The sequence below is a fragment of the Felis catus genome, chromosome A1 (assembly GCF_018350175.1).
Source record: "Felis catus isolate Fca126 chromosome A1, F.catus_Fca126_mat1.0, whole genome shotgun sequence".
In the NCBI taxonomy this organism is placed as follows: Eukaryota; Metazoa; Chordata; class Mammalia; order Carnivora; family Felidae; genus Felis; species Felis catus.
The window spans coordinates 53,278,762-53,422,940 of record NC_058368.1 but is presented as its reverse complement, the minus strand read 5'-3'; the positions used below and the strand labels follow the sequence as shown (position 1 = coordinate 53,422,940).

At 35.9% G+C, this 144,179-nt stretch overlaps 1 protein-coding gene across 23 annotated transcripts; it reads left to right on the top strand.

The window, feature by feature from the left end:
• The first annotated feature begins 40,728 nt into the window (after nucleotides 1–40,728).
• On the top strand, nucleotides 40,729–125,327 carry RBM26 (RNA binding motif protein 26). 23 transcript variants are annotated; one of them, XM_011280462.4, is made up of 24 exons: nucleotides 40,730–41,777; nucleotides 71,574–71,692; nucleotides 72,315–72,451; nucleotides 74,735–74,823; nucleotides 75,496–75,713; nucleotides 77,436–77,696; nucleotides 78,471–78,710; nucleotides 79,168–79,308; nucleotides 79,673–79,828; nucleotides 84,694–84,805; nucleotides 85,900–86,059; nucleotides 88,723–88,887; nucleotides 89,587–89,709; nucleotides 90,912–90,983; nucleotides 99,215–99,340; nucleotides 99,709–99,783; nucleotides 101,434–101,601; nucleotides 103,120–103,224; nucleotides 106,355–106,555; nucleotides 108,867–108,953; nucleotides 117,118–117,231; nucleotides 118,969–120,160; nucleotides 120,811–120,869; nucleotides 124,600–125,031. In XM_011280462.4, exons 1-22 carry the CDS (start codon nucleotides 41,707–41,709, stop codon nucleotides 119,056–119,058), a joined length of 3,030 nt encoding a protein of 1,009 aa, XP_011278764.1. In that variant the 5' UTR covers nucleotides 40,730–41,706; the 3' UTR covers nucleotides 119,059–120,160; nucleotides 120,811–120,869; nucleotides 124,600–125,031. The 23 variants fall into 23 exon arrangements, with proteins under 23 accessions (XP_044910727.1, XP_011278764.1, XP_011278762.1 ...); XM_011280460.4 differs by having other exon boundaries at nucleotides 40,732–41,777; nucleotides 89,578–89,709; XM_011280467.4 differs by having other exon boundaries at nucleotides 40,735–41,777; nucleotides 79,688–79,828; nucleotides 89,578–89,709.
• The last annotated feature ends 18,852 nt before the right edge of the window (nucleotides 125,328–144,179 follow it).

Sequence of the window (144,179 nt, the reverse complement as noted above, 5' to 3'; positions counted from 1 at the left end):
TCCACAAACTTTATCACCCAGAATCATTTCCCTCAGTTTCGTTCTTTATGACCCTCTTTCCTAACGGGCTAAACTTACACTTTGTAGCTCTCTCAGGTGTTTGTTGCTGTTGTTAGGTCTTTCCTAAAAGCCCAACCAAGTAGCCAAAAAAAAATTTTTTTTTAAGTTTTTAAATTTATTTTGAGAGAGAGAGCCTGAGCACAAGCAGGGAAGGGGCAGAGAGGTGGGGGGTGGGGAGGGCGGGGAGACAAAGAATCCCAAGCAGGCTCTGCAATGTCAGCATGGAGCCCCATGCGGGGCTCTAATCCATGAACTGTGAGATCATTATCTGAGCCAAAACCAAGAGTTGGATGCTTAACCAACTGAGCCACCTAGTCGCCCCAGCCAAAAATCTTTACACCTTATCTAGCTGTTGAATTTGCCTTGGAATTGTTCTTTTTCTCTTTCTACCCCTCCCCCCCCCCCCCCCCAAATGATCTAACAGCATTAACTTCTCTTTATGGAGTTCTGGGACAATTTGGGTGGGCAGGGACAAACATCACAGCTTCACCCTTCCCTCCAGCTGGTTAGCCAACATTTTTATTCAGGTAGAATTTCATTATACAGACACAGATCTCAGGACTGGGTCTAGCAGTGGCTGAGCCACTTCCTGTCTCAGAAGAGACTCCCTGCCATGAATCACTGCCCTGCTGTTGCCAGGTACTTGTTTGCTCAGTAGTAACATACTCCTCCCGCACCTCCCCACACACAGAGTTCTGGGGAATTGCCCCAATCTTCAGCTCTGCTGAGGTGCTTTATGACTCATCCTCTTTCTCCTTAGGGCCATTTTAAAGGACAAACATAACTCCTATCTTTATTTATTTACTTCATTTATTTTTGGTCATTTCTCTTGTAGGCATCTCCTTACTTATTTGAACACAAGCTAAATTAAGTCTAAAATCAGTAACTTTGTTTTGCATATCATTTATATAAAATCGGCTTTCTATTCTGCTTCTCAGTTAAATATTTTCTTTCCATCGGGGGAAAAAATCCATGCAGGAGGAAGATCTTATTTTCTGTGGTACAGTCAACTGTATTTCCCACTAAATGCTATCAGTAATTGTCCAAAATAAGATACAGAACTGCAATCCTTGGCATTCTATTTGGGATCTGTTTATTCATAGCTTTGCATACAATACCTCTCCTGGAATGACAAGGATTCCCAACGCAACTAGAGTTGCAGCACCTGATCTCTGCACTATTCTGCAATGTCAATGGATTTTTTTTAAAAAATCATGATTCCGGTATATTTGTTTCTTTGTTTTATTTTATATTATAGCTTAAAAGTGTTACAGGTCAATATCCTCCACCTTTTAGAATTGATATCTTATGTTGGAGATCTTGGCATGCTTATTTGCAACTTAACCTCCCATACAGTGGAGTACCCACGTGGAGGGGCTATGAAACATGTGTCTTTGTGAATGTCCTCAACTCCTGTCACTAGCCTGGAGCCAACTGGATTAGAGAATTTTAAGCAGCCCAATTTTGTTGGAACACAAGGTGCGAAGGTGGGAATGGCAGGAGATGACGTAGGAGAGACAGTGTTAAAGAGCTTAAGTTTTGTAATTTTAGAGTTTGTCATAGGTCTGGAGAGAAAAACTGGGCATAATCTAATTTTGGGAAGTCTAAAATCTAAAATAAATCAATTTTCCTAAATTTAAGAAACTATATTTCAAAAAACTCAGAGGAACAGATTCTAAGGCTCCTATATAGCTCAAGAGGGTTTAAAACTCCAGAAATCTAAAAAAAAAAAAAAAAAAAGCAACTCCAGAAATCTATTTCTCATTATATAGTTCAAATGGCATCAGTAATCACACCAATAAATACTCTAGACTATATAGTGTTATTGATTTAGTATGAGTGAGGGAATGGGGGGATATCAAAAGAAACAATATGATTCACAGTGAATTTTTTAGTAATCTCTCATTTAAGTTATATTTTTGATTGTGATATTACTTATACACACATGCACACACACATGCACACATGCATGTACGTATGTATATGTAATGGAAATAAAAGCATGTAACTATGGGCAATGTCAGAGGGCAGTAATGTGCCTAAATAAAGTGAGATGATTTTTAAAATACCATACACAGCAAGTTGTTTCTTTCCTTTCTGCTCACTTCCCTGCATCCCCCTTCTCCTCCCTTCTTCCTTCTTTTTCTGTTATATTTCACAAAAAAAAGAAGGAAGGAAAAAGGAAAGAGATAAAGAAAAGGAAAAGGAAAAGGAAAAGGAAAAGGAAAGGAAAAGGAAAAGGAAAAGGAAAAGAGAGGAAAAAGAAAGGAGAACACGAAGTTCAAGCTCCTAAGGCTGGCACCCACATGTGATGGGTCCCAGCCAGGCCTGCCATGCCACATGCATGTTTGCAGACTGGTCACTGTTGCATAGTGCCAAGGTAACATGACTGCAGTGCCACTCTACATGGATAAGCTCTAGTCATTTTTATATAACCGATGTACCATGTAGCAATATGGTATTTATGACAGTAAATATTGTACCTAGAACCTGGATGAGATGCATGTAATGTACTTTTAAGACAGTTTAGAAACCATAAAAGGTAATTATCCTGGAGTTTCGGGTGAACATAGTTTGAATAAGAAGAACAGTAACAGATTCAGGTTTTCTGTGGTCTGAAATGTAGTCAGTTTGGGAGCAGGGCCCTATTTAAGAAATAAAAACTGACAAATTCAAAATTTACATGGTCTCTCCAAAGGCCTGGGGATAGGCTTAAGCAAGCAAAGGCCCCTAAAGCTTGAGCTTAAATCTGCCTTTGCTCCAACGGGGGACTTTCTTTAGTGTGGCAAGACCTTACCCTGAACAATTACAAAACCATCAGCACCATTCTGTGGGACACTAGAAGCCATATTCTCTACCCATCTCAACCAAAGAACATGGAAAAATGATTTGAGTGACAATTTTCTTAATTTTCCCAAGTTGGTTCCATAACTAGTACCACTCTAGATGCATAGGAGAGAAGTCAATCCATTGCATGCAAGGGATGCCTTATTGCAATAAGGCCTGATTCTCTCCTGGAATTAGTTAAGAAAGACTTCCCTAGCTTCATACCTTCTGTTATTCTTTCCTGCAAATGTATCACTGTAAGTTACACAATAAAATGTATAACACATAAATGTCAGAGTGCTTACTTTTGCTACTCTAAAGCCAATTTCTACAAAACTAACATTACATTATGGTCCCAGAAATAGGGCTTACTCAGAGAGGACACATATAAGTGGATATGATCCTCTGGTTAGTATCAGAAGAATTTTATCAATCATTAGGAGCAAGAGGCAAAGATCAGATCATAAAAAGCAGGAAGTGAGGAAAAGCATCAGGAACCATGGTAGGAAAGAAATATCAAGTCTAAACATAGAGGAAATGTTGCAATCCTGTTCTTAACACTGCTACCCACATGACACATGAAAGACAGATGCAGAGAAGGAGTAAAATAAAGATTATATAACATTCAGAAGAGATAAGATCATTCCATAAATTTTTGAAATGATAGATTCCGGGAGGATTCTAATTGGATTATTAAGGAATGCTTCATGTCCTCCTAGTTCCCAGCATGGATTAACTTGAAAAGATCAATACACCCTGAACTCATCTCTCCAAATTTCACACTTACCATTCATTACTAGGAATAGAAGAGTGTGTTTGTGATCTTCAAGAAGAGTTAGAGGGGAAAAGGAGGGACACTGGCTACAGGGCTGCAATTTAAGTTAGTATAATATTACACTGAACATTAGGGCAGGCAATTAAAAGTCTTTGGCAATGGGAAATGTCAAGGTCAGGTGACTGAGAAAAAAAAGAGAAAAAAAAAGTGCTAACTTGCAATAATGTTGGAAAAAGAGTTACAGGAATTTAAGGAAGAATGTGGTGTGAAGAATATGGAACCCCAGATAATAATACCAAGTGAAAACAGTTTGGGACTAAATGGAAGGAAAGGGAGAGAAATGGGAGATAATAGAGGAAGAAGGCCCTGAGTGGTTGCTCTAGAAAACATTGGTTCTTAAAGTGTGGACCCCAGATGAGTATCATATGAAAATTTGTTAGAAATGCAGGTTCTCTGGTTCTGCCCTATGACTACTGAATAGGAAACTCTTAGGCGGGATCCAGCAACCCAGATTTTAACAAGCCCAGGAGGTGATTTAGTACACGCTAAAGTTTGAGAACCACTTCCCTATAACATTAGTGTTTGCAGCTTTTTAAAAAAAATGTTTTAATGTTTATTCTATTTTTGAGAGAAAGAGAGCACAAGCAGGGTAGGGGCAGAAAGAGAGGGAGACACAGAATCTGAAGCAGGCTCAAGTCCCTGAGCTGTCAGCACAGAGCCCAATGCGGGGCTTGAACCCACAAGCTGTGAGATCATGACCAGAGCTGAAGTCGGATGCTTAGGATGCTTAGCCAACTGAGCCACCAGGCACCCCTGCAGCTTATTTTAATGAGAGTAGAAAGCTCAGTCTAACTCTAAGGGCCAGTATTTGTCTTGATTGTTATATGTTAACGGTTTTTATTTAAAAAAAAAAAAAGCCATCCCAAATTTTTGCATTGTGTTTAGATTTCAGGAATCTGTCACAAATCCTTTTGTTGAAAAGGTCTGTTGCAGAAAAAAAAGTGACTGTTTTTTTCTAACTACTGAGAGTTACAATGAACTTTTCATAGTTCTGAAAATGAAAGACTTTAAAAAACAGTAAACTTGCTGCTGATTCATTTGCACCAACCGATAAAATTTACGAACTGTCATCAATTTTCACTCCATGACTTTAGGCAATTATTTATGACAATGTTTCAACAAAACTTTTACACTTACTCAAGTACAAAGGTTGCTATTGTGTATTTCATAATAGATGAAATCAAGTTCCATAGCACATCTTCTTTTTGGGGACAGGAGCTTAGAGAACAGAAAGTTCACTATAAAACAAAATGCAATCTGATGTAGGACATTTATTCGTAACCTAGTAAACCAATGAGCAATAATAGGCAATTTGCGATTCAAAAAAATGATATTCTTTTCAAAGGGTTTATGAGTCAGAGTCCAGTCAGGAGACAGAAATCACACCAGTTATTAGAACAGGAATAACACAATATAAAGAATTGCTAGAAAGTAGAAGGTGGTCATCTACCAAAATGAATAAAAAGAGTCCAGAAATGTCAGGTGTAAAAAAGCAGCTACTTTTTATAGACTGTGAAACCATAGATAATAAAGGAACTAATCACCAGAAGCAGGCTATCCCATAGCTCAGGCTGAGATTCTGATGTCTTCAGAGAGAAAGTGGCTACCACAGTAGCACATAGCCTGCTGGTAGCCGAAGAAGTTGACTGAGTATAGGTCTGCAGAAAAGGGTGCACCATTGCTGGCAGTTGTGAGTGGGCTGGAGCTGGTTTCTAGAAGTGATACACCATTGCCTGAAAGCGTAGGCAGACCAGAGCTGCTCAGGCTTCTGGTAGGGAGATCATAACCTTAGGGTATGTCAGGAGCTCCTCTGAACAGCCAGCTGCTAATCTGCTCTAAAGAATAATATTGGAAGACAGGAATCTGGAAGAGAAGTATGTTCCTGCTGCTATTGCCTGGAGGGTCACACCAGTGTTTAGAGTCCAGCTGTACTATTACAAAATAGGGCAAATAATGGTGGTTTGTAGCTGACAGACAATAAATCGATAACCTCACAGCCCATCCTCTGGCTATTCAGCTTCCATATACACTTTTCTCCACACATTTAGACCTCTATTCTATGACAAAACAACTCAAGTTCTCCACCAGTAAGTTACAGCTGTCCTCTGTACACGTGAAAAAGTTCTTACCCTCTTCCCAAAATGGAGAGACACACAGTGCCAAGAGTTACTGTATTATAATTCAATCATAGTCCAATTGAATATTCTGTTATCTAAAGGCTAAATTGTAAATGTAACCTTCAAAAACACGTATATAAAATCATAAATGAGAGAGGAAAAAAATCACTAATATATGCATTTAAGCAAATAGAAAATATGCAAAGCTGCTATAGCCCCAGCTTTTGTAATTGGCCGAGACTGTAGTTGACATCTGTGACTTCTTTCTTCTACTATCCTTTCCACATTTTGTTTGCTCTCAGGAAAGATATCAGCTAGCTGGGGCTCTTCACTTGGTGGAATGATCTCAAACTTAATTCCTGAGGAGTCTGTATTCTCAACAATCTTGTCATTCATTTATCCATTCATTCATTTTTGGTTGCTGAGTTTTCTATTAACCTCAAAACATAAAAGTACTTGGACAACTAGGTAACCATTTGGAAAAAGATAAAATTAGATCCATATCTAAACTCCAAATAGATTAGAAATCTAAACCTAAATTAAAAAATTATAAAAGTACTAAAAGAAAACATGAGTGGAGTGCCTGGGTGGCTCAGTCGGTTAGGTGTCCAACTTTGGCTCAGGTCATGATCTCACAGTTCATGGGTTCGAGCCCCACATCGGGCTCTGTGCTGACAGCTCAGAGCCTGGAACCTGCTACAGATTCTGTGTCTCCCTCTCTCTCTGCCCCTCCCCTGCTCACCCTCTGTCTCTCTCTGTCTCTCAAAAATGAATAAACATTTTTAAAAAAATTTTTAAAAAGAGAAAACATGAGTGAATTCCTTTTTAACCTTGGTGTAATGAAAGACTTTCTAAACACGATTCAAAATCCAGAGACAAATAAGAAAATAATAATTTTGACTACATAAAAATTTAAAAATTTTACATGACAAAAAAACGTAAAGTTTGTCATAAACTGGCAAACAGGGAGAAATACTAGTGACATATAAGATGGACAAAGAGCTAATAATCTTAATATACAATGAATCTTAAAACTGATAGACAATCGCTAAAGCAGTGCCTACTAGGATATTTATAGCATTAAATATTTATATTAGAAAAGAAGAAAAGTCTCAAATCAATAATGTAAGTTTCTAATTCAGGAATTAGCAAAAGAAGAGAGAAACCCAAAGCAAGAAGAATTAAGGAAATAACAAAAACTAGAGCAGAAATCAACCAAGTTGAAACAGAAAACAATAGAGAAAACAGAAAAACAATAGAGAAAGCCAATGAAACAAAAAGGAGGGCCTTTGAAAAGAATAAATAGAATTGAAGGGCACCTGGGTGGCTCAGTAGTAGTCGTTTGACTTTAGCTCAGGTCATGATCTTGCGGTCTGTGAGTTTGTGCCCCAAGTCCGGCCCTGTGCTGACAGCTCAGAGACTGCCTACAGCCTGCTTCGGATTCTGTGTCTCCCTCTCTCTCTGCTCCTCCCCCACTCACGTTCTGTCTCTTTCTCTCAAAAGTAAATAAACATTAAAAAATTTTTTTTGAAGAATAAACAGAATCTATAAATCTCTAGCAAGATGGAGGAAACAGTACAAAAATACTAATATCAGGAATGCAAGGGAGGATATCACTATAGATCCCACAGACAATACAAGAATAATAAGGAAAGGAAAATAAAAAGGGAATACTATAAATAATTCTGTGTGCATCAATTTAATAACTCCTATGCACCTAAGATGAAAAGGGCTAATCCTTGAAAACTACAAACTACTAAAATTTATCTAATCTGAATAATCCTATTACTACTCAACAAATTGAATTCATAGTTTAAAATCTGAAAAAGAAATATCCAGCCCAGATTATTTTACTAGAGAATTCTAGTAAACATTGAAAGAAGAAATAAAAACAATTCAATACATTCTTTCCAGCAAATAGAAGCAAAAAATAGAATAAGTAGAAGTAAATAGAAAAATAGAATAGAAGACACTTCCCAACTCATGTAATGAGGCCAGAGTTACTCTCATAGCAAATCCAGACAAAGACACTGGAAGAAAAGAAAATTCAGAATCATACCTTTAAGAACATAGACGCTAAAATCCTCAGCAAAATATTAGAAAATTAGATCCAACAACATATAAAAAGGAATAATACATCACAACCAAGTGGGGTTTGTCCCAGGAATACAGGGCTAGTTGGTTCACTATGAGAAATTCAATCACTGTAATTCACTATACTAACAGCCTAAAGAAAAACACCATGTGATCACTACCAATTAATGCAGAAAAAGCATTGGACAAAATTCAACACCTATTTATGATAAAAACTCTCAAAACCTAGAATAGACAGGAACTTTCTCAACCTAATAATAGCATCTATGAAAAGGCTATAGCTAACCCTAAGTTGAACAGCCTCAATCCAATATCAAGTATATATTCTTGAAATATATATGTTTGCCATAGGCAAGATATCCATATTTTATAAAGTTGATATACAGGCCTTCTGTAATAGGTGACTTGGGTCACCTATTTGCATACATAACACATAAAGAAGATAATCATCCCCTTCTTTCCATTTTCCCAGGATATTGTATCATTATCTTCAGATGATCCAAACTTTTTTGGTTAAAAAAAAAAAAAAAAAAAGCCAGAGGCTGGTCTGAGTGCAGTGGTGTTTACAATTAATTGATCATAGCCAGTTACAGATTTCTTTGTTTCTTCCCCACTCCCACTACTTCACTTGACTCGCCTCACATAAAAAATTAATTAAATAATTATTTTTTAAAAAACCACAATTCCAAAGTATAGTTTATTCTCTTTTTTACCTTTTCTGAGACAAAAGTTTCTCATATAAATGAAATGTCTTTCATTATAATTACAACAAAAAAAGGAATTTTGTTGAGAACACTCCCAGGTTTTTCCTTACTTACATTACACTTAAAGTGATTTTAGGGGTGCCTGGGTGGCTCAGTTGGTTAAGCATCTGACTCGATCGAACCCCAAGTCAGGCTCTGTATTGAGTGTGGAGTCTGCTCTCTCTTCCTCTCCCTCTGCCCTTCTCCTGTGCTCTCTCTCTCTCAAAAACTAAACAAATAAAAGAGATGCTAATTAAAAGTCCTAGATTTGTCTCAGAGAATTCTGTATTTTATTTATATGAAGTGTTTAGGAAATGGAAGCTCAATTTTTCTCATTAGCCTCATTAATATTTGCTTCTTCACATATGGAACATTTATATAGCTTATAACAGCTACTAAATTGTAATTAGTATACCTAATTTTCCAAGAAAATGCTAGAAAAAACAAATGCTATAATCATAACTCTTATTTAAAAATAATTTAGGCAAAAATGAACTACTGGGACCTCATCAAAATAAAAAGCTTCTGCACAGTGAAGGAAACAATCAGCAAAACTAACAGGCAACCGCAGAATGGGAGAAGATATTTGCAAATGACATATCAGATAAAGGGTTAGTATCCAAAATCTATAAAGAACTTTTCAAACTCAACACCCAAAAAACAAATAATCCAGTGAAGAAATGGGCAAAAGACATGAATAGACATTTCTCCAAGGAAGACATCCAGATGGCCAACCGACACATGAAAAAATGCTCAACATCACTCAGCATCAGGTAAATACAAATCAAAATCACAAAACTCACACCTGTCTAAATGAATAACATTAACAACTCAGGCAACAACAGATGTTGGCAAGGATGCGGAGAAAGAGGATCTCTTTTGCATTGTTGGTGGGAATGCAAGCTGGGGCAGCCACTCTGGAAAACAGTATGGAGGTTCCTCAAAAAACTAAAAATAGAACTACCCTATGACCCAGAAATTGCACTACTAGGCATTTATCCAAGGGATACAGGGGTGCTGTTTCGAAGGGACTAATGCACTCCAATGTTTATAGAAGTACTATCAACAATAACCAAAGTATGAAAAGAGCCCAAATGTCCATCAATGGATGAATGGGTAAAGAAGATGTGGGACATATATACAATGGAGTATTACTCGGCAATCAAAAAGAATGAAATCTTGCCATTTGCAACGACATGGATGGAACTGGAGGGTATATATGCTAAGTGAAACTAGTCAGTCAGAGAAAGACAAAAATCATATGACTTCACTCATATGAGGACTTTAAGAGATAAAACAGGTGAACATAAGGGAAGGGAAACAAATATAATATAAAAACAGGGAGGGGAATAAAACATAAGAGACTCTTAAATACGGAGAACAAACTGAGGGCTACTGGAGGGTTGGTTGGAGGGGGGATGGGCTAAATGGGTAAGGGAAACTAAGGAATCTACTCCTGAAGTCATTGTTTCACTATATGCTAATTAATTTGGATGTAAATTTTAAAAAATAAAAAAATAGAAAAAATAAAACATATATTCACAAAAACAGAAAAAAAATAATTTAAGAGGCACATGGGTGGCTCAGTAGGTTGAGCGTCCGACTCTTTTTTTTTGTTTTGTTTTTGAGAGAGAGAGTGTGCAAGTGAGCAAGGGGCAGAGAGAGAGAGAGAGAGAATCCCAGGAGGGGAAGAGGGAGAGAGAGAGAAAGAGAGAGAGAGAAAGAAGTGGGGCTCACCTGAAGTGGGGCACGAGTGGAGCCTGCTTAAGATTCTCTCTCTCTCTCTCTCTCTCTCTCTCTCTCTCTCTCTCTCTCTCTCTCCCCCCACCCCCCTTCTCACCTCCTGCTCCTCTCTCTGGTTTGCACTAGCTCTCTCTCTCAAAAATAAAAAAAAGTGAAATATAATAAAAATTATATATGTATATATATTAATGTATATTTATTTTGAGAGAGAGAGGGAGCACAAGTGGGAGAAGAACAGAGAGAGAGAAGGGGACAGAAGATCCAAAGCTGGCTCTGTTCTGACAACAGAGAGCCCAATATGGGTCTCGAAGTCACAAACCATGAGATCATGACCTGAGCCAAAGTCAGGTGCTTAACCACTGAGCCACCTAGGCACCCCTAAAATCAAAATTTTAAATAAAAAAGATAATTTAAGTATTTATTTTTGTTTTAGTATACAAACTTGATAAGAGTTAAAATGTATGAGACTAACATAAAGGAATGTAATGGGCTGAATTATGTTCCTCAAAATTCATATGTTGAAGTCTTAACCTCCAGTACTTTAGAATGTGACTGTATTTGAAGATAGAGCATTTAAAGAGGTAATTAAGATACTATATGGGTGGGTCCTAATCTGATACGACTGGTGTCCTTATGAGAAGAGATCAGGACATAGACATGCACACATGAGAAAGACGATGTGAGGACACAGCAAGAAGATGCACATGTGCAATCCAAGCAGGCCTCAGAAGAAACCCAACTTGCTGATACCGTGGTCAGAACCATGAGAAATAAATTTCTGTTGTGTACATGACCCAGTCTGTGTTACTTTGTTATGACAGCTCTATCAAACAAACACAAGGAGTTTTAAAGTATTTTTTTTCAAGATGAGTTGAAAATGCTTCCTGTCTGCTAGGCACTGTGGGAAATATGAGCATTTTAAGAAACAGTTATTTCACTCAAGAAATTTAAAATATTCAGATTTAACTGGGCTGAAGACCACAGTGGTAGATCAATCCTGTATTCTCTAACAAGAAGAATAAACAATATACGTATATATTCTCTTACATTCTTTAATAAACAAAAGAAAATTGAGTTTTCTGTTCATGGTCACTAAAATCTCAGTGCTTTTTGACTGTAATACGTAAATCCCCACAATAACATGTAAATGTAGCCTAATCATGGAAAAATTATTAAGGAAAAACATTTTTTCTTCCAGCTTAACCATACTACTGCAAGAAGCACAAATCCAAAAATGATAAAACTTTTACTACATTTAATGGAGAATGTCCTAATGATCTCCAAACAGGTGTTCATTAACAACTAAATACCCCCTGAAAGATAAAAATTTGAGGCCTGGAAACTGATACCTAGAGCTGAGTAGAGAAAGCATCCATGCACCAGTAGAGCTAGAATCCAAACCACGGTATCTGGGACTTTACTATTAGAAAACAGGAGCAGCTCTTGTATTTGCGATTGTTCTGAAGAGTAATTACAGAGAATTCCTCTCCAGTGAAAAGTTTAAAAATTTATATAACTGCTTTTTCCACTTAAAAAAAAAAAACACTGGGTTATTAGTTAAAACAAGATATGTTGATAAATGAGTTTTGTCTGTTCTCTGTGGCTTGGTACAAGCTGTATAATCTGTTCCAACCTACTCATTTACATGACTCCTCTCTATCACTGAATAATTGAAAGTTAGCTTCACATTTGGGCACTTACTGCACTGTCTTCTCATACATTCTTAATATTGTATTGCTAATAAGTTGATAATGTACCCCCTTATATTAGAAATAAATAATTAATTAAAGGTGCTGAACTCTGGGAACATGAGCTAGCAGCTTTCCTTTCCTCCTTAAATATTGAGTTTATAACTTTGATCACTTGGGCCAGTGGTTAAGTCCATCTTTGGCTGAACACTGAATAAGCATCTGCGGGAAGCTCCTTCTGCAAATGAACTAATTAATTTTATCAGAAAAGACAGAAAGAAGCAAGTTTACAGACATATTCATAGTACTTGCTAAGAAATATTCCCAACACATAGTAATTGCGGAAAACTACATGAGACATTCTAAGGCTTTGTCTAAAACTTTTATGATGAACACCGAACAGATTAACTTCATTCATTCATTCATTCAGTCAGTCCACAAAGGTTTGCTGAATGCCTTCTGTAAGAGGTTATCTTGTATCAAGTCCTAGAAGCAGAGCCTGAGATGAGGATTCTTATTGAAATGATTAGCTGAGGAAGTGATCTCAAGAGGTGAGTGAGAGAGGCAAGGCGGCACATGGGATAAAGGTTAGCAAGGATGTAATCTCATCAAGACATTAACTTCAACTTTAGTCCAGTCCCCCAGTTAATTCTCATCCCATCTTGAGGGAAGGGGCCAACTTATGTGCCCCATGTTAGCCCTTCAAGGGTGTGGCTGCTCCAGTCTCTCTCTGTTCTGCTGAAAGGAAGAGAGCAATTTGCCTGAGATGGGGACATCTATGAATTGCTAACAGCAAATACTCCTAACAGCTAGGGGATTAGGGGTAGACAAACCAGCCAGATCAAGGGAAGGTGGCCACCAACATAGTCCAGTTGATGACTGTGTAAGATATGGTCATGACTTATTAAGTGTTTAGAGGTAGAATGTACTTTACAGATTAGATAGAACATGACCACTCATTTTCTACATAACCAGCACTGAGGCTCAGAGACATAGTTTTAGGAGTACCTGATTTGGCACAACGTAGATTAAAGATTAAACAGGGGTGCCTGGGTGACTCAGTCGGTTAAGCAGCCAACTTCAGCTCAGGTTATGATCTCGTAGTTCATGAGTTCAAGCCCCCTGTCAAGTTCTGTGCTGACAGCTCATAGTCTGGAGTCTGCTTCAGATTCTGTGTCTAATTCTTTTGATTAGTATATAGGTTGCAGAAACTTCATCTCTAGTATTTTTCTTTCAGAGAACTAAAGAAGCAGATAATAGAGTTTGGGACTAAATTGAGTTTTGTAATAGGAAAGAACTAATTGCTTGAGAACAGTAACTGGACTTCTCCCACTTGCAATGAATTTAAAAAGAATTCAACAACTAAAAAAAGAATCCAACATCTAAATATAGATGAGAATGAAAAAATTAAAAAGGTAGCCCTAAATTGGAAATAAGAATAAGAAACAGATCAATTTCTTCTCGTCACAAGTGATGAGGCAGAAAAAACCAAAGCTGCAAGAATGCCTAGTAATGAAAGAGCAGAAAGAGATGTCTCATCATTGGAGTTGTTTTTTTGGTTTTGTTTTGTTTGTTTGTTTGCTTAACAGCACTAAGTCATTTGACCATGTTCTATGAGGAAGAACTTGAAAGAAACTGAGAATTAGGACTCTATTTTCAAGTGCTTTTTTTAAAATTTTTTTGAATGTTTATTTATTTTTGAGAGAGAGAGAGAGAGAGAGAGAGAGAGAGAGAGAGAGAGAGAGAGAGAGACAGAGCATGAGTGGGGGAGGGACAGAGAGAGAGAGGGAGACACAGAATCGGAAGCAGGCTCCAGGCTCTGAGCTGTCAGCACAGAGCCTGACGCGGGGCTCGAACTCACAAACCGTGAGATCATGACCTGAGTCAAAGTTGCACGCTCAACTGACTGAGCCACCCAGGTGCCCCTATTTTCAAGTCTTTAAACTTGGCACAGATGAAACCTAGGGAATTTGACTTTTCTCTTAAAACAGCCTGGCTTAAAGATGTATTTACATTGTCTTTAGGAACCCTGTACCAAATAACCAAAATGTGAGAGTTTATGAATTCTGTTCAATTTATCTATCTGTTTATATCAGGAGTTCTTAATCTGAACTCCTTGGGTACCCAAAAGGTCCATGGATAGAATTCAGAGGGTATTTGAACTTGATGGGTAAAAACAAAATTTATTTTCAGTAACATTTAACTGAAATTTAGAGAGTCCTTCAAACATGAATGTTGGCAGAAATCTTGGTCCCTGTGACCTTGTCACCATTAGAATCCACAGATACTTTCAGACCACAGTGAAGTTGTTATAGACATAATAAAATATTATTTATGCTAATCACTCCTCAAAAGTACTATGGTATTAGCTTACAGCCTCCCTGTCCATGGACACTCTTGCACTGGAGTACTAATCTGGGCCTTCACCTATTGAAGCTATATAACCTCATAATAGAACTTTAACTCAACAGCTTCAAAGAATTTTGATATTCCTTGGGGGAACCTATCCACTTCTTGTTAAGCAACCTCTGGAAACTAATTAAATTTATGATAATATATTTTTGATAATCTGGATTGGCAACACTTGTAACCAAAAAGACCCCAAACTGGAAATCAATCGGATATTTTACATGACATACACATTGCCCTGTCAAAGAAAATTTATCGTTCTTATTCATATTAAGTAACAATGGCCTTCACATGGATAAGTGTTATAAAAATACAATTTAACTTTGATTTGCCTATATTTGAAATCTGTTGTTATGTAGCATATTTTTAAAAATTCATATATTGTTACATTACAAACATAATTTTTTTAAAGTAGGCTCCATGTCCAGTGTGGGGTTCAAACTCATGGCCCTGAGATGAAGAGTCACGTGCTATCCTGACTGAGGCAAACTGGTGCCCCAGAAAAATAATATTTTATAATGTTGTCAATATAGTTACTTTTTTGGTAATCCTATATATTTTATGTATTCAAAAAAATATTCTTAATAGGAATCCACAGGCTTTACCAGACTGCCAAAAGGGCCTATGATATAAGAAAAGGTTAAGAACCCTTGAGTTAGAAGTTATTTCTTATTTATATAAATCATGACATTTAAAAGTTGCTTTCACTGGTCTTTGTTTCTGAGTTCTGACTCAAATCAGTTAATTATTTCTTTAACTCATACATTTTTCCTATATTTATACCTTTATGCCTTTAGTGAAATATGTTTTACATATTATAAAATCCACTTATTTCAGGTGTACAATTCAGTGACTCAGTAACATTATTGAGTGGTGCAACCATCCACCATGAGTCAGTTTTAGAACACTAACATCCCCCCCAATAAAATCACCGGTGCCTATTAACAGTCCTTAGTTCATTTTTAGGCATATTGAAAATGTATCCCATAACCTTATCATTGGTTATCATGCTATTTATTTATTTATTTATTTTTAATTTTTTTTTAACGTTTATTTATTTTTGAGACCGAGAGAGACACAGCACGAACGGGGGAGGGTCAGAGAGAGAGGGAGACACAGAATCTGAAACAGGCTCCAGGCTCTGAGCTGTCAGCACAGAGCCCGACACGGGGCTCAAACTCACGAACCACGAGATCATGATCTGAGCAGAAGTCGGACACTTAACCGACTAAGCCACCCAGGCGCCCCGATCATGCTTTTTATTTTTTATTTATTTATTTTGAGAGAGAGCGAGCAAGCAGGGAGAGGGGTAGAGAGAGACGGAGAGGGCTTGGTTAGTGCAGAGCCCAACGTGGGGCTCTATCCCATAAACTGTGAGATGATGACCTGAGCCAAAGTCAAGGGTCCAATATTTAACCAACTGTGCCACCCAAGAGCCCCTGATTATCATGTTTTTTAGCTTATAGTAATTCATCTATAATAAAAGTCCCATGATTATGCTAATGCTTAGCATGGCATGAGTGGTATACATTTTGGAAACAAGTTTAATTGAAAAATACTCATTCTAGGGGCACTTGGGTGGCTCAGTTGAGTGTCCAACTCTTGATTTTGGCCAGGGGATCATGATCTCACGGTTATGGGATCAAGCCCTGTGTTGGGCTTTGCACTGAGTGTGGAGACTGCTTAAGATTCTCTGTCTCCCTCTCCCTCCGCCCCTCCCCCGCTGGCACTTTCTCTTAAAATAAATAAATAAACATTTTAAAAAATTCTTTTTTTTTTAAAAAAATTTTTTAACGTTTATTTATTTTTGAGACAGAGAGAGACAGAGCGTGAACAGGGGAGGGGCAGAGAGAGAGGGAGACACAGAATCTGAAACAGGCTCCAGGCTCTGAGCTGTCAGCACAGAGCCCGACGCAGGGCTCGAACTCACGGACCGTGAGATCATGACCTGAGCCGAAGTCGGACGCTTAACCGACTGAGCCATCCAGGTGCCCCCAAAAATTCTTATTTTAGTTAGTAGTAGGTAGTAGTCATCAATGGATGCCAAAACTAGTGTGTAAATGTCTGAGGAGTGACAGGATAGTTACAGAATCTCAGAGTATCTTTCCAACAGTCATTTATTAATTATAAGAGGTAGCATAATAATGTCAGAGTGGAGACACATGACAGATACCCCTTTAGTCAAACGATCAAGGTTAAGCACAAGTAGTGAGACAAATGAACAGTATATGCCTTCTGATGTGCACTGTAAAGAACAGAGCATCCTTTCTGTGATATTCCTGCATAACTTGAATCTAATAACAAGAAAACATCAGACAAAACCTAATTTGAAGGACACTCTACAAAATAATTGTCCTGTACTCTTTAAAGATGTCAGCTTCATTTCCGATTCTGTGTCTCCCTCTCTCTCTGCCCCTCCCCTGTTCATGCTCTGTCTCTCTCTGTCCCAAAAATAAACGTTGAAAAAAAAATTAAAAAAAAAAAAATAAATAAAGATGTCAGCTTCATGAAATACAAAGAAAGTCTCAGGACTTCCATATTCAAGGAAAGTAAAGAGATACGACAACTGAATGTAATGCATGATCTTAAATTCCTTTTGCTGTAATTGCTACTACTGATCTATTAGTAAGAGCTGAATAAAGGCTGTATAGTAGGTAATAGTGTTGTATCAGTATTAACTTCCCAATTTTGAAAATGTGCTGTGGTCATATAAGAAAACGTTCTTAGTTTTAGAAAATACACATTGAAGTATATAGCAGGAAAGAAGTATTGTATCTGTAACTTACTCTTAAATGATTCAGAAGCGCAAGTGCGTGTGTGTGTGTGTGTGTGTGTGTGTGTGTGTATGTGTGCATGTGCACATTCACGTGTAGAAAGAGAGAATGAAGAAGAAGCTTATGAGACAATAAAAGTTAACATTTGGGGAATCTGAGTTTAGGGTTTTCTGGAACTCTTTGTACTACTTTTGAAATTTTTCTGTAAGTATGACATTATGTTAAAACAAAAGACAGCCAGCTCTACATGTACTCACTGTCATGGCAAATACTGAAAGTTTTAATACCTCAATTTACACACCACTATTGGTTATTTTTAGGTACTGGCAATTTTTCTCCGTAGATTTTTTGGCTGTGCCCTATTTGCTTCTTTCGTTTGAGTATTTGTGCTCTCCTGTTTTGTTTATTATTTCCCTAGGGCAGATGATGCTGAGCTTCAAACATATGGTCATTTTCATTTTCTGCCATTCACCTACAAAAAAAAATGCTAAAAAGGAACAATCATCATGATAAACTAAAATAAGGTATAGAAATGTGGAGCAGAATGAGTCATATTTTGGGAGTCTGCAACTTTGGTTAGCTACTAATTCAATTCGTGACCTTGGAAAAAAACCACATCACTGCTTTGAGCCCCATTCTCCTTATAATCTTGTACAATACAGAGTGTTGAAAGGATTAACTTATGATTGTGCATCACTTTAAATCTCTTTGATTTAGGTATTTAAAGAGTTACCACAAATAAATATCCCTATAAATAGCATACTTATGAAAAACTTCTTCTTGGTGTATTGGTAGTTGTTTTAGAACTACAAAAGCTTTTCATAATTCTCAAAGTATTACCAGCGCTGGCCAAGAGCATACTTTCTCCTTGTGGACATTGTTACTGAATAATTTTGAGAGAATAGGAATCATGCAAGGGATTCATAGGTCACCAGTATTTTGCCTATTTTGTCTTTTCATTTCTGGACTGAAAATACCTGAATTAAACTTTTTCTTCAAAGTTATTACCCTCTGCACCAGGCCTGTTATTTTTGTCTGCCTGGCATCCATTCATCTTTTCTCTAGCATTGAGGTTAATTTGGAAAGACATATCTCCTTCAACTCAGTTCATATGGTTTAGCTGGGACTGACCTGGGAGGATGAGGTCCACAGCACAGATCTGACCAATCGGAACAGCACATACTCTTATCTACAATGATTATAGGATTAGGCACATGATACCAAGGACCATGAGTCCCTCTTATGACTCTTTCTAAAATGAAGAAACAGGTGATCTCTTTCCACTGAGATTACTAAACTGGGAGCATGTAAGATCATTATTTCTAGTAGTTATCTTGCCACCAGAAGGGAAGAATATGTCAAAGCCTATTTCCATTCCAGATAAAAACACAGGTGACAGATAAAGAAAGTGACTTCCTAATGCTTATTTGAACATCTAGATGGGGTATGCTTGCATAGAGACATATGCATGGACATATGATGGTTACAATTCCTGCTGCCATCTTGTGACACTGAGGATAGGAGCCATGAATCAAGAAACGCACTGTAGACATACAGAAAGTCCTGGATTCCTGTTGTCTTTGTGGAACTCCATCTGGTATGGAAAGCCCACAATTGAACTTCTTTTATGTAAAACAATAAACACTAAGGTGTTTAAGTCATAGTAGTCAGGTTTATTGCTAGTAGTTGTCAAAATTCTTATGTAATATGATACATCTCTGCAGTCAACTATCAATGGTACTCCATGAAATGCTTGGATTTATTTCCTGTAGTGGAAACTAAGGAGAAATGGAACAAATATTTTTGCTTCAACCTATCACTAATTTCTTTTACTTTTACCTCATTTATGAATTTTTTGTAACAATAATTCTGATTGCTACTACCTCAATTCTTTTTTTAATTCTCTCTACACGATAGAGAAAATTTTAGATTGGTCAAATGTGGCAGTTCAGAGTTATGATACTCTTAATATGAGCTTGTAGATGATCCTAATTTTTTGCCTTCTCTATTCTTATGCTCATTATTCCATTTCAGACCATCATCAGTTTATTATGTGGAATTTCTTGGATCCAACCTTTGTTCACTAGACCCAATTCTCTGCACTGACACTAATCATTCAAATACATCATAATTTTAAAAATTCCTTAGAAAACAACTACCTAAATGAACTGGAGAGTAACCAAAATCAGGCAGAAACTGGAGGGAGGGCAACACTTGAAGTAAGTGGCTACAGGTTTAGATATGTATATATAATTTCTATCTTGAGGGCAGGCTCCAGTGAAGGAGCTAAATTTTGGAGAGAAACCCACATTTTGGCTTCAAGAAATAAACAAAGCATAGAGTTTGGGATGACAACTATAGCTGGAAAGAAAAAAGGAAGATTTCATATAAGAGAGGTCCAGAGTTCCAAATACTCTGCTCATATTTTAGTTGAAGCCTAAGCTCTAGCTGTTCAGGGTATATTTAATGCAACGCAGGGGCACTTGGGTGGCTCAGTTGGTTGAGCAGCCAACTCTTGATTTCAGCTCAGGTCATGATCCCAGAGTCCTAGGATCAAACCCTGTATCGGGCTCTGTGCTGAGCATGGAGCCTGTCTGAGATGCTCGCTCTCTCTCTCTCTATCTCTCTCTCTCTCCTTCTCTCTCTCTCTCTCTCTTTCTCTCTCTCTCTCTCTCTGTCCCTCTCCCCTGCTGATGCTTTCTCTCTCTTTCTAAAATAAAAAGAAAATAAAAAATAAAAACATAAAGTAACCTAGATAAGGCCAAAAGAGCTGAATAGAGATTGCAGCTGTTGCCCTCCATAGGAAAGATCCTGTGAGTTCAGTGATGTTAACTACCTTAAACAACAACAAAACAAAACACAACTCTTAGCCAACTAGGAATAGAAGCAGAACTTTTTCAATTTGATAAATCACATCTACAAAAACCTGAGAGTGAATGTCATACTTAATAGTGAAAAACTTGAAGTTTTCCTGCTAAGATCAGGTACAAGGCAAGGATGTCTCTGGCATCATTGCTTTTCAACATCATACTATAAGTCCTAGCTAATACAATAAGCCAAGAAAACGAAATGAAAGTTGTACAGATTGGGAAGGAAGAAATAAAACTGTTTCTGTTCATCGATGACATGATTGTCTATGTAGAACCCCCCCCCCCCCGCAAATTGACAAAAAAACCCTCCTGGAACTAATAAGCAACTATAGAAAGGTTGAAGGATACAAGGTTGATATAAAATCAACTGCTTTCCTATATACCAGCCATGAACAAGTGGAATTTGAAATTAAAAATACATTTACCACATTAAATTAGCAGCACACCCCCCAGAAAAACCTATGTATAAATCTAATGAAATATGTACAAGAGCTGTATGAGGAAATTCCAAACAATGAAGAAAGATTTTATGAAGATGATCTAAATGGAGAGATATTCAATGTTCATAGACAGCAAGACTCAGTAGCATCAAGATGTCAGTTCTTCCCAATTTGATCTATAGGTATAGTATAATCCCAAACAAAATGCCAGCAAGTTATTTTATGGATTCTAAAATTTATATGGGAAAAGCCCCAGAATAACCAACTAAACATTGAAAGAAAAGAACAAAGTTGAAGAACTGAAAGATTTACTATAAAGCTACAGTAATCAAGACAGTGTGGTACTGGTCAAAAAGAGACAAATGGACCAATAGAACAGAACAGAAAGCCCAGACATAGACCTACATAAATATAGTCAACAGATATTTTATAAATTGAAGTATGACTGACATATAACATATTAGTTTCAGGTGTACAATAAAATGGTTCAATATTTGTATATAATGTGAAATGATCACCACAATAAGTCTACAAATCTGTCATAACATATAGTTAAAATTTTTTCCTTTTGATGAGAACTTTATATAAAAGATTTTTTAATTAAGTTTTTCCTTTTTTAAAGTAGGCTCCATGCTCAGCATGTAACCTAACACAGGGCTTAAACTCACAACACTGAGATCAAGACCTGAGCTGAGATCAAGAGTCAGACACTTAACTGACTGAGCCACTTAGGTGCCTCTTTGATGAGAACTTTAAAGATCCACTTACTTAGCAACTCTCAAATGTGCAATACAATGTTATTAACTATATTCACTATGCTGTACATTATATCCCCATGACTTATTTACTTTGTAACTGTAAGTTTATACTTTTTTAATGTTTATTTTTGAGAGAGAGAGAGAGAGAGAGAGAGAGAGAGAGAGAGAGAGAGAGAGAGAGAGAGAAGGAGAGATCGTGAGTGGGGGAGGGCCAGAGAAAGAGGCAGAATCCCAAGCAGGCTCCGCACTGTCAGCACAGAACCCCAAATGGGGCTCCATCTCACAAACTGTGAGATCATGACCAGATGTGAAATCAAGAGTTGGACACTCAACTGACTGAGCCACTCAGGTGTCCCCAGAAGTTTGTACTTTTTGACCCAGTTAACCCATCATGCCTCCACCCCCCGACCCACCAATATGTTCTTTGGCAACCACCCATATGTTCTCTGTATCTATGAGCTTGTCTATTTTTTTGTTTTTTTAAGATTCCACATCTAAGTGAAATTATAGGGTATTTGTCTTTCTCTGTCTGACCAATTTCACTTAGCATAATGCCCTCAAGGTCCATCCATGTTGTTGCAAATGGCAAGAAGTCATTGTTTTTTACGGTGGAATAATATTCCAGTTTGTGTGTGTGTGTATGTGTGTGTGTGTGTACCTTTTTTTAATCCATTCATCTGTCAGTGGGCACTTAAGCTGTTGCAATGTCTTGGCTATTGCATATAATGTTGCCATAAACATGGGAATGCGTATCTATTCAAATCAGTGTTTTCATTTTCTTTGAATGAATATTTAGAAGAATTGTTGCATCATATGGTAGTGCTAATTTTAGTCTTTTGAGAAACCTATATGTTTTCCATAGAAGCTGCATCAATTTACATTCCCATCAACTGTGCACAAAGGTTCCCTTTTATCCATATCCTTACCAACACTTGTTACTTTTTGTCTTTTTGATAATAGCCATTCTACCAGGTGTGATGTAGTATCTCACTGTGATTTTGATTTGCATTTCCTTAAGATTTGTGACAATGAACATATTTTCATGTGCTGTTGGCCATCTGTATGTCTTCTTTGGAAAAATGTCTATTCAAATCTCTGCTCGTTTTTTAATGAGATTATTTGGTATTTTTTGCTATTGAGCTGTATGAGTTTCTTATATATTTTGGCTATTAACCCCTTATCAAATAATGATTTGCATACAGGCAAATAGGTTGCCTTTTCATTTCACTGATCATTTCTTTTGCTAGCAAAAGCTTTTAGTTTGATGTAATCTCACTTGTTGATTTTTGTTTTTGTTGCTTTCACTTTTGGTGTCATATCCAAAAAACCTTTCACAAGACCAATGTCAAGATCTTTTCCCCTAAGTTTTCTTGTAGGGGTTTTACAGTTTCAGGTCTTATAGACCTTAAGTCCTTAATCTATTTCAGTTTAGTTTTTGTGAGTGGTTTAAGATGGGGGTCCAATTTCATTCATTGTTTTGCATGCTTTCCCAATACCATTTATTGAAGAGACTATCATTTTCTCATTGATTCTTGGTCCCCTTGTCAAATATTATTTGATCATATATGCATGGGTTTATTTCTGGGTTCTTAATTGTTTCATTGGTCTGTATGTCTGATTTTATGTCAGTACCATGCTGTTTTGATTACTATAAGTTTGTAACAGAATTTGAAATCAGGAAGTGTAATGCCTCCAGCTTTGTTTTTTCTCAATATTGTTTTGGCTACTTGGGGTCTTTTGTGATTCCATACTAATTTTAGGCTTACCTTTTCTATTTATGTGAAAAATGCCATTGGAATTTTTATAAGGATTGCACTGGCTCTGTAGATAGCTTAGGGTAGTATTTTAACAATAATTTTAACAATATTAACTTTTCCAATTCATAAAACTGGAACATTGTTCCATTTGTTTGTGTCTTCTTCAATTTTTTTCTTATAGTTTTCAGTGTATAGATCTTTACCTACCTTGGTTAAATTTTTCCTAAGTATTTTATTATTTTTGATACTATTGCAGATGGGACTGTTTTGTTTCTTTTTGTTGTGTATAGAAATGCAACTAATATTTGTATGTTGATTTTGTATCCTGCAAATTTACTGAATTCATTTATTAGTTGCCATGATTTTTTGGTGAAGTCATTAGGATGTTATACTCTATTGGCAGTCTTGGAACATTTTGCTACCCATCTGGAAAAATGAAGTTGGTTCCATAATTCACATTGTACTTCAGAATACAGTCCAAATCCAAAAATCGATTTAAAAAAAAACCCATAAAATTATTGGAAGAAAACATGAGAGAATTCTTTATAACCTGGGAGTGGGGATGGATTTTCTAATTGTGACTCAAAATCTAAAAGGCTGTAAACAAGATTGATAAATTTGACTATGTAAATATGGAAATTTCTGCATGCTAAATATATACCATAAGTCAAAAGACAACAAAGTGGCAACATATATCACAAAGGGCTAATTGCCCTAATAAGAAGAGAATGCAATGTAATAAGGACGAACAAACCAACAGAAAAATGAGCAAAAGATTACGAACAGTAAGGTCATGAAAAAGAAATACAAATGGCTCTGGCACTGATGTTCTAGTCACTCATAATAAGAGAAATGTACATTATACCTAGATACATGTCATCTATCAGATTGGCAAAATTCAGAAGTTTGATAACATTCAGTTGACAAATATTGTTATGAAATAGGTACGCTGGTCCTGAGAGAATATAAATTGATAAAAATCTTCATATATGGTAACTTGGCAATATCCATCAATATTATAAACTCATATGTCCTTTTACCTAGCAATCCCATTTTTGGGATTTTATCCTTCAGGTATACTCTTTACATATACAACTTGGTACATGTATATAAGGTTATTACTGAATAATTATTTGCAATAGAAAAATATCAGAACCAACTCAAAATGTCCCACCAAATGGGAACATGTAAATAAATTGTGATATATTCATAAAACGCTTGCTATCCACTATACAAATGTTTTAAATAATGATTAAGTTCTCAATTGTAGACTATGGAAAGGTTTCCAAGATATATTAGTGATAAAACCAAGATACAGAATAGGGTGTATGAAATGCTACTTATTGTATAGGAAAAAGTGCATTAGAATGAGACTTTATATTCATATGTGTCTGTGTATTCATAAATAAATTTTGGAAGGATACTTACAAAAATAATAACGAATGGTGTTTATGTATGTGGAGGAGCTGAGAAATGAGTGAATGGGAATATGTTCCTGTTTTATTACATATACAAGAATTAAACTTAAAATGTGTCATATTTTATCTACCATGTTTAATGTTTATAGCTGGAAAGTTTCCATTTTAGTTTCGTCCACCTTACCAGAACCAGAATTCTTGGTTAGAAAAATTTTTTGCAAGTGCAGGCTATTGGAAAAAGTAAATGGAAAGAATGTAATTTCAATTGCCTGACATTTCTAAATAAACTAAGTGATATTGATGTCTTCTATGTGAATATATTTTTAACTGACTTTTTATGAACACATTTTATTATTTAAATGATAACTACATATTTTTCAGAATCTAACACCTTTTAAAAGAGAAAATATTTTCAATAGTAAGTTAAAAAACATAGCAAAAATGTTTGAGCTCCCTCTGCCGGCTCTGTAGTAGCATATCAGAGTGTATTTTGGTTTTATTTAGAAACAGACTAGCACATGGTTAATGCCATTAATTCATTTGCCAATATTAAAGAGAGTAGTTTTAAACTGTGTGTTTTCCATAATCTTATATACGTTAAGTTCTGCTAATATACCACTAATATTAGCAAGTAAGATGAGCATTTCAATATAAATGTTAAAGTTTTATTCAATATCTCCCTGTTCCTCTTAATACATCTTTAAATATGGTACCACATAAGTGGATTGTACAACAAAAAATCTCTACATGCACAATATATACACGAAGGAGTATTTTAGCTTTTTAATTTATTATGGCTTTCAAACTACAGTGAACATAAATGTTACTGTTGTGTTAGTATATTAATGTTTAATAGATTAAAAATATCATATGCATATTTTGAATCTAAGAGGAATATAAAATATTTGCATAGCTAAAAAATAATTTACATGACAATTCTGAGTATGTATAGTTTTTTGTCATGGCAGCGCAATCAATGATGTACTAAACTACGATGTGCTTTGCAAAATTACAAGTTACCTCTTCTCTTTTTATGATTTCTATTTTTATCTTCCAGATCATTGATTAATGTCTCAGTGGTGACCATCTTATCCTTCTCTTTATCTACTAAATTCTTTAATTTTGAGAGGGGTTGAACTGAAATCTCTTTAAGGATGCCTTTTAGAAAAAACAATTCAGGGGGAGCCCGGGTGGCTCAGTCGGTTGCGCATCCGATTTCAGCTCAGGTCATGATCTCACAGCTTGTGAGTTCAAGCCCTGTGTGGGGCACTGTGCTGATAGCTCACAGCTTGTGAGTTCAAGCCCTGTGTGGGGCACTGTGCTGATAGCTCGGAGCCTGGAGCCTGCTTCTGATACTGTGTCTCCCTCTCTCTGCCCCTAACCCACTCTGTCTCTGTCTCTCTCAAAGATAAATAAACATTTAAAAAATTGTTTTTAATAAAACAAAAAAAAATTCAGGTTTTCATCCCTCTTTTTTATCAGTTTCATTTTTCTCTTGTTTGTTCTGACCGATATTACTCTCTTAAACTACTTGTGCTTCTTGTTTCATGTGTTCAATTCTGGTTGCTGAAAAATTGAGAATACCTCATGTAGTGGAAGGTAAAGGTGTTTCCAGTCAATGGTGTGCTGGAGCTGGCTGTTAGCACCCTGTAAGAGCTTATTTTCAAGAATTTTACAAGCTAGAGGTTTATACAACTTGTATTAAAAACTAAGCTTAAAATTACATCAGTTGTATTTTAAAAGGCAATAAATACTAAAAATTTATCACTTCTTATTTACTCTATTTTATTATTATTTGTACACCTTAGGTTATTTACAGGTATTGTATCTTCATGGTAGAAATACTACTGTATAATGATGTGTTCCTGTGAATCTCTTTCCAACTCTGCATTCAGTGATACGCTGATAACCCGAAATTGGCTATTTTGGGAGCATTTACACCATGGAAATTGGCAATTGCTACAGAGCTGGGCTTGATTTTTTGTTTCATTGATTGTCTAGATGTAAAAAAATGATGCATAAAATGTTACAGATACAAGCATTTGGTAAAAATCAGCAAAAACATGGTCAGAATTGATTTGTTATATGGAATTCATAATAAAGAGTATTATATATCATTTGTTGTGTGCTACATATCTTTTACAGCAGTAAAACTTATATACATACATATGTATCCATATATTCTATTTTCTAGAAAGCCAGTTGCTAAATATTAACCAGCACACCACCAGTCTCTATCTGCAAAGGTAGTATACGCAGGCAAACAGTTAATTCTCTGCCAGGGTTCCTGGAGGAATCACTGATGTCCTACTCACCCAGTCTCATTAGAAGTGCTGTGGTTTTCAAATATGTCCACACATTCTTTGATGCACCTCCTTTCTAAAGATGAGGCCTAATTCTCTTCCCCACCAAATGTGGGCTGTATGGTGACTCTAAAGAATGGAATGTGGTGAAAGTGACAGTGTTAGATTTCCCATGCTAATTCATAAAAGACACTGTGACTTCTGACTTGCTCTCTCTTGCATTGTCTGTCTTGGGGAAAACCCACTGCCATATGATAGAGGACACTTAAACATCTATGCAAAGAGGCCCATGTGGTGTAGAACTTAAGACTCCTACCAACAACCATTTTGGAAGAAGATTCTTCAGCCCCAGTCAAGGTTTCAAAGACTGAGGCCCCAGTAGCCATCCTGACTGCAACTTCATGAGAGACCCTGAGCCAGAACCTATCAGCTAAGCAGCTCTCATTGATCATTACTACTTCTTCAGCTCCAAGTAAGTCTTATATGATGATAATTTCTATTGGTTTTGTTTGGGGGTATTTGTGAGCCTGAGTGTTTTATTTGTGATTTGAATTTGCCTTTCGGACATCAGCTCTCAAATTAATATACACCTTCTAGAAAATTATATGCAAAGAAGATCATTTATTGAAGGAAAAGATTCAGAATTTTAATCTTGTTAGTGTTACTGTTTTAAAGTTGCAACTTTTAACATGCCAAGTGTGATAACATGCTTTGGCCTACAACTTACATTGGAAGTAAAATCGCTCATTGGGTGAAAAGATAGGAATATAATCAAGCTAAGTCAATTAGCTTCTCTATACCTATTATTCGTGTCTTGAACAGAGAAGCTCAGAGTGGGTGGTTGTTATTGTGTCATTGGAATGCAGGAGCATTCAATAGAAAAGGTCCAGGAAGGAACAAATTGGCTGGTACGATTCTTAGAGGTGTGCTGGTTCTGTTGCTTGGGAGGCTTGTTGTTAAACATTTTTTGATGCCATGAGTTACCTTAATTTTGTTTTAAAAAATCTCTTTGATATACATAAATCAACTATGAATATTGGTTGAATGAATGATGGAATGAAAGTTAAGTCTGTGTCAAAAGAAGAGTATATGTTGATAGAGAGTATAGGCCTCAGTGTACATTGGCGTTTGTAACAATTAATGTTTATATAACTAGCCAACTCAAACTAACCACCACCTAGTGGCTTAAAGGCATTTATTATTTCTCATCATTCTGTGAGTTGCAACTCACATTATGAGCATGATACCATGATAATTACCACGCAGAAGACCACCAAAAAGCAATAAATGACAATTTAAAAATGTATCATCTTATTACTCCCATTTTAGAAATGAAGAATTTAAGGTGCAGAAAGCTTAAGTAACTTGCCCAAAATAAGCCAAGGCATCATGATTCAGACTCTGGTGGCCTAACTACAATTCAGGCTCTCATTGGCCACACTATATACCACTGCCCCTAGTAGGAACAAATATAGGGCAAAGGGACCAGGTCATTCTTAGGTTAAGTTAACCAGTTGATACAACTAATCCACAAGCACACTCTATAGAAAAAAAAAAAAAAGATAATTTCCTTCATTTTCAAAATGTGCAGTTGAGGGCTCATTAGCTGTAGCCACCACTTTTCCATGATGCTGTGAAGACCCTGAATGCCATAACAAAAATTGACACAGATCATCACTTGTCCAGAGTCTGCAAAGATCTTTCTGTGGTCACAGCTCCTGATTGAGAGCACCTGTCATTAGTTAAATAAGCAAATCACTAGGTTGTAACAAAAAGGTCAATACAAATATATCTGCTAACTGGTTGATGCACCCATGTTCCAACAAACCTGATTGAAGCTCCGCCGCCCAACGGCAATCAGCATTTCGGTTCTTAGCTTTTTGGATTATCTCTTGCTGTCCAAGGAGTAACACTGGCTGAGGACACTATTTTAAACCAATGAATCCCAGTGATGCATGCAAACAGGGGCAGGTCTGATGCAGAAAGGTGCAGGGATGGATAAAGCTCTGTCAAGTCCCCTCCTCTTGGCCCTGGCACTGCCCTCTCTCTCTACACTGCTAGCTCTCCAGACATCTGACTGCCTGCTCTGTTTGGGATGTTCTGTACTTCCACAAGCTAAAAGATCTCAGACTCCTTAAGGCCATGTGATAGAACAGGCTCTGAAATCAGGCAAATTGGGTTGAAAATTTGGCTCTACCACCTCCCACTGTGCTATGGGCCCAAATCCCTGCAGTCCTCTCTGCCTTGGTTTCCTCATCTCTACGGTTGAGGAATGAATAGTATCTACCTTATGGGATTGATGTGAAGAATAAATGCGTGTCAGCTCCCAGAACCCCATAAATAAAAGCTCCTATTCAGGAACCTGGATTGATTGAAGATGATGACATATTTTTTCTTTAATTTACAAGGACATAGACATTCAAATGGGCCTTATGCTCTACAAAGCAATTGCTTTAAGAATATCTCTAAGCAGCATTTTTTCCCTAAAGGTCTCTTTGCTTAACACATTCTTGGAACTTTTCTTCTGAAGTTGCCTCCAGCATGAATATCTTTACTGGTGACAAATCTCTTTCCTTTGGGGATGCATTATGACCAGAATAGTCAATCAGAACCAAGTTCAGTATTAAGAGGGGAATCCTTTTGGTTAAATGGGGGCAGGGGACGGGCAACTGTAAAGTCCTAATCTGGTCCCAATACATGTGTCCAGCTCTATTCAGCTCCCACAACTCCTGACTCAAGGCACTCAGAATTTCTCAAACCTCACCATTTCCTGAACAAGCGGAGCTTTCCTGCTCCCAGGGCTCCACACCAGCTATTCCTCCTGAACAAAATGGCATAGCCTTCTCTCTCTGATCCATCTGGAAGTATCCTGCTTAAAACTGTCCTGCTCCAGCCCGCAGTCAACTCTTTTGTAAAGCTTCTCCTCTACCAATGAGGCACATCAGCACAGTGGTTAAGTAAAAAGATGTGAGAGCCCAAGAACAGGGCTCAAGAGAAGCAGCAAAGTGGCCTGGGCCTGAATCCTGCCTCTACAATGTAGTCACAAGCTCTGTGATCTTAGATGAGTTACTTTATTTCCTCATGAATCAGTTTCGTCAACAGTGAAATAGGATAAAGAGTGGTAGCTACTTCAAAGGTCTGTTTTGGAGATTTGATAAGCACCTAGAACAGTTCCAGCAAATATTTGTCTAATGAAGTCCTAGATCTATAACATCTTAGCTAGGTTAACCATTTTGCATCTCAATTTCTTGACTTTAAAATGAGGATAAGAAAAATAACATCAATTTCATAGGATTTTTGAGGATTAAATAATGTATGTAACTTGCCTAGTACATTATCATATATAGAGCTTTACATATGGCAGGATTTCAACAAATGGTAATTAAAAAAAAAAGTTGGCTGTTTCTTCTGAACTCCATAATGCTTTATTCATATCTCTATTATATCAAGTTATAATAGCCTAGACTGGGAACTTCTTTAGAGGACAGGAGCTTTGTCATTATTCTTTAGATAAAGGGAAAAACTAGTTAAGCTGGCAACCGGGATGTGAAAAGGGAACTAAAAGTTGAAACAGAAACCACAACTTGCAAAACTGTATTGTCACTCACAAAATAGCAAAACTGTATAAACCCATGACATGCACCACAAACTATCTTCGGACCCTTAATACCAACTCATTAGACCCATGGTATTCTGAATAAGACCACAGGCAAACAAACTAACCTAACAAAGTCATGTGTCCTAAAGATAAGACCACTGATGGTTCTAGCAACTTTCTAATTTACAAATTTTGACCAATTCCTGCCAAGGCCATCCTGACTAATTCTGGTTCTTCAAACTCTATAGGTATTCTTTCAGAACTGCCACCTGTTGAAATTTGAACTCTCCATGGTGTACACTCTCCCTTGCAGCAGCCAACTAGTAAACCTAAATATGAAGAAAAATAAAGGAAAGGAAAGGACAGGAAAGAAAGGAAAGAAAAAAGAAAAATACTGTCTATTATACATTAGATATTTGGAATAAAACAGTGAATGGTAAAAAAGCTTTTGCCTTCAAGGAACATAATCCTTCAATGTGGTAGACAGACAACTATTAACCATACAAGGTGATATAATTATAACAGGAATACATACTGTGAACACTCAGCCCAGTCAGAAAAGGTATCCCAGAGGCAGTGGTTTTTAAGTTAAACACTGAAGTGTGATTAGGAGCTAAATACAGAATAGAGTTGGGCATGGTAAATGCTCTAAACAGCAGGGGCTCCTTGTGCAAAGGACAGAATAAAGGGCAGTGTGTTTTGGAACAGAATAAAGGACAGCTATGAATAGACTGAGGATTTTATAGGCCCAATGCATCAAGAATATTATAATGCTTTGCCATTTGAAATTCAAAATAAAAATAATGCTAATGATAAAATACATGCAGAAAATTCCTTCTGTCTGGTTTTTCTTATCATGTTCAGTTTGATACTTTAAAAGAAATCCCTTGGATGCCTGAGTGGCTCAGTCGGTTGAGTGTCTAACTCTTGATTTCAGCTTGAGTCATGATCTCACGGTTTGTGGGTTCAAGCCCTGCATCAGGCTCTATGCTGACATTGTGGAGCCTGCTTGGGATTCTCTCTCCCTCTTTCTCTCTCTGCCCCTCCCCCATGTTTTCTCACTTGCGCTCTCTTTCAAAATAAACATTAAAAGAAAGAAAAGAAATTCCAAATTCTCTAAAAAATATATTCATGTTCCTGTTTTGATGTTTTCTTCAGAATATACCAGTTCATTTATTGCAGAATGCAGTATCGTTTATTTGGGGAACTACAAATACTTTGGTAAGGCAGTACTTGCAGAGTGTGAAAGGTGAAGAAGTGAGATGAAGCTGGAGAGCTAGACAGATACCAATTAATGAAAGATTTAGTAAAATGTGGTTAAAGATGTGGTCTTTGTTGTTTAGTGATCTGAGTTCAAGCTCTACCATGCTTGAGCACTCACTGAATATATTTAGGCAACTCAAGACTTTAATTTCATCAGCTATAAAATGGGAATGCTCAATTGTGAGGATTAACATTCTCTCTTCCTCTCCCTCTTTCTCCCTCTGATATTCTGTCTCTCACACACTCTGTCTCTCTATGGCACTTAGCATGGTGTTTAATACCATAAAACACGCTAAATTTCAATTAGGTATTATTATGAATAAATTTGTACTTCAGCCTGGTAAATGGGGAGTCAATAAAGGATTTTAAGTAGTAACATGATTAGCATGGACTTTTATGGATTTCTTTGGCTTCAGTGTATAACCTGGGTTGAATGACAATGAGTAGATTCTAGGTGTACTTATGAGGAAGACTCAATAAATACTAAAGATTGATTGGATGGAGGGTGAAGAGATATATGCATACATGCAGGTATATACATTACATATTCATACACACATAAGCACACATTTACAAAGTTCTTGTACAAACTGCTATACATGATGACAGGTATAAATCTCCAGTATCCAGACGGGGAAAATGTGTAATATTAAAACCATCTGTCAAGGAAATCATATGATATGATGTTTACGCTGTCAAAATAATTTGAAATGGAGTAAGAGGAGAGGATGGAGTATCAATGAAATAAGATTGATCATGGGTTGATTATTGTTGAAACTGAATAAGAAAGATTATACTCTTTTCTGCTTCTGTGTATGTTTTTTTCCAAAATAAAAATAAAAAGCATTAAAAAAAATCTATTGAGGTAGGGACCTCGCCTGTCTTGTTTACATCTATATTTCCAGGACCTAGATACATATATATATATACATATATATATGTATATATGTATATGTATATGTATATATATGTGTATATATATATATGATGAATATATATTTGTTGAATGAATTAACACTGGAGAACAATTCCTATAACCTGAGTGAGAGTCTGACAGCTTAGGTTGAGAGCCAAGACTCCTGGGGTCCCTTTATCTTCATGCTACATATAGCATTCCATTAGCTATTGTAAAGATGAATGCCTGAAAACAAACAAACAAACAAACAAACAAACAAACAAACAAAAACATCCAAAGAGAAAGCAAAGCAGATCGACAAAGTTCATTTTGGAATTCCATGAGAAGTAGGTATTTACATGCTTATATGCATAAGATCCCCAGAGAGCTTCTGTGGGGACTCTGCCATATCATTTCACTTCATTGCTTTTTATCCAACAAATATTTACTGTGGAGATGTGTTTGTCCTTCAAGCCAAGAATCAGAAGAAAATTGTATATACCCTATTGTCCCTTCCCTTCTCATTCTCCACCTGAAATAAGGGGAGGAACAGTCTCTTGGAGAAAGTTCACCTAGATGCTTTGTTTTTGTTTCCATAGTAGCCCTAGGACAAAATTGTCTATTATAAAAGTAATGATGTAGAACCTTAATTAGGGCTTTTGAAATTCAAGCCCACTTTTATTGAAGGCCAGTACCTGACCAGAGGAAAATGACCAATGACACTGAAACAACAGACATCAGCCACAATTAAATACCCACATGAGACACTCTCTAAAGTTTTAAAGCTGCGCTGTCCAATAGAGAGCCACTAGCAATGTGTGGCTATTGAGCACTTGTGATGTGGCGTTGAGGTGAGCTGTAATTGTAAAGTATACACTAGATATCAAAGACTTAGTAAACAAAAGAAGTAAAATATCAACAAATTTTATATTAATCACACATTGAAATGACAGTATTTTAGATACTATAGGTAAAATAATATATATTAAAATTAATTTCATCATTCTTTTAACTTTTAAAAAAATACGGCCACCAGGAAATGTAAAATTACACATGTGGCTCCTATTATATTTTTATTGGATAGTGCTTTTCTAAAATGGAAGAAATTTTCCTCTTCTTTAAAAAAAAATCTTTTTATGTTTATTCATTTTTGTGAAACAGAGACAGAGTGCAAGCAGAGAGAGAGGGAGACACAGAATCGGAAGCAGGCTCCAGGCTCTGAGCTGTCAGAACAGAGCCCAGTGCAGGGCTTGAACCCACTAGCCATGAATTCATGACCTGAGCTGAAGTCAGACATTCAACCAACTAAGCCACCCAGGTGCCCCTGGTTTTTTGTTTGTTTGTTTGTTTGTTTTTTAAGTGGAGAGAGGAGGTAGAGAAAAAGAATTATACAGAAAAGATCCTGAGCAATGGTAAGAAGGTGAGAGAAAACAATATATGTCAAAACTCAAGGAATTTCAACACAGGGCTCTAACCTACAAACCATGACATCATGACCTGAGCTGTAGTTGGATGCTTAACCAACTGAGCCACCAGGGGCCCCTCCTCTTCTTACGAAGAGTTCAGTGTATTAGTAGCACAACTTCTAGTCCTCTTACTCTGTACTGCTCTGCTAGGTTTTAGATCCCTTCCATTAAAGTACTGCTATAGGGAGTCATTATAATCAATTATGGAGTGTCCACTAAAGAATTGGTGATTGTCCTTCAAATTCTTTTATTGCCACCAGAAGTACTCTGATCTTATTAAGGGGGAAATGATAGTATGTCCTCTGCTCCTAGTTTACACTATTAGCAACTGCTGAAGGGTTTCCTCTTGAATTACCTAAGGACATACTTCACCACGGCACAAAGCATTATTTCTCTTTCCAAGTTATTGGTTTCTAGTCTCAGATGAGAAAACCATATTCCCTTTATTAACATGATCTTGATTCTACTTCTAGGGAAATAAAAATCCTAGCGTTACATTAAAAGTGATTTGCCTCCTTTTTGTTTTTATTTAAAACTCCAAAATTTGAAAGGAAATTCAGTGCTGGGAAACACTGTGGAGGTTCCTCAAAAAATTAAAAGTAGAACTACCCTATGACCCAACAATAGCACTACTAGGAATTTATCCAAAGGATACAGGAGTGTTGATTCATAGGGCACATGTACCCTAATGTTTATAGCAGAGCTTTCAACAATAGCCAAATTATGGAAAGAGCCTAAATGTCCATGAACTGATGAATGGATAAAGAAGATGTGGTTCATATATACAATAGAATATTACTTGGCAATGAGAAAGAATGAAATCCTGCCATTTGCAGCAATGTGGATGGAACTGGAGGGTATTATCCAAAGTGAAATAAGTCAGAGAAAGAGAGATATCATATGTTTTCACTCATATGTGGAACTTGAGGAAACAGAAGACGATGGGGGAAGGGTGGGGGAAAAATAGTTACAGAGAGGGAGGTAGACAAACCATAAGAGACTCGTAAATACATAGCACAAACTGAGGGTTGATGGAGAGGTGCGGGGGTAAGGGGAAAATGGATGATGGGCATTGAGGAGGGCACTTGTTGGGATGAGCACTGTGTTGTATGTAAGCGATGAATCATGGGAATCTACCCCCAAAACCAAGAGCACACACAATACATAATATTAAAAAATAAGTTAAATTAAAAAAATAGATTAAAAAACTCCAAAATTTAATTAAGCTTTCTCTCATGAGATGTTCAGGTTTTCAGTTCATCCTGCCACACTGAAACCTTCTCAATGGCTTCTCGTCATATTTTAAATGAAATCTTGTTTAAAAATCTTAACCTAATTTACCTAATTTGACCCACAGCTATGTTTACCTAATTTGTTTACCTAATTTGACCCACAGCTATGTTTCCTCCTCATTCAACATGCTTTCACCTCTCTGGCCTTTAAGATGCTGGCCCTTCCTTACCTTGAACATCCCACAAGCTATCATGTAGGCTTGGAATGTTCATCTCTAGTTTGTTTTACATGGCTAACCTGTATTCATAATTCACTTTCCTAAACCATTTAAATAACATACCCTCAGAGAAGCCATGTTTGAGCATTTCCAGTCTAAATTGCTCAAATGGTTCATATTTCCCTCCTTATAATACCTAACATAACTTGTAAGTATAAGTTTTTTCTTATATGATTATTTGTTAGAAGTCTGCCTCCTTCATTAACTTGTAAGCTCCTTAGGGCATGTATCATGTCTTTTTTATCTACCACTATATGATGATATGGCATGATGATATGGTATTGTCAGCAAGTAGAGCAGACCTTCAGGAAACATTTGTTGAACATTGCCATTAGAAAGGCCCAGTAGAGTACAAGGGTTGAACACAGGAGATAAGAAAGTAACTGATCAAAGTACTCAAGGAGGCCACTGGGGATTACATTCAGAGCATTTGATGGAGGATAAAGTATATGTACACTAAAAAAATAAAATGACAGGTACTAAATCAATGATGGACAGAGCAAGTCAAAGGCTTGTTAGAATGTATGTTTTGGGAGGCAGTGTATTTTTTTTTAATGTTTATTTATTCTTGAGCGAGCGAGAGAAAGACAGACAGAGCGTAAGTGGGGGAAGAGCAGAGAGAGAGGGAGACACAGAATCCAAAGCAGGCTCTAGGCTCTGAGCTGTCAGCACAGAGCCCAATGTGGGGCTGGAACTCATGAACCGTGAATCATGACCTGAGCCGAAGTCAGATGCTTAACCAACTGAGCCACCCAGGAGCCCCGGGAGAAAGTGTATTAAATTGAGTCAGGTAGGGATGGTTTCAAAGAAGTAATTGGGCCAGAAAGTATGGTTAGATTTTGTTATTAACTATGAATTTTTTTAATTTATGAAAACAGAATTAGTCTGATGACTTAAGTTGTATCATAAGTTGGGCTCTCTGGGGAGATGCTGAGATGAGTTAGAAGTACAAAAGATTTATTGCAGAGTGGCACTCGTGAAAGGGAGAGAGCGGAAGCAGGACTGGGCAGGGGGAGCCATGTGACTGCCATGCAGGTCTGACAAAGCTTGTCTTCCTAATGTTGAGTAGGTCTTTATACTATGCTTGACTCAGTCTTTGGCTGAGGATGGGCATGGGGGAAGGGGCTGCCCTGAGAATAGTGTAACTTAAGCTTGAAATCCGAGGCAAACCCAAAGTTAACAGCCGGAGGCTATCAGCTAAGTACATGCCTTCAGCTGGGCAGTGGAGTCCTTTCTCGAGGCAGAGCTGAAGTGTACCTGCGACTGCCATACATTATAGGATGCCAATTCAACCCAAATTAATCTATAAATTCAATAAAGGATTTTTTTTGATAACCTCAACAATCTTCTTGTAGAAAGTATTTGGAAAAAGAAAGGTTTATGTTTAGCTAAGTAAAATTTCAGGGGAAAAAAGAGCAAAAAGGAGGGATTTGCTCTGTTAAGATGGTCTGTAAGATGATGGTAAATATAAACAACATAGCACTGGTGTAGTCATAGACAAAGAGACCAACTAAGTTCAGAACCAGAACCATATATAAATAGAAATATGATATATGATAAAAGTGGCATCAAAAATAAATGAGGAAGGGACAGACTATTGTGTATAATTACAGAGAAAAATTGGCTTGCCATCTGGAGAAAAATAAGCTAGATCCCCACCTTACACCAAATAAAGGAATATATTCCAGAGAGAATAACAATCTAAATGTGATTCTCTGGAGAGTAATGAACAATAAAGGAAATAGAAAATGTAGGCTATTTTTGTGAAGTCCAAATGCAGGCTGAGTTTTTAAACAAGAGCCCAAAGGCAACACTGAGAGTGATAAGATTATATCCATCAGCTAGGAGAGAGAACTGGAAGAACCCAAGGAGGAGTTATGTACACTATACAGAATATTCCTAGGATGAGGGCAGCTAAGGGAACCACAAGGAGATACAAGTCTGTTAGGAAGTGTCATTATGACTTGCCTGTCCAAAATATTTTCCCCTGCCTCTACCTCCTTCCTATTTAAAATTAAGCACATATCCTTCAATAAACGTTTTTGAGCTCCAGACACTGTTAAGTATAGGAAGTACAAAGACGAATATGCTTGAGTTCTAGTCCTTAAAAAGTTCATAATCTAGTCAGGGAGACAGCAGAAAACTGAATGTTTTAACTCCTATCCTACAGGTAGAAACCTAGAGGCATCTACCTTCCCCTAGGACATCAGTGAGAAGCTGTTTTTTTTTTTTTTAATTTTTAAAAAAATATTTTTTTATTTTTGAGAGAGAGAGAGAGAGACACACAGAGTGAGAATAGGGGACGAGCAGAGAGGGAGACAGAATCTGAAGCAGGCTCCAGGCTCTGAGCTGTCAGCACAGATGTGGGGCTGAACTCACAAGCCACAAGATGATGACCTGAGCTGAAGTTGGACGCTTAACCGACTGAGCCACCCAGGCACCCCGAAAAGCTGGTTTTTGAGCAATGAGGAAAGTCATTCCAGGCAACATCACTAACAAAAAACAGGACTTTGAAAGTTTATTGGAAAATGTTAAGTAGGTAACCTAATAATGGACATTCTGAAATGTTTGTTATTGAATGCAGAAAGTACTTTATGGAGGTTATTTTAGTCTTCCCTTAGCAGCACTGATAATCACACTAGCTAATTATCACCTTTGAAGGCACAGCCAAAGAAGTACTAAAGTGATAAGGGGTAAATGTTAATGGTTAAGAAAGAGAAGCATGCTGCAAAGCACTGACGACTAAGTGTGGAGTAGTAACAGCTGTATAATGGATTTAGAGGAGGAAGAGGTTGCTGTCAGCTTCATTGGTTAGGGAAGATCTCATGGAAGTGGAAAAGCTTCACTTAATCATTCAAGAATTGAGAACTGACTGTATATATCAGGAGCTGTGCTTGGAGCAGGAACTTCAAAACTCAAAACTATAGTTACTGAAGGACAGATAATCAGATACTTGCAACAAATAAAGCAATGAGTGTTATGACAGAGGCAAGCATAGGCTGATGTGAGAAAACCTCAGAGGGACTCTTGCTTTAGAGCAGGGAGGTCAGGGATGGCTTTCCAAAGGTGATGCTGTATGCACTGAATTATGACGGATGAGTAGGATTTCATCAAGTGAAAGGGAAGGAAAACCATTCCATTTAGTGAGAGTGGCTCCATTTAGTGAGAGAACACACCTCCCTCAAGGAACATGGAATAATAGCTCAAAGTAATGGCTGAAAGGCAGTGAAGGAAGTTTCTTTTCTTTTTTTTTTAAATATTTATTTCTGAGAGGAGGGGAGGGGCAGACACACACACACACAGAATCCAAAGCAGGCTCCAAGCTCTGAGCTGTCAGCACAGAGCCCCTTGCAGGGCTAGCTCAAACTCGTGAACTGTGAGATCATGACCTGAGCCCAAGTTGGATGCCCAACCAATTGAGCCACCCAGGCGCCCCTGTGAAGGAAATAGAATTCTAAGGCAAATAGGTAGAGATTTGATTATGAAAGGCCTTTTATAGAATGTTAAAGAATTTGGAATTCTATCCTGAAGACAACGTGGGAGTTGATGAAGATTGTAAGCAGGGAAGTGACATGATTAGATTCAAGTTTTACAATGATTACTATTAAAGGCAATGATGATAAAGGCAATTGAAGATGAACTGATAATGGGGGCAGCCTAAGAGGCAGGGAGATTAAAAGGCTGTTGCTATTATTTATGGAAAATAAAAAAAGACTTCAAACATATACTAGCAGTGGTACCAAGAATGGGTAAGGTTTGAGCAGCCAGAGAAAGAAGCAGAGGCATTCCTCGTAGAAATGATAGGTATAAATGTTTGGAGAAGGGGAGGGTGAGCAGATCAGTTTGCCTGGAGTATACAGTATTTGACAGAAGAAAAATGATTGGAAGGCTGGAGCAGAAGGCCAGGTACGGAACAGTTGGTGATGAAGTTGAAAACAATGTTGGAGTCAGCCCGTGACAAACCTATCAAACAGGCTAAACAATTAGGATTTTGCTTTTCCCATAGCAACATTAAATTAAAAAAATCACTTTTATTGTGGTAAAATATACATAAAATTTATGACTTTTATCATTTTTAAATGTACAATTCAATGACATTCAGTACATTTACATTGTTGTGCAACCATCAACAATGTTCCTCTCCAGAACTTTTTCCACATCCCAAACTGAAACATTTTACTCATTACAGAATAACTCCCCTACCTGCCCAGCACTGGCAACTACCATTCTACTTTGTATCTCTGGGAGTTTGGCTACTCTAGGTACCTCATAAGTGGAATCATACAATATTTGTCCTTTCGTTTCTGGCTTATTTCACTCAGCTAAATCACTTTAATCAACACTCTGATTATTCAGTGGTTGAATTCTAATTTCATTCTACTCTACATGCTATATTTTAAAACAAATGTCTAGCTTTCTTGATAATCTTTCCCACTTATTGCTTAAGGACACTTCAATCTAGCAAATTATAAAAAAGGGCTCCTAAGGGCAATTTTATTGTACCACTATCTATCATTAAAGAGCTTTTCATTGTCTACTTACTCTAAGCGTCTTTATATTGCAAATTATTTGCATTTCATTATAGTTTTACAGGTACTAGACCTTTTGCAAAATCCCACCTAGTACCTTTTTTAAAATTTTATTTTATTTATTACTTTGAGAGAGAGCGCGTGCGGGAGCAGGGAAGGGGCAGAGAGAGAGAGACAGACAGACAGACAGACAGACACAGAATCTGAAGTAGGTTCTAGGCTCTGAGCTGTGAGCACAAAACCCAACGGAGGCCTTAACTCGTGAACCGGGAGATCACGACCTGAGCCAAAGTCGGAGGCTCAACGACTGAGCCACCCAGGCGCCTCCTACCCCGTCCCCGCCCCCACCTCCACCTAGCACCTTAATGATAGTAAATAATAGCAAATAGACCAACTCAGGCAGGATCCAAACTTCCTCAGAAGGGAAGTTAATTTAGGATGCTGATATGAAGCCTCTGTCTTTTGATACTATTTATTTTCCCTATCTGTGACTGAATCGGCTCTACATAAAGAGAATTAAAAACACACTGTTCTTATCTTTAGCCAGGGAAAGTCTGAAGTTTCAGATGCTTGAAAACTATTAGAGAACTAATAAGATTATCTCACCTTTCTTTTGGGGCATCCCTAGATCATTAGTGTTCTACCATCAAGTTGAGTAATTCTGGACAAAACACTAATCCTCTGGAAGTTTCACTGGGTTAGATTATAGCAGCCTGTGCTTCCCAACCTTGTCCACACCACAGCACACACTATACGGTATTGCAGGACACTGAGATAAACGGAGGAGGCAGTACAGCACACCTGGAACCCACTGGCCGCCGTGCGTCCTCGCACAACGTGTAGACGCTCTCAAGGAGCGCTCCAGTCCGCAGGTTCGTTCCGGCTGATGCGCCACAGCCGTCTATACACAGGACGAGTGGAGCTCCCGCTGTTTCTGAAGTCAGAGGCCTTTCCCTCCGTGCATAAAAATAAAGTCTTTATTCCATAAGCGGACCAAAGCGTAAAAAGGCACAAAGGCCTCAAACGAGGCAAATACGCAAAATATCAAAGTACCGCACTCGCCCAGCGCGCTCTCCGCCGAGCTTACGTCTCTTCCCAGCAGGCTCCGGGAGTCACCGCGAGACTTCATCAATTCTCGCGAGATTTATCGGCAGCCATCTTCTTGGGGGTGCTGGGAGCCGGGAAGACCCCCCGAATCGTTCCCATTGAGCTGCCCTTCGTTTTCGCTTTCTTCACTTTTGCCTGTTCTGCGTTGCCAACACCACCTGGTTCCGAGGCTGAGAGAAAGCTCGGATCTAGGCGCGTGTCGACCTCCCGGTCCAAGAAGATTTGCTTGGGTGGAGGGAAAGGGGAGGGCTCGGGCAAACCGTTGCTGCCTCAGCCCGGGCCGGGGTCCGGGGACGGGGAGCTCCTGGCACCCCGTGGATTCGCGGCCTGCGACGGTACCCGCAGAGCTGTTCGCCGATCCGGGCTCGCGGGAACCTGCCACCGGCGCCTCCCACCGCGGCCCACGCGGGCGGCGCGCGGAGGAGGGGGCGGGGGCAGCGGCGGCTGTAGCGGCCGAGACCTGGGCGGGCGGAGGAGTGTGACGGGCCTCGGGGCCGCTGTGGATGGTTTCTAAAATGATCATTGAAAACTTCGAGGCACTCAAGTCCTGGCTCAGCAAGACTCTCGAGCCCATGTGAGTATCCGGGGGCTATCTCCTTGCAGGGATGGAAGTGGGAGATAGGCGGACACATAGATCTGTGCAGTTTCCCCCAAGTGCCTGTGATGGAGGCCGAAGCGGTGAACGGAGGTCCCAGGGTTTTTTTGTTTTCTCCTTCTTTTCCACCGTCGCTCCCAGGTTTAGGAGAGCCTGAGCTGACCTTTATCTTATCACCGAGTTGGTCCTTGAACTGGTATCTTCTCTTGTTTTCCCGTTATGTGTAGATCGACCCCAAGCCGCACACGCATTTGACGAGGGCCCCCAAATCGGTTTCCTTTCGTTTAATGAATCCAATCATAACGTCTTGCCCACAGACTAATATACCTTGTTTCTTTAAGTGAAGTGAAATGGCCCTTATTAGGGATTAGGGCAGTTGTAGTGCAGGCCACTCACGTTTTACATAAATACAGTCCCTGAAAGAAAGGCCACGTTTCCCATGTGCTATCTGGCTCATCCGCACCTCTTCTAACTGATTGAAGATGTAACAGGTGCTAAGGTACCCAGTAAGATTCCCTTTTCCCACCTACACGTTTGTTAAGTTGGAGAGGAGGAAGAAAATGTTACCTATCCATATGGAATATTTAGCAGTTTTAAGTGGGTTGCTGTAGATGGATTGTGTGTGTGTGTGTGTGGAGATTTGTGTATTCAGGGTGCCGGAATGTTTTAGATTGAAAAAATGAGTGTTTTAAGGATTTGTCTTTACAGTAATACCTACAAAATATATCTTGATCCAGGGGCTTTATCAAGATTGGTTGATTTATAGTAAACAACTTAAAATACGGAAAATCCACTCATTTAATGAGTTTACCCAGCGCCTGCTATGTACTCTGGGAGGCTTTGGTAGAGCTTTTAAGTTCCGAAGTTGACAAGACAATAATAAAGGAGTATTAAATAAGATAACTTCAGATAAAAATAGGAATGGCGGTTGTAATAATACAGGATCATATAAAAGGGTGATTAGAAGACTTCTCACAGGAGTTAGCGTTTGAACAACACTTAGGAGAAAACCATCTGTGTCAGAGTCTGGAGAAAGACTTTTCCTTGCAGAAGGAACAGCAGGTGCAAAGGCCCTTTAGCAGATATGATCACAGTGTGTTCCAGGAAGACAAAGAAGGCAATGTGACTGCAAGGAACCTTGTGATGGGGGTGGGAGAGAATGGAAGGACATGAAATTGGAGAAGTTGTCAGGGCAAATTATGTAGGATTTTCTAGGCCATGGTCAAGAGCTAGGATTTCATTTATAATGAGAAGACCTTAGATAATTTAAAGCAGGCAGGGACTGGTTTGAACTCTTTTTTTTTTTTTTAAATATGTTTATTTATTTTTGAGAGAGAGAGAGAGACAGAGCGTGAGCAAGGGAGGGAGGGTAGAGAGGGAGACACAGAATCTGAAGCAGGCTCCAGGCTCAGAACTGTCAGCACAAAGCCCGACGGGATCCTGACCTGAGCCACGAGATCATGACCTGAGCTGAAGTCAGATGCTTAACCAACTGAGCAACCCATGTGCCCCTCATTTGATCTTGGTTTTTTTTTTTAATTTTAATTTAATTTTAATTTATTTTATTCTTGAGAGAGAGAGGGAGATACAGAATCCGAAGCAGGCTCCAGGCTCTGAGCTGTCAGCACAGAGCCCGACATGGGGCTTGAACTCACAAACTGTGAGATCATGACCTGAGCCGAAGTCGGACGCTTAACGGACTGAGCCACCCAGGCCCGTTCTTGTTTTAATGATGCCTGCTTTGTGGAGATTAAGGGGGCAGGCATTAATGTGAGGAGACTGTTCTGAGGGCATTGTAGGCAGAAATGTGAGTAGTTTGTATTAGAGTGGTAGTGGAAACAACAAAATATGTTTTATAAGTGGATCTTATAGAACTTGCTGATATTGATTGGATGTGGGAGATGAGGGAAAGGGAAATCAAGGATGATGACCAAGAAGTTAGCAACTGGATGGGTGATGATAGAGAAGGCTGGGAGAACACATGGAGGGGAGGAGGAAAGATAGTTGGTTTTGATCAGTAAATATAAAGTGTTTGTTATACATCTGAGTTAGATGTCAAATAAGTTGTTGGGTTATGAGTCTAGAACTCAGGTGAACACTAGAGAAATTTGGAGTCATGCAGATAGTATTTGAAACTATGGAGTTGTGGGAGATTTCCTAATTAAGAATGTGTTGATAGGGAAGAAAGGAGGGCCAAGGTCTGAGGTAGAAGGTTGAGATTTATGTTACTAAAGAAACAAAAGAGGTGAGTTGTCAACTTGATGGGATGTTACAGAATGGCCGAAAAGGATGAAGGCAGATAAGTGGCCCTTAAGTTTGGAACGGTAGAAGTCATTGGTAGCCTTAGCAAAACAGCTTCATTGAAGTGGGGTGCTCTAGATCCCTTATTTCAGCAAATGGAGAGAAAATACGCAACAGTGTAGTGTAGTAGTTGAGAGGACAAACTCTGGAACCAGAATGGCTGGCTTTGAATATCGTCTCTGCCACTTTGCCAGCTGTTTAAAATTGGGTAAATTACTTAACTCAGTGCCTCCTGTTTCCTCATCTGTATGGGGGAAATAATGAATATGTATTAATCTTTGAACACTGCCTGGCTTGTAATTAGTGTTCAATAAGTACTAGGTGAACAGAAAACTTAAAATGTTTTCAGTTGAAATAGCATTCCTTTTTAAAAAAACTTTTTTGGATATAGTTTACACATAATGTTACATTAGCTTTAGGTATACAATGTGGTGATCCAGTATCTTTATATTTTATGCCATAATCTAAAAGAAGGTTATTTATAGTTACTTCATGTGTATGCTTGTGTTTTTATTCAGTTTTAATAAAGCATATAGTTACTTCATGTGTATGCTTGTGTTTTTATTCAGTTTCAGGTATCATATAGCTTACTCAGATGACTGTAGCACTGCAGTCATTACTGGTAGAATAAATAAGGCACTGCTAGCTAGAGTACAGCCTAAACCCTGGTAGGAATTGGAATTGGTCCTTTCATAATGTACATTGCTGTGGTAAAATTGAGCCCTTATCCAAGTTCCTGTCCCTTTAATTGCATTTCAGATGAATTCTTGGTAACTTTGAAAGCTAATTCCAATTATTTAAGATTTGTGGTTTCTAACCTTGGTTTTGTGAAACTTTAAGGTGTATTTGTTATCTGAAAGGATTTTTTTGTTTTACTTTAAAACTATAATTGCCAAATAGCACCTGTTTGAAGGAGAACATTTGAAGGACCAAGGGTAAGATGTAACTCAGAACTTGTATGGAACTATCTAGCTACTCATGCTAGTAAAGCATCTCATGGTTTTGGACTTCCTCTGCATTTTGAGTATGTTAATTCAGCAAACATTGAGTACTTAATCTACTTTGTACTGAGCGGTGTGTTAGATATTGGGGATAGTGGGAAATGAGCAGAGAGGACTATCTTCGTATTGTTTACCACGTAGCAGGGAAGACGTGTTGAACAAGTAATTACAAGGCCAGTGAGTGTTACTAAGTCCAGAATGCTGTCAGAATATATGTCTGGGAGGTCAGGAAAGGCTTTGCTGATATGGTAACATTTGATCTTAGCCTGCAAGGATGAAGAGCAGTTTGCTAGGCCAAAAAGATGGGAATGGAGAACTGTGAAAGCATCCTAGATTTTGAAAAACAGATTGTATGAAAGCCCAAAAATGGAAGAAAAAAAGTGTTTTGGGGAAATTGAAACAAGTTGGAAAAAATAAAAAAAAGCAAAGGGAAGAATAGCAGTGGATAGCTCAGAGAAGCAGGAACATTCAAGACTTTGTTGAGTCATGTTAAGGATTTTGGATGTTAATTGAAGGATAGTGGGAAGCCAGTGAAGGGTTTTAGAAGCCAGAGAGCTTTCAGATTGACATAAAAACAAACACGAAATCCAGCCTGGTTGCACTGTTTTGGCATGAAATGAAAGTTGGCAGATCTGCATTTAATGATTGTAAGGTCTGTAGATATGTCAGGGTTTTGAGTTTTGTGGGTTTTTCACATAAATTATTGAAAATGTAGGTGTTAAAATTGGCATCTTAAAATACTTAAGATTGATACTATATTCTCAAACATTTGCTTAGTCATGCTTGCTAATAATAAAATGAAATTAGATGTTGGTCTTTAACATTCATTTCTTTTTGCTAATTTGAAGTCCTGGAAAAAATTTTAAGCTTTTTTTTTTTTTTTTTTTGATGTTCGGTTTTTCTGTTTTTGTTTTCTAAACAGAAAAGATTTTCTGCTGTATTCTAAGACGTTTTTATGAGTTTACACATCACCAAGTGTGGTAATTTAATAAAATCATGGACTTTTTTTAGCTGGAGGGAAGCCTTAAAATCAAGTAAAAATAAAAAAAAAAACTCCTTAATTTTTCAAAAATGGAGAGGCAGATAGACTTAATGATGTACCCTTATTTTGTGACCTTAATAGTAAAGAACACAATGCTGCGTTTTGTCCTCCTGCTGCTGTGTAGTGCTGTGGAGGTAATGTGTAGTGGAAAGAAGCCAAGCTTTGATCCACGTGGACTGGTGTTCACATCTCAGTTCTGCCACTTAGTGAGTAATCTAAGCAAATGAACCTCCTCTTTCCTTACTGGTATAATAGGTAGAATTATACTTCTTCTGTAGTTGAAAGAATTGAGACACATTTTTAAGAGTTTACCCCTTCGACCTTCCTTAAATACTGCTTGGTTGAACACAAATAGGTTACATTACTTGCTACTGTTACTATTATCACTACCACTGCTGCTGGCTACCCACCTGTATTTGCATACATTGTTGAAAGGTTTTGTATTACTTCCAAGTTCTATGAGGTAAGCACTGTTGCCTCCATTTTGCAAGTGATGCCACTGGGGCACTGAAGCAGGAAGTTAAGGTACTTGTCCAGAGTCACACAGATAGCTATAGCATGTGACTAAACAGTAATTTAAACTCAGACTTTTTTGATTGTAGAGCCATGTTCTTAATTTACTACTACACAATACCATGTATTCTTTCTTGTAACTGTATGCACTTTTTACTGTTACATTTTCATAATACTAGCTGCAATTGTAAAGGAATAAAGTTCTAAAGTGTCATGGTTATCAGTGCTTTACAGTGTAAGAAAGAAACCTCTTCGGGAACTTTTGTAGTCTTTCTCCCTTCACTCACACTTGTTAACTATACCTTTCTCACCACGTTACAATTATTTTTGTTCCTGTTTTACAGGAAGAACTGAAAGGTGGTCTTTTTACTCCTGAACTTTATTCCTGTTTCCCTCCTTTGATCTTTCTCTTTTTACAGACCCTTTTGGGCTTAGAAACTCATTTTCCTGGTCTTTAAGGAAGAAGAACTCAGCAACAGTAGTAGTGAAAACAAAAAAATAAAATCATACTTCTAGTTACTTTCATACTAGCTTTAGCTTTCTTTTCCTTTTACTAGTAAATCTAGAAATAGTAGTCTTTATTTTTTCATTCCTTTGCCCCAACTATTTACTTCTTAATCCCTTGTCATGTAGTTTCTTTCTGTTTATATTCAAACCAAATTGCATATTTCAGTGTTACCAATTTATGCTAATTAAATGTAGAGATTTTTATATAAATTTTATATTCTTTGTCCTATATGTATAACATTTAACAATGTTGATGCTGCCTTTTTAACATCACATATCTTGAATCCCTAATGCATTGCTTCTCTTTCTTCGCAAATCAGCCCTACCCTTTTTAGTTATTTTTCTTGCCTTTTAATTGTATTTTTTCAAGTTCTGTTTCCATGCCTTTTTTTCCTCAACTGTTTCTACTCCTGTCCTCTCTTGCACATTCATTTCCATGGATGGTTTCTATTATAATCTGTGTCAGTGGTTCTTAAAAACCGTGTGTGTGTGTGTGTGTGTGTGTGTGTGTGTGTTGTAGAGTCTTTGAAAGTTTGATTAAAGACTTCCTTCCTTAGGATATTGCATATGCTATATACACATTTGCATTGAATTTCAGAGCTTTTCCACGAGAACCTCTAGTTTCTGCATTACTTTTTCACATATGTACTTTTAGACTTGATCACTCTTCAAAGCCTTAACCTCTTATTCCAGTTGCTAGCTAAATACCCACCTGGTTCTCCCATGAACTTCAAATTACATTTCTGAGAATAAATGTTCTCTGAATTCACTGATTTCCATTTCATTTCCTCAGATTTTCCAGGCTTGGAATTTTATTTTTTGGCTTTTCCTTACTTCATTCCTTTCCTGCATCAGTTAATCATTAGGTCTGTCTCTTTCTTTCCTGTTTTTTTTTTTTTCAACGTTTATTCATTTTTGAGAAACAGAGCGAGACAGAGGGCACATGGGAGAGGGGCAGAGAGAGAGGAAGACGCAGAATCCAAAGCAGGCTCCAGGCTCTGAGCTGTCAGCACAGAGCCCAGTGCAGGGCTCGAACTCACGAACCGTGAGACCATGACCTGAGCTGAAGGTGCCCCTGTCTCTTTCTTTTAATAATTCTTAATAATGACATTGCTCAGTAGGGGGCCTCGCACTCCTTACCTAAACTTTTGGGTTTTTTCTCCCCTCTAGTTCCATCCTGGATGCCCAGCCTTGTTTATATCTTCTTGTCCGATCAAAATCTTTAGCACTTCTAAATAAGTTGCATACATTTAGACTTGGCTTTCAAACATATACAGTAATCTGCTTACCTTTCCAGTTTGTATCTTCCTATTTTTTGTGTGTGTCTTAATTTCAGCAAGGCTGAACTTTTCATTGTGATTCTGTATCATCACATTTGTATCATGTGTACATTTGTGATACATTTGTGATACATTTGTATCATGTGTATCATGTATATGTGATTCTGTATCATCACATACTGTCCCCTTTTCCCAACTTTTAGAAGGTAACATTGAGCGCTTATCTTATGCTAATCATTGTGTATTCATTGAGTGTGAGCTAGATTCTGTTATCTCAGTTTTAAATATGAGGAGATTGAGTCTTAGGAAGATTAAGTAATATGCTTCATTCATAGCTAATAAATGATGGAGACAAGATTTGAAACAAGACATTTTGATATCAGAGCCTTGTAGATTATGATATACTGCCTTTCTCTGTTTCACTTCTATATAAGTTGAAATCAAAGGTCAAGGGTGATTCTAGTTCTTCCAGAAAGTTATTTATAAGATCCATCCATTTGGAAGGCGTGACATGATTCTCCGCCTAGAACTAGTTTGTGTCGATTGTGACAGTCATCACTTGCACACTTGTTTAGTAATCCTTACTTATTTTAGCTTCATTATTAGAATCTCAGGTTCTTGAAAGTAGACTCCAAGTCTTAAATTTTAAATGTCTTCCTGTTGTGTACAGCACCCAGTACAATACCTTGTGTGTGGTATGTTTAAATGCACTGGTTGATATTTGTAGTTTATATAACCATAACCTAAGCAGAAACGAGTGTAAACTATAAAATGTACCATACGTTAGGGGCACCTCGGCTTTCTCAGTTGATTAATGTTCCTGCTTAGAGGTCGTGATCTCACGGTTTGTCAATTCAAGCCCCGAATCGGGCTCTGTGCTGACAGTGCAGAGCCTCCTTGGGATTATCTCCCTCCCTCTCTCTGTGCTCCTCCCCCGCTTATTCTCATTCTCTCACTCTCTGTCTCAAAATAATAAATAAATAAACTTAAAAAAAAAGAATCTACCGTACTTTAGAATTTTATTTCAGAGCAGCAGATATATGAGCAGTTTGAAAAGTTATTAATTCCTGGGTCTCTTTCTCTTTATTTTTACTTCATAGCATCTTCAGATTATGTAAAGCTTAAGTGATTTTTTTTTTAGGGGGAAAAGACAGTGAAGAGTATTAATGACATTTACTCAAAGCATTTTTGAATACTGTTATGTGCAAGCTGCTGGCCTCCACGGAGCTGCCCGGAAAAGAATTAATATATGGTAATTCTAGTCTAATGAATTTTACAGCTGGTAGAAGAGTTTTTCTATAATTAATTATTGGCTAAAATATTTTTCATTGCCTTCTTCATCCCTTTAACATTTGTTGAGTTGACTCATCACCACATTTCACTGCTGCATAGCAACTTGGCTTTTCCATGTGAACGCTGACTAGTTAAAATGGATTTAGCATTTTCTATATGTTTTAGCACTTTCTTACCTTGGGCTTATAATGTTTTCAAATAAAATTATTCTATATGCATAAATCAAGAGACAGGGATAGTATTATTAGCAAAACAGAAAATAAGATATTCCAGCGTTTGGTGTCTAACATCAAGAATGACTAATTCAGGCGTGAGCTAAATGGTTTCTAGGAATTTTTTGTCTTCCTCCTGCTTCCTTAGCCCCAGAAACTAGAAAATGAGAGAAATGAGTGGACGGTATAAGCCCTCCCCTACCAGACTTATTACTTACTCCCACTACCTCTTCTCAGTGGAAAGATCCTCAGTCTACAAATAATAACCTCAAATTGGTAAAAGTTTATTTTTAACTTGGAGTCATATTTACTATTGTATATGTGTATGAAATAATGAAATTCACTTGAAATCTGGTACTCAGTGATTCTTGAGCTATTTTACCAACATACAAGCAAGTAAGTTTATGTATTCTTTCTGCTTCTTATATAATTAGTATCATACTTGGATGTCATTCTGTATAATACATAAAAGTGTTGTCTTTTTTTTAAGGCTGCATAGTATTTCAGTGGATATGCCGTAATTTAACCATCTGTATTGATGAACTGAATAAATACTATTGTAGTGTGTACATTTATCACATGACGCACCCATATATACCCATCACTTGGGTTCTGCTGTTAACATTTTAATGTACGTGCCACTATCCTTTGATTTATTTCAAAGTAAATTGCAAATGTCAGTGAATTTACCCCTAAATACTTATCATGCATATCATAAGAGTTCAGTATTTGTAATTTTTAAAAAGTTGATATAATTTATATACAGATCTTAAAGTGTACTCTTTGATAACTTTGACAAATGCATACATCTTTGTAACTCAATTCCCTATTAAAATAAAGAACATTACCCTCATTCTGGAAAGTTTCCTCATTCTCCTCCCCATACTCCCATCTATCCATACAAACAATCACTATTCTGATTTTTTTTAATTTACTATATATTAATTTTGCCTATTATGGAACTTCATATAAATGGAATTTTAAAATGGGTACTCTTGAACAAGACTTGTTTTTACTAAAGATGTTCTTGAGATTTATCCATATTGTTGCATATATCTGTAGCTCCTTTTTATTGCTGTGTAGTATTCCATTGTCCAGTGCATGCTGTGTAGTTATAATAATGCCCATGCTATTTTTGGTTTTGACTAATTAATTGGACACAGTTTTTGTTTTTAATTAAAAACAATACATATTTGTAATAAAATTTGAACAGTATAGAAATATAAACTAAAAGTGAGTCTTCCTAGCCCCTTCTTGATCCCTGTACATAAACACATAATTGTATATATATAAAAATATACATGTATTATGTTTATTTAGGTGTGTACAGTTGACCCTTGAACAACCCTGGTTTAAATTGCATGGGTCCATTTATACATGGATATTTTACAGCATTTTGGATGTATTTTCGTAATGTGCGCTAAATGACTGTTTCTGCTCAGGTCATGATCTCACTGTTTGTCACATCCGTGGGTGGCTCATTCAGTTAAGTGTCCAATTCAGGTCAGGTCTTGAACTCAGGGTCATGAGTTCCCTGTGCATGGAGCCTACTTTAAAAAAAAAAAAAAAAAAAAAAAAGTAACAAAGATGTTTGCAGGAGTCAAAAGTTATACACAGATTTTTGACTGTGTGGGGTTGGTGCTTCTAACCCTTGTTAGTTCAAGAGCTGACTGTAATTTTTTAACATAGGATAATTTTATTCATTTTTACTGTAACTGATATTACAGGTAACAGACGTGCTACATATCCTCTCATATGAGTATATTCTTAAGTAGTTTCCTGTTTTGTTTTGTTTTTTTCCAGTGGTTCCATAGTATTATGTTATGGGAATATACTATAATTTGCTTTTTTTTTTAATTTTTAATGTTTATTTTTGAGAGAGACAGAGTATGAGAGGGGGAGGGGAAGAGAGAGAGGAAGACACAGAATCTCAAGCAGGCTCCAGGTTCTGAGCTTTCAGCACAGAGCCCAATGTGGGGCTCAAACTCATGAACCGGAAGATCATGACTGGAGCTGAAGTCAGACACTTAACTGCCTGAGCCACCCAGGAACCCCTATAGTTTGTTTTAATAGTGCTTTATGTAAGACATGGTCATTAACTTTTTAGGGAAAAAACACCTTAGTGGGGTGCCCTGGTGGCTCAGTCGGTTCAGCGTCTGACTTCACCTCAGGTTATGATCTCACAGTTTGTGAGTTTGAGCCCCTGCTTGGGATTCTCACTCTCCTCTCTCTCTGCCCCTTCCCCACTTGCACTTTCTGTCTCAAAATGAATAAACTTAAAAAAAAAAGGAAGAAAAACATTAACTTATTTTCTTAAAGTATTAAATTCCTGCACATAGTTACAAGAAGGAAAACTTCCCAGAAGGCTTTGAAATGAAAAGTTAAAGTCCTCTTCATATTTCCTACCCTAGCATTGTTAATATGTAGTGTTTATACTTTTAAAACAGCTGATTCCAGTTTTATCGAGTGATTCTTCCATAGTTTACTTAGCCATATTCTTGTCAGTTCATGTCCTAGGTTTTTTTTACTTTATAAATAACTGCAATGAACATCTTCCTGTATGTAGTTTGTTTCTTTTCTCTTTCTCTCCCTTATTCTTTCCTTCCTTTCCCTCCCTCTCTTTCATTCTATATCTCTCTCCCCTTCCCTCCTTTCTCTTTTTTCTTTGTTTCTCCTCACCCCCACTCCCAGTCTCATTAGAGAAGAATTCTTTTCCAGATGTCACCTAATGCTGCTGTTGGAGGCCTTTTTAACATTAAGAGATGTGTATTTGAAAGCTTAACCAGGTGTACTTTTGGTGGTGGTGGTTTAAATCCAGTAGTTCAGATGAACTTGTTTTATGAAGTTGCGTACCGCGTTGTGGCAAGTAATTTCTCTAGTTTTCTTGCCTCAGCCATTTAAAAAGTGGCAGAAGGAGAGATAATATGTCTGTATAAATTCTGGTCTGTTTTTGCTTTGTAACTTTCTGTGTCCTGCTATTTCCTACACTCCCTGCTTCTATGCCTACATTCCCCAGTTACTACTTTTCCATTGCTTATGCAATTTCCATTGCTGGCAATTAAAAAGTTGTTATGAAAAAACGTCTATACAAACCTTAAATATAAGATTCATACAAATCTTAAAAAGTTACTGCACATGATAAATAATTGAATGATTACAAATTATGCATATAAGCATTAAAATATGCAGTTCAGCAGGTCATTTGTTGCTCTTTGTAATAGTTTCTTTTAATTGAATAAATTTGCTGGGTAACTTTGTGTAAGTTTAAGGTATAAAGCATGTTATTTTGATACATTTATATATTTTCATATGTATGATTGCCAGTGTAGTGATACTTATCACATAATTATAATACAATATTATTGTCAGTGTCCATTATGTTGTGAATCAGGTCTCCATGACCTATTTACTATTATTTACGAGTTGTACCCTTAAACACCATCGCTCTTATCTCCCTTCTCCCCCCACCCCCACCCATTCCCTGGTAACTATCATTTTACTCTGTCTTTAATAGAGTTAACTTCTTTAGATTTCAGTGTAGTGTGCTGAAGGTCCATCCATGTTGTCAAAAAGGGAAGATATCTTCCTTTCTTGTGGCTGAATAATATTCCATTGTGTATATGTACCATATCTTTTTTATCCTTTTATCTGTCCACGGACATTTGAGTTCTTTTCAGATCTTGGCCATTGTGAATAGTGTTATGATTAAAATGGGAATTCATATATTTCATCAAAATCCTGTTTTCGTTTTCTTTGGGTATATACCCAGAAGTGGAATCATTGGCTTGAATGATAGATCTTTTAAAATTTTTTGAGGAACCTCCGTGTTACTTTTTGTAGTGGTTGGGCCAGTTTATGTTCCCACCAATAATGTAGAAGGGTTCTCTTTTCACTACATCCCTACCAGCATCTGTCATTTCTTGTCTTCTCAGTGGTAGCTATTCTAATATGTGTGAGGCAGTATCTTGTTGTTTCTGCATTTCCCTGATGATTAGTGCTATTTAGCATCTTTTCCATGTGTCTGTTGACCATTTTGATGTCCACTTTGGGCAAATGGCTGTTTAGTTCTCATTCTTTAATTGGAATGTTTGGTTTTGTTTGTGTTTGAGTGACCGTGTTCTTACATCTTTTGGATATTAACCGCTTCCAATTTATGCTTTACAAAAATCTTCTCCCTTACTGCAGGTTGTCTTCATTTTGTTGACAGTTTTGTTTGCTCTGCAGAAGCTTTTTAGTTTGATGTAGTCCCACTTGTTTGTTTTTGCTTTTGTTGCTTTTGCTTTTGGTGTCTGCTTCAAAAACTCATTGCCAAGACCTATGTCAAGGAGTTTATCACGTATATTTTCCTCTAGGAGTTTCATGGTTTCTGGTCTTAAGGTTGGACCTTTAGTCTATTTTGAGTTAATTTGTGTATATGGTATAAGATACTGGTCCAGTTTTATTTATTTATTTTTTTGCATATGGCTGTCCCAGTTTTTCCAACACCATTTTCAAATTTATTATTTTTATTTTGAGAGAGAACGTGAATGGGAGAGGGGCAGAGAGAGAGGGAGAAAGAATCACAAGCAGATTCCACACTGTCAGCACAGAGTCCCCACATGGCGCTCCATCCCACGAACCATGAGATTGTGACCTGAGCTGAAATCGAGTTGGATGCTTAATCAACTAAGCCACGCAGGTGCCCCTCCCAACACCATTTATTGAAGAGACTATAGACTGTCCTTTCCCCATTGTGAATTCTTGGCCTCTTTATTATAAATTAATTGACCATTTGTGTGTGGGTTTATTTCTGGGCTTTATTCTGTTCTGTTGATCTGTGTGTCTGTTTTTATGCCAATACCATGCTGTTTTAATTACTACAGTTTGTAATATAGTTTCAAATCAGGGAGTATGGTGCCTCCAGCTTTGTTGTTTTTTTTCACAAGATTGCCTTGACTATTCAGGGTCTTTTGTGGTTCCATACTAATTTTAGGCTTATTTTTTCTATTTCAGTGAATAGAATATGTAGCTTATATATATATACATATATATATATATATGTATATATATAAAATACATATATATAATGTATATACAACATACGTATTATATGTATATTTTATAATAGAATATATACATTATATATTTTTTCTATTTCAGTGAAAATGACATTGTAATTTCTATAAGGATTGCACGAGCTATAGATTGTTTTGGGCAATGATGGACATTTTCACGATATTAATTCCTCCTGTCCATGAACATGGGATGTCTTTCCATTTGTTTCTTTGATTTCTTGTATTTTTTGTTGTACAAATCTTTCACTTCCTTGTTTAAATTTATTCCTATATATTTTATTATTTTTGGTGCTGTTGTGAAAGGGATAGTTTTCTTTATTTTTCAGATGATTCATCATTAGTATAAAGGAATGCAGCTGATTTCTGTATGTTGATTTTGTATTCTGCAACTTTACTGAAATCAGTGATTAGTTCCAAAAGTTTTTTGGTTGAGTCTTCAGAGTTTTTTTTTTTTTTTTAAATAGATAAAATCATATCATCAGAAAATAATGATAGTTTTACTTTTTATTTTCCAATTTGGATGCCTTTTACTTTTTTGTCTAGCTTAATTGCTCTAGCAAGGACTTCCAGTAGTATATTGAATAAGAGTGGGCATCCTTGTGTTATTCCTGATCTTACAAGAAAAGCTTTCAGTTTTTCTCCATTGAGTATAATATGAGCTGTGAGGTTTTCCTATATGATAGCATTTATTGTGTTGACTTCTGGCCCTTCTCTACTCAGCTTGTTAAGATTTTTTATCATAAAGGGATATTGTATTTTGTCAAATGCTTTTTTTACATCTATTGAGATGATCATGTGATTTTTGTTTTTCATTTTATTGATGTAATGTATTACATTTGTTGATTTGCATATGTTGAACCATTCTTCCATCCCAGGGATAAATCCCATTTCGTTATGATGTATAATCCCTTTAATGTGTTCTTTAATTTGGTTTGCTAATATTTTGTTGAGAAACTTTGCATTTGTATTCATTAGGGATGGTAGTCTGTAGTTTTTTTGTTTTTTTGTTTTTTTGGGGGGGGGTATTCTTACCAAGTTTTGGTGTTGGTAATGCTAGCCTCATGAGTTTGGAAGTGTTCCCTCCTCCTTGCTATTTTGGAAGAGTATGAGGAGGATTGGTGTTAACTCTTTAAATGCTGCTTGGAATTCTCCAGTGAAACTGCCTGGTCCTGGAGTTTTCTGTGTTGGGAGTTTTTGATTACTGATTCAGTCTCTTGTTACTTGTTCAGATTTTCTATGTCTTTTTATTCAGTTTTGGTCAGTTGTATGTTTCTAGGAATGTATACATTTCTTCTAGGTTATATAATTTTTTGACATATAATTCTTCATAGCAGTACTTTAAAATTTTATGTATTTCTGTAATATGAGTTGTAATGTTTTTCATTTCTAATTTATTTTTGTTTTTTGAGACTTCACTTCTTTTCCTCTTAGTCTAGCTAAAGGTTTGTAAGGTTTGTTTATCTTTTCAAAGAACCAGGTCTTCGTTTCATTGATGGTTTCTAATGATTTTCTGGTCTCTATTTCATTTATTTCCACTCTGATCCTTACCATTTTCTTCTTTCTGCTAACTTTGGGCCTAACTTATTCTTCTTGTTCCTTGAGGTGTAAATTTAGGTTGTTTATATGAGCTATTTCTAATTTTTTAATACATGCATTTACTGCTATAATTTTTCCTCTCAGAACTGCTTTTGCTGCATCCACAATATTTGATATATTGTGTTCTTATTTCATTTGCTTTGATATAATTTTTTATTTCCTATTTGGTTTCTTCTTTGATCCATTGGTTTGGAAGTGTGTTGCTTAGTTTCCATATATTTGTAGATCTTACTTTTATCTTGTTGGTTTCTAGTTTCATACCATTGTGGTCAGAGAAGATAGTTGGTATGAATTTAGGCTTCCTAAGCTTGTCATGATTTGTTTTGTGGCCTACCATATGCTCTGTGTTGGAGGATGTTCTGTGTGCACTTGAGAAGAATGTTTATTTTGTTTATTTTGTTAGATGGAATGTTCTATATGTCTGTTAAGAACACTTGGTTCTGAAATGTGGTTCATTCCAGTGCTTCCTTGTTTATGTTCTGCCTTGATAATCTATCCTTCACATAGTGGGATATTGAAGTCTCTCATATTAACTTACTGTATTGTCTGTTTTTCCTTTAAGATTTGTTTTAGTTGATTCATATATCTCAGTCCTTAGGATTTGGGAATGTATATATTTACCATTGTTATATCTTCTTGATGTATTAACCCCTTTATCATTATATAATGACCTTCTTTGACTCTTGTTACCCTTTTTGGCTTGAAGTCTATTTTTTTTCATGTGTTATGGCTCTGCTCACCTGTTTTTTTTTGTTTTTTTTGTTTTTTTTTTTTTTTTTTTTGGTTTGTTTGTTTTCTTAGAATATCATCTTCTGTCCTATCACTTTTCAGCCCGCGTGTTATTAGAGTGGAATGAGTCTCCTATTGGCAGCATGTAGTTGGGTCTTGTTTTGTTTATATATCCAGCCACTTTGTGTTTTGCTTTGTTAAGTTTATTTTGAGAGAGACACCCATGCGTACAGGGGAAGGACAGAGGGAGAGAGAGGGAATCCCAAACAGGCTCCATGCATGGCTTGATCCCACAAACCGTGAGATCATGACCTAATCAAGAGTCAGATGCTCAGATGATTTGAGCCACCTGGGTGCCACCACTTTGTGTTTTGATTGGTGAGTTAATGAATTTATGCTTAGGGTAATTATTGATATGTAAGGATTTACTACAACCATTTCATATTTTTCCTTCTGGTTATTTTGTTTCTCTCTTGTTTTTCCTTTTGTTTCTGTCTGTAAGTTGGTTTTCCATGGTGATTTGCTCAGTCTCCCGTTTTTTGATGTTTCATGTATATGCTGTAGATTTTTGCTTTGTGATTACTATGAGGTTACACAAAACATTTCAGAGGTAATGAAGTTCTTTTTCTGCTAATGAAAAATTTGTCTTCATTTGCCTGTAATGGTTCTATCCTTTTACTCTTCCCCTTTTATATTTTTTTGATGTTGTAAGTTATGTCTTTTTATATTGTGATTTCATTATCAGGAGGTAACTATAGTTATTTCTTAATACTTTCTAAAATCTTTATGCTGTAGTTAAGAGTTTAATATACTATCTTAAAAAAGAGTTACAGTATTCTAATATTGAGTATTCTGAGTATTTATTACCTTAATCAGAATTTTCTGTACTTTGGTCTTTTCATTTCAGCTTGAGGCACTCCTTTTAACATTTCTTACAAGTATGTCTAGTGATGGCGAACTCCCTCAACTTTTGTTTGTCTAGGAAAACTTCTCTTCATTTTTCATAGCTCAAAGATAACTTTGCCAATGGAGTATTCTTGATTGTTTTTATCATTCAGTGTTCTGAATGTGTCATTCCATTCTCTCCTGGCCTATAGAGTTTCTGCTAGGAAACCTGCTGATAGCCTTATGGGGTGGGGTACCTTTGTAGGTTACTGGCTTTTTTCCTTGGGCTGCCTTTATAATTCTTTATTGTTGACTTTTGACAGTTTTCATACAATGTGTCTTAAAGAAGTTTTTTTTGTGTGTGTTGGTATAATAATGTGTTTTGTCAGCATTGTGGAGTTGTATCCAGTTCTTTCCCTGGGTTTAGAAAGTTCTCAACTATCATTTAAGTACACTCTGTGCTCCCTTCTCCCTCTTTTTTTTTTTTTTTTTTTTTTTTTTGAGATACCCTTATTATGGGGCTTGAACTCAAGACCCTGAGATCAAGAGTCTACTGACTGAGCCAGCCAGGCACCCGGGGTTTTTTTTTTTACTTTTTAAAAATCTTAAATCTGGGGCTCCTGGGTGGCTTGGTTGAGTGTCAGACTTTGGCACAGGTCCATGATCTCATGGTTCAGGAGTCAAGCCCTGCATTGGGCTCTCTGCTGACAGTGCAGAGCCGGCCTCAGATCCTCTGTCTCCCTTTCCCTCTGCTCCTACCCCGCCTCTTTCTCTCTAAAATAAACATTTAAAAAAAATCTTAGTTTTTTCTCCCCTTCCACCTGGATCATTTCTATATTACTATCCTCGAGTGTGCTAATTCTTACTCTTCCATATGATCTGTTCTGTTTCCAGGGTATTCTAATTCATTCTTCATATATTCATTTCTTCACCCCAGAATTTCTTTTTTCTTTTTTTTTTAGAATTTCAGGGCGCCTGGGTGGCGCAGTCGGTTAAGTGTCCGACTTCAGCCAGGTCACGATCTCGCGGCCCGTGAGTTCGAGCCCCGCGTCAGGCTCTGGGCTGATGGCTCAGAGCCTGGAGCCTGTTTCCGATTCTGTGTCTCCCTCTCTCTCTGCCCCTCCCCCGTTCATGCTCTGTCTCTCTCTGTCCCAAAAATAAATAAGTGTTGAAAAATTTAAAAAAAAAAAAAAAAGAATTTTAACCTGTCTGGCAGAATACTCTTGTTTGTTAATTTTGTTCCTGGGATCATTTATTGCCTTTCTGAGTTTTTGAGTGGCTCATTGAATTTCTTCGTAATAGCTGTTTTATAGTTGTTTTATAGTCTTTATCAGTTAGATTACAGTATTTTATGTCCTTTGGGTTCAGTTGCTGGAAAACTGTCATTTTCTTTTTGTGATTTCATATTACAGATGGAAAGTGCCTCTGCTCCATTTGAAGTAGTGAACACCTTTCTTATTTAGGCAAGGTTTTGTTTACTTTGATTCTTAGAATTCAACAGATTTGTAATTAGGAGCCTTCATTTTGTTTTCCAGAAGGTGGCACTATAGCACAAGTCTTTGGTTTCTCTTACCAGAACTAACTCATATTAAGGTTGTAAGCAGATGCATTAAAAGGAAAAAGAAAAAGGAGCAAAGGTGGCTGCAGAGCTTGAGGAGGGGTGTATATTTAGCACTTGGGGCTTTGGGTATGCCAGGGGCCTGCTGGGGAATCTTCAAGGTGGGGTGGTTACCAGAGGTCCATGAGTTATTCTCTTACTCCCCCTTTCCCCCTCCTCCCCCTGGCAGATAGCACGAGACACTTTCCTTCAGTTTTCTTTGCCTACTTCCCTTTCCTTCTGCTGTTCGCAGGCACCGTGGTCTCTCTTCAGAGAGAGCAGCTGGGTTTGGCCGCCACTGCATGCATGGTCAGGTAGACAGACTCCTAGTCTCCCGCCTTTACCTTCCACCTCCTGTGCCAGAAAGGCTTGCTGGCTTGCTGCTGGACCAGCCACCACCTTCTTTGCTCTTGTTGCAGCCTCTCTGGTTCAGTCCACTCACTTTAAGGTGCACAGATGGATAGATCTCTCAGGTGTCCTGGTATCCCGTGTGGAGGTACTTTTTTTTCTCCTTTGGTTATGGATGTCCAATTAGGTGTAAAGCAAAGAGGAGAGAAAAAGGGAATGACTCAGGCCACTGTGATGCTGATGATTGTAATACAGTTTAAAATGTAATAAGTACTTTAAGATACGTAATTTAGGACTTCTTTGGGGCATTTTATAAGAAATTGTCAATGTGTTATGTTTGTACTATTTTTTAAATGATATCTCCAATTCTTTAAAAAAATTTTTTTTAACGTTTTTATTTTTGAGACAGAGAGAGACAGAGCATGAGCAGGGGAAGGGCAGAGAGAGAGGGAGACACAGAATCTGAAGCAGGCTCCAGGCTCTGAGCTGTCAGTACAGAGCCTGACGCGGGGCTCGAACTCATGGACTGTGAGATCATGACCTGAGCCGAAGTCGGACGTTTAACCGACTGAGCCACCCAGGTGCCCCATGATATCTCCATTTCTTATTTTACTTTTTCTTTTTTTTTTTTAATGTTTATTTATTTTTGAGACAGAGACAGAGCATGAATGGGGGAGGGTCAGAGAGAGGGAGACACAGAATCCGAAGCAGGCTCCAGGCTCCGAGCTGTCAGCACAGAGCCAGACGCAGGGCTCGGACTCACGGACCGCGAGATCATGACCTGAGCCAAAGTCTGAAGCTCAACTGACTGAGCCACCCAGGCACCCCCTTATTTTACTTTTCATAAAGTTTAATTCTTTATAATAGGAGACAGTGCAAGACACAGATTCCATTTTGAAAACTGTTCGTAAACTTTCAGTGACCAGTCTGTGAAGTTTTTCATGCACCTTCTCAAATTGGATTGTGTTAAAGTTTTGATCTTCTGGTTACATTAAATAGCCAAAATTGGAAAAACCATTCTGCGAGGAATTATAACTATTCATTTTGGTTAGGAAGAGTCTTTTGAATCTAGCTAGTGTTTGTTGGTTTCAGAGTAAAGAATAGGTTTTATTGCCATGCCGAAATGTTTGGACATTTGGGGGACTAGGTTATGGAATACTGGGGAAGATCAAGCTGGAGAGTAACTTAATTAGATCTTTTTTTTTAAAGAATGATACTGTGGTGTGTAGAGATTTGATTAGATTGTAGCATTTTGGAGACATAATATTAGTTAGCATTTTTTTTCTTGTAGCTTTAAGAGTGAGTTGTGAATGCCTGAACTTGGACTTTGGCAGGAGGTACAAAGAGAGATGGTGATATTCTTGGGAGTTTCTGTACTAAATGTATATGAAGACCTTATCAGCGGTGAGGGTATAGGAGGAAAAGGCAATGAGGAAGGACTTGTCAGTGTGCTAGGAGATGTTTTATTGACTTTTTTTGTATCTGTGACAGATCTTTAAACTTGTTAGTACACCTTTATATGTGTCATAATTGGTCTCGACCTAAACTGAGAGTTGTTTTTTGTGAGTTTTTGTTGATAATGCTCTCGATTTAGTATACCCTTACATAATGTGATAATCAGTAGATATTTCTCAACACATTGTGGTTGGGTCTGGGGTAAAGGTAGACATAGTTACCTAGAATCTCTGTAGGGGAAACAGACAAGCATACCAAGAGTAACAATTTAATAGTGATAGAAATATGTGTAGATCTTAAGGTCTGGCAGTTTATAAAATGTTTCTACTTGGTTGAATTTTGTTGTTATTTATCTCTCCCAAGGTGTTAAAATTTGCTCATGAGTGTTCAGAAAGGGGGATTCTATGACTGCTATTTCTATTGGATAATTCTGCTGCTTCTTGGTCATGAGAGAAAACACTTCCTAGCTTCTTCCTTCCTTAGTAACTGAAGGAATGAAGTACCTCAGATTTGGTTTATAAGTAGAATGTAAATGAGTAACTGAAGGGGATGCCTTTGGAGGCCAGAGTCCTTTCCCAGAAAACTCAACTTTTCTATGAATTGGAATGTAAAACATGTACTGAAATGTGGGGTTTTATTGTGGGCTGCCGTATCAGCACCTCACTTCCGGTCCCCACTTTTCTTTTAAGAAAGAGTTCTGTGACAACATGCTATAACCACACGTGTCTGTGCTCAGTTTGCCATTTGGGTTATTTATTACTCTTTGCACTGAACAATATAGAGGTTTGTTTATTTTTTCTTTTTTAAATCCAAGTTACTTAACATATAGTGTAATAATGATTGCAGGAATAGAATTTAGTGGATTCATTGCTTACATGTGTTTATGTATAATACCTAGTGCTCATCCCAACAAGTGCCCTCCATAATGTCCATTGCCAGTTTAGCCCATCCCCCCACCCAATACCCCACCAGCAACCCTCAGTTCTCTGCATTTTAAGAGTCTCTTATGGTTTGTCTCCCTCTCTGTTTTTAACTTCTTTTTGCTACCCTTCACCTATGTTCATCTGTTTTGTTTCTTAAATTCCACATATGAGTGAAATTCTGTGATATTTATCTTTCGCTTATTTCGCATAGCATAATCCACTCTAGTTCCATCCACATTGTTGCAAATGGTAAGATTTCATTCTTTTTGATCGCTGAGTAATGGTTCCATGAACAATACAGTTTTACAATCTGAGTTAGTGGGTCTTATCTTTGAGAAGCTGACGACTGACTTTGTCTTTGAATTAGATACTTAGCAGATACTTTCTAAATGAATTTTAAAGTTTATTTATTTTGAGAGAGAGGAGAGAGTGCATGCGCAATAGCGTGAGCAGGGGGAGGAGCAGAGAAAGGGGGAAGGAGAGAATCCCAGGCAGGCTCCGTGCCCAGCACAGAGCCCTACTCAAGGTGGGCCCAATCTCAAGACTGAGACCATGACCTGAGCTGAAACCAAGAGTCAGATGCTCAGCTGACTGAGCCACCCAGGTGCCCCTCTAAATGAATTTTAAAACAGTGGTTCTCAAGTGTGGTGGGAGGACTCCTGGGCTTTCCTGAGATTAAGGTCTGTGAAGTCCTCACTTTTCCAACTATTCATCTGTTTGAGGTCAGATTTCTCTATGTATTTCAACCAGAATAGCATATCCCAACAGATTGAATATAAAAGTAGATATTAGAATTGGTCTGTTTTCTTTTAAGCCATACGTTTAATGGTGTTTCCAAAAATTGTGAAACATCATCAGTCCTCTCACTACATTTTTATTTTGTTGTGGAAATATAATTATCTTTTTGTACAAAAAAGCCAAAAAAAACAAAAAACAGGGTATTTAGTTTCAGAGGAGGCTATTAGTCATGGAACTCTGCCCATCCCTGCCTTGTGTAGGGATAGGACCCAAACTGGAGAAGATTAGTTATTTTCAAGGACCGGGGGCAGCTGCCTTTCTCTGGATTCACTAGCTATCAGAATGCATAAGCCTGGAACTGCTCAGGGTCATCTCTGTTGCCACCTGGAGAGGGCCTGCCTTAAAATGAAGTGAATTCTGGGCAAAACAGAATGGAAAAGAGGGTCCTGGTGACATCATTTCAACTCCTGGATCCAGCTATGCCTAAAGTTAGCTTTAGCTTTACACTTCCCATTTATTAAATTCCTCCTTTTGATTACCCCGCCCAAAGGGCTATTTATGTTAAATTGTAGATTTGTTATTTTTTGACTTATATTTATATAAATAATTGTTATACCTATTTTATGATTTGTTATTTTATACTAAATAATTTAAATTATTTTCAGTTTTAATTTCTAATTTGGTAAGTACTGATAGATGTAACCCTTTTATTTTTTAAGTTTATTTATTTATTTTGAGAGAGAAAGGAAGTGCGAAGTGCATGTACACACGAGCAGGGAAGGAGGGGCAGAGAGAGGGAGAGAGAGCCCAAGCAGGCTTGTGTGGCTTGAACCCACAAAACATAAGATCCAAAATCAAGAGTTAGACGCTCAACCAGCTGAACCACCCAGCAGCCCCAGATAGATGTACCCCTTTTAAATAAAAGCTCTTTGGAGGTCTCTATAGTTTTTAACATGTAAAGGAATCCTGAGACCAAAATGTTTGAAAACTACCATTGTTAAGGTATTGCTGCTATTTCTTGGGGGTAATATAGGGAATGAAAGAACTGACTGAACAGTTTTCAGTGTTGTAATTATATATATTGTGATAAGTGTTTGCAGTGATAAGTGATTTGTATGATGCTCATGGATCAATCATGTTTAGATATGCTTATATTTTATATTGTAGAATGAAGTGGTGTGATAATTCTGAAGAATAACCTTTCTTTAAAGATTTTTTTCTCTGAAGGTTTTTGCGGTAGCTCATTACTGCATACAAATAATCTATTTTTGCCTCCTTACTTGAATTGAATGAAGCTGTATAATAAACTATGGCAATTGAGTTTTTCAATATATGCATTATGTTTGTTGCAATGGATTTGGATTTCTAAATGATAATCCTAAGCATAGAATAATAGAACTATGACTTTGATGCAAATTAGATATTTTTCTTGAATATAAAGTGAAAATTTGGTAGGAACAGATGTGGGTGTATATCCGTGTTCTAAAGTTACTGAGTTAACATATTTAAATTTAATTTTTAATTTCCACTGCCACCTCCAGCTACACCTTCTCAAGATTACCGAAAATGGAAGCTTGGGTTCAGTTCCTTCATTTATCTTCCACTGAGTTTCTAAAGCCTTGCTTGAGAAACTTGAGTAAAACAAAACAAACTTCTTTTTGAAAAAATGTACTAGAAGGGTACCTTTTTTAATTTTAATGTGCCATTACTATTTTGAAACTCCTAAATTAAAAGGTAAAAACTAATATGAAAAGTGTGTTAGGAGGATTAATTTACAATCATTGTAACTAGGGGCAATTTGATTCATGCTGTTTAAAGTATTACTTAATAAAAGTCTCTTCCTCTGGGGTATTTTATTCCTTTTTTTAATGTTTATTTTGAGAGAGAGTGAGCCTGTGCCCACAGGAGAGGGGCAGAAAGAGGGAGAGAGAATCTCAAGCAGGCTCCATGCCCAGCACAGAGCCTGACGTGGGGCTCCATCCCACAAACCGTGAGATCGTGACCTGAGCCAAAACCAAGAGTTGGGATGCTCAACTAACTGAGCCACCCAGGTGCCCCTGGGAGATTTTATTTTAGCATTTGACTTTCTGAATTGCTTTGGCTTCTCCAACTTACTTAGTGTATGTACTTCCCTCCCCAGATACTGTTGGAAGAGTAGATGGTCACCCGTGCTAATGCTTTCCACTATTATTACTCTATCCTTAACATAAATTCAAAGATTGTTAAAATTTTATTTTTATGTCTTTACAATTTTTGGTTTAAATGACTTCATAGTGATTTGGACTTTTAATTTGTCAAAGCTCACTGAAAGAGTTAATTTTAAATCTTTACAGAAGTGAGAGGTTAGAAATCCAGCTGTTCATGAATGCTGTCTTTGCTCCATTCCACTAGACTTCTGTGCCTCAAGTGTCAAATAAGCATCCACTCCAGGCCTTTTCTCTTGAGTTCCCTTGGTCTAGGCTGTCCTTTTTCCAGATAGCCCAAAGCTGGTTTGTACTCCATTTTGATCCCCGTTTAGATTCAGTTTAATGTTACTTCATCAGGGTCCTTCCCTGATGATCTTATCTAATATGTATTCATTCATTCGTCTCCTCTTTCCTGTTTCTTCCTCCTTCCTTTGCTTCATTCCTTTTGCTCTGTTTTATCCCCATACTTTACCTCAGAGCACTTGTCTACATGACAGTATGTTGTGTATATCTATGTGTGTATTGTGTCTCCTCACTATACCCCTAATGTAAATTCTGTGAGAACAGGAACTTAAGTTTTCTCAAAGTTGTATCCTCAAGATCTAGAATAGCACCTTACGTAGTACATGCTTAAATATTTTCAAAAGATGTATGTGATATTTGGAAGATAATCAGTAAATCATGTTATTTTCAGTACTTTATGAAGATGAAAAAGAAAGGATCCCTGAGAAAAGTGAGCGGTTGATCTAGTGAGATAGATTTGAATATATTTTCTTTCTCTGTCTCAGTATTTTGTCTTAGATGCTGTGTTAGGCCCAGAGGCTACTTATGTGAGTAAGAAGTTTTATTTTTGGATTTTCGTATGTTTTTGGTAAAATTCTCTTATATAATAGTGTATATTTTGTTTATAATGCCAGGTAAATTAATTTTTCTTATTACTAATATTTACAAGTCCATAATTATAAACAATACTGTATTATCTTATATTTCATATATCTGCATGAACAAAATTAAACCTAAGGGATTAAACTCTTACAGTTTTGTGAGCGATTTACTATCCATTCCAGTGCTTATCTGCCAGGGGCTGTTCAGCTTATGCTCAACTGATGCTCCATCTGATGATGGAAAACTCCCTTTCTTCTAAGCAGTTTATTCTGCCTTTGGGAGGCTTCTGGTTATTAAAAAAAGTTCATCTCTATTTTAAGCCAAAATCTGTTGCTTCCACTTACTGGTTCTAATTATATCCCATGGAGGATGTATTGAATACGTGTAATCTTTTTTGTGATAGCCCTTCAATTATTTGAAAACCCACCAAGTTTCTCTGACATTTCAATTTTCCAGGCTGAAAATCCCTAGTAAGCTATCTGATAATGATACTCATTTACTATTCTGGTCATTTCCCAGGAATCCGTTTGAGTTTGCTTATGTGGTTATAAAAGGTGGTACCTAGAAATGAAAGCTTTGGCTCTCTTTACTGTATAGGAGAGCTGCACTGTCCTCTTTAGTACTTAGTTTTTTATTTTATTGCATCTTTATGATTTAAGTTTTTCCCCAACCACTTCACACTTTATCTCATATGACTTAACTAAAATACCTAGTTATTCCTCTTCCACTCCATCTTTCACAAGTGCTGTTGGCAAATCATGTCTTATGCCTGCTTTATTTTGTAGTTTATGGTTTCTTTGTGTTTTGCCCACTCAGCCCTCTTCAACCCCCAACACACACACACACACACACACACACACACACACACACACACACGCACAAGGGTAATTGGAGTTGGGGCACTCTGCGGTTAATTTGATGTTTTATTGGCAGATTATGTACTTGCTTGGTTGAGAAGTACTTAATGGAACTTAGATTCAGGGAATTTGGCCTGTTTTCTAAGATAGGGATGAAGTTGGTCACTAAGTGTTCTTTGTACTGAAACTATTTTCAAAATCTGTTCTTTCTTTCGCTGTCTCTGGTGTGAAAGGAGATTTCAGTCTCATTTTTCTTTCACTGTTTCTAGAATGCTAGTAACATAGCATAGGGTAAAGTCTAGCTCTGACAAGATATATTCATTCAGTCTACAAACCCCTCATCAACAGTGGCAACTGGTGCAGTAAAGTACCACATGAACAATCTTGCTTGCCATGGAGACTTTTTTAAATAGCCCCTTACTATTTTAATATGATTTTCTTTGGTTAGGTGATTTAAACGTTTTTACTGCATTAATTTTGCATAGCAGGTTATTGCAAGGTTTTCAGGTAATGTAGCATTGGCACATTTAATTAAGATAGAAAAGAGAACACATATTTTGCCTTTTTTTTTAAAATTTTTTCAACGTTTTTTATTTATTTTTGGGACAGAGAGAGACAGAGCATGAATGGGGGAGGGGCAGAGAGAGAGGGAGACGCAGAATCGGAAACAGGCTCCGGGCTCCGAGCCATCAGCCCAGAGCCTGATGCGGGGCTCGAACTCACGGACCGCGAGATCATGACCTGAGCCGAAGTCGGCCGCTTAACTGACTGCGCCACCCAGGCGCCCCTATTTTGCCTTTTCTTCTTGATTTATGACATTGTGGCATATTACTTCTGTAGTTCAGATTTTTTTACTGAGCTGTAATTTTCAAGTACATACCGTTTTTATTTTTTAAATAAATATGAAATCTTATAAGATTTAAGAAAAATTGGCTCTCAAGTATAAATTTACCCATTTTTCTTTTAAGTGTGAAATTATAAACCTTGCTTCTACCATATAATTTATAGTCTGACAGATTTTAAAAAGTAATTTGCCCTTTCAGACAATTTCAAGCATTTAGAATATTTGTGTATGGTAGTTGATTTGCTGTGGTGGTTGTTATTTTTATTGGTTTTTGATTTGATTCAGTTGCTTCCTGTAGAAGATGTTGAGTAATCATTGTTCAGAAATGATTCCGTCCTGCTGTTTTATAAAATTATAGTCTGTAAACCATAATATTACAGAAATCGCAAGGGTTTTTTTTCTAGATTTTTAGCTGGTAAAATTTTAATTGACTTACAGTGTCCTGTTTAGAAAAATAATGCAGCAACAATGAGATTTGGTGTTAAGAGAAATATAAAGTCACAGTTAAGTCATTAGAAAAGCCATTACTAAGTTGAAAATTCACCACAACAGTCAGACCAGTGTTGAATTAAATTGTAGCATTTGGACTCAGTGTAGAGAGTCTGAATTGGTTTAACAGCAGTGCAATAAAACAGTATAACACAGTGATAGTATTATGTATCACAGTGATTTCCAACAAATTGAAGTTTGTTTAGCTTGATGTCTGGTTAAGTAAGTGTTTAGTCGACTGTGTTTATTCAGGTTACCTAACATGAATAGGTATTGTTTCAGGGTCTCTCATGCAGTATTACCAGATTGCTGGATCTAAGTAAAGCTATAGGTACATCATGAGATTATATTTGTCCCATTTCTTCATGCTTATTTTTATCACAGATGTAAATATTTCTATGCCCATTATGATAAAACATGAAAAAAATTGCCATAAATCATTTTGTCTCTTTTCTTTAAAGTGTGGGTTTAAGTACGTATATTGAAATAAATTTCAAAGGAAAAGTCTTAAAAAATTTTTTTCATGTACTGTTGGAACAGATTTCTTTTTTATTCTTGTTTAGGTAATAGCCCATTTCAAGTCTTTGTAAATAAATGGAAATAGATCTATGAGGAAAGTTGACTTACGATTACTAACAAATCACCCTGAAACTTAATTTAGTAGCACAGCAGACATTTATCACCTCATGACCTTTATCATTCCTGTGTCAGGAATTTAGAAGCAGGTTAGCTGAGTATTTCTGCCTCGGAATCATGAGATTGCAGTTAAGCTGTCGATCAGTTCTGTAGTCTTCTCAAGGTTCTACTGAGACTGTAGAATCGGCTTCCAAGCTCACTCACATGTGGTTATTGGCAAGAGACTCAGTCGTCTGGCTGTTGGCTAGAGCTCTCATTTCATTGCCACGTGGTGCTTTCCATAAGGCTACTTGAGTGTCCTTGGAACATGGCAGCTGATTTCTCTAGAAGTGAATCCAGAAAGAGAGCATTCTTCTGCTGTTCTGTTTAGTTAAGCACCTAAATTGAGCCCTCTCTCAAAGGGTGGGGAATCAGGCTATACCTTCTGAAGAGAAGAGTGAAGAATTTGAAGACATACTTATCACAGCAATGTAGACTAGGAAGTCTTACCTATATGATAAGTGCTATATACTATTTTCTTAATAGAGTAGTTGTCAATTCTGACACTGTATTAGACTTAACCTGCAGCCTTTATGAAACATTGAAGCAAAACATAGATGGTTGTATTAGGCCTGTTGATTGACTTGCATTCAGGTTTTTCCATAGGTGTTTCTGTTGTACAACCAAAGCTGTTCACTGTCTTTTTTTAAGATGTACTTTTTGATTCAGTGACATAGGTTATCGCTATACTTTTGTAGAACTGTTACAGAATAGAGCTAAATACAATATGCACAGTTCATAGCACAAACTAGATTAGTAGATATTAATGCTCGGCTATTGCTAGTATTTTATTGTTATTCACCCTGACTTGTAAAATGGTCATTAATTAAATAGGTAACAATCTTAGCTTAGTTGAAAAAGAGTTATCTGACTTTTTGTTAGGGTGGGCATGGCCCAGGCATCAAAAACTTTCTCCCCTCACTCTGTTCCTCCTTCACTTGTCCCCGCTACCTGCTCCCCCCACTCAAAAAAAAGAAAAAAAAGAAAAAGAAAAAAACAACCAATAGCCATAATTATTTGTTTATACTTTCACATATTTGTTATTCAAACATAAGCCAATCCAAATATATAATTTCTTCTCTTTTTCCCACACAAATGGTAACATACCTGGTTTTCTCTACCTTTTTAAACTTGCCTCTTAAATTTAACAAATTCATAGGGAACATTTCTGTAGTAGGAAAACTTCTTCATTCTTTTTTGCATTTTTTTGGTGTATCCCATTCCTTGTGTAGATTTACTATACTATAATTGCTTTTTCCAGTCCTCTGTAAATGGACATTTGCATTTTTATTTTCAATCAGTGTGACAGTGAATGACTTGTACATGTGTCATTTTGAGTATGTAAGTATGTCTGTGAGGCAACTTCAGAGAAGTAGAACTGCTGTCCGTTGTACTTGTGATTGTAAGCTGCCATACCTTAGGGGCTACTGCTTTCCTCACAGCAGCCACGGTGTTTGAGAAAAACTGCTTGTATGCTCATAGTCTTATCTCCAGAATATATTTTCATATTTTTTAGATTTTTGCCAATTTTATAACCAAAAAATAGTATTTCAGTATAGCTTAAGTTTGAATTTATCTTATGGAGGAGGGTGTATTTTTACTCATATTCAGACTGACTTTTCTTTTTCTGTTCAGCATCTATTTGTATTCTTTGTCTTTTTTCTTTTATGGTTTTGGTCTTACTAATTGATAGAAACTCTGCATATTAGGAGAATTCACCTTTTGCAAAAAACAATTTGAGCTTTTTTTATTTGTCTTTTGACTCTTCATTCTGAAGTTTTGCCTTTTTTTTGTACAATCAAATTACTCTTGTGATAACTTGCCATAACTCAAAAAGTCTTCATTATTCCAGAGTTCTAAAGTAACTGTTTTATTTTTTTCCAGATACTTTAATGCCCTTTATAAAAGCTAAAGTTTCTGTTGTTAATGTACTATGTAGTGGGTTTTCAGGTTTTATTTTAGTGCCCTCTCTGTCTGGATTTTCTTAGCTAATTTAGTTATTGGGATGGAGGGGAAGCCTTTTTGGATTTTTATTGGTGCCACACTAATAATACGTTTTTGATGTTTTGATACTGTTTTTACTTTGTTAAAACTTCTCTTTTAAATAATAGTAAAGCCTGCTGAGTTTTTAATACATATGTTAGTATATATGTGGAAGGATACTGAGTAATGGCCACATATATCATGTAAAATACATTACTATAAGAGAGAACTTCGATTTCTTCATTGCTTTATGGGCGAGGTGCTTTTTACATATATTAACTCACTTAACTACCGTACTGACTGAGTCAGTTTTATAACTGGAGTTTTTAGAATGTGTAATTGCTTATGGCTAAATTTCCTTCAACATTGTTTTTTTCTTCAGCTGTGATGCAGATCCATCAGCCTTAGCAAAATATGTTCTCGCTTTGGTAAAGAAAGATAAAAGTGAAAAAGAGTTAAAGGCATTATGTATTGATCAACTGGATGTATTTCTTCAAAAAGGTAAAAAAAAATCTTTGGTTTAAAAATACTAGTTTATATCAATAAATCATTTAAAGGAAGATTTTCCACAATATGAAAGAAACTCAGAGAACAGGCTCTAATTGTCATAAACAGTATATTACTGATGTTAGCCATATATGGAAGCTTTTTTTCCCTTAACATCTGTATTCTCTTTTTTAAAGCATGCTGATACTTTTCCTTAAAAGATTAAATGACTGAATGCTTGTTTATTTAAAAATAGTACTGCTTAAGAAACTGCTTTGAATGTTGTCTAGATAGTGCTTCTAACTTTTTTCATCTAGATAATGCCACCATCTAGATAATGATGATATTTATGTTTGGCACACAGGGCACGGGGTACATGGAGACAAGTCATGGCTGGAAGCAACTGGCCTAGAAGCCCTGGCCATCCTAGTCCCTCTACCCTGAAATTGAATGGATTAGTATTACTATAGGATTTGTGCCATGGCACACTGGTTGGAAAGCTCTTGGTGTTATAGTGTTCTAGATTTATAAAAGTCAGTGTATATTTCATCATATTGAACTCTGATGTGTAGAGGGGAAGAATTGATGTCTTAGCAAATCTCTTTAATCTGTGGGGTTTTTTTGGTTTTATTTGTAGAGACACAGATATTTGTGGAAAAACTTTTTGATGCTGTGAATACAAAGAGTTATCTACCTCCTCCAGAGCAGCCATCATCAGGAAGCTTAAAGGTAGAATTTTTTCAGCACCAAGAAAAAGATATAAAAAAAGAAGAGGTAAGAATTTGTGTTAAACCTTGGATGTTCTTTAAAAGCATATAAGGAGGGGCGCCTGGGTGGCTCAGTCGGTTGAGCGTCTGACTTCAGCTCAGGTCACGATCTCACGGTCTGTGAGTTCGAGCCCCGTGTCGGGCTCTGGGCTGATAGCTCAGAGCCTGGAGCCTGCTTTCGATTCTGTGTCTCCCTCTCTCTCTGCCCCTCCCCCGTTCATGCTCTGTTTCTCTCTGTCTCAAAAATAAATAAATGTTAAAAAAAAAAAAATTTAAAGCATATAAGGAATTAGGGGTGCCTGGGTGGCTTAGTTGGTTAAATGTCCGACTTCGACTCAGGTCATGACCTTACGGTTCATGAACAAGTTTGAACCTTTCATCGGGTTCTGTACTGACTGCTCAGAGCCTGGAGCCAACTTTAGATTCTTTGTCTCCCTGTCTCTCTCTCTCTCTCTCTCTCTCTCTGCTCCTCCCCCCACTCATGGTCTGTCTGTCTGTCTCTCTCTCTCTCTCTCAAAAATAAACATTAAAAAAATTTTTTTTAACATACATGGAATAATTAAACTGAATTTTACTTTTTGTATTTGTATTGAGATTTCTCAAGAACATCCCTTGGAGCAGTCGTAGGATTTAGCCTGTTGTCATACTCACGGCTGTGATTTCTTACAGCAGAATCAGCATAGGGAAAAGGAAAAAGTGGGTGTTGCAAAGTCTGGGGGAAAATAGGCACAAGCTTCCATAGGCTTCTTCCAGTGGAATCACAGAAGATCTTAACAAGTAGTTCAACACGTGTGAACCAGGGAAGCTCTTAGCGACTCAGTGCCCAGGGTTTCAATTTAGGGCTGGTCACACATGAACCTTCGGCCTAATATGTACCAAGATTTCAAACTCCCAGAGGAGAGCATGTGTTCAGCCTAAAACCATATTGTTTACACAGACAATTCAGGCATATAGTGAGCTATTATTGTCAGGGAATGATGGGAACCCTTCAGAAATCAAAGTTCACAGATGCAAGCCAAGAGCTTACAAGAAGCAGGCCTTTCTGAGGCTAACAGTCTCAGGTTTACTTTTAACTCTTTTATGCATAGTATCTTACCCTATGGACTCGCATTAAAAAAGGCTTTTAAGCAGTGTTTCTTGAAGTTTGGCCTAGTGATAGGATTTCCATTTTTCATCCAACATAGAACACTTTTGACAGTGAGAGGCTCCTCCCAGAGGGATATTGGAACAACTGGCATAAATGGACACAGTTATATTATCCTGTAGACTGCCTGCATCAGATTATCTTAGACTTCTTGTTAAAAATGGAAAACCTTGAGCCCTGTCATATTTACAGAAGCCACATGTTCAATATTTCCTCTATTTGTTTATCCTCTAAATCCTGTTTTTCCTGGTAACACCTGTTAATGTCCTATGTAACCTGTGTTCTAGACAGTACAGCATGGAAAATTCTGGCCTCAGAAAAGTAGCATTGGTAAAGGGAATATTTTCCAGGGGTGCTTTCTATTAATAATGTAATATGAATGGAGGCCCCTTGTAGAAAGGAGGAATGTATAGCTGCTGTACTGCTATGAGAAACTTGAAGAACTGTTTCACCTTGTTTATTGTTTTTTCATATGTCTCTCTTTCTGACTTGGTTTTTTGTTTATTTTTGAAAAAAATTTTTTTAAATTGTTTTAAATGTTTATTTACTTTTGAGAGAGAGAGAGAGCGTGCACACGCACACACAAGTGGGGGAGGGACAGAAAGAGATAAGGAGACACGGAATCCGAAGTAGGCTCCAGGCTCTGAGCTGTCAGCACAGAGCCCAATGTGGGGTTCGAACTCAGGAACTGTGAGATCATTATCTGAGCAGAAGTCGGACGCTTAACCAAATGAGTCACCTAGCTGCCCTTTGACTTGGTTAGTTCTAATGCATTCTCTTATATTTATTAATGTGTTTGGTGCCAGACCAAATTCATGAAACCAAAACATGAATGTATGTTGGAATTTTGAAAGAAGGAATAAAAGTGGCTTTAGACTAATAATGTTAAAATGAGAACACTTGTCTAAATGTTTTTTCACAGCTGTTACTATCTAAGATAAACATTTTTGAGTCTTGTTTGAATTTACTTTAACTTTCAACAAGCCTTTTTTCTATTGTTAAATGAAATGATTGTACTTCGAAATGTATATTTTTAATGCTTTTAGAAGAAAACGCTTTTCTGTTTTAATATCAGTTAAGTCACTGAAATAGTAATATGGCAAGGAATAACTTGCTAAACTTAGCAAATTTTTCTTTGTATATCAGATCACAAAGGAGGAAGAGCGAGAGAAGAAGTTTTCCAGAAGGCTAAATCATAGTCCTCCCCAGTCAAGTTCCCGATACAGAGAAAATAGGTGATCGATTTATTGAACCATGTTCACTGTTCAGACATTGGATATCTTTTATATGAATGCTTAGACTGATTATCTTTTGTTTAGGGGCAAGTAGTGTGTACTCTTCTATTGGTCTAGGACAGTGCAACTCAGTCCTTTCTTACCAAGAGTATTTGTGTCGGATTTGTAGGTTCTGGAAGTGATGTTTAGAAAAGTGCTTGGCATGCATTAATTATTGCTATTGTTTTTATTTCCATCTTAAATTCCAGTGAAATCTTAGTGTGAGAATGTTTTTTGCATGAATTTTTCCCTTTAGTGTGAATAAATTATTTTTCCCCACTAAGGCTTCAAAAGCATTTAGAGGCCAATTATATGTGATACATGCCTGTAAGTATGAGTTACATGTACAAGATTGTATGTTCTATACGACAGGATGTACAGATGCTAAATGTAAAAATGTCTTTGTGTATAAGACAAAGGACTGAGTTATTTGGGAGGTTTTTTTTCCTTTAAAAGGTTTTAGAGTTCTTGAGCAGATCATGTTCAGTTTTTTCAGTTTGAGTTTCCTATATTTGCGGTGGGTTAAAGGAATCATAACATTATAAGAATTAAATAATACTTTTGCATTTAATGATTCTTTTCCTGTATCCACTTAAAAATTATTTTCCTAAAAGTGATCATTTATTTCTTTAGAAGTCGTGATGAGAGGAAAAAAGATGATCGTTCTCGCAAAAGAGATTATGATCGAAACCCTCCTCGAAGAGATTCATACAGAGATCGGTACAATAGAAGACGAGGCCGAAGTCGCAGTTACAGCAGGAGTCGGAGTCGAAGTTGGAGTAAAGAGAGACTTCGTGACAGGGATAGGGATAGAAGTAGGACTAGAAGCAGAAGCAGAACACGAAGCCGGGGTAAATAATTCATATATATGTATATTCTGATTAGCATTCTTCTATTGTGAAAAAACTGTATTTGAGGGTTTTAAAAACAGTTTTAATTTTTGTTAGTGTTGTCTTCTTTTTTTCCATTTTGATGTATTTTGTGGTCCAAGTGAATGCTTTTTTAAAAATTTCTTCTAAAATTTTTATTTCATGCACATTTTAACCACAGTGAATCACCACTGCATGCCTTTCAGAATGACTGAAAGTGAAAAGGCTGACTCTATCTAGTATTAGTAAGGATGGAAATAAACTGAACTCTTTGGAACATACTTTTATAGTATCTTAAAAATTAAATCTATACATACTGAATGACCCAGCTATCCTAATGCCTGAGTATTTATGTAAGAGAAACAGAAGTGTATTTCTACGGAGACTGTACATGAGTGATCATGGTACGTTCATTTGCAGTAGCCAAACACTAGAAACAACTCGGATGTCATGTGAATGGATAAACTGATGCATCCGTACAGTGGATGAAAAGAACAGAACTTTGGATAATGTGTGTGACACAAGGATGAATCTCAAAATAATACTGCTGAGTGAAAGAAGCTAGACGAGAAAGAATAATTTGCATTTTCTAAAATTTTATATATAAATATAATCTATGGTGATAGGAAACAAATCCGTGGTCACCAGGCATGGAGTAAAGGACAGATGACTTATTAAGGAGCAAAGGGTACTTTTGGGGGGTGATGATTATGTATTAGTGTGTATATTATTTTGGTTACGGTGTTTGGTTTCACATGTGTATACATAGATACAATTCATTAAATTGTATAAATGTATTCAGTTTATACCTTAAAATTAAGAAAACAATTAAATTTCTCATTTCAGATGTGTGTATTTGCAAGAGCATGTCATTTCCAACATGTATAATTTTTCTTCCAGTGTGTGTTATTGAAAGGAAGAAACCATAGGAGATAAAAACAACTAAAACACCTGCAAATAAAACACCTTTACTCAAGCTTAGATTTTTTGCTACTCTTTCAGCCTATATTGTACAGTCACCTTTAGTTATTGGGAAACAATATTTATTTCTATTATACCAAGTCTGCGTATGAGCTTTATACCTCTCTGTTACTTTTTTCTTAGTGTTTTCCTCCTCTGTGATCTAGGTGTACTAGGCCTTTCCACATATCGCTTTATGTAACTAGTCTCCTTAATCCTTTTCTCTTTCCTTGGGACCATAGACAGCCTAGCTAATGTTTTTGTTCATGTTTAATATGAACTTTTTTTCCTTCCTCTTCGCTCATCCATTTCTATCTTCAATAAATAGCTTTCACCATTAATATTATTAATAATGTATGGTATTTATTAAAAAGGCATGCTAGGAACTTTAGGTAGATGACAAATGTTCATCACAGAAAAAATAACCATATTTTAGTTGTATGTTTTGTGGGTTGAAGTTATGCATTCTAAGATTGTAGTGAAGAAAATCTCTTTTTTTCTGTAAACAGAAAAAATGTTCATTAAGTATAGCAACATGATATGTAATTTTATAGTATAGGTCATATTGAAAAGAAACCGCTGATCTTGGAACATTGTATATCATTTAGTAGTTTTCAAAAGAAAAGGAGGACTGTGTAAAATATGAACATTTTTTTCTGTTCAGCAAAATTACCACTGTTTTGTAGATCTGGGACTTCTTTTTAATAGAGTATAATTTTATAAGTCATTTATATTTTGTTGCAGAAAGGGATCTAGTAAAACCTAAATACGACCTGGATAGAACAGATCCACTAGAAAACAATTATACTCCAGTCTCTTCGGTACCCAATATATCATCTGGTCACTACCCTGTACCTACTTTGAGCAGCACTATTACAGTAATTGCTCCTACTCATCATGGTAATAACACTACCGAAAGTTGGTCTGAATTTCATGAAGACCAAGTGGACCATAACTCATATGTAAGACCACCCATGCCAAAGAAACGGTGTAGAGACTATGATGGTAAGTCTTTCTAATGTTTCATGATGTACTGAGTCAGTATTTCCAGTTGACAGCATTCTATGAGTCTAGATTTTATAGTTACTCAAAGATAATTAATGTATTGGAAATGGTGGTAAATTAGTCTTAGGCACTTCTTGAATTCCTCATATTATTTAAACCTTCATTAGTCACCACTGACTGTTGTATACCAATTTAAAGATATTGCTTATTTACACATAAATCTTAATATATTTTTGAAGTTTACCAAACAAAAATATTTACTGAGTTATTTGAGAATCTGCTACTGAAACATTCTTGACAAAACTTACTTCTTTAGAAGTAAATAGTTACTGGCATGTAAGCAGAACCTAGACATGTGACTCTCACCTGTATAAGAATTTTATTAATGAAGACTCTTAAAGTTTTACTGTAAAAGTTTTATAATTTGTATTAAGGCTGTAGTTGCAATAGTCTTAAAGTTTTTGGTGAGATTTAAATGAAATATTTCTAGTGACAAAAAGTATATATACTATATAATATGTATATTATGTTATAAAAGTTATATATTATGTCTTGCTAGCTAAGTAGACTTATTTTAATTTGGTGATGTATTTTTTAATGTGTGTGTTAGCTATATTATCTACTTCAAAATTATATTACTGGAAATTAGCTCTTATATAGTTAAACTGGCCCAATATTAAAATTTTTTTATTTTTAAAGGTCTTGCCTTTGATAACTTATAGAAAATTTATATATTCAGCACTTAACCGTATTTTTAATTATTCTTACTTACAGAAAAAGGTTTCTGTATGAGAGGAGACATGTGCCCTTTTGACCACGGAAGTGACCCCGTAGTTGTAGAAGATGTGAATCTTCCTGGCATGCTGCCTTTCCCAGCACAGCCTCCAGTTGTTGAAGGACCTCCTCCTCCTGGACTTCCCCCACCTCCACCAATTCTTACACCCCCACCTGTGAATCTGAGACCCCCAGTGCCACCACCAGGCCCATTACCACCCAGCCTTCCACCTGTCACAGGTAAGTAACTACATTTGCTTGCTGGTGCCTAATATCTGTCTCTTCATAGTCTTTACAAAGTTAATGGTTTGATGCTTGCTTTTGTTAAAAAATATCTAAAGTAATCCTATAGTTGCCTGCTAAAAACTAAGAGCAAGGTACTCTTACTTAGAATATACTCTGACTACGCAGGCTTTGCCAGACCTATGGTTTACTGTGGTTTGGAGTGGCCCTGACTTAATGCACGTCCCTGATGAATCCCAGCTGCCAGTAGTCCTTTATAGCTTATAAGACAAACCTGTTTTTGGTATACATTAACAGGATATCTTACCTTAGAAAACTAATACAGTTGTAAGAACTTGGGAGTTTGTAGATATTATAATTGTGCTGATAAATGAGAATATCATGTTTGGATATATAGTAACTTATTTTATTTGTTTGCTTTCAGATGATATTTCTTATTCTTTGGTTTTGACAGGACCACCACCTCCACTTCCTCCTTTGCAGCCATCTGGCATGGATGCTCCCCCAAACTCTGCAACCAGTTCTGTTCCTACCGTAGTAACGACTGGCATCCATCACCAGCCTCCTCCTGCTCCACCCTCTCTTTTTACTGCAGGTGCAGTTTTGCCCCTCTTTGTATTCATAATGTAATGAAGTTTTAGAGCAGAAGTTTAGGTAGGAATATAAAAACGTCTAGAGACTGACTAGCTCTATTAGGTTTATTTTTCTCACTAAAATCCTATAGAATAAGATGTAGATATAGCGAATGGATGTTAAATGCAAGTCCTCATTTATGATTTGTTTTAAAAACTAAGTTATATTTTGTTTAAAAACATTTTCATTTTTATAAAACTAAATTTTCTTTTTGATACATACAGCATGTTAGCTGTATATTAGAATATGTTGTGTAATGTACTTTTTTTTATTATCAATGTAAAAATATTACCAAGTGGCGTTTTATAATTGTTTTTTAATTACAGTTTTTGTATTACCAGATACATATGACACAGACGGCTACAATCCTGAAGCCCCCAGCATAACAAACACTTCCAGACCTATGTATAGACACAGAGTGCACGCACAGAGGCCTAACTTGATAGGACTGACATCAGGGGATATGGATTTGCCACCCAGAGGTACCCCGGTTAATCTTCTCTTCTTATCATTTTCATATCATGAATGGCAAGACATTTGTAAAGAATGTGGTCTTGCATTTATTGGGGTTGAGAAAGGGATGGTGATTAAGTTTATTCCTCTGATGCTTTGGTCTCTCTTAAGAGAAAAGGTAGTGTGTGATTCTCTATTTCTGTTACTGGTGCCACTTTATTCTGCCACCTAAGGGGAAAGGAATTTCCCAAAAGTACATATTTTCTAAGGTAGCTTTTTGGGGTATTTTCTATCATTTGCAGTCTTAATTGGTTCATTTAAACTCTTGAAAATAATGCTTAATTCCTGAAAATAGATATTTTTTTCATAGATTGGATAATGAAATCAGCTTTACAAACTTGTGGTTGATATGCATTTTACATGTATTGAATTTGTTACATTAAGCAAAAGGAATTATTTTTTAGGAAGTGACTCATTAGCTTCTAAAATTCTCTTAGAGGAGACAGACTATATGATAAGATTTCTAAATGAGAGAAGACGATAAGAGTTTTGATGATAAAGTCAGAAGCTGGGGGGACCTATGTATAGACTGCTGGGAGCAAAACTGTCCTGGGGGTGCAAACTGATAGGAAGGTTCAGAGGAGGGAGAGCACTGGTATTTGTTTGAAAGAGGGAGCGTTTGCTACAGATAGTATTTGACATCAGGGGATGAGGGATTGTTAGACATAGTGGAAAATATTATGTAGGCCAATACTTACAGATCTTTTTCCTTAATTCAACTAATTTTTAAATTCCATTTTCTTTCTAGTCTTGCCTTGCTGTCTTTTTTTTCTAGTCAAAAAAAAAAAGTCATGCCTCATTAATCACAAATAAAATAACCCAACTTGTTAATTAACAGTCAATACCTAATGTGGTTTAGTAAGCTTGTGATTACTATACTTTGCATTTTTTTATTTGTTTGTTGAAACTATCGGATTCTGAGCATCTAACTTCAGTGTTCAAAGCACTTTTTATAATAGAGATATGAGGAACATTATAATTTATATCCAGTTTAATTTATATCGTCTTTGACATCAGAGGAAAGCATTTCATGTGGATGCCACCTTTCCCTTCATACCTTTTAAATTCTCATTGAGGAATTCTAATAGCTATCATTAACAACAACTAAAGAAAAGATTTAACAGTTTTATGTAAGGGACATAAGATTTCTCATAAATGAAAGTTATAAGCCACTTAAGATTGTGGCTCTTTATCCCTCAAATCTCTTACTTGACTAGTTCAGAGAAAACCCTTTTTTTTTTTTTTTTAATTTTTTTTTTTTCAACGTTTATTTATTTTTGGGACAGAGAGAGACAGAGCATGAACGGGGGAGGGTCAGAGAGAGAGGGAGACACAGAATCGGAAACAGGCTCCAGGCTCCGAGCCATCAGCCCAGAGCCTGACGTGGGGCTCGAACTCACGGACTGCGAGGTCGTGACCTGGCTGAAGTCGGGCGCTTAACCGACTGCGCCACCCAGGCACCCCAAAACCCTTTTTTTCTTTGGTCACTACTTAGCACGTATTTTCTTTTCATCATGCCAATCAACACTTCTTGCTCTTACTGGAACCTCCCACGTGAAGTCATCTCTTACCTTGCTGCTTTGGAATGGCATAAATATATGCTACTACAGATCAGTCTTTACTAGACCCATTCCAATGCCAGGCAAACTTTTTTGTTGGTTATTAAGGAAAGGAAGAAGGACCACACTCCCTGCAAACAATCTTGCAACAATGTAGAAGTTGCACTGAGGTTAGTTTCAGCTCCACATGCTTGTAGTTACAAGTTACAGGAAGTGGCCCTGTTGAGAGAGAAATGTCTAGTATATATGGTTAGAAATTTAAATGCCTTTTCCTATAGAATCATTGTACATAGTGATTATTTTAGTACTGTTCTTCAGATACACCCCGTACTATTTTTGTGACCTGGTTTAGGAATATATTTTCCAGTAATAACATTGTTTCTCGGTACCACAGAACTGATTTAGCAGCCCATTTAAATTGAGTAGTACTTATACTAATATTTTCTCAACTCTTGTCATTCTTTCCCCCCCTAAGAAGTTTTCATCTTTTGCCTATTTGGTTTGAAATTTATTGTCCTGGATGCATAATTAAAAGTTTTTAATATTGTTTATTATATAATACTGTATGTACATTTCTTATAGTCTGTAGATGGCCTTAATTTAAATTTGTCACAGACTATTATGTGATAATTATATCATTATGTTTCATACTTTAAACTTATGAGGAATTCTCATTATTAAACAAATGAAAAAATATAGGCGCATTGATGCCTTAGAATTCCTAGTATAAAAGTGACCGAGGGGCCCTGAGAATTGTTCTTTTCAGATTTCTAAGGAGGTAGAGAATTTGATGGATGTTCCCTTCACTGGATATATATAGAAATAAGGGCTGAGTGGTTTTTCATTTGCTGTCAGCAAAAAAAAACCCAATTCATTAAAAGGATATTGGGGGAAAAAGTACATATAACTAATAGACACGTTTGCTAATTATATACCAAGAAGAATTTGCTTTTGTTTTTTTAACAGTCTTAAATAAATAACAATGAAAGAGAATCTGATAGAGAACATAGATGAATTGGAACAAACACATCACAGTGACTGGGGGGAAAACTTACTACTGTCTTAGTGAACCTTCAAGTAAAGAACATAATAAAGTAAAAAAGGATATTTGATAGCTCAAAGACTTCAAAAAACCTACTGATCCAGGCTTGGGAGACAGGAGTAAGGTCAAAAATCCTGTTTCAGAGTCCTGCAAATCAAGAGAAGATAGGAGAAGAAGGTGATCAACAGCATTTAATACTCTTGAGAGGTCAAATAAGAGAAGGATTGGGATTTATTTATAAGCTTAAGCAACAAGTTAGGACATCAGGGAATTTCGGATGAACAAGTTAAGTTCAGTAATGGAAGCAGCTGCCAATTTCCAGAGGAAATTGGTAGTAGGGAAGCAAGTTAGCAAATGTAGACAGACACCTCTTAGGAAATAGCTGGGGGGGGGGGGGTTGGGAGGGAGGGAGAGAGAGAGAGAGGGAGACACCTGTGTCTGGAGAGGAAGTAGTTTTATGCAGTTTCTTTTAAAAATGGAGTAATTTGGGAGGCCTGGGTGGCTCAGTCGGTTGAACGTCCAACTTCAGCTCAGGTCATGATCTCGCGGTTTGTAAGTTTGAGCCCCATGTTGGGCTCTGTGCTGAAAGCTCAGGGCCTGGAGCCTGCTTTGGATTCTGTGTCTCCCTCCCTCTCTGCTCCTCCCCTGCTCTCTGTCTCTCTCTCAAAAATAAATAAAGATTAAAATAAATAAATAAATATGGAGTAATTTGAGCTTGCTTCAATTTTTTTTTTTTAATGTTTTTATTTATTTATGAGAGAGACAGAGACAGAATGCAAGTGGGTTAGGGGCAGAGAGAGAGGGAGACACAGAATCCAAAGCAGGCTCCAGGCTCTGAGCTGTCAGCACACAGCCCAACGTGGGGCTCGAACTCATGAGCTGTGGGATCATGACCTGAGCTGAAGTCGGCCACTCACTGACTGAGCCACCCAAGCGCCCCGAGCTTCAGTGTTAATGGGAGGGAAATGTCAGTTTAGAGGAAGAGGCTGAAGAGGGAGGAAAGCAGCAGAGCTGTGGGGCACTGATTTTGCCAGTTCTTTATGTAGGATAAATTTCTGGAAGGAGAATCCAGAAGCAGAAATGCAGTTAGTACAGTAGATTACATGAAAAGTAATGCAAGTTTGTACTAAGATTGTCTCAGTGAGAAATGAGAGGAAATATATGCAAGATGAATTGAAGGGATATGGGCAGAGTCAGAAATCAATATGATTGGGAGAATGTTAGTTTCATTGATAGTAATGTTTAACAAAGATTTTAAAACATACATTTGATATAAAGATAATTTGTATTTTGTATATACTGTAGTGAATTTTGAGAAACCTGTAGGATTTCCAGAAGATGGCCAAAGAAAACCAACAAATTAAAAATTTAGGACTTATTCTTAGAGCAGAGCTTGTGTGTGGTAGAAAGATTGATACCATCTTCTGTGTGGAGATCATAGTTGTAGCCATCCACGAGAGAGATTGTGCTGAAAAATCCTCAGTTCCTTTGGCTAGCTATTTGTTCAAAAATACTAAGAATAGGATGTATGCAATCAATGTATCCATTATATTTTTCTGTGTGGATTAAGGTTTGCATGTTTTAAGCTTTAGGGTCATTTGGGAATAACAGGTTAAGTGTACTGTGCTTGTCAAATTCCAACAAAGTAAATGTAAAGTGTTGAAAGTAGCAGATATATATAGCTCTTCTGCACTGTATTTCAGTCTTGAATATTTACTTTTTAAAGTCAAGTATACTTTATGTTACTATGTTGGTACCTAAATAGGCAACTCACTTCAGTCGCAACTCTGAGTTATCAGTTCTTAAAGAAAGGTCATTGGATTAATATTAAATTTTGAATCTTTTAGGTTGTGCATTTGATTTCAAAACTATGAACTCAAAGCCTCAAGATAGTTTATTTGTTGTTTATTTGTACATTTACTTATTTATGGCGAGGGTGATGGCAAATGGAAACAGTGATATGGATTTTACCCTCCACACCCCCAAAAAGTAGCTTACAAAGTCATATTTAACTTGATATGTAAGAATTACTGAGTCTTCTTTACTTACATATGACATGAACTCAAAATAAGTTAAAATCCCTTAAATTACTATATGTGAACATACATTTAACTATTTCTTCCAAGAATGTATATTTGGACAAAAGCCAGAACTTTGTTTTCACTCTGCATTTAAGGAAATAGCTATGATAAACAGAAAATATTAATCTGTGCTCTCTTTTCTTTTCAAATAGAAAAGCCTCCTAATAAAAGCAGTATGAGGATAGTAGTGGATTCTGAATCAAGGAAAAGAACCATTGGTTCCGGGGAGCCTGGAGCTCCTACAAAGAAGACCTGGTTTGATAAGTAAGCTGGCAGGGAAAATTGAGGAATTTTATTATGCAGTGATTTTTAGAATACTGGAATATTATTATGATAGTATAGTATTCTCTTTTAAATGAATGCTCTATAACTTTGTTCTATAGGCGATGCCACACTAGTGTGTACATTGGTTTCCAAAAGTTTTTAAGTTAATTGGCACTTGGGAGGCATTTTCAAATGGAATTGGTGTGGTAGTTGAGGACACAGTTTTTCTTCCTTCTGTCATCCTGCATCTCCCCATAAAACACCCCTTCACTTAGAGAGGTCACTGAAAACTACCTATATAAAGGATAGTCATGAGCCCATTAAGGAAGGAGGTTGGGTCTGGTTTGGGAGGAGGCTTTAGCATGTAGGCCAGTCCTGTTAAGAGCTAGAAAGTGATCTTTTGGGGAGCAGGGGAGGCTGGATAGACACAAATTGTCAGGGAAGGGCTTCAGAGAAAGAGGTAAGGAATCTGAATTTTGGGGTGCGTGTGATGATTCTCTTATGAATATTTGCAAGTTAAAGGAGAGGATCACACTTTCATACTTTAATATCATTTAATAATGGCTAATACCTAGTTCTGGCTCTGCCTGTAATTCTGTGATTTAAGGCAAGCAGGGTAACTTCCCTGGGCCACAGTTTTGTCCTTTATTCAATAGTCAAATTTATGGGCTATAGTTTTGACATTTTTTCTGAGTTGGAAAGTGGTTAAAACAGTCATTTCTTGTTTTTAATCAGTGTTTTAGAATAGGATACATTTCAGTAAGCTAGCTTTTGCAGAAGTACAACAAAAATTATATATGCAAATTTATTGAAAGAGGGTGCTGGATCTTTCCTGCTAAGAATTTTAAGTAGGAATGGATTTAAAGTGGAACATGATAAATGACAAGAACCCTTCTCATTTGGCTTCTATGAAAGATACATATACTACTAATGGAAATTTCAGTTTTTGGAAGAAATTTGAATTTTCTTTATCAACCAGTAATTTCAGTTTTGAAAAAAAAATTAAGCTTAAGTTGTAAAACCTCATTAATCTGTACTTGATAGGGGTCAGGATTTACAAATGAATGTATTAATCAGCTTGATTTTTGTTACAGGCCAAATTTTAATAGAACAAACAGCCCAGGCTTCCAGAAAAAGGTTCAGTTTGGAAATGAAAATACCAAACTTGAACTTAGAAAAGTTCCTCCAGAATTAAATAATATCAGCAAACTTAATGAACATTTTAGTCGATTTGGAACCTTGGTTAACTTACAGGTAAGAGCTATGAAGTAATTTTGTGGTTTTTGCTTATTTTAGGAAGAAACTTAATACAGTAGAAGAATACTTTTATAAAGGAATATGGAAAATTTGCTTATGTTCTAAATTTGGAAAATTGGAAATGAAATGAAACTATTTTTGAAATATTGTGTGATTTTGAGTAAGTTTTTTTACTTTCAAAAAGCAGGAGTTTGATCACATTTTATGTACTGTTTACCTGATAGAAGTTATCATAGAATTATAAAAACTTCAAATCGTCAAACTAGGAAAATCTAGTCTTTATAGTAGTGTTCATTTCCTTAGTTTCTCCACATTATTACTGCAGAAAGTTTCAGTCTGATTATTTTTGCTGCCTGTATGTGTTGGGAAGCATGTAACAGATACCTTTGGGGCCCAAATACCATGTAATCCATAATTAGTTTAAACATTTACTTTTCCCCCTATCACTTTTGAATGTCCTTCAAGATTAAATATCAATGTAATTTGTATTTGACTTCACCTAAAATCAGACCTTGGCTGGAGTGTATGTTAACTTGTAAGGTTATTCAGTATTAAGTTTACATTATTAGGTATACTGAAAGTGTTAAATAATGTAGGGCCTTTTTTCCCCCCCATTTTTGTCAGCTAAAATAATTCTTTCCATTAATCTGATGAAAATAAGAATAAATTTTAGAGAGTACAGCTGATGTTATTTGGAAAATTTTGCTTTCTTGACATTTAAATTTTTCTTTTTTTAGTGTTTATTCATTTTTGAGAGAGAGAGAGAGAGAGAGAGAGAGAGAGAGAGAGAGAGCGTGAGCGGAGGAGGGGCAGAGTGAGGGAGACACAGAATCCGAAGCAGGCTCCAAGCTCTGAGTTGTCAGCACAGAGCCCAGTGCGGGGCTTGAACCCAAGAACCTCAAGATCATGACTTGAGTCGAAGTTGGACACTTAATCAACTGAACCACCCAGGCGCCCCTCTTAACATTTAAAAAATAATATAAAAGTAACATGAAAAAAATGAATGCTTCCTTGGTATGGGGCAATAGAGATTTATATAGAATTTAAAGAAAGTGTTTCTCCTTCAGCTGTGTGTCCTTCTCAGTTCCCCTTACCATATATCCCCATAATTACATTATTAACAGTTTATCATGTATTATTTTAGATATTTTTTGTATTTCTGTGTCTACTTATCATTCAATCAGTACATCAAAAACTTATATATATTAAAAAATATATGATCTCACACTTTGTGAGTCTGAGCCCCAGCTCAGAGCGTGGAGCCTGCTTCGGATTCTGTGTCTCCCTCTCTCTGTGCCATGCTTTGTCTCTCAAAAATGAATAAATGTTCGGAAAAAAATTTTTTAATAAATAAAAAATATATAGGCCCGTGGTATATGTATTACCCGGTAATTATCTAATCTTGAATGTCTCTGAGTATCTTTTTACAGCAATACAATTGTATCTCCCACATTTAGATCCAGACACAAAAAGTTTTCAGAGTATTCTTTTCCTTGTGCAATTTAACTGCCCTGGTAAAATTAAATTTAAGAAATTTTTCAAAGCTGAGGAGCAAAACATGGTATCTCACTGTTGTTTCAGTTTGCATTTCCTCAGTTACTAGTGAGGTTAATATCTCATCTCTTTACTAGGCCTTTTGCTGTGTATGCATACGACCTGTATTATTATTTGCAAAACATGTTTTTAAAAATCATTTAAAAATTAACTTTATTCTGATTAGGCCTATGGGTAAAATTGAAGTTTTAAATTCCAATAAATGTATGATTATTAACATGCTACCTAAAATCAGTTATTGAATACTTACTATATATTCTCTGTTCTATATAAATTATTATTTGATTCTTAACACTACAGAGTGAGGTATTGTTATCCCATTTTTGAAGAGGAAACAGAGTCACAGCTTAAATAACTTGCTCATGGTCTCCCATGAACATAGCAGTCAAGGTTTGAGTCATGCAGTTTGATTTAGAGTCTGTGCTCTTAGTCCCTATTTTGTATTGCTTCACTACCAATGACTTGTGTACCGCACTTTAGAAAACACTACTATTACTGAGAGAACAAGAAATTTGAAGTGAAAAGCCTTGGATCTGTTACCTGTTATTTGTATGGATCTGCAGACTCACATACTCTGAATCTCATTTTCTTTATGTGTAAAGTGTAATTGCTATTGTTATGTAAATCCCTTCCCCCCCTTAAATTTTCTCACACTCCTGGAAATATTTTTTGACAGCTTCGAATATGGAAATTTTTACAAATGGATTTTTCTGTAATTTTTAGTTAGAGTCACCTCTTTCAAAGTAGTTTACTGGCTTCTCCTGACTCTGGATCTTGGCCTCATCACTCATTGATATAGGGATTATTTCTCAGTATTAATATTGGGGGTAAAAAATGAAACGTTTTGATTGCTTGTATATAACATTTGTGCAATGAGCGTTCTTTACAAAGTATTACGTAGAGGAGGCTCTGGTTCTATTCTGAACAGTCCTCAGTTTACCTTTCTTCTGGAGTGAAAGTAAACCATGGTAAATAATCTAGCTTTAAAGAAAGGGTAAACAAAGAATAGTACCGGGAAGGACCAGAATCTCATCTCTTGAGGAATTTTATTGGATGAAGCACTGGATTCATTTGTAATTCAGTGTTCTTCATATTTTAAATCTTAGGTTGCTTATAATGGGGATCCTGAAGGTGCCCTTATCCAATTTGCAACATATGAAGAAGCAAAGAAAGCAATATCAAGTACAGAAGCAGTACTAAACAATCGCTTTATTAAGGTTTATTGGCACAGAGAAGGAAGTACCCAGCAGTTACAAACTACTTCTCCAAAGGTAGGAGAGAGATTTGTGTGAAATTCAGTACTTTCCTTAGAAAGCTCTTAGCATAGTGTTTAAGAACAGAGTTACTGCAGTCAGGTAGACTTGAGTTCAGATTCTGGCTCTTCCACTGCTGGCTGTAGAGACTAAAGGAAGTTACTTAATGTCTCCAACCTGTTCTCTCATTTTATTATGAAGTGAATTCCTAGTTTAGACAATTATAGGATGCTAAGTTAGAGAAAGGTCCCTGGTAGGCAGTAGACACTCAGTATATGGCAGCTATACATTTTCCAGAAACTCAGACTGTGTGTTCATCTTGGAAATCCTTCCCTTCCTCTCTCCCTCCTTCCTTCCCTCTTTCTGTTTTTCAGTCATTGAGCCAATCAGTCTGTAAAGTTAGATCAATTGCTTGTAGGAGAGTTTTATAGCAATTTGTTTCTCAATTTAACTTTCTCCTTTTCATTTAAAAGATACAAAAGATAGAGCGAAGGGTAGATTTTTAAATTTTTTCCCCTACTTTACAAATAATTTATGCAAAGAAAAGCGTTTATGGGTATGTGTGAAGGAATTTGGAAGACAGGTTTTGAATGTAAGCTGTGCTTTTAAAACTGTATCTGTGTGGGCAGTTTAATAACAAACTAGCAAAAGTTACTTTCCAAGTTCATGAACTAATCCTCTTGGTTAATGTTTTTTTCTTGTTCTGAGGTAATGCAGCCCTTAGTCCAGCAGCCCATTTTGCCTGTTGTGAAGCAGTCAGTCAAAGAGCGGTTGGGTCCAGTACCTTCAAGTACTGTTGAACCGGCAGAAGCCCAAAGTGCCAGTTCAGACCTTCCTCAGGTAAATGAAAAGTCTTAACATTGTGTCTGTCACATAGCAGGTTCTCAGTAAATTAGTTTCCCTTGTGGTTTGAATTATAGTTAATTGTATATATTTCATACAGAAATATCATAGTCTGTACATATTTGAATTCCACCTGTAAATTTTCTTTTTACCATTACCATAACAGTTTCATATTCTACTTTTTCCTATAGTATTCGAATTTTAAATTCCTCTCTCTCATTAATACTTATTTTTCTTTCACTTTGTGGAGGAGGTACTTTTCAAGCAAAACTGCCTGAAAAATGAAGTTCAGTGTAGTAAATCTTATTTTTCCTGTCATCTTTTACTTAACTAGAATTTTATTCCAGAGAAAATTGTACACCAAACTCAACCAAAAGCTTCTGGGAAGGGAAGGGATAAACCATCAAGTTTAAGCATGCTTTGATACTATCCTGTTTCCAGTTATATATGCAGCAGTCTCCGAACTTTGCATCACTTATTCCTGACTTTCAGATTTTCTTCTCCACATGTCATTCCCTTCCCCTCCCTTCCACACTTGAGTGGCAGTTTCTTGTTTCTACACCCTAAGCGTCTGAAACTTAGCTTTCTTTTGTCTCTAGATGTTTAAGCATTTGCTGTTTAGAGGTAGGATGTTGGTAGGATGCCACTTCCTTAAAATAGTGTTCCTAGATAATTCCTGAAGCATGAGGTATTGAGATTCTATGAAAACATGCAGAATGGAAATTGATAAATTCTTAGTTACTAAAAAAAAAAAAAGCCCAGTCCTGTGATCTCAAATCATCACCAGATCCAGTATATTTGGCTACAAACCAAACATACTTTAGGAAAGAATGACATTTACTTTTAAGCTCGAGAAGCAGTCATATATTTTAATTACTCATACTCACATCTAATATTTACAATGTTCAAACTTCCTACTTGTCAACATAGGATTCTAAGAATTTATGATTCTGTATTGATGGAGGGGGCTTTTAGTAAGTACCTTACTGCATCATTTTTTATGATTGCGTAATACTGCATACTGTTTGTTTTTCCATACACATTCTCTTTCTGTCACTTTGAAAATGGCCCAAGTTTTTGTCATTAACATCAAAATACTTAAAAGAGTCAGTATAAATTAGTAGAATCATAATGTTCAAAATCCCAACAGACCTATATGTTTGGGGCAACACTGAATATGTCCATTTTAATTTTTTTAGAATGTAACTAAATTATCTGTGAAGGACAGGTTGGGTTTTGTATCAAAGCCATCTGTTTCAGCAACTGAAAAGGTAAGAAGAATAGCATGATGTGTTTGTCTTGGCTTCATAAATGTTTTCAGGTGGCATCTTAAGTTTTTAATTTTTTTCATAGTTCCAAACTCTTGCTTCTTAATAGTATCTGTACCTCTTACTCCTACCCTTTTGCTTTTCATTTGCTGAAAAAGAAAACTATTTGCCCGCCTTTGTTTACTTTTTGCATTAGCATTTTAATATCTGCCTTTCAGTATGTGTCCATGTGCTTCCTTCTTTTTGTTTTTTCTTTTTATTTACTATATTTTCTTTAGAGATACTGTGCATTTTGATTTGAAAACTCTGGCAGCCTAATAGAAAAGGCCACAAAGTAGGAATTTACCTGAGTTTGAGTTTCTGGCTCTTCACATACTAACAGCATGAGATTGGGCAGTGCTCCTAACCTTTCTGATTCTTCTTCCTCATTGGTAAAATGATGATTGTAATATTTGTCTTGCTCATGGGGTTTGTGAGGATTAAATAAATGATTGATTTAAAAGTATTTAACTGGACAGGATGATGTAAATGCAAGTTTTTTATTTATTACTAACAGCTATTGTGCATAGCCTGACAGTTTGTCATTTCTTTTTTTAAATGAGGATATAAACACTGATTAAATTAAGACTATTTATGTACCTAACAGTTCGGTGTAGATGTGTTGTTATTGTTTTTTTTTTTTTCTATTTAGGTATGAGTGAATGCTTTTGTTCTTTAGTCTTATTTGAGGTATGTGGAATTATAGAATAGAATTAGGTAGTCTTTCTCATTTCTATGTCCTCACCTTAAAAGGAAGGTAAGGCTCAGATAGATACATGAGGAATTTTGAGGCAGGACTGGAATGTGGGTCTCCTATTTCACATCCGTGGCTCTTTCCATTATTAAGATTATGTAGGAAGTTGACTTCAGGTGTCCATAGACCAGCATCCCATGAGATGGCTGACTTTCTTTCTCCACTGGTTCTCAGTGTATTCTTTTCCTTATTTACCATGTTAAACTAAGGCAATTGTAGAAATTTGAATCTGAATCTAATTCTGTATATCCGATTTTCATCTTGGGCACCTCAGCAATACTTCAGGCATGATGTGCCTGAAATGACCATTTCCCACATAAATGAATTTCTGGTACCCCAACCTGTGGAAGTTACATCAGCATTTTCTAAAAATTTTTTTTTTTCAACGTTTATTTATTTTTGGGACAAAGAGAGACAGAGCATGAACGGGGGAGGGGCAGAGAGAGAGGGAGACACAGAATCGGAAACAGGCTCCAGGCTCTGAGCCATCAGCCCAGAGCCTGACGCGGGGCTCGAACTCATGGACCGCGAGATCGTGACCTGGCTGAAGTCGGACGCTTAACCGACTGCGCCACCCAGGCGCCCCTTTTTTTTTTTTTTAATTTTTTTTTTTTTCAACGTTTATTTATTTTTGGGACAGAGAGAGACAGAGCATGAACGGGGGAGGGGCAGAGAGAGAGGGAGACACAGAATCGGAAACAGGCTCCAGGCTCTGAGCCATCAGCCCAGAGCCTGACGCGTACATCAGCATTTTCTAAGTTGTACTGTCTCAAAAGCCCAAGAGTCATTCACTTGTGTTTGTCACCCACTTCTCTTTTTCTGCCACCCTCAGTTTCCAGCCTTTAGCTGTGGTGTCCTAGCTGCATGTTCCTCCTGTACTTTCTACTACCACCATCCTGCTCAGAGACTCACTTCAGTGTTAACTCTTGCAGAAACTTTCCTTTCCCCGGCTAAATAACTGCTTGATTTATAGTTCATCAGACCTCAGTTATTCTGGCGCAGTTACCTCTGCTCTAGTCCTTCCTTTCTACCTTAATGCTCCCTTTTCTGCTCATTGTTTCTCAGTCTTGCCTGCCTTTTTTTCCTTTTTTTGGTGGTGATTTTCCTGGATTGCATTTTCCTCTTAAGTGGATTCAAATCATTCTTTTAAAGATTGAAAATCTCTTTATTCTATGAAATCTTCAATTTTTTTCCGTATCATGCCTCCTTATTTCTGTGAATTTGTCCATGTATTAATCTATTGTACTGAATTTAGCTGTATCTAAATATTTAGTTTGATTAGGTTTATTTTCCTTGATAATAAGTAACTAAGGAATAAAGAAAATAAAGTCTGTTATACTTTGTGTAGTACTGAGCAATTCTGGAGAGGCCTAAAAACCTTATGCTTAACATCTGTTTATGTTAAGATTTCAACTCTGAAGTTGATGTGTACTTATTATAGGTTTTACAGAATCTTTCTGGTATGTTTGCATCTGCTTTTGTTTTTTTAAATGTGTTTTGTATAGCTTTAGGATAAAAGGGATATAAACTTGGAATCAATAGTATACATTTACTAATATAGATACCAAAAACTAAATTTGTGAAAAATCACTAATGGTAGTGGGCTGTTTGTGAAAAAGAATTACTTAGGAAATACTGTAAAGACTCTTTTGAGGAAAGCCATAATGTACAAATGTGTAACTTTCAGTCATCTTCAGGGAGCCTGTTTATAGAATATCGTTTTGTTTTTGCTTATTCTTGGTTGTTCCTGTTCCCCAAGTCTATAGGGGTTTTCTCTGAAGAATCCTTAGAGGTTAGTATTTCAGAGAAGTCTTAGGAAGGTTAGAAGAATGTTTCCCGTCATCAAATATTGTTTAAATTCTTTTTTTATTCTTCTTAATTGAAGGCTGGGTAGTACTCAAAGCTAGTATTTATACAGTATTTCTGTCGTTATTAAACCAAAGAAGTACACGTATAGACAGATTTTCCCCTTTCTATGAACAACACTGAGTAAACCCTTGAGTGATTATTCTAGAATTCCATTTTTGTGAGAGGGTTGAGAGAGGAAACTTAAAACCTAATTGATAACTGTTAAATCTTAAGGTATTGCAGTAGCTGTTAAATAGGTATTATTTGGAAAGAGTGATCAGTGAAATGATGTTTGAGTACCTGTCAAGAGATAGAGCAATTTATCAAGAATAAGGTGGCGCTTGTGTGTATACCATCCTGGTTAGTCTAGAAAAAAGACTTCTTAGACTGTCCAGATTATCTCCCAAAGCTCTTCTAAAGACTAAGAAGCAAGTGATTAATCACTTGAATATTTAATGTTTGTATGTCAGACCAGTTTTAGGTGTATCAGACTTTTGTGATACAGGATGTTGTTGTTCCTTAGCAGTACTTTTTTGTTGTTGTTGTTGTTGCAATCTGAAAATATATCTTGGTCTCTGTGTTATGACATGTTAACATATGTACTATGGAACCTTTGAAAGGGAAATTGTGTGGTATTCTGAAGGAACATTGCATGTCTTTTGGAGACTTCAGCTGTTTAGTTAGCAGCTGACAGTCTGTATGATCCTGCACAAGTCTTACCCTCTGTTTCATGAGCTATAAAATGCAGTCATCTAAGTGACCCTTTGATTTTTTTAATTTGCATTTGTTGTATAATTTTGCTGTTGTAAATATAAAGGTTAAGGGAATGTATGATCATTTCCTACTTTTGATTTTTTTTTTTAAATTTTTAACATTTATTCACCTTTGAGAGACAGAGAGTGAGCAGGGGAATGGCAGAGAGAGACACAGAATCAGAAGTAGGCTCCAGGCTCTGAGCTGTCAGCACAGAGCCCGACGAGGGGCTTGAACCCATGAATCGTGGGACCATGACCTGAGCTGAAGTCGGACACTTAACCGACTGAGCCACCCAGGTGCCCCTGATTTTTTTTTTTTTTTAATGCATTAACCTCTCTCAGGATTATTACCTAGATTATTTAGTTAGAATTATTACGATTATTTTTCTTATGGAGAAATATGATTTCTATAAAATTATTTGCTATGCTAGATTTTTTGGAAATCAAGCTGTTGCAGCAGCAATTGATTACTGACTACACATTTTTTTCTTTGACATTAAAATGTTTTTTGTAAGCTCTTTATTCCCTTTGTCTCTTAAGCTGCTTATATTCTTGGGGGAAAAAACTTGTTAATCCCTGAAAATATTTTATAAATGTAACTTTATTTTTTAAGTATTTTTTTGATGTTTATTTTTGAGAGAGGGAGACAGAGTGTGTTCAGGGGAGGGGCAAAGAGAGAGGGAGACACAGAATCTGAAGCAGGCCACAGGCTCCGAGCTGTCAGTACAGACCTGACCCGGGGCTTGAACCCACGAATCATGAGATCATGACCTGAGCCGAAGTCGGACGCTCAACCAACTGAGCCATCCAGGCGCCCCTTATAAATGTAACTTTAAAGTAAAATGCTATTCTCGTTAGAATTCCCAATTAAGGTTGGTTTTTGCTATAGAAAAAAACACATCAGTTTGCTGCCTTATGAGAATATCATATTAATGTTTAGATTTGTTAAAATAATTTACTTATAATAAAAGTTGACCATATAATAATTGTATTAATAAGCTATATACACATAACTCCTCACATATTCTCTTTTTATTACATTTAAACAAGGCATTTCTGCTGTAGAAACCTATTAGAGCTAGCTTAGTTTGATTGTCACAGTGAACCATAGTAACTGTTCCTTTTATATTTGATTCCAACTTGGACATTAATTATTAAAAAAATGACACTGATGACTTTAATATATAAGTCTTCTATTTTTAGTAATTTTTACAAAACACTTTTTTTTTCCCTTCCACTCTTATCCATGAGAAAAATCTGTTTTTCTCTTTCTTTACAAGTACTAATGGTAGTTATGGCTGGTAATATTTTACATTGGAAATAAGATAAAGAGGTATTAATGGATTTCAACTTCTTTCTTATTAGGGAATTGTTTTTTGTCTTGAAGTAAGAGGTATGAGTGATGTACATTTTAATAACGAAGCATATACTTTTCAGCTCACCTTTTGAATTCAACAGACCTTTGACACCAACCCTGACAAGTATATTACAAGGAAGGAAAATTACAAGCCAATAGCTCATGAATGTAGACATAAAAATCCTAAGCTAAATATTACCAAATGTTTAGTGATATGAAAAAAGATAATACATCCTGGCCAGGTAGGATTTATTCCAGAAATGCAAGTTTGAATTAATATTTGAAAATTGGTTTAATTCACCTAAGGGGGAGAAGGGTGGGAAGAACCTCTTATGATTATTTCAGTAGAAAAAGCATATGATAAAATTTATTAGTCATAATAAACAATGTGCAAAGTAGGAATAGAAGGAAACTTCCTTAATTTTATCTACTAACATACTGAATGGTGAATTATTGGATACTTTTCCTCTTGAGATCAGGAACGAGAAAGGATATCCATTCTCCACTTTATTCAGTAGGGTGGGGCCTAACCAGTTCAGTAAGGCAAGAAAATGAAATAAACAGTATAAAGGTGGCAAAAGAAGATGGGGCGCCTGGGTGGCGCAGTCGGTTAAGCGTCCGACTTCAGCCAGGTCACGATCTCGCGGTCCGTGAGTTCGAGCCCCGCGTTGGGCTCTGGGCTGATGGCTCAGAGCCTGGAGCCTGTTTCCGATTCTGTGTCTCCCTCTCTCTCTGCTCCTCCCCCGTTCATGCTCTGTCTCTCTCTGTCCCAAAAATAAATAAATGTTGAAAAAAAAAATAAAAAAAAAAAAAAGAAGAAACAAAATTATATTTACTCACAGATGACATGATAGTATATGTGAAAAATCCAAAAGAATTTACAAATCTTTGGAATTCACAGGTGAATGCAGTAAGGTCAATATATAAAAATATAGCACATGAAGAAACTTATTTGGAAAATAGAGACAGTGTGGTTGTTTGAAAGGCCACAGCCTATGCTTTGACTTTGTTCTTCGGAATTGCAGCATCTTCTTTTCTGTTGGATTTGTTACTTCATTCCACTGGTTTCATTTTTAACAGATTTTCTTCTCTTTTACCACAACTCTGTTCTTTTGAAAATACAGATGTCCCTTGCTATTCATACTCTTATTTTCTAAACTCTGGAATCAAATAGATTCGAATACTGAGCAGTATTTGGATTCATATAGTTCATTGTTTCTAAGACATCTTGCTTTCACTTTTTAACACTTGAATATCTTACGGTATTGGTGCTCATGGTTATAATTGGCACCCTTTTCATCTTTAATAGCAGTTTATTATCATAATGTGTTTCATAGTGATGTCTTGAGCTCAATGAAATATGTTAGCTGATGTCCTGTTTGTACAGAGGGAAGTTTCTAGATAAAACAAGGAAGTGGGATACTTTTAAAGGAGGCTTGTCCTATACTTTTATTTACTTTGAATCACCACTTCTTACTTAGCCTGATATTAGTTAATACGTATACTTTGAAAAAGGAGTATACTGAAATTAAGGAATGCTGAATTAAACAGATTGCATTACATGGGTTTCTTTACTTCAGGCTCTCTCACAACTTTTGTGGTAATAGACATTTTGAAACTAGAAGATAGGGTTATGATATTCGTTACTTCCAACTTATTTGAGTACAGAAATCTTTTTGGTCACAATTTTTCAACTTGTCTTGGAACCCTCGTGAAGAAAAGTTTAGGAGACACTCAAACTCTGTCTTTAGCATATAATGTTGTGTTTCTCTCTTTATGAAGTTACTGTCTAATCCTTGTACAATCCTGCAGTTTAACATTGTGTAGTATGGTAAGGTAGCATGGAAGAAATTTGCCTCTAGTGTTACAGAGAACAGTGACTGAAGTCAGACTGCAAAGTAACTCTAGATTTACTCCATATTTTACTGAATGCAACAATTTCATTATTTGTTAGTGATGTCAGGGTATTACTTTTCATTATATAAGAAAACTACCAGATTTGATATATGTCAAGTATTATAAAGAACTTTTATTTTTAAACATCGTCTGCCTTGCATGCAACCAGTATAATAGTATTCTAAGCTTTTTTTTTTTTTTTAAGTTTATTTATTTTGGGGGGGGGGGTGGAGAGAACAAGGTATGGGGGCAGAGAGAGAAAGGGGGAGAGAGAGAACCCCAAGCAGGCTCCACACTGCCTGCAGAGTCCGATGCAGGGCTCAAACTCATAACTGTGAGATCATGACGTGAGCCAAAATCAGGAGTTGGTCACTGAGCCACCCAGGCACCCCAACAGTATTCTAGATTTCTGTTTCACACGGAGGCTAAAACATTCTTGAATATTTAGAACAGTGATGAATTGCCTATTCTTTGTGATGTTCCCTAATCTAACTGTATGATAGATGATTAGAAAATAGTGTCTGCTTGTTACTTCTCTAATAGACCTGGATGTTTACATTTTACTAGCTAAAACGGTGGGCTCTTTTTCTCATTGATAATCTTGTTTGTGTAGTTCCTTTAACCTCTTTTAGGTCATGAACTCCCATAACTCTTTGGAAACTTCTTTTCCTCTGGAAAGTTACACTGTTCACACATATGGTTCCATGTTTAGTTTTTATAACATTCATGGATTTCCCTTAAGGGATCTCTAAACTCCTAAGAACCAGTAACTAACCACTCCATTGAACCTACAACTTTTTGCTTTTGAAGGATAAAAAAGGTAGCCTGTACAGTTTATTTTCTTGAGTTGACCCTTGTGTAGAAAAGATTGTCCTTCCTGATCTATCATCATTTCAGTTTAATTTGGTGCAAAAGTGTTCATTGAGTATTGACTACGTGCCCTGGCACTGTTTTAGGCACTGAAGATAGAGTGATAAACCAAGCCAAACATCCCTACCTTCATGGAATGAATTTTTGAATTTGTAAGGATAGATGCCATCAACTTAAACATTCTCATTTTAGAGATGAACAAGCTGAGGCCCCAAAAAAGTGCCTAAAGTTAACCAGGGTCTCATAATTATTGGTAATAAGGTTTAGGTACTAGAAAAAGCACAAAGAGGAGAAAAACATGGTTTTGTAGACAGGGAGAGAGACACATAAATTAATATATCATCAGATGATTTTTATTAAATATTTGAGTAACTGTAGGAATAAAATTTCATGGAAGGATCTGGGTAGAAGAAATAAATGATTAGGGCTTTGTGACTATATCACGTCAGTGTTTTTTTCTTGATTTGAAGTTTTTGTATGTTCTTTTTTTTCTATAGGTATATTTTGTTAATTTTTTTATTTTATAGTTTAAGCCTCATTCATACCCTTCCTTTCAAATCACTAAATGTGCTTTAGTTATTATATGTATATAATACATTTATTTCAATGTACTGAATTTTGACAAAAGTGTTTTAAAATTGAGTTTTATAGAAAACAAGATAGGTAATCATGAATGCTTGGTACATTTTTTAAGAAACTGAATTTGTATTGGTAGGTGTTGTCTACATCTACTGGCCTAACTAAAACAGTATATAATCCAGCTGCTTTGAAGGCTGCACAGAAAACCTTACTTGTTTCCACCTCTGCAGTTGATAATAATGAAGCACAGAAAAAAAAACAGGTAAATACAGTTAGCAGTGTACAAAATTTGCATGTAGGAAAGCTTTTCTGTGTGTGTGTGTGTGTGTGTGTGTGTATTTTTTAAGGGTTATCACAAAATAGAGCTAAAAGAAAAGTGTATGTTGGCTGCCACTGAACTTTTATTTTTCATTGTATAGCAGTAAATATTAATTTGGGAAGGGGGACAAAAGGTTCTCTTGATTGGTCTTAGGAACTTACATACATAGTTAACTTTTGCATACCAAAACTTTGCATTTAATTGTTATTGCCAAGCTTCTGCATCCACAACCATTTGTCTCCTCTGGAATATCTGTTTATCAGAACAATAAACAGTAAGTATACTAGTGATATTTTGATATCTTTCTCTAGGAGGCACTGAAACTTCAGCAGGATGTAAGGAAAAGGAAACAAGAAATTTTAGAAAAGCACATTGAAACACAGAAGGTAAAATATTTAAGCTAGATTTGGCAAAATATAGATGTTATAATTTTGAGTAAATTTAATCTCACACTATATAATTACTTTTAAGAAACTTTAAATTGATAAGGGTAACACTGAAATGTATATAAATGATAATGTGTATGTCAGTTGATTAATGTGTATTGGGGATGAAGAGCATACATTAAATGGTGAACTGGGGATTATATTGGTTTAAAGGAACTGTGGTGGTCGGCGAAGTAGAAATAAGGAATGTTTATCCAGATATGCTGCTGCACAGTAGTTTGTCAACAGATAGTGAATTGGAAACTTTTTCTCAGTGTTGAGATATGTACCTTTCTTTAATTTTTTTGGGATCCTCTACTTTTGTGTTGTCCAGTGGGGTAGGTAATAGCTACAACCAACTTTTGAGAACTTGAAATGTTCCAAGATCAAACTGATATGTGCTGTAAGTATATAAAATATAGGGGCGCCTGGGTGGCCCAGTCGGTTGAGTGTCCGACTTCGGCTCAGGTCATGATCTCACGGTTCGTGGGTTTGAGCCCCGCGTCGGGCTCTGTGCTGACAGCTCAGAGCCTGGAGCCTGTTTCAGATTCTGTGTCTCCCTCTCTCTGACCCTCCCCCGTTCATGCTCTGTCTCTCTCTGTCTCAAAAATAAACAAACGTTAAAAATTTTTTTAAAAAAAATATACATACCAGATTTCAAAGACATAATACGAAGAAGAAAAGTAAAATGTCTCAATAATTTTTGTTGAAGCTTATAACATTTTAGATATACTGAGTTTAATACAGTATTAATTAACTTTACTGGTTGGGTGTTTTTTGTTTTATGTTTTTTTATCTTTTTAATGTGGCTGCTAGAAAATGTAAAATTACTTATGTGGCTTACAGTATTTCTTTTGTACATTGTTGCTCTAGGTTATGACATTTAATTAGTGCCAGTTCCTGATTATGTCTCGTAATAAAGGTTATGGCATCTCAAAATATTAAAAACACAGAAACTTTTTACGTATTGGCTTAAAATGTATCTTTTCTAATTTAAATTTGGGTATACAGTACTTGATAAAGAAATCACAGTACTTGACACCAAAACCTGAAGCTACCTTGACTCATAAAACCTATAATATGTGGTATCTTTCACCCCATATTACCTTGTTTATCTTTTGTTTCCTGTCCACGTTGGCGATACCATTCATACGTTAGCCAGTTCCTGTTCCCTGTGACAAAGAAAGTAATTAATTGTTTTAAGATCTTATTATGTGAAGGGAACCATAAAACTTCTGTGCGTCTCTCTGGGTTGTAGACTACATTTGGAGTGGGAATACTTAGAGACCATAATACCCACAAATACATTAGAAAGTAAAAGTATTACTTTTTGAAGTATTGCTTCAAATTGACAGCTTTTCAGTTGAATTTCTTAAGGTTGTATTCTTTGAACTTACATTCTGAGAGACCAGTGGCAATGTAATTCTTCACAAAACGTGCCAAGATTAAGACTTGAGTTGAGATAGCATCACCAAATCTGTTCTGCTGTCTTAGTGGTTGTAAGCCTTGCCATGAATATGTAAACTAAAACTAGTAGTTACTTATTTTTATATTTATTTTGCTATGTTTACTTTGTGTATCTTAGTTTTTCTTTTTTTAAAAATTTGGCAGATGTTAATTTCAAAACTAGAGAAAAACAAAGCAATGAAGTCTGAAGATAAAGCAGAAATAATGAAAACTTTAGAAGTTTTGACAAAAAATATTACCAAGTTGAAAGATGAGGTCAAAGCTGCTTCTCCTGGACGTTGTCTTCCAAAGAGTATAAAAACCAAGACTCAGGTATTTTAATTTATGTTGTTATTCATATTACTACTTACTGAAAACATTACAGTGCTGCATTGTTTAACATTGTTTTCTTTTTAGGTAATAACCTTTGCTTAAAATCTGACTATTACATGCTAACATTTTTCCCTCCATTAATTAATAGTAAATATATGCAAACAAAACTCTATTCATCTTTTAAACTTTTTAGATTTCAGTTGGAAAAGTCCATAATTAGAATATTTATGGATAATAATAATAATAATAATAATTAAAAAGATATCTTGAGGACAAAGTGATACAGGTACTTGAATGCTTGATGAATACTTGACTGAGGAGTTTGAACTTTGTAAGTTCATAGTCTAAAAGGTTAATAAACAAAAGTAACATTTTGACAGCATTATATAGAATTGATTAAAAGGAGGGAAATTTAGATAGATCAATCCATTAGATATAAATAAGGAAGGAAGATAATTTCACCTGATAAGCGATTTTTTAAAACTTCAGAGTTATATAGTATTTATACTTGGTGTTGTGTGTATGTACATACATGTGTAGAATCATGAGTTCATATTGATATTTCTGATTCTAATCCAACACCCCAGTGTTCTTTTCCTCCTTATTCCATATTTTATCTTCGTGTTCCGTTCCCATAATGACAACTTGCTTCCCACTAACACCAGTACGGTACTCATTTGCACAGTCATTTAATACATTCCAAATAGTTCCAGAATTGCTACAAGAAGCCCACTTCCAACGACTAAGTAAAAGATTCAAAATTTATTTGTATTCTTTAAAAGTTCACTGTATATTCGACTAAGGATATAGAGTCAGAACTGTGGCCTAGGATTACTTTTTTTTTTTTTTCTTTCTGCGGTTATGTTATCAATTTGGTAAAGTTAGGTGTATTTCTATTGATAGTCTGTTTTGAACCCCTTCCCTTCATTCTTACTGATTTAATATTATTTTGAATAAATAAAACATAAACATGATTGAAAAGTTAAACTATATAAAAAGGTATATATAGAAGACCGTTTTCCTTTGATTCCTGCCACTCTGTTCCCATTCTTCCCTCCCTCTTGGCGTGTATGTATTCTTTCCTACATAAAAGCATACTGTATAGCGCTCATTAACACTTTGGGTTTTTTTGTTTTTCTTTTCCCAGTTATTGCCTGAAAATTAGTTTATATGAGTCCATAGAAACCTCACTTTGGCTTCTGTACGGAAAATGAATTATAGGGAAATCAGCGGAAGTAGGAACAAATTAGGAAGCTGTTGTAGGAGTGTAGACCAGACATGATTGATGGCTTGGACTAGGGCTGTAGGACTGGATGGAGATAAAGAAGGAATGTATGGATTAAATGGGAATGTATGAAAGTTCTTTGTAAAAAAAAAAAATATATATATATATATAAATACAGAAACTATTATATATATAAGTAATATATATATTAAAAAACATTTTTTATTAAAAAACATTTTATAAATGTAGGATATGAATTATTGTCATTTAAATTATTAATTACCATTTTCTAGATGCAGAAAGAATTGCTTGATACGGAACTGGATTTATATAAGAAGATGCAAGCTGGAGAAGAAGTCACTGAACTTAGGAGAAAGTATACAGAATTACAGCTGGAAGTACGTTTCACCACAACTACCCAGTATGCTAAAGATGAACAGATGTAGTAGGCATGGTGGTCAATTTGAAAATGTATCCCCTCATCCTAATCAGTAATTGTTGGTAGTCTCTGACAAATAGGAAAGAGAGAAGAAGTTAGCAAATGTTTCAGACCTGGTAGATAAAATCGTTCATTTAATGAGGGATGGCAGCAGTTCTACCTCTACACCCAAGTCCCTCTACTTCTAGTAAGTTTGGTTCCTTTTCTAGCTCTCCTCCCTGAAACCAAAATCTATTAAAGCCTTTTCAGGTATTCTTACAAGAGATCTTCTGTACATATATAGGCATATTATATTAAATTGCTATAAGGCCCAGACTTTTACTGGAGAACTGTATTGAAAACATGCTTACTTAAGTTTTGCCTATAGATGGTGCTGTGGATGTTTATAAAGGAAAAAAAACTACTTTCTTCTCTAGTTTAGCTATATGATTATTTTTTGTAAGAAAAATCTAGTGACAATATGAAATTATTACAAATTATCATTTTGTAACGTTTAGCAAAAAGATGTTTAAAATTAAATGTAAAAATGTTTACATTTTGAAGTACAGAGACATTAATGCCATCAATGTAATTGGTACTTGCCTATATTTATCATCGTTTGATGCCACAGTTAGCATTTTTTTACGGTTCAGGTTATTTTGCTTCATCTGAGAATTATGGGTTTTTTCCCAAATTTGTTAGCACCCTGGTGATTTTTTTTTCTGACCTAGGACAAATCTGAATTTAGCACTGGCGTCCAGGTATTAACGTTAACAGACTTCACATTTAGCAGCCACTTTGTTTGTATTAAGGCTCTGTCTTGTTTGTCATAGGAAATCATAGGATGGCCTCTAACTCTGTGTACATCTTACGTTCTCTGGAAAGTTGGTAGGGCTGCCTGTACATCTTAGACAAGATAACAGGTTTTGAAAAAGATGTGTTTCTTTTATGTTAATATAGAAATTGTGTTTTCTTTATTATGGAAGATACTTGCTTGTGTTGATGGGACTTAAGCTACCACATAAAAAGTTTTGGCGCATAAAATTTTAGTAGATAATAGTTCTACCAGTATTCTTTATTAGTCCATGCTTTGGTTCTCTATCATGATCTAGCTAAACACTGAATGGCATTTTCTGCTTTTTTTTTATGATCGCTAAACTTTATAGTTTGTAGTTACTATTAGCATATGCAGATATTATAATGCAGTATGTCCCAGAGTGTGTCATTTAACATGCCAGTTTCATTCTTTGTTAACAGATCTTAGTGCAAAAACTTCTAAGGCCAAATAAATTTGGAAAAGGTTAAATATTCTTTTTGCCATAGGATTTCTTAGAGGTTTTTAATTTGTTAATCCCTAAATATACATAATCAGTATTACATATTGCTCAAATTTATTTGTCCATCGACCCCCTTTTTCAGGCAACATTTTGAGAGTATTCCTCAGAGCATACTTTTGTATATGCTACTCCCATTATGAACATTAATCCTTGACCTGTGAAGTTTATTATTTGGATTTTAGGTTATTACTTTAGCTAATGTTAATTAAGATGAATTGCCTTGAGATGAAGAAACAAATATTAATACTTGAAAAGATCTGTCATTGGTGCCTGCTTGACATTTCCACTTGGATATCTCACATCCTGAGACTCCCACTTGTTCAGAATTGAGCTTATCTTGCCCCTAAATTCCATCTACACAGTTACACAAACCAGAAATCTGGGAATCTTCATTGATTCCTCCCTTTCCTTTATTATCCATATCTAAGTAGTTACCAAGTGTTATACGTGTTACTTCCAGTATGTCATAAATACGTTTTCTTCTCTCTTACTTGTATTGCCACCAGTGTAGACATAGCTTCCATCCTCAGTTGTTGGGGCTACGTTAGTAGCCTACCAACTGCTTTCCCAGCGTATTCTCATCTTTCTTCTACTATGTTCTTAAAACTAGCAAGAATAACATTTTAAATACTGATTTATTCTATCACTCTACTTCTCTACTTAAAATGTTTTAACTGGTTTTCATGGCTCTTAGGACAAAAATAAAAATCTTTAATTTAGTGATCCTTAAAATTTTTCATGATCTGGTTCTGCTTATCTCTGTAGCCTCATTTCTTCGTCCCATCTGGTCCAGCTACACTGGATTTCCTGTATTTTTGAGTACGGTGTTTATTTTAGCCTTAATTCCTTTGTTCATGTTGTAGCCCCTACCCCTCACCCTTACCTTGCTTGTTCTTTGTTTCTTCTTTGAGTCATTCAACACATACTAAAAATCTACAGTCTGCCAGCTGCCATTGTAAGTGCTAGGGATCAGGTGGAGAATAAAACAAGGAAAAAATATCCTCATGGATATTGTAGCATATTTATTGCAGATCTTGAATGTTCTGTTCAAGTCTTTAAGTAAAGCATTTCCTTACTTTTTTAATTACTTCTCATTAATATAATTAAATAACTTGGTTGCCAAATGTCTCTTTACCCCTCTAGGATTTGAGTTTCAGGAAGGTAAGGACTCGAGCATAGGAAGTGCTCTTTAAATATTTGTGGAATGAAGGAACGGTGTGCTTTTCATGTGGAGCACTGTGGCGGAATAGAAGTTAAACATGCTACATTGGTTGTATGATGATGTTAGTGTAAGTGACCAAAGTGATAATTTGAGATAATTATACCTACTGAAGCCACCAGGCAAATAAATAGACACACTGTATTCAAAGGTCCTAAGTGGAAAAATTAATTTATTGTATATTAATTATGTATCTATGTATTAAACTGGTGAAGTAACATTTTCATACCGTGTATTATTTGGAAATCAAGAATTGCAGGTCATCTAATGATACAATCTGAGATCTTGGAAAATAACGAACTTAGTAGAAAAAGGCACATTTAACAATTTTAAACATGACTTAAATATTACTTTGTTTGTTTTCTAAATGCATTAGCTACCTAAGTTTACGCTCACTTTAAAAACTAAAGCCTTAACTTAAATTATGATACCCTTTTCTAAGCCAGTATTTGAATATGATATCAGATTGTATAAAAGTTTGATAGAGTATATATAACGTGTGGCTTGTGTTAGAAATTGTGGCATTTAACTTGTGTGTCTATAATCTCTTCAAGGCTGCAAAACGAGGGATTCTTTCATCTGGTCGGGGTAGAGGAATTCACTCAAGAGGTCGAGGTGCAGCTCACGGCCGAGGCAGGGGTCGAGGTCGAGGTCGAGGTGTGCCTGGTCATGCTGTGGTGGATCATCGTCCCAGGGCATTGGAAATTTCTGCATTTACAGAGAGTGATAGAGAAGATCTCCTTCCTCATTTTGCGGTACTTTCTTACTGTCCAACAAAACAAGTACTGATAGTCATTGTTGGGGATAATGATTAAAGGAGAAATTATGAAAATGATGAGTAATTTAATCCCATTAATCTGACCAAAGGGTTTGATTAATCTATAATTATCTTTTGTTAATTATTTAAAAAACAGACATATTTTTGTTTGTTTATTATCTGGAAGAAACATTACCATTCTTAACACCTAGTAGGCCTTCAGATACTGTGAAATGAATGATTTAAACTTTGCTATTGCAGAGGGAAAAGTTCAGTAGTTTAGTGTCATTTGATACTTTTAAGGGAAAATTTAACATATGTAAGCCATCCAGATTTTTTAAAATTACGATGGAATTTTATTTGTTAATACTGTATTCTTGATCTAGCTGACCTTAGAAATGAAGCAAGATGAAATTTTGATATATGATCTTGAAGTTGCCTTAGTCAGTGCCAGGGTATACAGTCTAATACAGACTGACTGACTTATGAGAAAGGAGAATGAGATTCTAGTCCTGGCTAAGCCATTATTTAACTTGGACTTCCTGGGATCCATTTGGCTCATGTGCAGAATGGAAATTATATTTGTTTAAAGGCCGTTTCAACTTAAACGTTGTGATTAGTGGTATCCCAAAGGTTAGTTACTAAGCATCAGTCATGCCCTCAGGCCTATAGTAATTGCTCTGGAGATACGTAAGAAATAACCAGTTCTTTACCTTCCAAGGATTTTATATATATTATTTTAACACAGATGAGTTAAAGTAAATTATAAACATAATTTATGGCATAATCAAGTTACATTTATTAAAAACTTTAAGTAGTAACTTAGAGAAGTATCTTTTACACAGGCATATGATCGAAAAAGGATAGTAGAAAATTTCATAAGGCAGTAAAACTGAAACTTAGATCTTGAAGGATCAATAAGCTTACAGAAAAGATTAAATCTTTTTGGAAATTCAGATTTATATGTTTGACAGTCACATTCTAAGCTGTTAACAGAAGTTACAAAGGTGAAGCTATACTTTGTTGGGACATAGAGAGTTACTGAAAAAAGTGGTATATGTTTATGAAATTACTAAAATTAATATTTAAGGAAGAGGAGTCTGGAAAGTCCAAATTTAGTAGTGGTAATGCACATTTAAAAATGATCAGTCTTTAAGAATGCAGGTTTAAAGCGTAGTTCTCTGTCTCAACCTGGAATTTGAACCTGTGGCAAGTAACAGAAAAGAACCTACATTTTCATAGGACTGCTGACTGTTACAAATTGTGATGAACGAAATGCTTTCTTTAGTTTACCCACTGGGCCCGGTGGTGGTGGTGGTGGTAGTAGTAGTGGTAGTAGTAGTAATAAAAATCATAGAGCATTTATTTCGTGTCAGATATTATTCTGAGTGCCTTATATACTTCAATATAATGAATTATTTCAACAACCCTCTGAGGTAGGTGCCTTTATTATGCCCACTTTAGAGATGAAGATGAAGCATGAAGAGATTATGTAACTTGTTCAAGTTCACACAGCTAGTACCTGACAGAACAGATTCTAGAGTCCATTATCTTTATAGAAATTTTCGATACAGAGTGTGTGCGTGTGTATTTAATGAGATTATAATTATAATTTTATTTTGGGGTAAAAAAGAAAGGTATTAGTGATGATATATAAAGGACTAGAAATTTATATGATAAAGGTTGTTTGTAGAAAAATCTTTCTACATATGGAAAAAATAAAATTCAGCAAACCAGAAGCAAGCATTGTTTAACCTGTTTAACTCTTTATAAGAGTGTGCTGTACAGGAGTATGTGTTCAGAGTGAAAGCAGGGTCAGTTTGAATGTTAAACTTAAATCAAAAGACCTGGACTCTCCTGGTATTTAACTAAATTACTTTGGGAAAATTATTTAAATTCTGACTCTCTTTATTTGCACCATCTTTAAATTGAGAATGGCACACACAAAAATATGAATTCTGAGGATTAAATATTTTGTTTTAGAAAGAAGGTAGCACGTTATGGGATTGGAATAACGAGTGTACAAGGAAAGGCAATAAGGAAACCCAGTGTTTGACACTCTTTCATTGATTTAAAGCACAGTTCAATCAAGTATAAGTTTCCCTAATTCTAAAAAGTGTAGAATTGTAAACAGGACCACTCTTTATCTTGTAACATCAAGTACTAAATGAATTATTCATCTTTTTTTCTGTTAATCACCATGAATTGTTATATATTCTGGGTTACATTTATTGGTGTTTTAAAAACCATTAGGATTTTGGATGTTTCAAAATATTTATTTGGAGAAAATACTTCTTTTTAATTTAAAGCAATATGGTGAAATTGAAGATTGTCAGATTGATGACTCTTCACTTCATGCAGTAATTACATTCAAGACAAGAGCAGAAGCTGAAGCAGTAAGTATTAGAAATCTAATTTATTGAAAATTCAGATTTAAATGTTTTATAAATATTTCTTTTAAGTTTTAATATAAAGGAAAACATTTTAACTTACTAGATAACTGCACTTTGACAGTAGATAGGTCATATGAATTGGAATTCATGGCCACAAAGAATGTCCTAAAGCAGTTAGGCAATTCTGTTTATAACATGATAGAATAGTTACCAAGTTGAATGTTAAGTTGTATTGTCTTGAGACACCAGCATTTCTCCTTCCTTTCTCTTTCACCTGGGATAGGGCCATCCCACTTTCCATTACCTTTTTCTCAGCTGGCCCAGAACAAAGTCTGCTTTGGGAGAATGAGTGATGAGAGATAAGGTAGAAGCTAAGATACAATCCTGATGGCAGTCCTTCTAAGCCATCTCTCATCCGCCACTTACTAGTCCCAGTAAGCTGAACTCTAAAGAAGTGTCCCTAGCTTAGCATACCCCCCAACTAGGCCTCTACAACTTTTTGCAATGTATGATATATAGCTCTAGCTTTTAGGGTCTTTATAGTAATCTTAAACTATGTGTCTTGAATTGTCTTTACAAAGAATGGCCAAGTATATGCAACCTTGTCTTTCATCTGGGTTTAAAAGATTAAAAAAAAGGAAAATGGATATGAGGTGTGGGAGATTTATAGGAAATGTTTTTAGCCTTGTGTGTTCTTTCTTCAGGATTATAGAGAGATACATGTACCATTTTGTCCTTGGAAAAATGCTGTAAGAGTTCCAAACAGTTAACCTAATGTGAATGGAAGAGTGGTATGCCTTTCAGAAGTTTTAACTTGATTGTGGTCTAAATTAAAGTTTAAAAACACTTTCTAAATTGATTTATCTTCTTTATAGTGAATACTCCCTGACAACACAGTGATACCTTATTGGGGACCTAACCTGGTAGGAGTTGCTCTTGGGGCATTATAACCAGTAAAAGAGTGTGGGTCTGAAAAATCTTAGTTAAGCATTCAGCTGGGGCCCTGGAATAACCAGTTTTAAGATCAGTGATGTAGGAGGTGGATCATTTTATAGAATAGGAATGGATCCTAGAGTTATGTTTTTTTAAATCTCGTTTGGGTAATCTTTTCACTTAAAGATCGTTTGTGAGAGTATTATTGATGAGAGTTTAAAACTTCTTAAAACTTGTATGTATATATGTTACATTAAAAACTAAACCCTTTTTAAAATACTTTATAATTTTTTTTTTTTTTTTTGAGAGAGAAAGGAAGGAGTCAGGTACTTAACCAAAGTAAATCTTTGATCAGGTTTTTTCAAAAAGTATTATTGAGTATAAGTTAAGAATAAGCTTCCTTTAATTGATGCTTTAGTGACAATTTTCAGTGTAATGTTAGGTAGCTTGAGTATGTCTCTTTATGTTCTAGTTCTATTTTCTAGGCAGTAGTCATAAAACAATGGTAGCTGTCATTGTTAAAACTTCTCCTTGCTTATGTGACTGAGGAATAAAAACCTCTTACCCCTGAAATAAGTATTGGAAGTTTTGCTCTTAGAAGATTTATTGACATATACCTTTTTTCTTGGGTGTTGCTTTTTCTACCTCACGTGTGTGTGTGTGTGTGTGTGTGTGTGTGTGTGTGTGTGTGTGTGTAAAATACAATTCATGTTTTCCAAATGAATAGCAATCAATTCAAAAGACTAGGGATTAATGCATAAACAAGACTTTAACGCTGAATTATATGGAGTTTGAATATGTGACAAAATAAGTTAGATATAATAAAGAATTACCTTTTCAGAGTAAATACCATTTTAGTTGGAATTATTCAATAGGCTGAAACGAAGAACTACCATTGCCATGATACACATTTGAAATTAAGTTATGCAAGTTGTTAAATCATAATCATTTGCTTAAACCAAAAAATTCTTAAAATTTTGTAACCTTCCTATTGTAGAAGAGAATAGAAAATTAAGTTGAAGCTGATCTTCTACAAGCAGGATATATAGGCTAAGGCATTGGTTTTCAAACTTCTGGATATCCGGGATCATTAACGTTTAGGAATTTAAAAATTAATGTGTTGACATAGAGGTATCAGTTTTTAATTTTATCAAGGAAAATGCGTTAAAAGTACAAACCAAATTTCATGCACCATCGTCATCATTTTATAAAATAAATAAAATTTTAACACCAAAAATATAAGAGGATGTAAACTCAAGGTAAGTGATAAGTCTTCCCAAGGGGGAAAAAAAAATTGTCAACCTTTTTCAGTGTTTCTTTCCAAATATACCATTGTTCTTACTGAACCATTGTCCTAGATGAGTGAATGAATGTCTCTGTATTTTCTATAATCAGTAGATGCACAATATTTCAAAGTGAAAGTACAAAATAAGGTACATGAGGCATTCAAATATGACTGAAAAGTGAAAGATTGTCCCCAAATGGATATACCAAACATAATCAACCATGTTAATGGACTTTAAGTTGTTTTTATTCTTTTACAGTGTAGCAGTGAATATTCTTGGTGAATATTTCTCTATGTATGTATGTGAATATGACTATAAGATATATTCTTGATAACGTTATTGCTGGATGAAAGGATACATGCATTTAAAAGTTCTGAAATTGCCCACCACCCACCACCCATATAGGTTGTACCCCATTTGCTTGCCCACCAAAGATGTATGAGAGTGCCTTTTCGCCATACACTTGCCATATGTGTGTACTCTGCATGGTGGTTTGCTTATGTAAAATACATGGGTACATAAGCCATTGTGAGATATCAGACAATTTTATTTTGGTAAAAATAGCAACTCATTTTTAATACACTTTTATGATTAAAGTCGAACATTTTCGTGTTTAAATACTCTTTATTTCTGTTTCTGTCAACTCTTTGTGTCATTTGCCTATTATCTTGCTGAGTTATCTATTCTACAGATTTTTTTTTTAATGAATTATGGGAATTCTTTATATACTAGAAAATTAGCTCATGAGTTCTAAAAATTTTTATGAAAATTCATAAGAATTTTATTTGATGTAAGGGATAAACTAGGTGTCTACTTGATTTCATTGAGTAAAGCTAGTTTTCCCATAATTTCACCTGTAGGATGTAAGGGTACTCTTACTTAGTTCTCTTCCATTGATCAGTTTTCTTTCCATGTGCTTCTTCCTCACCTTTAATTAAGCTAAACTTTATAATATATTTTAATAGCTTTTCAAGGCTGTTGTTTGAATTCCCTCTTATTATGCCCAGCTATTATTATTCATTTTCAGAATCTTCGTAGTAGATGTTTATGTGTTTATTTTTCATATAAACTTTAGAAATTACTTACATGGTTCTAAAAAGAAGAATACTTTATAGTAGAATTAACATCTTTATGATACTAAATACTCCTCTAGCATATCATTGTATTTCAATCCTTTTTTATCCTCTGAGAGCATTTAAAGATTTTCTTTATATAGATTAGATATATATATATTTGTATGTATTTTATTTATATATAAGATATAGGTAATATACATGTGTTGCAGATTATATAATATAAAATATATATAAACAATATGTGTAATTTCTTTGTATAGGTAAATATATTAGTAGTTCTTCCCAGTCATTTAAAGTTACTTTAAACGAGGTATTTTTTCCATTGTATTTTCTTTTGATTGTTTGTATGTAGAAAAACTATTTGTTTTTATTAAATATGTAACTGTCGTTTTACCAAATTATCTTTTGATAGTTTTATATTTTGTTCTTTTGGGTTTGTCAAGTATTCATTCAATCATAACACTAAGTAATGGTAGTTTTACCTTCGTCTTTCATGTTTATAACTTCTTACTTTGTGTTGTTTAATTGTTAGTACCTTCAGAAAAATGTTATTCAATAGGGCCACCTGGGTGGCTCAGTTGGTTAAGTGTCTGACTTCAGTTCAGGTCATAATCTCACAGTTCGTGAGTTTGAGCCCTGCGTTGGGCTCTGTGCTGACAGCTCAGAGCCTGGAGCCTGCTTCGGATTTTGTGTCTTCTCTCTCTCTGTCCCTCTCCTGCGCGCTCGCTCTCTCTCTCTCTCTCTCTCTCTCTCTCTCTCTCTCTCAAAAATAAATAAACATTAAAAAAAAAAACCTTAAAAAATAAAAAAAGAAAAATGTTAAATAACAGTAGTAGTAGTTGTGTATTTACTCATTTACTCACTCATGAAGTGTCATTCGTTGTCTTGTTCATGAAATGAATGAAAATGGTAAATGAATGAAAACATTTTTAATACTTTTAGTAATATATATGATGCTGACATTTTAGGTGAAGGTAGCATGCAAATGATTCCCATTTTTGAATGCTGTAGAGATTTTTGGGTTTTTATCAAAAACAGATTTTATATCATAACTTTTGTGTATTTGTTAGAAATTTGAGGGTTTTTGTTTTCTTTCATCTATTTATATTGTTTCCTAAAATTGAACTATTTGCTTCTGGTATAAATTCCCACAGTATTGTGTTTCTTTGATAAATCCCTGAAATCTGAAGTCTGTTCTTTGGTTTTTTGTTTTTTGGTTTTGGTTTTGGTTTTGTTTCACTTTTTAAAAAAAATTATTGAGATATAGCTGACATACAGTGTTATATTAGTTCCAGCTGTACAGCATAGTGATTTGATAATTCTCTACATTATTCAGTACTCACCACAAGTGTAGTCACCATCTATCACCATGTACATTATTACAGTTTTAATATTTCCTGTATTATACTGTTCATTTTTGTGACTTTTTATTTTTAACCAGAAGTTTACCTTTTAATCTCCTATGTGTGTTTCGCCATTCCCCTACCCTTTTCCTGGACTCTGGCAACCACCAGTTTGTTCTCTGAATTTAAGAGGTTTGTTTTTGTTTTTTTAGATTCTGTATGTAAGTGAAGTCATGTGGTATTTGTCTTTTTCTGACTTGACTTAGCATAATAGTCTCCAGATTCATCCATGATTTTGCAAATGACAAGGTTTTATTCTTGTATTTATTTTTACTTTTAATTCAGTTTTCAAAAGTAAAATTGGTTTGTAGGTTGGGGGAGCGGATATTATTTTTTATCATTTATCCGTTTTACCTGACTTCATAGAAACTACTTGAAAAGTTTCCATCTTTTGCTTTGAGTTAATTTTAAGTAGCATTGGAGATATATTTTCTCAAAAGTTTAATAGAATTTATCTGTGAAATTATCAGGGTTTACTAATTTTAGACCATGTAATCTTTTTTTTTTTTTTTTTAACGTTTATTCATTTTTAAGAGACGGAGGAAGACTGCGTGAGTGGGGGAGGGGCAGAGAGAGGGAGACACAGAATCTGAAGCAGGCTCCAAACTCTGAGCTGTTAGCACAGGGCTCCAACTCACAGACTGCGAGATCACCACCTGAGCTGAAGTCGGATGCTTAACTGACTGAGCCACCCAGCGCCCCCTAGACCATGTATCTTTTTAAAACCTTTTTCTTTAGAAAAGATTTGTTTATATATATATTTTCCTCTTCTGGCTTTACTTTGGTACTTTGGTAATTTTTCATTTGGATTATCAACTGTTTACATTGAGATGAGCAAATTTAATTTCTTCCTCTGACTCTTCCTCATATCTTTCTCTGAAGTTACTTGCTCCCACTTTCCTTTCTTATTTTGTATATTTTTATGTTGAGCCCCACTTCCACCTTTATGACCACTGCCACCTTGCTCAGATAAGCATCCCCTGGAATATATTTAAACATGTTTTTTTATTAACATTTTATAAGTAGTTATGAAGTTCATTTTTTAATGTACATTTTAATAAAATGGTGGCAGAACTCTTGAAGCAGATGCCACAGAAATGAAAAGCACTGATCTAGCTGATACTATATTATTAAGCATCAGTAACACAGTATGATACTGGACTCGGCGAAAAGATTCCACAGGCCATAGGACAAAATAATGTCAGAATAACCAAAAATATTCTGAAAAGCATACCAAATTCATTATGAAATAAAGAATATAGTAATGGTATGGATAGAGACTAGGACAAAATTGATCTAGAAAAGACATAATAAGTATATATAAAAATTATAGAGGATTACAAGGAAATGCTTTATTTAAGTCAGGGAATTTAAATTCACTGAATAATCTGTAAAGAGTGTTAGGACAATGGACTGTTAGGAAAAAAATAGTACATTATTATGTCTTTATTTTTGGTATCAAAATCAAGATGAATAAAATTTTTTTTTCTTTTTTTAATACATGTGACTAGTAAAAAGCTAGGGGATCTCTGAAAATAATCCTAGTGTGGAAAAGGCTTTTTAAAGGACTGGCACAACATAGATAAATTACAGAACATGAAAATTTAAGCTTCTTTATGACAAATACAACAGCAGTAAAAACATGCATTATAAACAAAAATCCAGATCCATTTGAGAAAAGAGTATTTTGCCAAATATGACAAAATTCCATTCAAGAAATTAGTTTAAATATGATGTAAAGTATGTTCCCATGTGCATATCATACATATGTATATACACAAACCCTTTTAGTATGTGTACAGGACTTTTTTTAGTGTATTGCAGAGCTTTTTTCCAAATTCTTCATGGAATGGTGGTTATCTCTTTGGGAAGGATTAATCATGAATTACAATTTTTTACATTATGTGACCTGAAATTTTTGAATTTTTTAAATAATAAAATGGGTGGGTTGCAGAACTTTTTTTTTAACTTTAAAGATTTTATGTCGCAGATTATCTAAAATAAATTTGCCTCTTCACAAAGCAAGGACTCCATTCAAAGTTTCTATTGGAGAACATTGATAAGATGTTGAGTACATCTAACTTTGAAAATCATCCTGTAAAATGTTAAAATTAAAACTTTAGAGAGTTGTAGACTCACCTTATAAATTTGAAGATGTATGTGCTAAATATAGAGATTTATAATACTAGGTTATCAGAAATGTTTGTCAAGAACCTATAGAAAATGTCAGTGAAATTTTTGGCCTTTTTTAACTAGATGAAAAGATGGACTTTCTGAGTAGACATTTTGCATGAGTCTATTCGAATTCCTTACGGTAATATATGTATATATATGTACATATATTACTGTAGTATATTTTTATGTAATAGTTACAGGTTTAAAAACTTGCAAGTTGTTAAGTGGAATATCATATATAAGTACTTAAAAATTCTTTCAGTTATGTGACACTGTGATGAAGCCATGGACTAAAAACTCCTCCTGAGCTGCATTTTAATAGGCACAGAATCTTTTAAATTTATCATAGATTTTTATGTGCAGATTTAAAATTTATACCTAGAGACTTTAATGTCATACAACTTATGATCAGTTGTCATTGAACATGTAATTGTTTCTAGATTTCACATTATGCTATACTTTGAGGTTGTACTATAAATCTTTTGTGACTATGAGTTATTTCAGTATGTTGCTAACATTGATTTATATTATTAGTTCATGTTACTTTAATTTGAATGGACGATTTCTTCACCAGCCACTTAATGTAACAAATACTAAGTTTAACTTATATCCTATGCAGTTCTGAAAGCTTTGTAGGAAGTACTTTAGTTTCAATAGAAACATTCAGGGTTTCTTTTCTCATGGAGATACTTATGTTTTGTAACAGTGATATGTCATACATCGTAAATTTAAAAATAATGTGATACTTTAAACTACTGATGTAATTTTAAAATAATATGATACTTTACGCATGCAAAATTATTATATTTGTTAAAGGTTTCCAGTTTGTAGTTACTACATATGTCATTTGTAAATTAACAAGAATTAAAATGCATTAAGATACATTTAGCCTTGTATTCTCATTGAGACTTCAGTTCAGAACCTACAGCCAAGATCTTGAAATGGTTTGAGATTGTTGCTTGAGTAGCAGTTATCATTGTATTATAAACATGTAGACATAGTTCTCTAGTCAGATACTGGCCAGTAGTAAAGTAGTTCCGTTGAAGTATGAAAAAGTGTTCTTGTTTTCTGTTTAAAGGTATTTCCAATCACAAGACTGATTTTAGAAGTAAATAACCATAAAAAGTAAATTATAACTATAATAATAAATAGTAAATGGAGAAATAACCACAAAGTAAACGGATAGCTGTCTTCACTTTTGTTTTACTGATTTAAATATTAAGTACTGTAACATTTCATTGTTTTCTTCAGAAATTATTAATGTTCTACATTCTAATGTTCTTAATTGTTTTAGGCTGCAGTTCATGGAGCTCGTTTCAAAGGGCAGGATCTAAAACTGGCATGGAATAAACCAATAACTAATATTTCAGCTGTTGAAACAGAAGAAGTTGAACCTGATGAAGAGGAAGTATGTTTTTTTTTTTAATTTGTCTTTGCCCTCAAATGTTCACATTTTTTATGAAATGTGATTTTATGGCTGTGATTTTAACATAAAACTTTTATTCCTGAGCCATATTCCAGGCAGGGGATGTCAGATAAATGCAGACAACTTTAAATTTTCTGGATTAATGAGAACTGTGGATTGCTAATCCAAAAAAAGAAAAGAAAAAGAAAATCATATATATATATGTGTATATATATATATATACACACATATATACATATATATATACATATACACACACATACTCAGTTTTCATTTACTCTTAGAAAACAATAATTATTCATTAGATTTTTATCCACAGGAAATCTTGTAATATTTTAAGTTTAGAGTATATATCCTACTCATTTGCTTTATTAACATTTCAGGTTTCCTTTATTTTAATTCATATTGTTTTAGTTCATTAGAGTGAATGCCTGCTAAATGGTAGATACTGTGATAGGCACAAAAATGAATAAGACACGGTCCCTATCCTCAAGGAGCTTATAATCTGGAAAGGGGGGTGGTGACAGACACATAAAAAATTAATTCTAATGAAAGGCAGAGTGATATGCTCAATAAAGATTTGAACAATACGCTGTGGGAACCCACGGGAAGGAGTGATTATTTCTGTCCAGAAGAATCTTGAAGAAGGTGGTGACAGTGGAGCTGAACCCTGAAGGATAAGAAAGCTTTCCATAACCAAGAGCTGGGACTGGGAATATAGTTGAGAGAGGCATTTTAGGTGTGGAAGAGGAATAGGTATGGAAGAGTCCCTTTTTCTTGGGTACTGCAATCAGTATGGTGGCTTAGAGGTGTAAGCACAAGGAACAATGAAATGGGAGAGCGCTTTGAAACCATACACTTAAAAATAAGCAACTCTATTTTAATCATGAAATAAGCTGTAGGAAAAAGTTGAGGAAGTTAATAAATAAAGGTAAGGTGGGGAACTGATTCCATGTTTTACCTTTGTTAGATTCTTGTAATGGCACTTCATTTTGTTTGAAGAGCATTCGAGGCTGTTATACATATCCGTAGTCAAATGCAAGAATAAAATGTGTATTTTGAAACTCATATACATGATTTGTCATTTTATATTTTAGATTATACCTTTGTCCTTCCATGAGTTTGAATTGAATGGGGAGAAAAGCAGGAGAGCTCCTGGTATTAGGTATTTTGAAAAGTTTGAAAAGCAGTCTGAGAAGCTTTTATGAAGGGAATGGGGAAAAGCAAGGAATTCTATAAAAGAAATGTTTGTTACATATAGCAGAAAAGAAATATAAATCTTGATAGACTTTTCTACAAGTTAATTGGTTGATTTAGTGTCCAGGGTTAGGGTAAGTCAGAGAAGATTTATTGATGTTTTCTTTATTTCTTTTTTTTTTTCTTTTTTCTTTTTTTTTTTTTTTCCAACAAAAGGTATTGAGCAATGTTTTGTAGGTGTAGAAGATGGCATAATTTGATTGAGTGAGGCAGGAGAAATGGCATGTACAAAAAGCTTACTTAGATATTTTTTTAGTGCCTGTTTGATAGAAGCAGTAGAATAGATATTGTAGAGAAACCATTGAGTGGATAAAGGTTGCTTTTCTTTGTTTCTTGAATATTGTAGCTATAGAAATACCTTTTGTATTCGACTCTGTTGAGAGAAATCAGTATTTAAAAGTGTCACCTTTTTTCTTTTCTTTTTTTTTTTGGGTAAATTCCTAAATGCATTTTAACCTAAAGTTTCAGGAAGAGTCTTTGGTGGATGACTCATTACTTCAAGATGATGATGAAGAAGAAGAGGACAATGAATCTCGTTCTTGGAGAAGATGATTTGACTGATCATTGATCTGCATATGCTAGAACTCTACCTGTGTTTCATTAGTATTATCTAATGTACTTTTACATATTTGTAAAAACAATTTTTTGGTAAAATGTGATGAAGATGGATTTCACAAATAGACAAAAGAGAAGAAAACTACCTTCTGATCCTGTATTTTGAAAGATTGATGTTTGCATTTTATTTCAGTAAACAATTGCTAAAGACATCACACTAGAAACATATGCAATGTTTTTATTACATACTTCTACTGAACATTACAGAATTCTTTGGGTTCTTTGTAATTTAATGAATAGGTCTAAAAACTTATGACCAATACTTGTTATAACTTAGAGGATTTTGTTTTACTCCAAATAAGGAATGAATTTGCATTTAAAATCTTAATGAATGTTTTCAAAAATGAATAGATAACATAGTACTCTAACTAAAGTCTCCAAGTTATGTATTCATAATATTACATAGTAGTATGCTTAGGCTTTACTATGTATTAGCCTTTTGTTGGACTTGTGTATGTATTTTACCATATGGGTTTTAATGATAACGGTGTATGACTGCTTTGCATATGAGTCCTTATACATTCAGATGTTAAAAATAAAGCGGAATGGTCTCTTGAAAAGAACAGAAAAGAGAAGAAAAGAAAATGACAAAAAAAAAAAAAAAACCCCACAAAGACCAAGACAATGTTCCTTGATTTTAAAAAAGAAAAAAAAAAAAAAAAGAAAGAAAGAAAAGAAAAAAAATTAAAATAAATAGACCATTCCAGATGGTGATCTACCCTTCCCCCCAATTATCACAAAAGGAGCTATAATCACTAACTTATTAATAATGATTACTGGTACCTTTACAAATAATGTACAATCCAATGTTAAAAATTTATACCACTTCAGTTTGGTTTGATCCTATAAATTTTCAACAGCTGTCTTAAAATTTAAAAGCAGGCTGATTAGTTTGGAACCAGACTTCAAGTAGAGCTAACATTTGGTGAATAAGAAAACATCACATTACATTTTGGATGTATGAAAGAAAACTTGACCATTTGAAGATGTATGAATAAAGAAATGTACTATAGATACTACTTTAGGAAAACACTGTTTGGTAAGTGTTCCAGTCTGATATTTTAAGTGTGCATTTCCTATACTTTGTATAAAAATCTTTGACATTTGACACAATATTGTGATTTTTAAGTGGATTTCTCTGGCAAATGAACGTGATCATTGAAAGTTGATAAAACAGCAGTTTCAGGAAATAAATGCATTCTTTGTAGATTGAGGGGGTGGGAGATTACCTATTTATCTTTTAAAATTCATCATTTCAGTTGCAAGTGTTCCTGCCCCTCCTGAGATTATAGTGATTATATTAAATGTCACATTAAAAAAAAAAAAATCACTTTCTTCCCATACTGGGATCCTCACAGTCACAACTGTAATTCCAAACACCATAATCTTCTGTCAGTGGGGTAAATAATGGATGCTTTTCCTCTTTTTTTTTTTTTCTTCCCTCCCACACTTAGGGTTAAAGTTGTATATGTGTTCCTGATGATAATGCTATTTCATAGGAATGTTTGGGCTTGCAGTTGGTACACGTGTTAATATTTAAAATTTCAAAATCAATTTCTTTTGTCAAAATAGTGACTTTACTCAAAAACTTCTTTACTTAGATCTGTGATATATTTTTATGTAGTCTCTTGTATGTTGACTATGTGCTATTCTGATTCATTAGGTAAGTTTGTTTTCTTTTCTTTTTAGTAGTCGTGAAAGGTGCCAAATTGGCAGAGGCTCACGTTTCTTCTCTTTACACCAAACAGGTATTATAAAGAAAGAAAATCTTTCAAAGGCCAGTTAAATCTCCATGCTGATTTTTGGCTTTATAATTTGATTAATACATTTTAGCCTGATATTTTAAAAATTATTGTAGAATAATTACTTCCTACTTACTTAAATCCATAAATAGCTTATCAGTTTCCCTAGTCTTAAATTCTCTAGTAACCCAAAATTAAAATGTTTTCTTAAGCCATATTGCTTTGAATGAATCAGAAAACAAGCGTTTCAGTTTGGTCCCAAAGTATGGGGATTAAACATTACACACATTCATTAGGGTCACAATTATTCTCATTAATAAGATCTTAGCTATAAATATTACTTAGTATTTAATGATTGGATTTTTAAAATTAATGTTTATAAATACTAGTACTCTGTATGTACTATCATGTTTGTGATTTAAAACTTAAGATATCCCTTTGAAGTAGTTGCTGATTCCCATTTTACAGATAAGGAAACTTAGGCTAATAGAGTTGGAGTGACTTGCCCAAAGTCACAGCTAGTGAGTGAAAGGACTAGATTTAAATGCTGGCATTCTGATGTCAGTGCCAATTATTTATTTATTTATTTATTTATTTATTTATTTATTTATTTATTTATTTTTTACTTCTACATTGTTACTCCTTCCTAATTATTGATTGAGCATGAGATTGTGTTTGCAGTAAATGTGGTAGTTCTTGCACAAAATTAGTAGACTTCCTGGTCATTAGTTAGTTCATACCTTTACACTCCCTTCTAATACAGCACTTTGTTCATATCTCTGTTACAGTACTTATGTTGTAATATAATTTATCTGGTTTATATGTCTGTCTTCCCCACTAAATTACAAGCTCCTCTAGGAAGGGGACCATGTCTTATTCATCTTTTTATCTCTAGTGATTATCACAAAGCCTGGCTCATAGTGGGCACTCAGATGTTTGTTGGATGAATTAACGAATGAATGCATATTTAAATCTCCAATAATGGAGTGACAATTACCACCCTTGTTAATTCTTATCAATTTTTCAAGTCTCTCCTGAAGGTCTTCTCCGTTATTGAGACTATTTTGCTAAACAAGTGATACAGTTAAGTATTGCAACAGTGGGGTTACAAATACTGTTGGAGGAATGCACATGTAGTCTTAGTGGAATTTCCGCAGCAATTAAGTAAGACATTAATAATTTGGAGTATTAAATGTTGTCAGTTTCAGGAGTAAAACAGCTTTTGGTTTCTGTCAGTGTATAAGAATAGAAATACCAAGAGCCACCAATCTAGTCCATCTCACTAATTTTCTTTATATCCAAAGATGACCTCGCATAGAGTACCAGATAAGAGATTTAGCTTATGGTCCCAGCTCCTCAATTAACTCTCTGGCCTTAAGCAAGTGTCAACCAGGAGTGTTTCCTTGTCTGTAAAATGAAAAGTCTTGGACTAGATGATCTGTAAGGTCCCTTGCACATCTACAGTTTCCTTGGTGGTATATTAGTATATTAGGTATATTTGATCTAAAACAGTTTAATATATCTGTACCAGTTCTCCCTATCTGTTGCCATTATTTCTGTCATCAATGGAAGCAACTTAGATTTGGTTATGATAATCTGTATAACATGTCTTGGTGCAGTTTTATATATAAGTCTTCCCAAATGCTCACCGTTGGTTGGTGCAAAATTCATTTAACGTTTAAAGTATAGATAAACTTCCAAATTCACTAGACTTTTCCTACCTATAACTTTTCCTTTTGCTTCTAAACTCAAAGGCTAAAACACTTTTGCTATTACAGTATGCTACCTAAAACTTGAAACACATTTTAAATTCTACAGTTCTCCCAACAAGTTCTTTGTTTTAGTATAGATCTGGGCTGAATTTGAAGTCAAAAAGGATTGAGAACAATGTAGTAGTCACTGCTTACAGGAAAACATTGAGAGAAATTATATATTATTGGTTAAAAGATTGATTAGGATTACTTCAAGGGATGGTTGAGTTGTCATTTTACATATTTCACTCAATATTTTATGTCTACTTAAGCAGTGTTGTTTAAATGTTACTGGATAATTGTAAGATTTAAAAAATTAATTTTAGTATTTAACTGATGCCCAACCATTTAATGAAATCATGTTGCAGGAATGGGAGAGTATTCCATAGCTCTTGTTTTACTGTAATATGATCAAGTGTATCAACCAGTAGTTTACTATAAAGATGAGACTTTAGTGTTTTAGCTGATGACCTGTAGAAAGTATGGCTGAGCTTAAATGTAGGAAATTTCCTGTGACTAGAACTGTTTATGGGAACTGTATTTCCAATCTTATTTGGAACACTAATCATTGACTCTAAGGGTTACTTAAGAAAGCAAAAACAGTTGCTTGTTTGATATGTGGAAATATGAATGGTTATTTTAGAGTGTTATACAAACTTCATCAATCTATCAATTCTTTTTTTTCCTTCCCCTTACACATGATGTGAACCAGTTGTAGAAAATTAGTTTTAGTCCTTCTAGAATTTGTATAAATATTTGTAAGCTTTTTTCCTTCCCTTCCCTTCCCTTTTAGCCTTTTAAAACAAAGGCTGCATGAAATTCTGGCTAATTAAATTAGTTCACTTTTTGGTCTTTTCTCTCAGGGCTTCTCTTACTCTTCTAAAGCCCATAAATAAAAATGAAAATTCAATCTAGGATTAAACCATCAGGGAATGATGTGTGTAAGGCAGAGAGGAAAATTTCCTTTTCCCAGATCTCAGGAACTACCTTGTTCTTGTTAACTTCCTGAACTGGCTAGTTATTCTAAGGTATGTATACAGGCTTTTAGACAAGAGTAGTTTTTTTTTTTTTTTTCTCTCTCTCTGATCATTATACACCTATCAGATGACAGATTATCTTCCAGATTAGCTACCTAAAAGTTCTAAGAAAGAAATAAATCTTGGTGAAATGACTGCCATTCTCAGTAATTTCTAATTGAAAACGTCATACTTGGTTAGTAGAAAAATTCTTAATTTGGTAAATAACTTTCTTGCAGTTTATCAGTAATATGTACTCATTACTTAGTGTAACTGAAAGCATTTTTTGCGTTTTTTTGTATCAATTTAAGATTACTTGTTTCTTTCTAATTACTCCTCCCTATTAACTTTATTTCATCCATCCACTTATCTTCCCATCATCCAAAGTTAGTCTTCTTTTGTATACCAAGCACTGTCTCATTCTGATGTGTTCTTTTTATTTTTGGTTGTTAATCATTGTGTTTAGTATAGAATTTTATGTCCTATATTAATTAAAGAATGAAGTCATTATCATGTGGAGCTTAAGGAAAGTAGATCCAACTCACAATTACTTTGAAATCTTTGGGAAATTTAAGAAGATTGTTCTTGCTTTAATTTTTACATACAGTGTCTTGGAATTTGTTCATAATTTCTTAAAACTACTTTGCCTACCCATACTTCTATAACAGTTTACTATTTTGTCAGTTACTGCATTTCCTAAGCAGAAATTGTAGACCACAGACATGCTGTAGTGCTGAGATCTTTGTGGCTTAATGTTTTAAGGAAGCATGATGCAGAGAGGTTTTGTTAAAATCATTAACCCAAAGCTGATTCTTTGTGGAATTTGTTTCAACTTTGATTTTGATTCCTTTCTGAAATAGATTTTTTTTTTAATGTTTAGAAAAGTTGGCGATCAATTTATGGTGTGATTCAGTTTTTAGATTTACTTACTATTTTCAAAGTTTTTTTAATAGTCTTCTCTTTTTCCAGCAGAGAGAGATCATCATTGCCTGAATTTAGCTTTGTGACTACAACAGCAAGACCTGTTCCTGTCTGGAGACGACTGTTAAAATATCATCCTATCATTTTATGTTTGCTCTTTATCAATTTGAATAGATGTTTACATGTACTATAATTGGCATTTTGTCTCTTCACAGTTCTCTAATTGGTACATCCGAGTCCAGAAGTATGTCTGAGTGTGTGCTTTGTCTGACCTTATTCTTAAACGTCTTCTCCCCTTACTTTATATCCACTTATTTTTTAAACACTAAGAAGGAAAAAGACCTTTTGGTTTCCTAATATGAGATAAGTTCAGTCTCAGCCACGTTGAAAATTGTGTCTAAGAAATCTATAAAGCCATGATATTGTGTTCATTAGCATGAACAATTTAGAATGAAGAAAATGATTAAAAAGTTAAGCATGGGTTTGGTTTTAATTTTTCTGGGTTTTAGGATACATTTCTGGGGTTAAGGTAGTCACTTAAATGACTTTGAACAGATGCTAAAATACTTTTTTATACACTATAATAACTTGCCTATTTCTTCTAAATACACTTACTGAGGTTGTTGCCAAGGCCACTTACCCAAATAATATTTTTAAAAAATTTCTTAGCTCTTCAAAACCAACAAGGAGAATAATTTTCTTTCTTTTCAAGTAATACAGGATGATCTGTGGATTATAAATATTGAGAAATTTCTATTAAATGTCTGGTTTACACAGTTTGTCCATATTTTCCTCACTTGCAATCAAGACATCAAAGACAATCTTAAAAGCAAGGGGAAATTGTGTTGTGTGTCTAACATTGTTAAAGATTATAGTTTTCCTGTCTTAAAAGGTGTATGTCCATATTTATTTATAAGCAGTGTGGCTTAAAATTATTTATAAAGAGTATGATTAAATCTTATCCTAAATATTCACCCAAAATACCATTTTTTGTAATGGGCACCATATAAAGAAGTTTTCAGAAAATTAATTTCTGAGTATTTCTTCATAGATTCTCATGAGGCATTTGAGAAGTTTGGAAGTTGTTCTTAGCAGCAGCTCTTTATTAGAAAAGTGGAAATTACACTTGATTCTATTTGCCCTTGTTTTTTTTTTTTAGTTTCATTCAGCCGTGCTCATATTTTCATATTTTTTGTGCCAAGTTGACTATTCTGCAAACACTTCTTTTTGAGTATTCAATGCATTTGTCTTCGTGAAAAATAAAAAGAATGAACACATCAATCATAATGTAAATTATCTATTTTGATCCACATTAGTTGACAACAGCTTCCTGAATATTAGGCTTGATTTAAGGGAAAAGTACATGTTTCAGAAAGTCTTCTAATATAATTATGACTTGGTAGCCTGCAGGGCATTTTTAAAATTAGACTTTTGTTTTAGTTCACATTTGCAAACTAGCATATAGCCACAAGGAGTTCAGAGATATTTTCCCAGATTAGTTCAGTATTTTTTCTTTTTAAGGAAAGAAAATTCTCTTCCCCTGTGATAGTGATTTACTTGCTAGGTTAGAAGCCCAAAGAACATAGTCTGAAGAGACCATACTTGTTGACAGTTTCAGTTGGTTTTTAGATGTGGACCACATACCAGCCCCCTCAACTTTACTTTGTCATCTTTCTTTTTTCTTTCCCTTGCTTTTAAATTAAAAACAAAATAAAGCAAAACAAAATTGAATATGCCATTGGGAATCAGAAATGGAGATGATTTGATTCTCATTAAGATCATTGTGCTTTTTGAAAATTTCTGTGAGAGCCAATAGGTCATTACATATTTAAATTCTTATATGTTGATTAATTAAAGATGAGGATTTTCATTATTTCATTTTCCTAAATAGGATTCTCATGGAGCTATGTGTAGATAACTGTACAGAATCACTTTTGTGTATTGATTGAAGCAGTTTACCTCTGCATGATTGCATTATGGAAGCCTTTTATATATCTTTATATTTTTCAATATTCTTAGATTTTACACTATTAGCGGCTCTAGTCATGCTATATTTGTTTTTTTTAAATAGAGTTTATAAATATTTATGCTCAAAATACAGATCAACTGAATATTTTTTGATCTTGTTTACAAGATAAATAATACTTTGATGCAGCCCCTCAAGTGTCTTAGGAAAAAGTTATTGGTGCTACAAAACCTTTCAATATCATTTTTGAACCTGTTATCTAGACTTCGCTAGGCTTTAATGTATGATCACTTGTGACTTACTCTAATCTAGCAGCATAATTATAAAAGTGGTCTGTGGTGAGTCAGGAAAAGAGCCCAGTCCATTAGAAACACCCCATAATTTAAAGATACGATACAGAATGACAGTATGCTTATTTGTGCCCAGCTTCCAAAAAAGAAAATAGTCTCTTCAGTTTGTCATTAGCTCTTTTGATAAGAGGAATTTAATCTGGCTAGAATAAAAACAACAATACATTCAGCATGGCTCAGTTTTCCCATATTTCACATGGAAAATTTTTCTAATCCTAAATATGGTGTAATCCTGCTCTGCTTCAAATTCCCATCTATCTTTGCTGAACAGGAGGCAGGGTAATTCTTAAATATTTATAGAACATTTGATGAGTTGAAAAGAGATGTATTATTTACATTGTACAAGTTTTGCGTTGGTTGTGTAGATTGTTTTCTACATCTATAAGACTCATTCCAGCACCTTAGTGAATGTTCTAAAGATACAATTTTTAAGTATCAGCAAAGCATTCATAGATACTTACTTTTGATTCTCAGAATCCTGAACCTGTTTTGGGTGTGTTATTACTTCAGAACATGTTATCTGGCACAAGATTTCCTTTAATAAGTGGTTTAGTTGTACTCAAGTTCTGTGGATTGTTGAACCTAAAAACACCAAAGGAGTCTTTTCTTGTCTGGAGACTGGGTTGTTCCAGTTTTTAATACCTGTGCCCATAAGTATCCCATTTCACGAATGTGTGTTGGCATGGGGAAAAAATTCCCTGCTCTTTGAGTGGAGCGAAAGTAATTGGTTAAGCTGTAGCAGCTTTTTTTTGTTTATTTTTCAAAATGATAATAAAACTTGAACTGAAAAAGGTAAAACTTGAACTAGAAAACTACTCTTGTATGCTTAGAATGTTTATAGTGTTACATGTTTATGTGGGGTTGTCAACATTTTTATTATTTATAGTTGAATTATGTTGTTTTGTTTGTTAAATATCCATAATGTTTATTATTTTTATATTTTGAAAATTTTTAAATAAAATAGTCTTACTAAAAACAGTTGTTAACTTTTTAAAATTGTCCTGCATCTTGCATCAGTTATATGACCTAGTAGAAAGAAAAATTTGCAGCCCTCAGGCATTGTACAATTGAGAATTCTGAAAATGTTTATGTATCTATACAAATGGCTCCAGGTTGCCTCTTCCCCTCTCTACCCTCCATTCCCACTTTAAATTGTTCTAAGTCACCTTTGGTACCTGTGTGTTGTTGGCCTGATGACTCCTTTTCTCACACATCTACAAACCCTCCATACCCTTTTTCCAATTCCTGCCTCTTTTCTGCTAGAATTGATCTCTATTCTGTTTGAAGGCCACGGTGCTTCTCCTTATCATTATCATGAGTAATAACGGTAGAGTACTATTGTGATGTCAAAGAAAGACTGCCATATATTCTGAAGTGAAACTAGATGTAAAGTGCTTATACTGTCAGCCTCTAAAGCCATTGAAACTTTTTGGAACGTCCCTCCATAATGTTCAGTTTTCATCTCAACATTTATTCTCCTGGTCTGATTTGACCTGCTTTTCCAGCATTCAGCATGCTCATTTCATATTTAATTGCATTGAGTGATAAATATTGCCATATTCTTTTGTGTTCATTGCAGATAATACCTTCTATCACCTATAACGTGGGTTAAATAAGCTTGGTAATCATCTGTCTTCCACTTGTGACACTGCTTCTACAAGAAAATACATTATCAATCTCAAAGTGTATAAGTCTCGATAAAAATCTAGTTAAAGAAATCTGGTTATGCAATAGTAGAGGACTCTGGCTTGAAATAGTAGAGGACTTTGGTTAATAAATAATGATGTACTTAGTAAAATTGTTCTTAAAACATACTTTATGTAATATATACTTTACATATACAGCCCCTGTGGAATATTTGCAGATTGAGTGTGTTGTCAGCCTTCACTTAACCTGAAAAAATATTTCTGCATGAAATATGAATTTGGTCTTTAAAATTTTTTTTAAATCACATGTCATACCTGTTATGTAGGAAAGCTAGAAATTAAAAAGGATGATTGAAAGCCTGTTATTTATAAGTGATCACAGAGCATTTAAAAATGGGGTTATATAATGTATACTGTTTTGTAGTCTTTTTTCATTTATGATACTAGGTTTATACCATTTTTAAAGCCCTTCCAGATTGTAGATAAAGCCCAATGTATTGAGTCAATCCTCATTTTAGGCATGTAAGGCCTTTTCATTTTTTATTTTAACATAAATGATACTGTATCCTTGAACATCTTTGATTATTCCTTCAAGATGAATTCTCAAAACTTTTGGGCCAAAGTATACTTGTTTTTAAAACTCGTGAGACTTTGTCAGTTGATCTTTTACAAAGGACATAATGTGTAAACGCCTAGATTCTTTAGTATTCTAGCTTTGGAGAACTCTGTAAATTCAGTTCTTTGCACGTGTTAAAATTTGTTGAATTTATATTCATGTTTTAGCAGGAACCAAATTATGCCTGATACAGTAGTTCAGCTCGGATGCATTCGATGACACTATTATTAGTATTTTCTACAATATGTCATTGCCAAGATTTTGTATACCATAGCAAATTTTTTTTCCTTGGAAATACAGATTTTTATAATTTTGTTACGGCATTTTATAAATTTTTAAGAACTTTTGCAGTCTTGTAACTAGTCTTTTGAAAGGTAGAATGATAATCTTTACTAAATAAGATTTTAAGAATGGCAGAATCAGGACTGGAATTTCCATTTCTCAATACCACATCCACTAGAATACACGAAGACCATGTAATTTATAGCAACAATAAACTCCCCATATTTTTTATCTCTCTAAATTCCTTTTCTCCAGAAAAAAACAATTTTCCCCATGAAACTCATGAACATTTGTTTCTGAAACATAAAGCATGAAATAGGCTGAAAGAAAATTATAAAGAAGTGGGAGGATGGGTTCCATATGTATTTTATTTCTATGTACTAAGCCAAAAAAACAAAAAACAAAAAAACAAAAAACCTTTTTGAAAAGATAATCCAGAGTCTTGAGAAAAATAAAAGTCCTTGCAAACCATGAACATTTTCCTGAGCTATTTATGTAATGATGTTTTATCTAATATTTAATATGCTGTATCCTATGACATTAAATTCTAGTATTTGAGGGTTTGGAATGTGGCAGAGTTCTCTCGCCAGTATTTGATCCACTTTTTTTTAAAACCTAAAATGTGTTATGAAGTGTACAAGAATGCACTTTGTATTCAGTGCTAAAGAGAATCATGATTCTGATTATTTAAAATACAGTATGCAATGTATTTTGAAGATTTTGAATTTAGGATGTGGAATTAATGAAAAGACTTCTGACTTCAAGGAGGATAGAGTGCAAATTGCAAAGTAAGCCTTTAAAGTCTTCCACATTTTGGAACATTTTTAATGTTGAAATGTTACTTATTCCAAAGGTCTTATTTTTTTTTTTAATTTTTTTTTAACATTTATTTATTTTTGAGACAGAGAGAGACAGAACATGAACGGGGGAGGGGCAGAGAGAGAGGGAGACACAGAATCGGAAACAGGCTCCAGGCTCTGAGCCATCAGCCCAGAGCCCCACGCGGGGCTCGAACTCACGGACCGCGAGATCGTGACCTGGCTGAAGTCAGACGCTTAGCCGACTGAGCTACCCAGGCGCCCCAACCAAGGGTCTTATTTAAATAAAATATTTTAGGGACATGACCATCCCCCCCCCTTTATTTTTTTTAGAAATTGGTGTTAGGAAGAAATAGAAATTGTAGAGGTCTGAGATTTTGGAGTAGAAATGGTTAGCAGTCATATTGGTACTAAGTTTAATGTAGTAGTATTTTTGTGTTACAAGTCTAGTAGGTGATAGGTCAATTTCACATTTTTTTTATCAAGTTAATATTCAGAGTTAACAGAAATTAAAGAAATGATAGAAAAGAAGATCTCTGGCACTTAGCAATTGTCATGTCTGAATGAGGTAAGAATTTAAGCACCCAAACAGGTAACTTTTAACAAAAATATTCTTTGAGTACTGATCTGATTGTTAGCCATGACAGCCCTCACATATGTCATATTTGTAAATACTAAATGGATGAAAACTACATATATTAAAAATGAAATAGAATCATAACCAACCGTTCTTTGATTAACCTCGAGTGGGTTTTTAAATTTTGTTTTATCAAGATTTCCATTGAAAAATAGAGACTCCTCAAATTGGCGGTACTCACAAAAGAACAGAGCCTTCTAAGGTGCTGAAGATGGGAAGACCAGATTTAATCTTGAATTTGCTAAAGTTCTAATGGAAGGAAAGCATCCTATAAGCAAGTAATACATTTTATTTTTGTCCCCCCCACAACTGATAAACTTTTTGAGTATCAAATGTATAAAAATTACATTAACACGCATCCAAGAATACATTAATTCAGGGTTCCTCTTCCATTCCTTATGGGAAGCACTCAATATAGGTGTGATGATAGCAACCTGAGTGAGTTCCAAGTTATCCCACCACCACCAAAAAAGACACCCTTTTAATCTGCCACAAGAGCACCTCAGCACAATTTATATTCCCACATGAAGTCATAGGCCAAACCATTCAGATGTAATGTCCAACCAACTTCAATTTCCTAAGATTTCCACGGCTGTATTCTGTGCCCTACCTGTGACCGCTCTTGCCTGGGAATTTTCCAAAATGTGAACACTTCAGGCCTTCCTATGTTCAGTTCTAGCTATGGCTTCCTACAAATAAACATAAAAATTGTATTTTTATATACTAACATTGAGCACTTGGGAGAGTGAAATTAGATACACAATGGTAGGTACACCCATACATGGAAAAAAAAAAAAAAGATATACCTAAATGTAAATCTAACAAACCGTGGACAGGGCTTGTGTGCTGAAAACTACACAATGCCCATAAAGAAGACCTCAGTAAACGGAGAGATGCTTCATGGATTGGGAAATCCAACATAATAAGTGTCAATTCTCCAAATTCATATGCAGGTTTAATGCTTATCAAAATCCCAAGAAGTGTGTGTGTGTGTAACAAGATTCTCCTAAAATTTATATGGAAAAGCACTAGAATACAATAATTTTGAAAAAGACAATGTGGAAGGAGTCCAATTCCAAGACTTACAGCTACAGTAATTGAGACTGTTTGTGATGGATGGATCTTGATGGGAAGGATAAACACATGGATCAAGGAGACAGAACACAGATCTCATAAAGATGCACGCGAATATGCCCAACTGATTTTTGGCAAGGTAAAAACAATTGGAGAAAATAAACCTTTTCAAATGATCCTGGAACAATCACCATTGGCAAAAAACAAAATGCCCTGTTCCCAGACCTAAGACTCAATGGATTCAACAATTAACTCTAAATGGATCAATGACTTAAATGTAAAACTACAGAACTTGAAGGAAATAGGATAAAGGAGAAATTCTTTGGGATCTAGGACTAGGCAAAAGTTTAGACTTGATACCAAAAGTATGATCCATAACAGCATGATAAATTGGACTTAATCAAAATTTAAAAACTTGCTCTGTGAAAGAATCTGTTAAGAGGATAGATAGTAACATAGGCTACAAAAGTGGGAGAAATTATTTACAATCCACATCTAGTATGTGTCAGCACTGGATACAGAATATATAATTATTTTTTAATACATGTTTACTTTGAGAGAGCGAGCAAGGGAGGAGCAAAGAGAGGGAGAGAGAATCCCAAGCATGCTCCACATTGTCAGCACATAGCCTGATGCAGGGCTTGAACTCACGATCATGGCCTGAGCTGAAACCAAGAGTCAGATGCTCAACCGACTGCACCACACAGGTGCCCCAGAATATATAATTCTTAAAGTTCAACAATAAAAAGCAAACAATCCAACTAGAACATGGGCAAAAGGCAAACATTTTACTGAAGGTAATGTTCAGGTGACAAGCACTGAAAAGATATTCGACATCTGCCATTAGGGAAGTGGAAATTAAAACCACAATGAGATATCCTTACCTATTATCAGAATGGCCAAAGAAAAAATAGTGACAAAACCAAATGCTGGCAAGGATGCAGAGAAACTGGATCACTCGTAGATTGCTTGTGGGAACGTTAAATTGTATAGCCAGTCTGGAAAACAGTGTTTTCTTAAATAGCTAAACACTGCAGCTATCATATCCACCAATAATTGTACGCCTGGGCATTTAACTTTTTTTTTTCACACAAATACCTGTACATAACTGTTCGTAATAAAAACCAGGAAACAACCCATATGACTTCCAATGAGTGAGTGATTAATCTGATACATTCATTCCATGAAGTACTACTCAGCAAAAAAAGAAATATTAATACATGCCACACCTGGATGAATTTCCAAAGACTATGCTGAATGAAAAGAAGCCAATCCCCAAAGGTTACATAGTGTGTGGTTCCATTTATATAACATTCTTGAAATGACATAATTATAAAGATGGGAACATAGTAGTTGCCAGGGGATTATGGAGGTGGTGGGTGTGACAACCTGAGGGATCCTTAAGGTAATGGAAATGTTCTGTCTCTTGACTACCAATGTCAGTAAGCTGGTTGTGATCTTATACTATAGTTTTGCAAGATATTACCATGAGAGGAAATTTGGTAAAGGATACATGAGATCTTTATTTCTTGCAACTGCATGTGGATTTAAATTATCTCAAAAAGCTTAATTTGAGAAAAACATAAAGGCAGAGTAACATCTACTTCCATTTTAGGGCACAATCTGGGGAAATGTCATGGAAAGATGTGTGTTCCTCATAAAGAATAAGGTCCGGAGAGCAAGTATTTGAGGTATATTTGTAAGAAGAGTCAATTGAGTTTGCATGCTTGAGAATTTCTGGAAGTACTGCAGATTTACTTCTCCCACTGGTTACACTACAACCAGTGGCAGTAAATGAAGTAGTTCTACATACATGTTGACCTTTTATTCTTCCAGTCAGCACTGCTGCCTAAAAGAGACTTCATACTGAGGAAGGGCAGAGCTCGCCTATGCAAAGGTGGGTGAAGATGAAAACAACTGATACTTACCTTGCTTTTCCTGCCCTTTACCATAATTCAGGGGTTGTGGGGGGGGGGGGCAGGGAGCACGTTGAAATCATTCAAAAGAGAAAAGAAACATAGAACAAAAGCAAAATTATAAATTCAATTCTCTGAAGGAAAGAAGCAGAGTTTTATGGAGTATAAAGTGAATGAACCTGACCTTTGATGTCAGGAAAGTCTTCCCACAAAAAGTGATCTTTTAGTTGAGATCTGAAAGCTGAGTAGGAGCTTAATAGAGGGGGAGCATATTCTTAAAGAATGAACAATTTTGTACAAAAATACTATACAGGGACCAAGTATGGTATATTTGAAGAACAGAAAGAAGCCCAGTGTGACTGCAATGCAGAGATACACAATTTGAGAATTATTTAGCATAGAAATCTTAATCTATAAGATTGAGATTCCTAGAGATCACATATAGAATGAAGAACTTCTGTGATATAGGCAGATTCTGCAAAGAATTAGGACAGCCAAAGAGGTGGGAAGAAAACCAGGATGGTAATTACAAATAGGGGCCAAAACAACAACAAAAATTTGTTTTAGGGAGGAGGGAGTGATAAAAGTGTCAAATGTTACAAGGCAAAGTAAGATGAAATATGAAAAATGTCCATTGGATTTTTAGGATAAGGAAGTCATTAATGACTCTGGAATGTTTCTGTTTTGATTATTTTTTAATGTTTATTTTTGAGAGCGTGAGTGGGGGAGGGACAGAGAGAGGGAAGGAGACACAGAATCCGAAGCAGGCTCCAGGCTCTGAGCTGTCAGCACAGAGCCCGACATGGGGCTCGAATTCACGAGCTGGGAGACCATGACCTGAGCCGAAGTCAGACACTTAACTGACTGAGCCACCCAGGTGCCCCTTGCTTATTTGCTTTTTAATGACAGATATGGGAGCCAAAATGAATAGGCTAAAGAGTAAAAGGAAGATAAGGATATAGAAACAGAGTACAGGTAGGTTTTTTTAGAAGAGTTTTAAAGGTGGAAGAGAGAGAGATTAGTAGTTTGCAAGGCAGGTAGGATAATAGAAGGCCAGACAATCATGTTCAAATCTTTACAGAGGGGCGCCTGGGTGACTCAGTAGGTTAAGCATTCGACTCTTGGTTTTGGCTCAGGTCATGATCTCATGAGTCGTGAGTTCGAGCCAGTGTGGAGCCTGCTTGGGATCCTCTCTCTCTCTCCCTCCTCTCTGCCCCTCCCCTGCTCATGCTTCCTCTGTCTCTCAAAAAACAAACAAACAAACAAACAAACAAAAACAAGACAAAAAACACTTTTAAGATCTTTACAGAAAGGAGTTCTAATAAGATAGAATGAACAATAATGGTAGTTTAAAAACATAGGATAAGAAAAGATCCAAAGCACATTTAGAAAGAGTGTCCTTAGATAGTAGTAGACACAAGTCCTCCATTTTAACTGGCAGCAAGGAGGGGAAGAAAATTTCGTGTTCTGGGAAAGTTTGGTAGTAGAACTCAGAGTTTCCGTTAGATGACTTCAGTTTTCTTTGCATCTGGTGGGAATATCATTTGCTGCATGGTCTCCCCACCATGAATAGCGCCCCCTCTGCTTTACCTTCTTTCCCAGTTACACCTGAGCATTCCCTGAATATCTGCCTTAACTAGTCCCCTCACATTCTTCCCCACCAGATTCAACTGGACCCTTCACCACAGCCTCTATGGCCAATCACAGTGGTCTCTGTTAAAACACTGCTTTACTGGGTGCACCCAGACCTCACAGTGCCTCTCCCCTACCCACACCACACCTTCAGGGTGGCAGTGCTGCACTGCAGTCTGAAGAAGCCACTGACCCCTCTCCAGCTCCATCAGTCTTTGTTCCTGGGACACAATGCGTAGCATCTGTTCTTTCTCGAACACAGCTCCTTTTACTTATTGCCCTAAACCTCTCAAGCCAGTGAGTCAACAAATATCTTGCCATCTCTTTTATAATCCTTTTCTGCTCTATCTACTCTCTTTCCTGATATGTAGGGAGAAAAATTCCCATAAATATCAATTTATGAAAATAAACTTTCATACATTGTGCTGACAACTTGGAGCCTAGAGCCTGCTTCAGATTTTGTGTCTCCCTCTCTCTCTGCCCCTCCCCCGCTTGTGCTCTCTCTCCGTCTCAAAAAATAAACATTTAAAAATTAAAAAAAAGAAAAGTACTGAGAGAAGTGGCCAGGAGCATGAAGCAATTGGAATGTAAAGGGTTTTAAAAGAAATGGAAGCTAGAATAGAAAGAGTCTGGAAAGAAACATGGTTCAGAGCATGGTAAGAACATTGAATTTCATCATGCTAAGGTGTCGGGGAGGCATGGAAAGGTTTGAAAGTTTAGAAGAAAGAAGGGGATGGAGTGGAAGACAGAGATGAAGGCAGAGGAATGTGAAGTGATTATATTTGCAGTTCATTTTTTACAGTGATGAGGAGGATGTACTGGAAGCAAGGGAGACACTGGGCATAATAGGGGCAGGGAGACTCCTGGATTCTAGGCTGAGCAACAAAGTTTGGCTGTGTCATACCCTGAGTTGGGCCTGTGGGATTGGGAGAAAGTTTGTAGAACAAGAAAAGGAGTTGAATTCATGTCTGACATGTTGAGCTTCAGGGCCTCATGGGATATCAAGACAGAAATATCCTGTAGGCAGATGTCTGCTATCCAAAGTATAGGAGAGAAGTCTGGGACGGAGATACAAGCCTAAGAACCAGAGACACTATATGAATGAGATTTCCCAGTTAGGACATGTAGCATGCAAAGCAGGAAAACTAGGGATGGTAAACCCCAATATGTGCAAGGGCCAGAGGAGTAGATGAAAATGAGTTGCTAGGAAAAAAAAGAAGACCTAATTGAAAGGATGTCACAAAAGCCAATGAAGACGAGGACATCACAAATGGGGGCTTGATAAAATAAGACGTAAGATCAGAACAGCAAGGACCCGTGGATTTGCCAATTCAAAAGGCCATGGGCAGTTTCATGGAAGGAGAAGTCAGACTGATGTTTGGCAGAGAATGAATGTAGGAAATTCAGAATGGAAGGCAAAATTTAGCATGGTAGCTTGAAGACTTTGCTGGGTAAAGGAAAGGAAAGGTCTATATTTTACAGACTGAAGGAAGAGAGTCAATGGGAAGGAGGGAAGAATGTAAGAGAATTTGTAACTGATAGACATTTCAGGGTGCACGGTGGAAAGGATGGCAGAATGAGTTGTGAGAAGAGTGACAGAGCACACGAGAACATGGTCATCACAGCCCCATCATTTGAGGACTGCCCAAGTGTGATACGGCAGAAAGAAATGCATGGAACTAATGGAATTCTGTGTTTCAAGTCAGTTTTGATAGAAAGTTCTTTTGCTCAGAACTGAGGCAGCTGTGAGGTGTTAGGATATGTGGATTACTGTTTTCACCCAATCCCTAGAAATCTTAACATTGCTGGAATATTGTAATTGTCCATTACAAAATGTAAGTAACTTGCTGATAGTAATAAGCACCCAAATGTTTGTAAAATAAATGGATTAGGCTACCCTGGATTTTTCTGGGGAAAGGGAGAAGGGAAATTATATTTTATTTATTTAATTTTTTTTAGAGAGAGAAAGAGAGAGAGAGAGAACACAAGTAGGGGAGAGGGGCAAAGGCAGAGGAAAAGAAAATCTTGAGCAGGCTCCACACTCAGCATGGAACCCGAAGTGGGGCTCGATCCCATGAAGCTGGGATCATGACCTCAGCCTAAATCAGGAGTCCAGTGTTCAAGCAACTGAGCCATTCAGGCCACTCAGAAGAAGGGAAATTATAAAATAAAAAAGGTGTAGGAAGGACTATTGAGGAGGGGGAGAATCCCAGGGAAGGAAAACAGAATAACAAGGCCTAGTGCCAGAATAAAAACACCCAGTGTAAGGGAAAGATGTGTTTGTTTATGCTTGCTGTGAGGAAAAGAAGAAGATTCCCTCCCACCCCCTGAACTGTTTGCTTCTTTCAAGGACTGTATCTTGATGATTAGGGTAATGAAAATCTTTCCAGGGCAAGAGTTGGTACTTTGGTTCCTGCCACTACTTCCTAAAAACAACCGGTATAAGATGACTGGAGAATGGAGGTGGAACACCTGGGGTTTAGTCACTATGTGACCTCAAGCAACTAATTTACAGTGTCCATCTCAGTCTCCTCATATGTAAATGGAAGTAAAAAAAATACCACCTTCTCACTGAACTATTGAGAAAATCTGACGAAATTATGTGGATTAAGGATTTTCTTGGAATATGGTAATGGCTTAATGGATTTTTACTTATCTGAAAGGCTCAGAGAATAGAAAATACTTCCTATGGGCTCCATGTCTTAGGGAAAAGGAAAGGCCCACATAATTATAAGGAAAATGGATGCAGGCTAGTTCTACCATCTACTCCCAGTGCCTTATTCAGAAGGATGAATTGGATTTGCCCTCAGACCTGGTCTGCTTTAGATATAGAGAATGCTATGGAAAGTCTCATCATTTCTCTTTCTCCCCTCCATCTGCTTCTAATATACTCTGAAGCCCTGATCTTAGGAGGCTTGGAAGCTGTGGAATAGTGAGAGTTGAACTCTTTGTGTTGCAGAGAACTCAGGCTGCTTCAGGTACCTCTTGTGGGCTCAATGTCTTGGAGAAAACTGGCTTCAGAGGTATATATGGCCTGGAATTCCAAAATTAGTCAAGGTTGGTAACATTACTCTGTGCCTCTTTTTCCATAATATCTCATCCTTTTCTGTGTCTCTACTCCATTCTGATCCTTCCACTAGCTAAAAACTCTTTTCTGTATTTTCCAATGTACATTTTTGGAGGGATTTTCTAATTGGCTAAATGCACTCTGTTGTCCTACATCAATCAACTATTGCAAAAACAACAGCAACAATAACAACAAACAAAAAAAAAAAACTACAGATGTGTAGGAAAACATCCAAAAAACCCAGTAGCTTACAATAAGGCTTTATTCTTCTGCATGTCTATAGGTTGACAGTGATTCAGCTGATCTAGAACTGGAGTCAACTGAGAAGGTTTGCTTGAGGCTACAGGTTGGCTTCAGTTATGTTTCATATATGTTCATTCTGGGGCATTCTCTTCTCATGGTAGATAATCGAATAAGTCATGCTTCTTGAGACATCAGTCTGGTACATTGTCACATCTACCCATATTGCATCAGCTCAAGCAAGGCACAGCCAAAGCCACCAATATGGTAAAAATATACTCTTCTTACTCTAATAAAGCAATGTCTCATGGGAAAGAGCATGGGTGTAAAATTCTAAAACAGGAAATTATGGAGAATTGTAAACAGTGACTCAAACTTTGTCCCAGACAACTATAATCTATGTGTGTATCAGGTACCCACTCTCATGTAATCGTTGGCTGTGCTTAACAAAAGTCTGCTGAGTAGAGCATCCCACAGTGAAAATAGGCCAATGGGCATGAGCCACCATGACTCATGTCTAGTGTGTGAACTCTAGGAAAGGTGTCAATAGAATAAGGGAATAAAGAATAGGAGGAAATGGATAACCCTCGTTTGAAAATTTTCCATGAATTTGCTTCAAAAGTAAAGGTTAGTCAGGGCTGTTTGGAGGTACATTTGTTGAAATGGATAAATTATGATTCAAAAGAAATTAAGTTATGAACCCTCAAATACTTGTCTTTTAAAAAAACTTTTTAATGTTTGTTTATTTTTGAGAGAGAGAGTGCGAACAGGGGAGAGGCAGAGAGAGAGGGAAATACAGAATCTGGAGCAGGCTCCAGGCTCTGAGCTGTCAGCATAGAGCCCTATGCAGGGCTGGAACTCAAGAACAATGAGATCATGACGTGAGCTGACGTCAGACACTTAACCAACTGAGCCATTCAGGAGCCCCCAAATAGTTGAGTCTTAATACAAATAACTACAGGCAGTCTTTGCTCTAGAATACCCCAATGTACATGAATTTTACTTACCACAGTTTTAATAACACCAGTCCCACACACTACGATTCACAATCAGTTACCATAGTGTATTAACTGTGAGTGTTTAAAGTACTAACTTCATCACTATCTCCACAAATGACTGCGTAAATAAGAGATGTGCATCATGATCAGTAAACGATCACATTGCTTCTTTCTAAGTCTGTCTGTGATTGGTCACTGTGCATCTTTTATTCAGTTCATGCATATATAGCATGTTGCCTTCTTGTCTCCCAGTGATAAATTTCATGTTACAGTTTACAAAAATAGGTAATGGAGTGTTAGTTACAACAGCGTAAAAGTAATGGAGGCAGTCATTGTTCTTTCAACAGCAAAGAATAGAAGGGAACAGATAGCTGTCATGGAAGAGGACTGACTCATAGCTGGTGTTTGGACTTCTAAGGGGATCACACGCAGCTGAAAAAGATGCTGGAAGGATGCACATAAGACTGAAGTTGGGGGGGGAGGTGCCTGGGTGGCTCAGTCGGTTAAGTGGCTGATTTCGGCTCAGGTCATGATCTCGTGGTTTGTGAGTTCAAGCCCTGCATCAAATTCTGTGTCTCCCAGCCCCCCCTCAAAATAAATAAACATTAAAAAAAAAGACTGAAATGGGAGCGTCTCTTCTCCCCTTCTTCTCCCTGTAAGTCTTCCAGCAGTGCCTCTTATTGGCAGTTAGTCTGGCAAATGTAGTTTGGAGACACACAGTTAAAGCCAAATATAGAAGGGTCCGACTGGGTCTGAGAAGCAGTAGGTAAATAACTGTAACAATTGCCATCACAATTTCTCCTAGGTATTGTTGCAAAAATAGGATTGTTGATGCTTTCCTTTGCTACCTCAGATCTTTGAAGAAGAATTTCTACAGGGCCACTGTCATAAGTCTGCTACACCTGTAAGTCATGCATTGAAATAATGTTGCCCAAATATCAATCAGGGGTCAGTTATAAGCACTTTTTCTTGGTCCATAAAAGTCAGATACTTACCCCCCCCCCCCCCCCCGCAAAAAGCTATCATTGTTATTTGCTAATGGTTTATTTCATTTTTCCTCAAATGGCTAACCTTTGTGTGATTCCATGTCTAAGAACTTAGCTTGTCTTCTTTCATCTATTCTTGGGCTGTGGGGTTGCTTTTTCTTTACTCTCTTTCTTATTTGCCTCTCTACTTCTGGTAATGAGGTATCCTGGGTGTTGATTCTTTGAGAGTACTTTTCACTTTGCTACTCAAAGAAAAAGAGGCTAAGGAATCTGAGATTTTAATTTATTTCAACTTTCTCGGTTTCTTTCTTATACCCCTGCTGGCCCACTGGGAAGAAACAAGTCTACCCCTTTGGAGAATTTGAAGCTTATACTCTGGAAAAGAAAACAATGGCTTACACTTACTTCTTAATATATTTTTGGTTTTCTTTTACATACATTCTTTTACACATAATCAGCATTTATGTATGATAAAGATAGATAACTACAGCATTTGAGCAGCTTAAAAAAATACTAATAAGAAGTTTTGGACTCCTACTTGACCCCACTTGTACTGGTGGCAGTGACACTGGAATGGAAGAGGAAAATGTGAAGAGAAAGTTTAAAGTTACTAATTGAACAACCAACTGAAACACTAACATAGGTGATAACTCTTGCTTATATTCTAATTTCAAATATGTCTTTGACATGATAAGAAGCTATAAAAAGGAGGGGTGCCTGGGTGGCTCAGTCAGTTAAGCACTGATTCTTGGTTTCAGCTCAGGTAATGATCTCATGGTTTGTGGGTTCGAGCCCCGCATTGGGCTCTCTGCTGACAGTATGAAGCCTGCTTGGGATTCTCTCTCTCCTTCTCTCTCTGCACCTCCCCTGCTCGCTCACTTGCTCGCTCTCAAAATCAATCAATCAATCTTTTTTGAAAAGAAGCTCTAAGAAAGATACCAAACAGTTAAACTGACCAGTGCTTCTTTTTCATCACATCCTTTTGTGTTTTACAACTTTTTATGGCAAACTTTTAGAGGCACTTCACTTTTGATTAAAAAAAAAAAAAAATAGTGTTTGTTCCAGAGAGCTGGACTAAGCTATTGTTAGTTTTTTTTTTTTTTTTAATTTTTTTTTCAACGTTTATTTATTTTTGGGACAGAGAGAGACAGAGCATGAACGGGGGAGGGGCAGAGAGAGAGGGAGACACAGAATCGGAAACAGGCTCCAGGCTCTGAGCCATCAGCCCAGAGCCCGACGCGGGGCTCGAACTCACAGACCGTGAGATCGTGACCTGGCTGAAGTCGGACGCTTAACCGACTGCGCCACCCAGGCGCCCCTGTTAGTTTTTTAAAAAGTATGCCTCCATAGCTTTAAGGGAAGATTGGATTGGTATGACATACCAATGAGTTCTTTATGATACATTGGTCCGCTGACACAATTGGTTGAGAGATAGCAAGCGAAGGCTCTAAACCATTATCTATAACATATAATCTAGTATATAACACATATGTACATATAATAAACAAAACTAACATTTTCTATGAAGTATTCACTCCTATTAATCAAGTATAGAAATAAAAAGTGTGTTCTAGTGGAAAGGGTCTTAGGTGATAAGGGTTTGGTTCAGCCTCTACTTCTAATTAGCTCTATGACCTGGGCAAAGCCATTTAACCTCTCTGGGACTCTGCTTATCTGTAATAAGAGAGAATAGACCAAGAGTGACAAGCAGGATTCATCGTGACCACTAACTCTAGAGAGCAGCCTGTTTGTTAAGTGCTGAGTGGCGAATTCTAAGGCTGAGTCTGGGCTTAATGAGAAGGAATGCCATGATCGATTAGTGCTGTCTGCTATGGGTGCAGGAGGTGGAGAGCAGCACTGAGAGTGTCATATATTAGCTGTCTCCCTAGACTAGGTTACCTCCAAGGCCACTTGTGCAATGCCATATAATTCAAGTTATTCATCACGTAAATTTACGTTTGTAAACATAAAATAAACTTGGAAAAACAAACCTCAAGTTTCCCTGATCTAAATATGGATTTTGTAAGAACACACTTTTTCCTTTTGGATATGAGAATGAAAAAGGAAGGTTCTGACAGAACTTTTTTGAAAGAGTTTTAAAAGAATGTAAATTTATCTCCCTTCACTCTTCCATTCTCTCATGAAATATTTATTAAGTACCAACTTTGAAATTGACACAGTGCTGCGTGCTGAATATTTGCTGAATGGAACTGAAATGGAGGATAGAAAGATGAACAGACACAGCCCTTGCTCTTGTGGAGTTCATGGCCCAGTGGAGATGGCATATATCCTAGCAGGTATAATTCCAATACAACATGCTAAATGCTGCAATGGTCTTATGAATCTCAAAAAATGAAATGACTAACTTTGTCTCAAGGAGTTGCTGCAGGTTCTACAGAGATGACATCTGAGCTGAGTGTTAACGGATGAATAAAAATGTGTCTGGTGGAGAAGGATAGTTTAGGTATGCTGGCACTTTTGAAAAATAATTTCTCCCCACAAATTATTTATATTTTTCATATTGTTTTGGTTGAGGTAGAGCGTAAAAAAATGAAATATAATAGTTAATGAGAATTCTGATGTTTGTTTAAGAAACTTGAGTCAAATGGTGGAAACATAATTTGAACTGCCTGGGAGAGGAAGGATGAGGCATTTCAGATGGAAGTTTAAATATCTCTTGGTGATAACACCAGGAAACAACCTGGTGGCAGAGATGACATAACCATGCTAATCAAGACTGGACATTCAGAGAGAATGGAAGAGGGCACGCTGACTGGGAAGGGGGTTGGGGATTGGAGGGGTTCATGAAGGAATTTGTGTGTGGATTTGGAAAGGGGTGGCCTGAAATCAAGGACATCCCAGGAAAGGACCTAGCTTCTCTAGGAAAATAGAGACATAAATAGTATCCTGTGCTGGGGAATGGCAGTGAGGTTAAATATGAAGTTATGAGAATGACAATCAAGATCACTTGGTCAGGTGAACAAGAGGAGTCAGCTGCCAGAAGAAAGGTGATGTGGAACCCAGGGGAAGATAAGCTGATCGCGTATAGTGGGTAAAGATTTCATTTCCAATGTGTGCGAACTACCCTCCACTCCAATAGAAAAAAACACCACAGACCACGACTGCTTCTGGGGAGAAAGTGGGGCAAAGTCTCAGATGAAGGGCCTTCTTGGAGGGAACAGATCCAGATCGCAGCTCCTCCTCCTTGTGAGCTATGGAAAGCTTGGGAAGAAGTGAGTGTGATCCAGACTGTAAATTTGCTGATATAAACTTGAATGTTGTTTGGAGGTTGCTGATGTTTTCAGTTGTGACCATGTCTTGGCATGCCTGGTAGATAGCGTTAGGAGTTGGATTTGCTTCTTAAGCTGTGTGGCCCCATTTCAGCAGCAGAGGAGCCTCA

Coding starts and splice junctions, on each gene's coding strand:
- RBM26 (XM_045054780.1), top strand. CDS start 49,609: ATGACATTTACTCAAAGCATTTTTGAATACTGTTATGTGCAAGCTGCT. Junction 75,714..77,435: donor AAGCAGAACACGAAGCCGGG/GTAAATAATTCA, acceptor ATTTTGTTGCAG/AAAGGGATCTAGTAAAACCT. Junction 79,309..79,672: donor ACCCTCTCTTTTTACTGCAG/GTGCAGTTTTGC, acceptor TTTTAATTACAG/TTTTTGTATTACCAGATACA.